At 50.7% G+C, this 144179-nt stretch overlaps 6 protein-coding genes across 6 annotated transcripts; 3 read left to right on the forward strand and 3 right to left on the reverse strand.

Annotated features, from left to right (window-relative positions):
- Positions 1 to 206: 206 nt before the first annotated feature.
- IGFBP7 (insulin like growth factor binding protein 7) lies at positions 207 to 34406 on the forward strand. Its single transcript, XM_061553176.1, has 6 exons — positions 207 to 678; positions 2858 to 3113; positions 19823 to 19932; positions 31328 to 31444; positions 31904 to 32042; positions 33349 to 34406. Exons 1-6 carry the CDS (start codon positions 439 to 441, stop codon positions 33366 to 33368), a joined length of 882 nt encoding a protein of 293 aa, XP_061409160.1. The 5' UTR covers positions 207 to 438; the 3' UTR covers positions 33369 to 34406.
- Positions 34407 to 34445: 39 nt separating this feature from the next.
- Positions 34446 to 58930, reverse strand: POLR2B (RNA polymerase II subunit B). The gene is made up of 25 exons (XM_061553175.1): positions 58740 to 58930; positions 57702 to 57780; positions 56395 to 56545; positions 54957 to 55069; positions 54112 to 54331; positions 53495 to 53653; positions 52956 to 53120; positions 52158 to 52354; positions 51698 to 51817; positions 51334 to 51520; positions 50534 to 50677; positions 49488 to 49627; positions 48044 to 48155; positions 47199 to 47353; positions 46108 to 46306; positions 45566 to 45734; positions 44209 to 44305; positions 41442 to 41536; positions 39875 to 40125; positions 39367 to 39456; positions 39141 to 39248; positions 38840 to 38953; positions 38258 to 38418; positions 37686 to 37881; positions 34446 to 36354 (listed from the first exon to the last, which is right to left on the reverse strand). Exons 1-25 carry the CDS (start codon positions 58756 to 58758, stop codon positions 36265 to 36267), a joined length of 3531 nt encoding a protein of 1176 aa, XP_061409159.1. The 5' UTR covers positions 58759 to 58930; the 3' UTR covers positions 34446 to 36264.
- Positions 58931 to 59942: 1012 nt separating this feature from the next.
- Positions 59943 to 68474, forward strand: NOA1 (nitric oxide associated 1). The gene is given in 8 exon segments (XM_061553177.1): positions 59943 to 61400; positions 61402 to 61513; positions 62061 to 62225; positions 62845 to 63122; positions 63566 to 63697; positions 64054 to 64170; positions 65563 to 65680; positions 68098 to 68474. Coding segments are annotated over 8 exon segments (2316 nt in total). The 5' UTR covers positions 59943 to 60242; the 3' UTR covers positions 68334 to 68474.
- A 5503-nt stretch (positions 68475 to 73977) lies between these two features.
- Positions 73978 to 79907, reverse strand: LOC133343515 (trypsin inhibitor ClTI-1-like). The gene is made up of 4 exons (XM_061553178.1): positions 79612 to 79907; positions 76609 to 76652; positions 75952 to 76058; positions 73978 to 75171 (listed from the first exon to the last, which is right to left on the reverse strand). Exons 1-4 carry the CDS (start codon positions 79664 to 79666, stop codon positions 75126 to 75128), a joined length of 252 nt encoding a protein of 83 aa, XP_061409162.1. The 5' UTR covers positions 79667 to 79907; the 3' UTR covers positions 73978 to 75125.
- Positions 79908 to 86405: 6498 nt separating this feature from the next.
- Positions 86406 to 92504, forward strand: LOC133343246 (histamine H2 receptor-like). Its single transcript, XM_061552681.1, has 6 exons — positions 86406 to 86424; positions 87201 to 87262; positions 87349 to 87422; positions 88533 to 88823; positions 90397 to 90697; positions 91004 to 92504. The coding sequence occupies exons 1-6, from the start codon at positions 86406 to 86408 to the stop codon at positions 91292 to 91294; spliced, it is 1038 nt and encodes a 345-aa protein (XP_061408665.1). The 3' UTR covers positions 91295 to 92504.
- Positions 92505 to 124681: 32177 nt separating this feature from the next.
- On the reverse strand, positions 124682 to 129631 carry LOC133343516 (dual specificity protein phosphatase 1-like). Its single transcript, XM_061553179.1, has 4 exons — positions 129107 to 129631; positions 128041 to 128171; positions 127136 to 127361; positions 124682 to 126533 (listed from the first exon to the last, which is right to left on the reverse strand). The coding sequence occupies exons 1-4, from the start codon at positions 129528 to 129530 to the stop codon at positions 126133 to 126135; spliced, it is 1182 nt and encodes a 393-aa protein (XP_061409163.1). The 5' UTR covers positions 129531 to 129631; the 3' UTR covers positions 124682 to 126132.
- Positions 129632 to 144179: the final 14548 nt, after the last annotated feature.

Here is a 144179-nt window from a genome sequence, read left to right on the forward strand (position 1 = left end):
CCCAACTCGGTCTCTCCCTCCCACCACCACCACGCTACCCCTTCCCGTGCCCCTAACCCTCCACCACCTCCCTCCGCGCGCGTCTCCCCGGGGGACTGGGATCGCGCCTACCTCCTCCCACCACCACCCACCACCACCACCCACCACCACCACCTCCCACCACCACCACCTCCCACCGAATAGGCGGGGCCGCTCTCTCAACTACAGCAGCGAAAGAGCAACCCAACCCAAATCCCTCACTCCGTACAGGAAAGCAGCAACAGAAACAGCTGCAGCAGCAGTAACGAGCGCTCCTCTTCAGCCCGGCCGCCACTCAGGTAGCAAAGTCAACTCTCCCGCCGTGTCGATCTTGGTCTAGAAGATTGTTTCCGCTGCTAGGCAATTAGCTTCAGCCAACCCGAACCTGCACACCACCACCAGCCGCCAACTCCTGTCACCATGCGCCTCGCGTTGCCGCTGCCCTTGCTGGGAGTCGCTGCCCTTCTCTGCGCCGCGCTGCTGCTGCCCGCTACTGCCCAGGCGGGGGAGCCTGGCGGGCAGCGACGGAAAGGAGTGAGCGGACAGGGAGGAGGCGGCGGAGTGGCGAAATGTCCCTCGTGCGACAAGATCAAGTGCCCCGAGCTGCCGAAGGAAAAGTGTCCGCAGGGGTTCGTCAAGGGCCCGTGCAGTTGTTGCAAGGTAAGACCAACCCCCTCCCCCCCCCTGGCCCCCATCTCCTCGGGACCCCTGTTCCCTATACCCCGATATGTCCCGTGATAATCTCCAACGCCGGTTTCCTCGGCACGCCGAGTTTCCCCGGGACCCCAAATCCCAGAGCCAGTTTTAAACCCGACTCCACCCCCTCCCTCGTGTGATACAGTTGTTTTTTGTTCTGATTTCTCTTTGATTTATTGTAGTTCCTTGTTTTATTTCATTTGCTTTTGTCATTTTGGTGACCCAGGTTACTCTTGCAAATTAGACTCTTCCTCGTATCTTGAGTTCTCACCCGGTTAAACAAAATGAACTTGAAACTTCAGTCTTGAGACTTTTGATCCGAGAGCCCCTAGCTTCCTATGTTTACACCGCAGAACCGCTACAGATAGCGGCTGCTTGGGGGAGGCCTTCATCCAGCAGTGGATTGACCATGGCATGGCTGAGGATAATGATGAGCTTTCTCAATCCCATTTATCTGAGCCTTGGTTGCCAAACTTCAGATTATAAGCATTATTTGGTGATGCTGCGTTTGAAGTTGTGCACGAATGACAAGAAAAACGCAACACATTTGTTCATAACTGTGTGACATTAATATTAGGCGACGTTTCGGGCAATGACCCTTATTCATGTATATTGATCCTAACTCTGCGATGCTGACTTCGCGAAGCGCCAAACCTCAGAGCTCCTGATGCTGCCATGTCGACTCCACCGCCACCATGAGCCGCGAGTATGTTTGTTACCTCGGTTCGATGTCGATGCAAGTTCTCAAGGTCTCCGGCCAAGTGTGTGGGGAGGGCGGGAGGGGGGCTCGAAGCTTCGTAGGGGTCGCCCCCATCTCACCAACCTCGCGGCTCCGCGCAAATCATCCGTAACGCGCCGAGTTAATAATTGAGCGAGCGGGAGGAATCCCACTCTGCTGTTAATCAGTGCTCGCGTGCCGGAGCTGTCCGGATAAATGCTCCTTTACAAACTACTCAACTATGTTTTTTTTTATTTACCAGGTATGGCCCACTGAGCTATACACATGAGCTCTTTTTCAGAAGCGACCTGGCCACAAATGATAGCTCAACGAAGTGGCTTATCGTCGTGTGGAAATGTAAAGCAGTAGCCAAACACTTTAAACCAGGGGTGGGGAACCTTTTTTTCTGCCAAGGGCCATTTGGATATTTATATAACATCATTCGCGGGCCATACAAAATGATCAACTTAAAAATTAGCCCGTTATATTTGGCCAAACATTTAATTAACTCACCCCTAATGTGATGGCTGGAACTGCTTCTCTTTGGTGAGGCGTGTGACGTTAGCTGGTATTGATGATGTTGCTACTCGCAACTGCTTTTCCAGGCTTGCTCCTAGATTTATTGAATTTCGAGTCCCGCCTGCGGTTCCCTTGGCAAGACCACACCAAATGATTCCGCGGGCCATACACGGCCCGCGGGCCGAACGTTCTCCACCCCTGAACTAAACCAACGTCGATTCTAAATGTGGATGGAAAAACCGGAGGACCCGGAGAAAAATCGACCACGGGGCGGGCCGTGGGGGACGGGGGGGGGGGTATTTGACCATACTTCACCACCGAGCGTGGCTTAGTGAAGGCAGTGAGCATAGACCTGGCAGCCGTTCCGAGATCGGTGCATTCTGAGAAATTTTGGGCAAAGGCTCAATCATCGTATCTTAATTGAAAGTTGATCAGTAGTTGCACTAATTCACAAAGCTGCTCCGTCCCTGGGCTGTCTCGATGCGAGGTACGGATGGGAGCGTTGAGCCAACCAGGTCAGGGTTAGTTAAGGGGGCATCAGGGTGTGGCGATGTACCGATTCGTAGATGAATATGGATTGTCAAGCTCACGTGTGAGCATCGATATATATATTTGTATCGTTTATGTCGTATGCAATGGGTTCCCGTGAGTGTTCATTGGTGGTCGATGGTGAGTGGCGATTGATAGTGAGTGGATGGGTGGTGGGTGGTGAGTGGATTTGTGATCGATATAGTGGCTGGGTGGACGATGGTAAGTGGTGGTTCATGATGGTTAATATCGAGTTGGCGCGCGATGGATTGAGCGAATGAATGATAGCGGTAGGACAATCTATTTACAGTACAGTTAAGAAATGCGCTTTCGCATTCTCGCCTGCCCTCAACTGCCCCCCACCCCCCCGCCCCCCAGGTTTGCGCCCGGGTCGCTGGCGAACCGTGCGGAGGCAGTGACCAGGGCCGCTGCGCCCTGGGCTACGAGTGCCAGAGGCCGCAAGGTGCCAAGAAGCGCGGCCACGGCGAGTGCGTGTGCAAGGCCCCGTACCCCGTGTGCGGCTCGGACGGGATCACCTACAGCTCCGCGTGCGAGCTCAGGGCCGCCGACTGGAGGGCGCAGAGCCGCGGGGACGCAACCGTCACGCAGACCGGCAAGGGGCCCTGCGGCAAGGGTGAGTGTGGGTGGGTGCAGGTGAGTGTGGGTGGGTGAAGGTGAGTGTGGGTGGGTGAAGGTGAGTGTGGGTGGGTGAAGGTGAGTGTGGGTGGGTGCAGGTGAGTGTGGGTGGTGAAGGGAGTGTGGGTGGGTGCTGGTGGGTGTGGGTGGGTGAAGGTGAGTGTGGGTGGGTGAAGGTGAGTGTGGGTGGATGGGTGAAGATGAGTGGGTGGAGGTGAGTGTGGGTGGGTGGATGCGGGGAGAGGGGTGTTGACGCTGTGGTGGTTTTGTGCAGGTGAGCGTGGGTGGGTGCAGGTGAGTGTGGGTGGGTGCAGGTGAGTGTGGGGGGGTGAAGGTGAGTGTGGGTGGGTGCAGGTGAGTGTGGGTGGGTGCAGGTGAGTGTGGGTGGGTGAAGGTGAGTGTGGGGGGTGAAGGTGAGTGTGGGTGGGTGCAGGTGAGTGTGGGGGGGTGAAGGTGAGTGTGGGTGGGTGAAGATGAGTGTGGGTGGGTGCAGGTGAGTGTGGATGAGTGGGTGTAGTTGGAGATGGTCGACTCAGCCTCAAATGAGTACCTGGTGCAGTGTGTAAACATCGCCACTAGGGAGACAAAGGCGGCCGGGCGTGGTGCTGGCCACCCACCCCTCGTGTACCGTACCGACATTCACAGGTGCTCGCTAACAGCCCTTGCCCCAACAGTGTGTTCAGGCTTTTTTGGGAATATTTGTTTTTGCAGGTGGGGAGCGGTAGTGCAGTGGTTAGTGCTCTGTGCTACGAACCCGAGTCCCGCTCAGGGCCAATACTAGTGACGATTATCTGAACCGGTCCTGGGCCTCTCCTACGTCTACTCAGCCTTAACAATTTGTACCCGGTGCGATCTGTAAACATTGCCAATGGGGAGACAAAGGTGACCGGGCGTGGTTCTGGCAACGCACCCGCCCGCTCGTGTGCCGTGCCGACCTTCATATAGGTGCTCGCTAACAGCACTTGCCCCAACAGTCTGTTAAAGGCTATACGGGGTCTCTTTGTCTTTTGATGTATCGTGCAGTCTTTACTCTGTGTCGAGGACAACATACATCTTTAGGAGCCCCCCCCCCCCCTCCAAAACGATGCGTGCAAGTCCATCTCTCTCTGTCCCGCGGGCCCTCTGCGGAACATCCAAGAGGCCCCGCACTCGTTGCTGAGACGGCTCCGTTTCGCGTGCGACGTGTGATGGGCGAGAGGAGACTTCCTCCCCGAGCCGCGCGGTGCAGCGCGGTAGAGAGACGCAGCAAAGCGCACGAGGCGCTGCGGGGACAGTGCTCGCTCACAGACGACGTTTCGTTGCGATTAATCCGCATTGTGCGCGCGCAGAGGATTAACGGCGGGCGCATTGTGCGCGCTCGTAAACTCCACCGCGCGCGGTCGTGTGTGTGTAAACTACACACGCGCAGTGCACACGCACGTATAAACACGTGTAGTCTGGTCCGTGTGTAGTTTACACACACACACACGTGTAGTGTGGTGTACACACGCGCATTGAATATGCATGTATACATACGTGTAGTGTAGTTTTTACACGTGCAGTGCACATGTACGTATAAACTGGTGTAAAAATTCACACGTGCAGTGTACATGCATGCATGTATACACACGTGTAGTGTTCACACGTGCTTGTGCGTACGGTGACCTTACACGTGCGATACACATTCGAACTATGAAGCGCGCACACGTGTGTGACGCGTGCACGTGTGTGGTCTGTACACGCGTGTAGCATGTGCGCACTGCACAGCGAGTGAGTTCCCACTCTGCAGCTTGAACGCGGGTAACCCTGTTACCATAGGAAGGTAACCGTCGCTACCCTTGGGTCAGCCGAGTTTGTTCAGGGCTCAGGGACCTCCACGACCTCGCTTCAGCCCTTCCCTAGAGAACGGCTGTTTTCGTGATCCCTGGCCCCACACTGCGAGCCAATTAAAGCCCCCCCCCCCTCATCTCGCACCCAGTCCTGGAGAATCGCCGGCTCGCTCTTCCTTCTCCTCCTCCACAGCCTCCCTCCCTCCCCCTTGAGTTCGCTCCATCTCCCCGTAGCCGCCCCCTCCCCAACTCCACTCCCCATCACTCTTCCTTCCTCACCCCCCCCCCGCAGTGGATCGACAAAGGGCGCTTCATCATTATCATTGTTTTATGATTGTGCACGAACAATTGTATGTTGGTGTTTGTTGAACTTCTTTCGCACCATACGTAGCCAACCATGCTAATCGGAGGTGCGGAACAATTGTCTCTTGTAACGGATGTCTGTGAGCCTCTGCGTGTGAGGCCTCCCCTAGGTCGACTCAGCCTCAAATGAGTACCTGGTGCGGTGTGTAAAACACATCGCCACTGGGGTGATAAAGGCGGCCGGGCGTGGTGCTGGCCACCCACCCCCTCGGTATGCCGTGCCGGCCTTAATAGGTGCTCGCTCACAGCACTTGCCCCAACAGTCTGTTAAGGCTACACGGGGGATCTTTGTCTTTGTGAGAGGAGCTTGTAACGAGGGTTCCAGAGAGGTCCGCTCGACTGGTCTTCCTGGTGGCTTTCCCATCACACGAAGCAAGTGACACCTTTGCTCCCACGGAAACATTTGGAATATCTTGTCTTGTTAACATAATAATAGTGAAACAGTAATACTGTTCATGACCAACATACTGTACATGCCTTTGGTCAATCCACTGCTGGATGAAAGCCTTCCACATGCCCTGTCGGTCGTGGGGGGTGGGGGGGGGGGTATTGGACCATACTTCACCGCGCTGGTCAGTGCGGGTCGGTGACGGGGGTGTCGGAGAACTGGTTCAGTTATCGCACGCCGCTCTGACGTTAGCCGTGGCCGCGACTCGAAATTGGGTGGCCAAGATCAAAGCCGAGTGCGATAACCACTGCGCCACCGCTCTTTTGTTCAGACTGTTTTTTTTGTTGCGTCTGCCCTGCTCGCGTCATTGGGCCACGTGATCACGCCGGCCTTTGTTTAACTGAAAAAAAACCCTCAGCACATTCTTCAATAAAACTGCGGCCTTAAAAAAGAAAGAGTATACATTGGGCGACGTTTGGAGCTACGGCCCTTCTTCACAGCTCGTAGAGAGGCCAGAAGAAGTACGTGCTCTGAAGAAGGCCCATTGCCCGAAACGTTTTCCATTGTATACGTTTCCTTTTTAAGGTGACAGTCGTATTGACGAACGCGTGTTGAGGTATTTTGTTGTTTCGATTTAAAGCTTTCGTGACTGCAGGGATTCATCTTCTTGGTTCTTTCGGTAAAGTCACGTAGAATGGAAACAATAAAAATAATAAAATAAAACATAATAAAATAATTCTCACGACGTTTCGGCCACAACGCAAGCAGCCGTCATCAGGTGAGACGCTGTCTCCCCGACAGACCTGGTCTTCACCTGATGACGGCTGCTTGCGTTGTGGCCGAAACGTCGTGAGAATTATTTTATTATTTTTATTGTTTCCATTCTACGTGACTTTACCGAAAGAACCAAGCAGATATTTTGTTGTTGTTAATTGTGCTTTTGCACCACCGCCAACACAGCTGCAGGGTCACCAAATAATGTGCTGATAATTATCCAGCGAAGATTTCAATCGTTCTTGTGAAATGCCCACCCAGCGTGGCCTGAGGCCTCAGTAGAACCCATCGAGGCGAGAAGAGGATCACACGGGGTTGGGTCGTCACGTGCACGCCTCAAATTTCACGCTTTCCAATGCTGCCCACGCCACATTTCTGCCGTACTTTTATATATTTCCATTTCTTGTTTCTTATTTTCATCGAAGCTTTGAGATTTATTGTTTCCATCGTTCTCAGCTCTTGGTGTAGAGGACGAGATCTGATTCACTCTGCCACCCCTCCCCCCAGTGGATGCCCCAAGCGTGAGAATCGTTGAGTCGGCAGAATTTTTGGGGTCCGAGCAGGGGATAGTGGATATGTTTTTTTGTCGTTGTCGGTTGTAGGAGCTTCCCCGGGATTAAATTAATCCACGCGGGGCTCACGAAGAGAGAGCGAATGATAGAACGCGAGTAAACGAGGGAGAGAAAAAGAGAGGGCAATGGAGAGCGATAGCGCGTGGGGGCAGAGGGGGAGAGGCGAGGGAGAGAGAGGGCGAGAGAGAGAGAGAGCGCGATTGAGAGATTTGGACAATAAATACTGGGGGCAGTGGGAAGGGTGAACGGATACATTCTGAGCCCAAACACGGATGGTGACCCAAACGCTGACACTGACCCTAACTGACCCTCACTCTCCCTAACACTGACTCTTAAACTCTAGCCCTAGCCCTAACAATACAGTTTACACGTGAACCCTAACAGCAGCATTTGCCTTGTGCCACTAATTCTAACGCTCAGCCTAACAATAACATGAGCATATCGCTGCGGCTAATGTACAAACATTTACTCTAAAGCCAAGCCTAAGACGAATAAGGCATCATTATTATTAACGCTTAACAACAAATCCCAGAACCGTAACACCACGAGACATCGCACGGCGACAGCCAAGCCCACACGAATGCCACGCCGCGTCGCCAAGGGGTCCCTGGTGCCCTCCTCCCGAGGATAATCCCCCACCTGAGCAACCAATCACCTGAGTGCGCGTGGGGGGGGGCAGCCGGGTGAGATGGTCGTGGTGACGAGGGAGGAAGGGATTTGGGAAGGAGGGAGTAATACAATATATAATGAAATGTATATTTAGCGGGAAGATTATGTGGCTTGCCACGCTGTCATCCAAAAGTTGCAGGTATGGAGCAACTAGTGATGGTGTTGATGGTGAGAATGGTGGTGGTGATTGTGTTGATTAAATCCGTAATAGCAGTGATTATACTAATGCAAGTGGTGATGGTGGTGGTTGAGATTATGATGATGAAAATGGTGGTGGTTGTAACGATGATGGCGGTTGTGGTGAAATTGGTGGGGGTGATTGTGATGATAATGATCAAGAAAGTAGGTGGTTGTCATGATGATGGTTGATGAAAGCGGTTGTGATGATTATGGAAATAATAATGATACTACTGCTCATAATGGTGTTGAAATCATCATCATCATCGTCATATAAGCGAGCGGTGCACACGTCAGTCACCGAGGCCTCGTGAACAAGACTCTTAATGAATGCGGCTCGGCCATGTGAGCACGCGTTCATTAATTAATGAGCGGACGCGTCAACGCATCATCGCGTCGCGCTGAGCGGCGCACGGGGATTTACAGCGCGCGAGCTCGGCTCTTCATCATCACTGAAAAATTAATTCACCGCTCAATGTGTGTGTGTGTCAGAGAGTATGAGGGAGCAGTGGCGCAGCGGTCAATCCGGCGACTCGAGTTCAAGTCCCGCTCACTGCCAACACGGGTGACGATTATCTGAAGCAGTAATGGAGCTCCCCCGAGGTTGACTTAGTCTCAAATGAGTACCTGGTTCGATGCGTAAACATCGTCATTGGGGAGACAAAGGCATCCGGGCGTGATGCTGCCCACCCACCCCCTCGCGTGCCGTGCTGGCCTTCATTGGTTGGCTTTCGCACCTTTGATTAGCAGGGTTGGCTATGTGCGGTGCGAAAGAAGTTCAACATACATACTTGCCCCAACAGTCGACTAAGGCTATAATGGGAGGAGGATGTGTGTGTGTGCGTGTGTGTGCGTGACATATATACTGTATCGCATATGTATGCGAGATTACGCATGTGAGAGTGATTACAGATGTGCATGTATATGCATGAGTATGAGACTGTGCGTGTGTTCGTGTATATATGATGATGACCGTGGTGGTGGTGGCATCTGTATTTCTGAGATTGTAAAAAGAGCCATTGGTGCGGTGAGTTGGATGAATTTCAATTGGGATTAACCTTGGGCGCTGCAGATGTGACACAATGGCTGGTATGAAATCACCTTCAGGGACAGAGACGTGATAATGATGAAGATGATGAATATGAATAACAATTAAGATGATAATGACGTTCAACCATCATCTTAAATCTGCACGATGATGATGAATCGTCGTGATCATGATCAATCATCATGCGTATATTTCAGATGATCACGATCAGCGTGCACGACTATGACACAGGGCTGATTGAAAGCACCGGGCAAATTGATGATTCATCAATCATCATGATTGATCAACCATTGATCAAGCATCATTATACCTATTTGAGATGATGATCACGATGAGCGTGCACGACTATGACACCGAGCTAATTGACAAAGCCGCGGAGCTCGAACAAGGAAGACTACCCCTGCCAAGGGGGCCTTGCAGTGCAACTCGGGCAGTCAGAACGCACACACGAGAAGCAGCCCCAGTCAGAGGTTTTGCTATTTCACCAAAAATTACTTATTTCTACAAACAATACTGACTTTCTATAACTCAATAAAGACTGCCGACGAGGTTTACGCACATGTATGTCTAGTTTGCAATATATATCATTCGTCGATTATCAGTCAGGCAAAGTCAAGAACTCATGTTAGGAATTCACAACTCTCAGCAGAAAGTAACTGTACTCGTGTAAGTGTATTCACCCCCCAATTCGTTATATATAGAAACAATTATAATCATCATATTTTTATAACATCTTATAGCTGTGCAGTATTCCGATGCGTCGCCTTACACCTAATGCAAACATGCGCACTGACGCGGAGCGGTTAGAACGGATAATTAGGGGGTGGAACAATTATATATATACCTTATTTAATTAATTCCCGTCGCTCAAAGCTCGTTTCACTTCAGCCTGAAACAACCTCCGTGACCCGCCGCCACACCACGTACCGTGCCCAGCAGTGTTGACACAGCGCGGCACGGCCCCACTCACTCACTCACACTCAGACGTGAGTCATACGCGTCGCACGCAATCACCCTCGTGGACGCGCGACGCGTAACCCACAAGACGTCGGTGCCCCGATGTACACGCAAGAAAAAGAACCGTGTACACATCTCATCGGCAGCGCGGTCTTCTGCGAGTGCGGGTTTTTTTTTTAAAGCAGCATTGGTTCAATACAAGCGTACTCTGCACATGTTTCAACATTTAGAGGCTTGTATTTTATGTAATAATGTTGAACTCTCTTTCGCACTGTACGCACCCAAGCGTGCTAATCACCGGTGCCGGGGAAAAACAACAAACTGAACACAAAAAACTAATTTCTTTAGAAAAGTGCATGGATCCAGTGGCTTCCTATTAATTGTCGGAAGGAAGAGCGTTTCAGACGGCCGCAGAAGCGAATCTGAAAGCGCGCGACACAGTGATAATTGTTCGATGACCAGATAAAAGCCGCTGCGAGGATAACCAGAGTTCACTTGATGGTCTATGCTTCTTTTACGCGATCAGCAAGGTGCTGTGGTTCATTTGTGGCAAGCACTTTGTGTGTAATGGGTGCGACCTTATCATGTATCGTTCAGCAACCCGTTACGACACGTGCCTAAGAATGTTGTACACGCTGCAGCTTGCTTGAAACAATGCTGCTGAACTGACCGATGTTTATAGTGGAGGGCCATCGAGGTTAGATACGGGTTCGCGGAATTCGACGCAACATTCTATGATACACAGCACAAACTCACCCTTATAGGATTGATTCTACCCACCATGTTCCCATATCAACGTCATTCTATCATCATTACGAGGACCATTTCATAGCCATCATCATTCCACGGAGAGACGCGCCATAGGCATGCGGAGTTTCCACCGCTGGCTCAGAGCTGTACACGGGAGATGAGCAACTGCGTCAATTATTGCGTGTCGACTAATTATCATAGTTATGATAACCATAATTGACGAGACATCATCATCAATGTCAAGTACCAGGTACAGAGTGGACGATAGTTGTCTTATTGAAATACTGCTACCCTGCTCTGTACTCTCTAGGAATGTGGATTTCCACCACTCGCTCAGCCCTCCCCCCAGCTCCCTGTTCCCTGCCCCCTATTTCTACGTGGGATTGATTGTAGGGCCGCAATTTGATTGAAGCATAAAAACACAAAATCCAACAACAAGCGCGGCACGCACGAGCAGAACAAAACACGTGGCTCCAGACAAAACACGGCTGCTGCTTCCCTCCACCTGCAATGCGGGCGGCAGTCTGAGTGCAACCGTGCCACGAGATGCCAAACAAGTCTACGGCAGCCTCCCTCCCTCCCCTCCCTCCCGTGCCATTAGTGGGTTTTTTTGGCAGGCGGCAAATTAACAACGGCAATTAACAACGGGCAGGTCGGCGCACGCCGTTGGGTGTCCTACAGATGCGCGTGGAAAGCAGGCGCGCGTGGCAAGTGGCCACACGCGGCAATCGGGCACTCGTTTGCAAGTTTCCACGCGTGTCATGGAAAAGCGACATATACACGTACACGTGGCAGCCTAAGCACACGTGGAAAACTACAACACGTGCCATCCTAAACACGTAGCGATCTACAACGCATGAAACCAAACACGTGGCAGATAAGACACGCGTGGCAGCAGCAACAAGACCCCACCTACGAAGGCAAATTAAGTGAATGAGTTTGCCAATAAATGTTTTATGCAATTCTCACTCTCATTAAACGGTCAAGGGTTTCTGACAGGCGCGTTGATGGATTTTTTTTGTTTTACAAGGCTGCCAGGCGAATGTGTGATGGGTGGTGTAACGTGTTCAGGGAGGAGAATGCCAGATAATTACCGGGCATTGGAGTGGCACCCCAGAGTTCGGTGACCAAGGGGAAGAAAATGACCTAAAGTCACATGGCGATGATGGTGGTGGTGGTGGTGATGAGACTGTGAGTGGAGTTGTTAAGAGGTTGAATGTCAACTGTGCCACAGCAGAGGTATCTGGCAGAAGGAAAGAAACGAAAGCAAGGTGTGCTGAAACCAACAGTTATTCGCCGTGATTACCTCTTGGTATAGCAGCTGTTGCTATGTCGCCGTTGACATGGTTCTGGTTTTCAGTGGGGAAAGCAACACATACACAACAGGCCTGGAGTCGTGTAAGTGCCCGGGCATTCTGGGCTTTCAACCACAGCCACCTCCGGTCATCCTCGTAGCAGTGGCTTTTGGCTGGCCATCGAATTAAGATGGTCACCGCATCATGCGCGTTCAGATGCGCTTTTGCGGCCGTCTGGAACGCTCTTCCTTCCGATATTAGGAAGCCACTGGAGCTATGTAATTTTAATTTAGATAGAATTTTTTTTTTTACAACTGCTGTTTGTGCTTGGTTGATTGTCCTTCCCCTGCACCTCCGATTATCACGGTTGACTACGTACAGTGCGACAGAAGTTCAACACACATATATCTTGGACCCCTTTCTTCCCATGCATTTGGACCCTGACACCACTCGCAGCCTTTCTGATCTCCATTCAGGGACCCTAATCTAAAAGATGATCTTACCTCACTTGGGTCTGGGTGTGGATCTCGGTTGATCGTGGCCAATGGCATGTTTCCTGAAACCCAACCCTCTTACTGCAACACATTGGTCCTGAAAGCTCCGAGGTTGATCAAAGATAATTTTTTGTTTTACCTGGTGACGCAGATCTTTGACTGATTATTTATCATGTTTAGGAACTGATTTTTGTGTTTAGTTTGTTGTCCTCCCCCCGCACCTCCGATTAACACGGTTGGCTACATACGGTGCGAAAGAAAACAAAGTTCAACATACTTAAATACAAGCGTGACTCTGCTGATGAGACGCTGGATTTTGAAACCGGTGCAGTTTGCTTGTGTTGAACCAATGCTGCTTTAAAAAAAAGCATTCTTATGGTCACAAGACGCGTTTTAGAACATGTGTGTTAGACTCATTGATCATTCGCAATGTATCTAAATAATTAGCAAATTATCTGGTTATGTTGCATCTAGGGTAACGGGAAACGACAGATGAGCGAGTACAAACGAGAATAAGAGGAATCTATTCTTTAATCGTATGTCCCCTAAATCGTAACAATTTACTGAATCGGTGGGGAAAGGGTAACTATAATATACTATTAGATTTACTATTTTAACTTTACCAGGTAAGGCCCACTGAGCTATATAGCTCTTTTTCTTAACGAAGTGGCTTACCATGTGAGAATTTACAGCAGCCAAATACTCTAAATGCACGTTTCTATGCACGACCTCCTGTATACCAGACGAGGTAGTAAACACCGCGTTACCGTGGCGCCGTGCATGGGTACATCATCCCACGGCGAGGTCAGTATAAACTGCCTCGGGACATCCTCCCGATGTTCTCCAACATTCCACCAGATTTTTAGAGTCACGTCAGTGGTGGAGATTCAGGGCAAAGACGAGGGACCTGTATAATTTTAGGGGAAGACGCGAGCCAGGTGATCTTCATCACGGCTCCTCCGAGACTTCCCAAGAGGCTCCGAGGCCACGCACGGTCATGCCTGCTACATGCGTGCCCGGTGACACGTGTGCCTGCCGGCTGGAAGTTACATAACTCGAGTTACGATTTAAACAGTTTATTGTTCACTGCCGGGTGTACGTGGTGGGTGGGTTGGTGGTTGGGGAGTGTTTATACAAAGCGCTTACGACCGCAATGTCGCCTGTTTCAGTCACTGTCGGAAGCGTATACAACAGTACGTGCATCACATTTCACGGAGGGTCAACGCGATACTTTGGTTGGACTGCGTCGCTAAAACTCTTTTTTTGGCAGTTTAATATCCCACCGTGCAAAACGTTGGCCGTAAGTTGAGCTGTGCTGTTGCTGCCGCTAAGCGTAGGGGTTGTGCTATCTATGTGGGGGGTGTTCTATGTTACATAACCCGAGCTGTCTGCTGCTAAACGGCGAGTCCTTGCACGGGGCCCACTGTGCGAATACACAAAGCGAGGGGCGGGGAAGGCAGAGCGCAAATGTCAAGTTGCGTTCACTCTCGGGGTTGTAAATTCATAGCCAAGGCCTCCCGCCAACAACCTCCCAGCCCCCCGCTGTATGCCATGCTGCTCATGGCGTGGGACCGGTGCATTATGGATGACATCGAGATGAGCGGGTTGCGATTGGTGGGGACGCGTGTGCAGGTTGGAGGAGGATAGAGGGTGCGCAACTTGGAAGTTGAGCATTTTTTAACTAAACTATTTTTTTTTAATTTACTTACCAGGTAAGGCCCACTGATGCTGTACATCTCTTTTTAAGAAGCGACCTGGCCAACAATGATAGCTCAACAAAGTGGCTTAGCATGTGTAAATGTATTGCAGCCAATTACTCGAAACGCATATTTCTAAATGTGGAGGGAAAAACCGGAGGACCTGGAGAACAATCCACGAGGGTACGGATAGAACAAGTAAACTGCAATCATCCAGGCGTCAGGGTCAGGATCGAACTCACGACCTTCTGCACACCAGGCGAGGTAGTTAACATCCTGTCACCGTGGCTCATAGAACGTGGCAGGAAAGCGTTGTTGGTGTGATCAAGGGGAGAGTTTTGCGATTGTGGGTGGGACACGTGTGCAGGGTGGAGGTGGGAGACCAAGAGGGAGACCTGAAGCTACGTTGTGGTGGTAATGAATCTGTGCAAGTGGTCCTCGATGGACTCGGCTGCACCAAGGGGAAGAGCTAAGATCAAATGGTGGTGATGATGAGTCCTGCAATTGTATATTTGTATTTGTTGGGCCAATTCCTTTCTTTTTTTAGAGAAGCTTTGCTGACAACCATGTCAGTGAACAGAGTTCTTGACACGCGTTTCAAAACTCGAAACACTTTTCCTAAAAAAGCTAAATCTAACCCAACGTGTTTGCCTTTCGACATTCCACGCATGCCTCCCGCGCACCTGTACACAGCCCAAGGCTACGAGCCCAGCAGATCGCGGCATTCAAATGGGCCAAGACACGCGGGCAAGCAGTGGCCTTGGCTATCGAGTGCGCAGGCAGTGCAACGGCACCGTGGCCCACGGGCCGGTCGGAGTGACACCAGGCACCGGGGCTACGAGGAGCAATTTGACAGGGGACTATAACTTAATTCCTTTGCACCAGGGGCCCATGCCAACCAGGTGACGCTCCCGCTGCAGGCAGGTACAGGGAGAACAGTCCCACGTCACTCTGGCCAATGAGACTCCTTTGCAGAAGTGACTAGAATCAGCATCTTTGTTGAGACTGCAGCAGGAGGAATCTGATGAGATATGAAGCTCTTTTTCCTTCCCCTCACAGATGTCCAGTACGGGGCGGGTCGGCAGGTTTACAATAGCAAAGAATGAAACGACAAACAACGAATGTGCAACATAGAGAAAATGCTAAGCAAGTCACTAAATATAAATAAATAAGATATACATTAATTCATTTAATGAGTCCGATTTTTTTTCCAAATTGGGTAAGGCAGCAAAAACAACAAAACAGTCCCAGGCCACACCAACACCAAAGAAATAACGTCAAACAGAATACAACAATGAAACAAAATCAGAGCAAAAACAACCGACATCAAATGTGGATGTCATAACCATTTTAATATATTTCAAACCCATTATTGCTCTTTTATTGATGAGATAACGATATTGATGCCACTAAAGTGTTGCCACCTGTTAGGTGGAACCAGATTTAGGTCTGGTCCACTGACCAAATCCAGGTCCTGATCATCATCATGATCATCATCATCATCATCACTGTCATCATCACGATAACCATTTTAAATAACCACCATCATCATCACAACCATCTTCATTATACCCATCAGTATTATCATCATCATTAAACCCACCACTACCGTCATGATCATCATCACCACCCAGTAGTTCATCGCCTAAGGTTTGTACACATTTTGGGGGGGGGGGTGGGGGGAGGGCAAACTCTCCTGCTCGGGGTATCCTTTTGTTGGGGGGTGGGGGTCAGGTGTGGGGTAGGGGGTCAGGTGTGGGGGGTTCAGGTGTGGGGTAGGGGGTGAGGTGTGGGGGGGTGAAGTGTGGGGTGGGGGGTGAGGTGTGGGGGGCGTTCCATCGCCTAAGAGCCCAGAGGCAAAATAGCTTAAGATTCCTGGCCATGTAAGGTCTCCGTCTCTCTCCCACGCACCCACTCCGGCAGAATGAATCCACATTGCACGGCCCTAAACAGACAGATCCCCCCTATAGCCTTCACAGACCTTTTGGGGCAAGTGCTGTCTGTGAGCACCTGTTAAGGCCGGGACGGCTCACGAGATGTTGGGTGGCCGACACCACGCCCGACAACCCGCACGTGTCTTCCGAGTGCCGATGTTTACACACCGCGCCAGTTACCTATTTAATGCTGAGTCGACCTATAAGGAGGTTCAGGATTGGTTAAGTTAGGCGTTCCCCGGGTTTTTAGCCCAGTGAGTTAACTCATATACAAGCTTGTATACAAACACACGCTCGTACACTCACAGACCCACACTTTTATACACACTCGTATATAAACACATACCCTCATATGCAATAAAAGTTCTGTTAGCGAGCACGTATGAATGCTGACGCATGGTACCCGAGGGAGTGGGTGGCCACCACCACGCCCGGCCGCCTTTGTCTCTCTCATGGCGATATTTACACATCGCACTAGGTGCTCGTTCGTAACGTAGCTCGCTCATACATACATGCATGCATACAGACATTATCAAGTGGCGGTGACGTCACCACGTCGCCTGTGCCAGGCTAGGTGCACTTTGAGGCCACCTGAGGTGTCGAAGGCCCACTTGCAGGAGGTCACGGGACAGAGCCAGGTGCCATGGGTTTATTGACTGAGAAGACTGGCAGATGTACCAACTGTGCTCCCCACTTTGCCAATTTTCTGCGTTTTAGCCGCCCGGCGCTCCACTCATTGTTGTGAGCGTCGCTGCTCTCCCCTCCATTGTTGCTGGAGGGCGACAGCCTCCAACTCCCTAGTAGCAGCGTCCTTCACGAGCCTCCTCCACAGAGGCCGATCTCGACACTGCTGGTGCAAGTCATCGGCAAGTCCAATCAGCTCCACATTCTTCTGTACCACATCAGTTCATCTCTTCTCTCGCCCGTAGCCGTGCCCGTTTAGCCTCATCTAACCGGCCAAACAGATGCTGCTTGGGCATGCGGTGGCTGGGAATTCGGGCTACATGACCCCGCCAACGCAGCTACAGCTTGTCGGAGAAGCTAGCTGGTGGGACTTTGTCCAGATCCTTCAAGGCTCTGTAAGCCCAGTCTGGCTAAACCCAGGATGGATCGTCGGCAGGCTAGTCTGAGTGTTTCAAACGGGCGCAAATGTTCCTTACGAGGTCTCAAAGTCTCGCAAGTATAAATAAGGGAGGGCATAACTGTGGCCGAGAAGACCCGGAGCTTTGTTTGAAGGGACATGCCAGGTAGCTATCGCACAGCGTTGTGCAGCTCATGAAACGATAATTCCGCTCGACTGATTCGGAGTGAGATTTCGGTTGCCAAACCGGAGCCGGTCATAAGCACACTGCTCAAGTACGGAAACTTCTCCACTCTCTCCACAACTGTCATTAAATCCGCACACACACGTGCAATTACATTGCTCTCGTACAAACACGCGTGCACACACGCACACACTATATACACACACTGTCACCCACACATGTATAAACACATCGCAGGAACTCACTCACGTACAAAGACAAAGATCCGCGTATAGCGTCAACATACTGTTGGGGCAAGTGCTGTTAGCAAACAGCGCCTATGAAGGCCAGCACGGCACAAGAGAGGTCGGTGGGTGGCCAGTACAGCACCACGCCCGGCCGCTTTTGTTTCTCTTGTGGCGATGTTTACACATCGCACCAGGTATTCATTTGAGGCTGGCTCAGGACCGGTTCAGAGAATCGTCACCGCATGATGTTGGGCCGTGAGCGGGAATCGTACTTGGATCACCGGGGTTCGGAGCGTAGTGTGCACGCTAACCCACAATTACACTCGCGTGTAAACACACCGCACTGCACTCTCTCTCTCTCGCACACCCACGCACGTAGCTTCTTGCACGCCTTCTTTTGCAAGAAGCAAGAATCTTGATGGGAGGGGGGAAAGGGGGTTCGGTGGAGGAAGTTTTCCCACAGTTGCTGAGCAATGGCCCAAATCGCCAAGCGGCCAGTAACAAACATCACTTATTTATTAAAGTTGTCAAATTTTACGAGCTGTAACTCGTTAAAAGTGTCTTCGTGTAAGCAGCCATTGGAGAGCACCTATTAAGGCCGGCGGTGTCGCACGAGCGATGGGGGGAAAGTACGAGCCCCGTGTTGATGACAGAGCGACTCGAGATACATCTACGACGACGCGTACGTGTAAACCTGACGAAAATTGCGCGTGGCACGAGAACGCGGACGAAGAGTGGAAGTGCGCGGCGCCGGCGTGTGTGGGGACAGCTTCGCTCAAATACGGCGGAACTATTAACAGTTTGCTAAGAGTCAAGGTCAAAAGGTCATCACGGCCAATGCCGTTGATGCCACCACACAGCATACAATGAGACCCATCCCCGGTCTCCTTTGGGTGAAACGAAATGAACGTGACCCTTAAGCGATCAGCGTGGCGACGAATGCATGGTCCAACAACCTCCATGAGCGGCACTGGCATCTGGAAGGCCCCGAGCCAGCTGCGGATTGCCAAGGGGGCTACGAAGTTGCTATAATTGAAGGGAAGTTGTATTTGGCCAGGCGCAGAGACAAGTCTGTGCGGGAAGGGGCTGGGCTGCTGTACGGGAGAGCGAGTTATTCCCATTCCTGTGGCTTCTCCGCCCCCATTACCTCCCAAGTGTTATGTATTACTTTATTCTTTTTTTTAATCGAGGATTTACGTTCATGCCTCCCTTTTTCACGAAGTCAAAGCGCCGCATTCAGCGTCAGCCATGGTCAATCCACTGCTGTATGAAGACCTCCACAAGTTTTCTCCATCCATCATAGGTTCCTGCGATGCCACGATCCATGTTTCCTTTCTGTGCAGGAAATTATCTCGGTGCCGGTCGTCCTCCGGGAAGCGTTTCCCTCCTTTGGCAGTCATTCAGTCACTAGTCTCGTGCATCAGACATCATCATCACCACCACCATCACTTATATCCATGATGTGTCCTGCCCAAGCCTACTTTTATTGACAGTCAATGGAATGTCTATATTATGATCAACGTGGAACAGCTCTCTGCGTCCCAGTGTCATTCACAGATTGAAGATCTCTCCCTCTTCGCATATAACTACGTATTCAGCTTTAAGTCCGTGTTTCTGATTCACACATCATAGCGGGTTCATATAAAATGAATAGATACGTGATCTGTATCGATACACTTAATTATATGCAATTAACTGTGTTCATATATGTTTTTGGCATGTGCATCTATACACGTGTGTGGAGCGGTAGTGCCGTGGTTGGCGCGCTGTGGCACGGACTAGGTGGCCGAGTTCAATTCCTGTTCACGGCAAACGCCAGTCACGATTTTTTCAACCGGTAGTGGGCCTCCCCGAGGTCGACTCAGCCTCAAATAAGTACCTGGTGGGTGTGTAATCAACAGTGATGTGGAGACAAAGGCGACCAGGCGTGGTGCCAACAGCACTTGCCCAAACAGCATGTAAGAGGCTATAGGGGGGATCTTTGCCTTTGGAGCGTGTGTGAATGTGGGTGGTGCATCGATCTGCCAGTCACTCTGGGCGGTTACTCCCCAACACTTTTGTCTGTCTCGTGACTTCGCCATTTCACGTGGCCTGTGAGTGCACCCAGCCTGGCACGAGCGCTGCGGCGACATGACTACCCACAGTAAGAGCGGACGGCCGCTGTTGTGCGCACAGTGTTCTTGTCAGGCCGCACGGTGTCTCCATGCTCAGGTGAGCAGTGGCCGTGAATGCCATTCGCGGCCCTGAGCCACTGGTGGAAATGTCACGCTCCTTTCGATTCTTCTGCAGGTCCCTCCATCGTGACGCCACCTCGCATCGTGTGGAACGTGACGGGATCGCAGGTGTACCTGAGCTGCGAGGTCATCGGCATCCCCACCCCGACCCTCACCTGGAACAAGGTGTGTTGGCCACTCACCTACTCAACTGCACACCCAACCTGCCTGCACACGACACTCATCTACGACGTCGAGTACACTCGTCTGTGAATACTACACTCACTTTCACTAAACCATTCATCACATTTTGGCCTGTGTCCTGCCCACACCCTGCACTCACTTAAATTCGCACTCTCTACTGATTCCACTGTGTGGAGTTCCAGACTTAGGGGGCAGCAGAGGACAATGGGCGACCTCCCACTGAGCAAACACAATTTATAGTGCTGGAGTGGAGCGCATGTGGAGAGTAGAGAAGGGAGGGGAGAGAGAGAGAGTGTGTGGAGGGGAGTAGAGTGAGATAGGAGGGAAGAGGTAGGCGAGTGCGTGGAGGGGAGTAGAGTGAGATGGGAGGGGAGAGGGAGAGAGTGCGTGGAGGGGAGTAGAGTGAGATGGGAGGGAAGAGGTAGGAGAGTGCGTGGAGGGGAGTAGAGTGAGATGGGAGGGGAGAGGTAGGAGAGTGCGTGGAGGGGGGTAGAGTGAGATAAGAGGGGAGAGGTAGGAGAGTGTGTGGAGGGGAGTAGAGTGAGATGGGAGGGGAGAGGTAGGAGAGTGCGTGGAGGGGAGTAGAGTGAGATGGGAGGAGAGAGGTAGGAGAGTGCATGGTGGGGAGTAGAGTGAGATGGGAGGAGATAGGCAGGCATAAGCGAGTCCATGGAAGATCCTGAAGAAGGAAACTGCGATGTTGAAATTCGATCCGGTATTGGAGTGGGAGCCAGTGGAAGGATTGGCATTCTGGACTCGCGCACTGCGGCCGTTCGACATTATAATCTGTCTGGGTGTGGCCAGGGTGCCTGTGTGCGTGCGAGAGCAGCCCGAATTTCGTAATGACTCACGCACTGAGTGGGCCCATCCACAACAAGGGCCCTGTGTTACATGCCGACAACAACCAGACACAGCGTTGAGCAACTTAGAGAGGTCAGATCGAACCCTGCCCAGCGTGGGAAACTCAAGCCAGAGCCCCCCCTACCCCCCCACCACAAACCGCCAGGGCAGTCGCTAAGTTGGGATAACAGCGCAGTGTGAGTGAATGAGACCAGCGTGGGTGGTGCTGGTGGATTGTGTACGGATGCGAGGTCTGGTATTGTCATGTTCATTATAATCATAACTTCCACCACTGTTGTGATCATCACAACCACCACCATCATTATCTTCAACATGATCATCGCAACCACCACCATCATTGTCTTCAACATTATCATCACAACCACTACTACTGCCATCATCGCAACCCCCACTACTGTCATAGTCATCATCACGCTCATCATCATCGTTACCAACATCACTACTGTCATCATCATCTAACGATACAGGTCTCAATTCAAGACCACTGATTATCGTCTACAAATTAACAAGCTATGAACTAAATGAATGATTCACAAGAGCTACAATGCGTACAATGTGAATGTGGTCAGTATTTTATTTAATTTAAAAGCATTTTCCAAATAAATAAATGCGGTCAGTATGAAGCCAATTATTTCCAATAATTACCATTCAACTATTTTCACACAAAACAGTAGAAACTGAAATGCATTAAGTCAATTAATAAAAAAAAAACATTATTTAAAGCAACAAAAATAAATAGGGGGCCCGTTATGCAACTTTGGCCAAGGGCCCAGCAAGAACTTGGACCGATCCACGTCGGGTTTCGCGGTCACGCTCCGTGCCGGGGAGCGAGTCGCATTCGGCACCAGCCAGCGACGTCGTCGCGACAGCTGTGACACCGAGAGGTCATCGTGGCCGGCGCTGATGCCACTGCACGTCACCTTCGCTTGCTTCTTGCCTTCTGCGAAATCCTGCAGCTGTTGAAATCGACATAATGCAGTGCACATACAAATGTGGATTTATACAGCGGAGTATAAATGGCACTGCATCTCAAGACGCAGAGGCTTTTGCAGAACCATCGAACAAAGACGGTCACTGCATCGCGCGCATTCAGATGCGCTTCTGCGGCTGTCTAGAATGCTCTTGCTTCCGATATCAAGAAGCCACAGGAGCTATGCACTATTAATTATAAATTTTAAACTATTTTCTTGAGAACTTCTTTTTGTGTTCGTTTTTTGTTCTTCTCCCGCACCTTCCATTAGCACGGTTGGCTACGTACAGTGCAAACGAAGCTCAACATCCATAGTTATTTTACAGAGAGGGGTAAAAAATAAAGGTATTGAACCTGCTCTTGAACACAGAGGCAGGGAGTCTACAGCACGGACGGCTGGGAGGGATGGGAGTCCCAGCTGATGAGGTCAGCAGACAACGAACGATCTCCCACGAAGCCCAAAAACACACAACTTAAAATAACAAACAGAACTTTAAATTAATCGCGACGTATTTATACTGCAAAGTGCCTTGGAGTGACTTTTTGTGAATGGGGCTCTCTAAGTGAAGTTTTATTGTTATTGTCGATAGGCCTGGCAGGGCCCTTCTGATAGATTAGGCGTGATTAGCCAATTGAGTCAATGTAAACGAATGAGTAAAATGATCAAAGTTACATCGACTGTTGTACTTCGTCTGTGGCCCTTTTTACAAATTGGGGCCACCCCTTCATAAGCCACGGCCAGCACAATGCAGCTGGTGACGTCACCAGGCACCACCCATCACCTCCCGTCCAGCGTCACACGCGAGAACGGAGGGTGAGACCTTTTTTTCCCCAGCACTCTCCGCGCTCTCAGTCGAGCAATGCTGACGACGATCGGTAGAGCATTCCATTATGGCACTTACATAATTGGCTATCCCATCTCGACTTGGAATACTCACTGCCCATTACCTCATTCGCATTTTTGCTCCTAATATTACTGCCGTTTCCGCTTAGCTACGGTACCAGGCGCCCATGAGAAATAACCCGCTCGTGGGTGATTCATTCGTGGCAGACTTGTTCCACTTAGGTCACTGCCACCGACATATTTACTGAGAGACCGTTGCTGTGCCAGGGACTATGGTGGTATTTTAAGCGGTGGGAATTTTGTTCAAACAAGACGATTTGTGTTCTTGCATGCAACACGATTGCCCTCCAATCTGGACTCAATCAGAGAGGGGCAGAGAGAGACAGAGAGGTGGGGGGGAGGGGGGAAGAGAGAGCGGGAGAACTTCGTCAAGTTCTTAAATCTAGAACAGAGGTTGCTTGACCCTGGGGAACAGTGGTTGTTTCTTAGGGGCTGCTGGGAAGTTGAGGAGGGAGCGGGGGGGCACGGTACAGGGAGGATTTTTGCAAAACAACAGCATTTGCGGAAGACTCAACCAAAGTCAATTCCCTTTCGTAGGCCTCGATTACAACATCTAAAAATTGCGCACTTCCAGAACAATCGGAGCCTCAGTTCAGACACAGTGGCAGGCTTGTGCTGGAGGCAAACTCGGTCATCGTTTTGTCCTCTAAGTCGTGATGGGGGTCAGTCAGTTACACGGTTCGCATTTTGGTGTGGGGAGTGAAATGAAAATAGAATCTTATGCTCAAATAATCAATTGTTTACAATTCGTAAGCAGTTGTTTTTCTAGGTTTTTTTTTAAGCCGCTATAGATTATTTTACCCGATTCTTTTCCACTGCAATTCATATCATATACGTAGATTTGTCAGCGTCACATAATTATAAAGAACATCCAATTAATTCCACTTCGCTGTAGATGATTTCACATATCACGATACACTCTATATAGCGTTATACAGACAAACTAGCGGGAAGTACCCGGCGTTGTCCGGGTCCAAATTTTTTTTCAAACCTACTCTTCAAAATCGAACAGCAGTGCATACTGACTGTGGTGGTACCTGCTATGATTACAGCAGTGCATACCGACTGTGGTGGTACCTGCTATCACTACAGTAGTACATGCTGACTATATAGCAGTACTTATCGACTCTATAGCACAAAGTATCCAACTGACAGAGTGGCGTGGTGAGGCCTAGTCCCGTGCAGAGCCTCCGGTCTCGCCTATATTGTCCAGCTGGCCGAGGTGGCACCTTGGCAGGCTGGGGCTGGGCTGCTAGCCCTGACCTCCCCCCCCACCCAGCCACGATCTCCCCGGCCGGTCTGCAGTAATATCTACGCCCTATAGTGGTAGCATCTAGCGACTGTATATAGTAGTAACTGCACACATCGGGGTGGGCGGGGACAGTGAAGAATTTACCTGAGCGTTTAGTATATTTTAATAGCATTTTTAACGCAAAAGAAAATGTCCCCCTCTCTTCCACCAAAGGCGTGCGACTTGGCATGAGCCCCCCCCCACCAAAGGCGCAGGCGCGTGAGTTGGTATGGTCGTGCACGCGCCATAAATAATTAAATAAAAAGCTAGCGCACATAAATCGCACAAAATTGCTAATTAAACAAATTTAAAGTTAACAGATGTGAAAAAGGAATAGCGCTTGGTCACGGCGGGGCTTGCGGTGTGGTACCTGGCTATGTTTTTTACGTGAACACCACCGTTGGAGAGCCAAATAGTTTGCAAGCGCGCGACCACAAACAAACCCACACACAAACCCACAATTTTTAACTTATATATAGATAGATATCCCCCGTATAGCCTTGAACAGACTGTTGGGACAAGTGCTGTTAGCGAGCACCTATGAAGGCTAGAACGGCACACCAGGGGGTGGGTGGCCAACATCACGCCCGACCGCCTTTGTCTCCCCAGTGGCGATGTTTACACATGTTGACACATCGCACCAGGTACTCATTTAAGGCTGAGTCGACCTACGGGAGGGCCATGACCGGTGCAGATAATCCTCACTGGTGGTGGCCTTGAGCAGGATTCGAACATTGTATTGCTTCATTGCGCGACAGACACAATGAAACGTATTCTCACAGTCAAGGTCGGCGGTAGCGCTTGCGGTTTGCATTCGGAATGTTGCGAGTTCAAATCTTGGCTGCGGGTTGGCTCAACTCATCATCACTTGGTGATCGATAAAACGAGTACCACTTTGTGGAGATCATGAATAGACCCACTGCCATAGGAATATGGAATTTTGCGCCACTGGCTTAGGGCTGTGAACAGGAAATGAACATTGCCTCAATGCTCATCTGATCAAAGAAATAATTTTTGCTTCATGATACTTTTAGATCCTAGATATTTGTATCAAGAAAGATTCCCAACACTCTACAAGGACAAATCAAGAATCGATTGGCGAGTTAAATCATGACGATTCATTGATTCATGGAGGCGGGGAATCATTATTGTTACACCTTTAGGATTCGGTCTAAATGACCCGGCACGCACAGTGATGCCACTCTTGCGAATGATGCCACAGGATATTCACCGTTCCACTGCAAGGCCGGCCGACGGTCGCGTTTGATCGCTAACACGCTGCACGCAAACTTCGTACCCCGCACTTTCCCAAACAACGTTCGTACAGTGTTGTATGTATGTATGTTGAACTTCTTTCGCACCGTACGTAGCCAATCGTGATAATTGGATGTGCGGGGCAAGGACAACAAGCTAAACACAAAAAGCAGTTCTACAGAAATTAGTTTTCAATCTAAATTTAAAAGCGCATAGCTCCAGTGGACTTCTTAATATTGGAAGGAAGAGCATTCCAGACGGACAGCAGAAGAGCATCTGAAAGTGCGTGATGCGGCGACCATCTTTGTTCGATGGCCAACCAAAATCTGCTGCTGTGAGGATGACCGGAGCTCGCGTGATGATTGATGCTCCTTGACGAGATGAGCGAGGTACCGTGGTTCATTTTTGGCAAGCACTTGGTGTGTAATGTCCTTCGCGTGCCGCGGGTTTTATTTAATGTATCGAGCTCTTGGCAAAGACCTGGGCTAGCAAGCGTGTGCGGGCTTGTCGGAGCTATGAGAGACAAGTGTGATGGATCGGATCAAAGCACCGTTTAGATTCCTCACGAATACAACCCCTCACCAACGTGTGCCATCCTCCCACCGCCGTGTTCCTCGATGCTAATCGCAAAAGCCATCATCGTGAGATATTTTACACCCCCCCCCCCTTTCTTACGTGACCACATCTCAGTCACTATCGAATAACTCGCCCCAACTATGTGTCGTGATAATGATCACCTTCAATGGTCATCATCATCTCCCTCACCACCTCCTCCCAGGGCTGGAAATGGGAAGAATTTTTTTTGGGAACTCAGAAATTATTCCCCCCACCCCTACTCGATCTGGACCATAGACGAGATCTGAGGAGGAGGAGGGCGAGGAGGAAGAGCTTCGCTCCGTGTATGTTGGTCTCTCTGTGTGTCTGTGAGTTTTTGAGCGTGTCTGTGGCTTTCTGTGTGTCTGTGGGTCTCTGTGTGTGTCTGTGGGTCTATGTGTGTCTGTGGGTCTCTGTGGGTCTCTGTGTGTGTCTGTGGGTATCTGTGCGTGTCTGTGGGTCTCTGTGTGTGTCTGTGGGTATCTGTGTGTGTCTGTGGTTCTCTGAGCACGTCTGTGGGTTTCTGTGCTTGTTTGTGGATTTCTCTGTTAGTCTAGGGGTCATTCTGTAAGTCAAATTATAACAAAATATGAATCCTTAATTCCTTCCATAACGCAGTCGGGTTCAAATTGTCACTCTCTCCACGCGTTACAGCCAATTTCCACCACTACCACTTCCATCATCATCATCATTGGCGGAAAACATTATAGTCGTCTCCCCACACCATGAAGTGCTGGCTTCTCTTCAATCCTAGCACAATTGCAGTGGCGTTTTGATCCAGTTTGGGATCATTTTCGAACTATAAACCAGTCATGATAATCTAACTGCCTTCTCTTTGCCTGCAACTTTCGTTGACTGTACGTTTGTGTCAGCATAGGTTTCTGATCAAGGAATGTTTCAGTTTTTGGTCTGCATCGTTCTGCGTGCGTGCAAATCATAGCGCAGCGTAGCGGTTGGGGAGCGATGGTTTAGTGGTTAGCGCACTGCACTGCGAACTCGGTGACGTGAATTAGTTATCTTGCTCATGGTCATTAAGAGTGGTGAATAGTGTAACTGGTACTGCGCCTTTCCTCGATCGACTCAGCCTTAAATGAGTACACGGCGTGGTGTGTAAACATCGCTAATCAGGATAAAAAGGCGGCCGGGCGAGGTGTTGGCCAACTAACCCCCTCGTGTGCCGTGCCGGCCTTCATAGGTGGTCGCTAACAGCACTTGCCCCAACAGTCTGTTCAGGCTATACGGGGTATCTTTGTCTTCGTGAGAGAGGGGGGGGGGCTGGTCTTGGCATAGTGTACAACAATCTACCAGCATTCAACGGCAAGTCCTGACCCATACTCTGCACTGGCACTCTCATAGCAAGCTAGCGCCGTCTCGCAATTACCAACGAGACATGTTCACAAGTCGATCCGTCGCGCTAGAATCCAGCCACGTGTGGATGGGAGGTAAAACGAAACTATTTTTTACTTTTACCGCGTAAGACTCGCTGAGCTTAAAAATATATGTTTCAGAAGAAACCTGGTTATCACAAATGATAGCTCAACGAAGTGGCTTATCCTTATCATCGTGTGGAAATGTATAGCAGCCAAATACTCTCAACACGTGATGTTGATTCTAAATGTGGAGGGGAAAGCGGAGGATCCGGAGAAAAATCCACACGACCATGGGAAGAGAGAGAAACGCGCAAACTCCAACTACACAGCAGCCGTCAGGGTCGGGATCGAACCCACGGCCTCCTGTGTATCAGGCGAGGTAGTTAACATCTCGCACTCCGCTGGGAGCGCGGAGTGGGGGCACATTCCAGCGCGCACACAACGCACAACTGAAAGCCACCACAAAGACACAACACAAAGCCACCACAAAGACGCGACACAAAGCCACCACAAAGACTCGACACAAAGCCACCACGAAGACACAGCACAAAGCCACACCACAAAGCCACCACAAAGACACAACACAAAGCCACCACAAAGACGCGACACAAAGCCACCACAAAGACACAACACAAAGCCACCACAAAGACACAACACAAAGCCACCACAAAGACACGACACAAAGCCACCACAAAGACACGACACAAAGCCACCACAAAGACAACACAAAGCCACCACAAAGACACGACACAAAGCCACCACAAAGACAACACAAAGCCACCACAAAGACACGACACAAAGCCACCACAAAGACACGACACAAAGCCACCACAAAGACACAACACAAAGCCACCACAAAGACACGACACAAAGCCACCACAAAGACAACACAAAGCCACCACAAAGACACGACACAAAGACACAACACAAAGACACAACACAAAGCCACCACAAAGACACGACACAAAGCCACCACAAAGACACGACACAAAGCCACCACAAAGACAACACAAAGCCACCACAAAGACACAACACAAAGACACAACACAAAGACACAACACAAAGCCACCACAAAGACACAACACAAAGCCACCACAAAGACACGACACAAAGCCACCACAAAGACAACACAAAGCCACCACAAAGACACACCACAAAGACACGACACAAAGCCACCACAAAGACACGACACAAAGCCACCACAAAGCCACCACAAAGACACAACACAAAGCCACCACAAAGACACGACACAAAGCCACCACAAAGACACGACACAAAGCCACCACAAAGACACAACACAAGGCCACCACAAAGACAACACAAAGCCACCACAAAGACACAACACAAAGACACAACACAAAGCCACCACAAAGACAACACAAAGCCACCACAAAGACACAACACAAAGACACAACACAAAGCCACCACAAAGACACAACACAAAGCCACCACAAAGACACGACACAAAGCCACCACAAAGACACAACACAAAGACACAACACAAAGCCACCACAAAGACACGACACAAAGCCACCACAAAGACACAACACAAAGACACAACACAAAGCCACCACAAAGCCACCACAAAGACACATTTTTCACGCTTGAGACTCCACGATGAAGGCCACAGATTGGTCCCGCGGGCCGCCCTCTTTCTTCTCCGTCGTCTCGGTCTCCGTCTCCCTGCCTCTTCGGGGTAGATTTTCACAGGCGAATAAACCCACTCACAATCGGGACAAAAACAAAGGCGGAGCGTCGAGCGGCTTCTAAAAAGTGACCCCCCCCCACCCAAGGACCCCCTCGCAGCGGGGGCCACTGAAAACGCCCTCTCCTCCCCCCAAATAGAAACGTCCCCGTGTTTTTGTCCCTCCCCCCTTCCCCCCGTTTCGGATCTCAATGTCCTCGGCTAATATCGCGGGGGAGTGGTGCAGCGACGACTCAATAGGCCTTGGGAGCGGGGGCCATTCCCCAACGGCCTTCGTGTTTTATGTTCAAAGAAATAACCATGAATTATTTTAGTTAAATAGAAAATTTTATAAAAAAACCATCACTTTTTTTTGTTCCACCAGCCACGCGTGTCTGCGTGTGTGTCTAAAGGCCCTGGCGGGTGTCTATGGAAGAGTGGATCTTCATTGCATGGCCCGCGGGCCACTGGTGGCCTCTGGTGGTCTTTAGTGCGGCCCCTGACGTGCGGCCCCCGACAATAAACAAATGTGAAAACACCCCCACCCCCCTCACCATGCATTGTGCTGTCAAACACCAAATGTTTTCAAATGTGTGGTGGCCCACACACCGATGTCTCATCGGCGAAGGTGCCCCCCCCCCCCCCCACTCTGAAAATTAGTCAAGAACACTGCTATAGACCCTTGTGTGTTTATAGACCCTGGTCTGTCTATAGGCCTTGGTGTGTGTTTGTAGGTCCTGGTGTGTGTCTGTAGATCCTGGTGTGTTTGTAGGTCCTGGTGTGTCTAACCCTTGTGCGGAAAAAGAGTGCTTCTGAAGATTTAACTAACATTGTAGCCCCAATAATTGTGTCCATCACCCTGTTAAATCTGCAATAGCAAATTACTGACTACATAATGCTGTACGGTATTCCCATAAAGACGTATCTAAAACGACAAATTGGTAATTAGTTCAGATTTTGTTTTTTATCGAAAAGCATAATAAACATTCTTGATTTGAAACTTTCGTGACTGCAGGAATCTATACTTTTTGATTCTTTCGGTAAAGTCACGTAGGTATAAAATAAAATAAATCACGTGACTTTACCGAAAGAACCAAAGAGTATATACACATAATAAACACGTGGGTGACATGAACTCCTCACGTGCCGGTGTGTTAAGCCCGAAATGTTTGCGTCTAGACACCAAAGCATTCCACAAACTCACCCAAACCCCCTCATGGCAGTTTGCCAGCAACCAAGAGCTCCAACTCGTTGTGTAACCACGAGGCGTTGTTTTGCTTGCTCTCCAATAATATCAACGCTAAGCCAGAGGGAAGCGATGCCATCAGCCCCCCAGGCCAACAACGAGAGCAGTGGCTCTTCACCTGGGGTGTATGCAAGCCCCGGGGGGGGGGGGGGTGCGAGATGCCCTTTCTGAGACTCAAAGGGGGGTACAGGCTGCAGGAAAGGTGAAGCACCGCTTGATCGACAGCGTGGCGGGCGCCACAATCTGAAATCGCCACTAAGTGCTGCTGAAATTCTAAAAAAGCAAATTGCCTTTTTAGAATCGCACGAATCGGGACGAACGTACTCAACGGCCAACAGCGTCACTCCATACACACACACACAAAACAACAAAGACTTGGCAGGACCCTCTTGCCAAGTCTTTGGTGAGGCTTCCAGTTAAGCACACCCGTCGTGTTGGAGAATAAACCCACAACATTTACAATTCGAGAAAAGTTTATCATGAAAGCATTAAAATAATATAAAACCCAGCTTCACCAAGTAAGGAATGGCGACAGTGTGAGGGGGCAATTATCCAGCAGTGGAGAGATGACTGATAATTTATTTTAGTCGGTTTAGTATATCTGTTGAACTTCTTTTGCACCGTACGCAATCAACCGTGGTAATTGGAAGTGCGGGGGAAGGACAACTAAACACAAACGAAGTTCCAAATAAATCGAGTTTTCAATCTCGAGATCTTATTCTTCTTCATGCGTACGGCTGATGTCGATGCAGAGCAAACAACTACAATGTCACAATCAGGTGGTCAAGCCAGACAACCATGCCAGGAGTGATGGGATGTGATGATGCGTGTAATATGGTTATAAATGTGAGAGGGTTATAATACATGTTATTATGCAGGAGTGAATTGGATTGTGGTGCCACAGCACCTGGAGAGATGTGACTATGTGGATGATGCTGCGTGTATGTATGTATGTCTATAATATTTTAAATACCGCAATGACATCGTTTCAAGTACAGGAGTGAGACGATCACCATTGCAAATACGACTTTCCTCGGGTCTCTTTGAAATCTCACATTGCTTCAACAAAATAAACCCGAAGTTTGATTTTGTCACCACCACAGGACTATGGGGGAGACCTTCATCCACCAGTGGATAGACCATGGCCCTCGTTGTTGTTGACCACGAATTGACGAGTGATTGAACCCGCGCCTGATCCCGCAGATCGTGAAGAGCGCCGTGGGAGTGGAGCGCATGGAGCTTCTGCCCGGAGATCGGGACAACCTCGCCATCCAGACGCGCGGAGGCCCCGAGAAACACGAGGTCACGGGATGGGTTCTGGTGCGTCTCGCACCACACCACCCTCACCGCACCACCCTCACCACACCACCCTCACCGCACCACCCTCGTCTCACCACCCTCACCGCACCACCCTCAACACCCCACTCACGTGAGACTCACCGAACCACAGCCGTGCTCACCGCACCACTGACACCACACCACTCACACCACTCCACTCACACCACTCACACCACACCACATCACACACACACACCAAGCCACTCGCACTGCACTCATACGTTTAGAGCTGCTCTTTGGGTTTGCTTTGTTGTCTTTCCCCCACACCTCCGATTCGCACGGTTGGCTACGTATGGCTCTAAAGAAGTTCAACATAAAAACACACGCCGCACTTTTCAAACGACGCGCCACGCTCACCACACATGCAACATAGAGATCTCCCCGTGATGGGCGGGAGAGCGCCGTGTGTACGATGCGTCTTTGTCTCGCGTCTCCCCGCAGATCTCCCCGCTGCTGGAGAGCGATGGAGGCGAGTACGAGTGCCACGCCAAGAACTCGCAGGGGGAGGCGGCCGCCGTCGGCTCGATCCACGTGGCGGCCAGCGCCGACCTCATCCCCAGGGAGCACTCCACGGCCACCCGTGAGTGGCACAGGGCGAGGGGGGCGACACCCTCGTCACATCCTCGTCACATCTTTGCCGACATCCCACACGCACACATCACCTCCTCTCGCTCACGTCTCACAAAGCGAGATTCGTACCTCATCTTCACCGACACTGCTCCTCACGCCGTTTAACATCCCCTGCACCTCAACTCCATTAACCTTTTCTCACCTCTCATTTCCTCTGGCTTTTCCCTCACCCCCCCTCTCTCTTCCCCACCTCCCCTCAGCTGTCCTCACTCCCATTCCCCATTCATCACGTCCACGTATTCTCATCTCTCTTCCATTCTCACCTCCCCAACACTTCTCCCGATTTCCCCCTCTCCTCCATTCGCCGTTCCTCACCCCAATTCGTCCTTGCCGACCTCGCTCGTCCCCACACATCCCCACTCAACGTCTCTCTGAACCCGTCTTATTTAATGCCTACTCCAGACAATTGTTGAAGATCTTTCGTTCAACATTCACTCGACTATTATCTCCCTCACCTCACTTGTATTTTCCACATCTGCGCAGTAAGGGTTTTTGTTTGCCAGGAGTCTCAACGTTGTGGTGGAATCGTGGATTTACTGTAGGTAGGAACTCCAGTCAATACGAGACCCCAGGCGGCCAGAGATGGTAGTGCAGGTAACAGCTAAACATGGATTTAATCTAAATGCAAACGCACCTCTAAACGATGAGCACAATTCTACCATTGAACACTTAGCACTAAGAGCCATCGGATGAAACATTTTGGTAAAACTTTGGATATCTCTCTTCTGCTGTGCATCACAAGCTCAAATAATAATTTGCTTGTGCTCATCTCCAATGGTCTATTTCGTATGGACGATGTTGATGTCCAGCAGTGTTCTTCACTAATTTTCAGAGGGGGGGGGGGGGGGGGGTCTTTCGCCGAAAATACATGATCAGTGTGAGGGCCGCCACACATTTTAAACCATTGTATTGGACAGCACGATGATGGGGGAGTTTTCACTTGTGTATTGTCAAGGGCCGCACCAAAGGCCACCAGGAGCCACCAGTGGCCTTGAATGCAGCAGCAACTATACATTTACATTTAGGTGTTCGAGCCAGACGATTGCGTCAGGGATAGCAGAAGACATCACTGTGACGATGCCTCCTTCGTATTTGTGCATCGGGCATCAAGTCGCTATACATCGGTGGCCTTGAGCCGGTGGTTGAAATTCAAACATGTCTATCGTGGAAAGTCAGTCTTATTCAACAACCTGGCATCGTTCGGTCGACAAAATTCATGCCGCATGCTCCCCCCCTTCCCTTCCCCCCCATCACAGAGAAAGAGGAGGAACTCTAAGTCTTCCTCTGCAGCGTCGCCGCCGCCGCCGCCACGGGAGGGATCCACACGACGTGGCCACGAGCAGCACTTCTCATGGCACGCGTGCGGTGGTCAAGCGACGACCCGTGTCCATCCCCTAACCATTTACACCACGGGCACATGTAACTGTCATTTCTGCCGTAACTGAATTACCAGCACAAGAGGCAGGATGATCCGACACCTAAGTAGCAAAGGGCTCCTTTTTTTTTACTCTGTAAATCGTTCCAACCTGCTGTACGAACACATTTTAAGTCCCTTGCTCGACTAAGTGTGGAGCAGTGATTCATCTCCATCGATAAGCTCTTAAAACCAGCGATAGAAATTCCACATTGCACAGATAAGAGCCCATTCTCTCCAAAGAACCACTGTTCATTTCCCACATCTGCCCTGGGAGGAATGGTTTCTAGGGCCACATTCACCTCTCGACCATGCAGATGAAACAACGGCTTGTCGATTTGCCGCGGGGCATGTGTTTGACAATTATTGCGCAAATAAAAAGACATCCATAGTAGACGAATCTGATCCAGTCTACACATAACCAAACGACGATTTTAAAATGTGTGGGTCATCTGCTCCATTGTCCATCGCTGTAGTTCCGTTACCGCGAGAACTGACTGCGTGCTACTTTAAACATTAACTCGTTCGACGAGCAATATATTTTTTATTTGCAAATGCAGCTTCTATTAATTACTGCACTTAAACCTCTAGTTGCGAGAGTGTGTAATGTTAACGGAGAGGCAATACACACAAGGTTTTGGCATTATTGATGTAAAGCAGACATCCGAAGATGCCATTGTACGCAAGGCACGATGGTAAAAGCCACGTTTTGGTGCTATTATAATCTCGACGCATTCATATTAAACTTACACTGGTGGGGGGATTTTGTCTTAAAGCAGGTTTGGAAGCTTAATTTGCTTGCATCTTTTTGCAAACGAGTCGTTTTTAAAACCGTTTAACGCAAGAAATATAACGACAAAGTGATTCTTTAATAAAAAAGCAATAAACTATAAAAATACACACACGTGAAGGAGTTTATTTGAAATATGACAAAGCGGGTTCTTTTTTTTGTTTTTATTTAAAAGCCTCGGCGACTGACAATCTCTGCAGCCACGCTTCCGCAACATCACAGAACACGGCTCGCGCCGCCACTCCTCGTGGCAACAGATCTAACTAATCTCCACATGTGAAAAAAAAATATCCCGTTGTACGTGTGCCGCTTTTAACACACCTCACACAAATCTACATTTTTCAAGCTGTGTGTACGAACGTGGTATCGATGGAAAGTCCGTCGTCTGTCAATGTGCAAGAAAACATTTTCACCCTTCCTTGCCGAGTTGTAGACATGAAACAGAAAAAAACGCTTGTGGAATACAAAAAAAAACTTGGAACGCAGATGTGCTTATCTGCACTACATAATCAAATGTGTCACTGCTGCTTGAGAAGACCGTCAGTCGAGCAACAGGCGTCCCCGAGCAACAGGCGTCTCCCCTAGCAACAGGCGTCTCCCCTAGCAACAGGCGTCCCCTAGCAACAGGCGTCCCCGAGCAACAGGCGTCTCCCCTAGCAACAGGCGTCTCCCCTAGCAACAGGCGTCCCCGAGCAACAGGCGTCCCCGAGCAACAGGCGTCCCCTAGCAACAGGCGTCCCCTAGCAACAGGCGTCCCCGAGCAACAGGCGTCCCCGAGCAACAGGCGTCCCCGAGCAACAGGCGTCCCCGAGCAACAGGCGTCCCCGAGCAACAGGCGTCCCCGAGCAACAGGCGTCCCCTAGCAACAGGCGTCCCCTAGCAACAGGCGTCCCCTAGCAACAGGCGTCCCCTAGCAACAGGCGTCCCCTAGCAACAGGCGTCCCCTAGCAACAGGCGTCCCCTAGCAACAGGCGTCCCCTAGCAACAGGCGTCCCCTAGCAACAGGCGTCCCCGAGCAACAGGCGTCCCCTAGCAACAGGCGTCCCCTAGCAACAGGCGTCCCCTAGCAACAGGCGTCCCCTAGCAACAGGCGTCCCCTAGCAACAGGCGTCCCTTAGCAACGGCTGGCTCTGCAGAAGTCATCGGAGAGCATCTGGTAGCCAGGTGACCATATGAGATAAAAATGACAATGAGAGGAATCCGTGAATGAGAGATTTTAACCTCAAACACTTACACATTCTGCTTATGTGCAGTGAAGTTTAACAGGTGTCATTTTAAAAGTGACTATGTACATTGCAAAATCAAATTTTCCGCTACTGTTCGCCAGTAGGCAGCACATGAAAATGGGAAATCGAGTGCGTAAATGAGGAAAGAATGAGACAAGAGGATTGAGAGTGAATGAGATAAATTAGTAACTGAATGAGGGAGGAATGAGTAAATTAATGAAGCGTGAGTGACAGAATAAGGAAATAAATGTATGCGAGAACAAGTGAGCACATGAGGGATATATCAGTGATTGATAGGATTGCCAGGATTCAGTAAAGGGAGGAATTCAAGGGTGAGAATGAATGCGTTGCATGACCGGGAGATAAATTATTAAATGTAGGAATGATGGAATTAATGTAGGACGAACTGCCCTGTAGTATCAAAGTATGTTCCCTTTTGAGGCTGGTAGGCTGTTAGCACAGCTGGTTTGCGTCACAACAAATAAATCATGTTATGCAATGGAAGGCTAGAATAATACTTGCCAATAAAAATAAATGCATCAAGGAATATGTTCATGTTGATCCTATTTTACTTGGTCCTTTTTTTTTAGAATGTGCTGGTCCTCATATTTAGAGTTTTGGCAGAGGCAAGAGTCTTCCGGAAAGTTGGAGTCACTGGGGATGTTTGTGATTGTCTGGCGGGTTGGGAGGGCAGCAATGACAGTCGGCAGTAATTTTTCTGGCCCCAGGAAGGTTCCAGATTTTATGTGATCATCATCCGTGGAGCGATGCTCATGGACATGAGCTCCTGGAAAAGCAACTTGCAGGCGTATGGCAAACGCACCAGCGAGATCTGTGCAAGAACGACAACAAAACGGTTACGGACACACGGAGCAATTTAAATAAATGTCAAGTAAAATTGATAAAGTTGGCTCCCTGCTGAAAATGAGAAATGCAGCGGCACTCATCAACACTGGGGGCGCCCCCCCCCCCCCTGAGCCAGTGGTGGGAATTCCGCATTCTTACGGCAATTATATGACTATAACACAATAGGCTATCAACCACCTTCCAGCCATGATGATTACAACATCACCACCGAGAGTGAGAGGTGAAGAGGGGTTTTTGATTTGCATACGAAGGAAAATTCTACGTGAAAACAAAACTGTTAACAATGCCCAGGGCGAGACATGTTCCAGCAGAGGATGTCCGAGCTAATTTTAGTCCCCTGTGACGGACTGGCCTTCACATCCTGTTGCATTATAATTTGCCTTTGTCTGCCCCCTACCCTCCACTTTGTTAAGGGGCATCAGTTCTTTAAAAAAAGACTTTGGATTTTGTACTAACATTAAATGTTGTAATTTCTGGTTATATTTGCTTATGTGAATGGCACACACGTAAGTAAATTATAAATTCCAGCAGCATTGTGCAAAGTTGAAGCTGTGTGCTCTCAACTGCAAGGTTCAATTACTCAAGAAATATATACAATTTACTTGCCACCTAGGGATATAAACAATTCACTATTGTATGATCATCACGATTCAGGGTCAGATTTTATTAACAAACCAATTCTGCAGATGTGGTTGAAGTTTATTCTCAAATTAAATATGAGTAACTACAGTGGTACACGCAAAACAAACTTATTTGTGCCAAAAATTATTCATGCCTATGGACGCACAATGATCGTACGAAATACTCTGTGCCTAATATCGAAGTAAACATTTGAGAGCATTGATACCATGGCTACTTACATAGTCAATGTTGTACGACTCAAACAGCCAGGGTACATATTCTAGACTGCATTGCTCCTATTTGTGCTTTATTAAATGCCAGTAGACCTTCATGGGTGTCGTAAATAATAAAATATTATGCCACTGTGGAGTGAGGTTAGAGAACCACGGGAGCAAAGACAACTTAGAAACGCGTGCCAAAGGAGGCCAGGCCGACACAATGACTCGGAATGAGTACAAACCCTGACCTTAATCAATAATCTGCACACCTTCAGCAGAGGGATAGGAAACCACACGAATTCTCTCGACTGAAGCCCTTTCGTCGTAGCTAGTAGCTCCTGAACATATTGCCATGCGCAACAACAGAATCGACCACGCGTTTAACTCTTACATCCCTCGTGTAAATGCGCATGCAGTCGGAAAACAGAAGGGGTGGAAGCGAGGGAGGGGGGGTTACCTGAGTTTTGTTGCGGCAGCCGCGGCACTCGTAGGTGTGCGTGCGCGTGTTGGCGATGGCCATGAGGCCGCACAGGTTGCACACGTGCACCTGGTAGGGGTCGGACACCTCGAACAGCCGCTCACGCAGGAACTGCGCGGCGCCGTGCGCGATTTGACAATCGCGCTCCATCTCGCCAAAACGCAGCCCACCGTCGCTGTGCACGGGGGGAAAAAACGACGGCGAGTCAAACGTCGAGATGGAAAACGAGCGGCGAGGGGCGGTGCGTTATTTCCAATGTTCCGCCGCTGGCCCTGAATTAGTGGTTGAAAATCCGCATTCATATTTGTAGGTAAAAGTCCATCTTTACTACAACCACCCTCAATAAAAAATATATGGCACTTATTTCAATGAAGCTGGAAGGTTGGAAGGGGGGTTTAAAAGTTGATCTCTCAACCAGAATTTGGATTCACAACTTGCAACCACTACAGCGCCTTTTTCTAGGAGGCGTTAAATAGAGGATTTCGAGTTTCTGCAAAGCTGACTCGCGACAAGTGGAACACCCCCCACACTCCTATAATCCGTGGTCTCACCGCGAACGCCCCTCCATGGGCTGCCGGTTGAGGATCTGCACGGGCCCACGGGCGCGCGAGTGGATCTTGTCGTCCACCATGTGCTTGAGGCGCTGGTAGTACGTGGGTCCCATGAAGATCTGCGACGTCATCTTGCGGCCCGTGAAGCCATTGTACAGCACCTGCGTGTAAACCAGATTGGTGACGAGGCATCCGCAACTTGGACCGTGGATAATCCCGCCAGTTATTCAATCCATGAGTGATTAACCCAACTCTAGGGATAACCCATCCTGTGGCTAATTCAGTGGATGATTAACACAATTTGTGAATAGTCTACCCTTTGGCAAACTCAAAAGGGTAACTAACAACTCGTGTTGAACCTGGCCAGCCCATGGCTACCCCAAGCCAACGAGTAACCAACCGAGCCAGTGACTTTCCCGGTCTGCAGCGAAATCAACATGCGACTTAACCCACCCAGTGTCAGCCAGTAACAAAACGCAGCCCATGACTTGACCCAGCAAGTGACAAACCCCAGGGGTAACCCAGTCAGTGACCAACCCAGCCCATCGCCATCGCAATGCAGTTGCTAGGGCCAGCGCGCACCTCGTTTCCACGCAGGTGGTAGCCGTACTCGTGCAGTAGGTTGGAGATCTTCTGCACGTTGACCGTGTCGTTGAACGGTGTGGCATCGCCGATCTCGCCTTTGTTCGCCGACACCTACGACCGCACAAGTGGGAGGCGTTGATAAAAGAGAGGAAGGACAGATGGATGTGGAAACCCGCGCACGCACACACACATATATACACACATACGTGAAGATGGAAGAGGGCAACTCCAGGAGAGTGTGTAACACCATCCGCCCGCTCCCCGTCACCCACTAGGATGAGATGGGCGATGCACGCACCTTGCCCTGGAGGCACTCGATCAAGTGACCGACTGTCATTCGAGACGGGATGGCGTGCGGGTTGATGATGATATCCGGCGAGAGGCCTTCGCACGTGTACGGCATGTCCTGCAATACATACACGGGTAGGGATGAAGCTCCCTCGTTGCTGCAAAAAATCCACTGATCATTGCCTGTTGCGCTTCACTCCAATGCGGTTGTGTGGTCTCTGTGTTGGAGAGGTCACCTCCTGCCGGTACTGAATGCCGCATGTGCCCTTCTGTCCGTGCCGACTGGCGAACTTGTCTCCAATCTGTGGGATCCGCACTGACCGCACCTGTACAAAGGAGCGGGACGGGTTAAATAAAAAAAACCAGCAACGTTTTCAATGATATGCGAAGATTTTCAAGAAGCACAACAATGATAAGAGATGGTTTTAATCCAGCACACTCATTTGAGATGTTGTACTGCAAATTCTAACATAGATAGCCCTTTTTATGGGCTCCTACCTGGTTATAAATAGTTCATGTTCAGTACCTGGATGAAGCTAGTGAATCTTTACACTCCTACATACTGCTATCATCTAACCTACATAGTTTTCATGGATCGCATGACAAAGCCTGCTCAATCTGCGAATCTGGATCGCTGGATTAGTGGGCACATCTCATCAAGTCCACCAATGACACCCCAGGGGCCCCAAGTCACGGGGGGTTTTTGGCCTTCCCCCAACCTCCCCTCGGCCGTCGTCGGCTTACCCGAATCTTGCAGAACTTGTATCCCTCCTGGTTGATGGTGACCATGACCTGGTCGACAATGCCAGTTTCGCTGGTGCGTAGGAAGGTGGAGCAGTCGCGCTTGGTGAATCGCTTGGTCTGACCCTCCAGCTCGTCCTCATTGTCCGGCAGTGTCACCGTCTTGCCGATGATCACGTCGTCGCCAGACACGCGGATGCCGGGCGAGATGAGGCCATCGTCGTCCAGCTTCTCGTAGATGGCGTGTCGCATGCCTGAGCATCACGCACAAGGGGGCACAGGCGGTACACAACAGGGCAACGTATGACAACACGTCCGGTCACAATAGCGATTGTTCTAAAAGAGACTGTGTGCCAGTAATAGATTCAGACGTATTTTTTTTTGTTGGTAAGGCTCCACTGAGCTAAGCAGCTCTTTTACAAGGATGATCCACAGCCCAAGACTGTCGGCAGTGGGGGCAGTTACAGGACATCACAGGGAGGGAATGTGAGACTAACAAAAGCAACGACATGATTTACACGAAAACACCAAAGTAGAAATGTGTAACACTCACCGTTCACAACGAATGAACAACAAATATGAGCACTGTTCTAAAGCAAGCGATTGGCATGGGCCCTAGAGCAAGGAATAAAATGGGGTCCTCTATCCAACTTCTACCCCTCTTGATCAGGCCCGTAAGGAGCCAGCCCACCCCAGTGTAGTTTCACCACCTGCACTGCCCACAGCTGTATGAGCAAGGAGACACTTTGGGCCACATTCACATCGTACTGCGACCAGACAATACGTATCACCTTGGTCATTTGCCCATTGTTGTGACACAAGCACATTTATCCAAAGACATATTTCAACATTTTCAAGAGGTCAATTGGACCTTTTTACGGTGAAATTTTTAAATACAATATCTTCTGGGTAAGAGAATCTGATTTGACATAAAGGGGGAGGGGGGTGTTAGAAAGTGGGGTTTTGTAACCTGGAAAAATTTTGTAAGATGGAAAAAAATTATTACAATGAGGTTGAGAATTAGAGAAAGATCCAAGGGAAGTAGCAGTGATGTAGGCTGGGGAAGAGGACTTAAGAGACAGCAGAGGCTATTCAGGATAGAAAAGAAAGAGTTAAATCCATCTGCAAAAGTTTAAAAACAATAAATACAATAAAATAAAAAAAGGTACAAAATTATGAAGCAGAGGAAGTAATTACTATGAGTGCTGCCGAAATTAATCCAGTACACAAGTCAACATGAGGACGCATGAGAAACAAAAATCACATTCAAATTGGATAAAAAATAATAAACGTAAAATTTAAAATGAATCACCTCCGGATGGGTTGGCTTGGCACCAAGTTGAATTCACGGATTTTTTTTCTCAGAGGAAATTGAGGTCAGGGCACACACCTTGCCTGTGGTTGTTCATTACTCTTTCAGAGAAAGGCGGCGAATTAAATTAATACTTGAGTGTGCCTAAGATGCTTTTGATTAACTCTATGTTTATTTAAAGAGAAATTACCACCGCTGTCAAGAGCGCCATCTCGAGGGAATGGTCGCCATCCGAGGGCTCGCCGTCGGTGGCCTTACCCTGGCAGGTGTCTCGAGTTGGCCTCTCAAACACCTCCTCCATGTCAAATCCTTTCTTCGACTCCTGTTCTTTGTACGAGCGGTAGAACACGGACCTAGGAAAGGGTCAGAAACTGTAAGCAGACGCCGACCCGCTGTTGAGCAAGGCCGTTTCAACCGTTGATAGGGATCGTGTTTGTGTGGCCAATATAAACATTTTGCAAATGCTGATTTCAACGTTTTTTAGAGAAGTATTTGGTGGAAAATACATTTCTACGTGATAAGCCACTTCGTTGAGCTATTATTTGTGGCCAGGTCGCTTCCGTAATAGTTATATAGCTCAGTGGGCCTTACCTGGTAAAATAAAACAGTTTAATTTTAGTTTCTAGCGCTTGCCATTAATACAAATACACACACACACAAAGATGTTCCACACAGACATTCACTATTGGGACATGTGCTGCGAGTAAAAACCTAATAAGGCTGGAATGGGACGTAAATTGGTGGTTGTGCGGCCAGCAACAGGCCTGGTCGTCTTCGTCTCCCTAGTGCTGACGATTACATAACATGCCGAGTAACAAGAATACCCCGATTTACACATTTCCGTTTAACGTACTTCAAAAATAACTTGCTCAACTTATTTGATACCCAATCCAGTTTTACGCATTGTGGCACCTAGCTCCCCCGACTACAGTAGTCCGTTTCACGTGTACACATACTCCATTAATATTTTTCCCCCAACATACCGTACTTATGGCGACTATTTTATACAAGTTTAGACAATTTTACGATCCATCCCATCTCGTGGCTTCGCTTTAAGTACTCTATTGCCTATTTATTCACGAACTTGCTAACCGCGAATCGAATTTTGGAACTCCACACCACTGCATCGAGAAAGTGATGAGATGAAGTGATGAGAGAGAATATGATGCAAGAAAGTGACGAGATGTGTCTATGTAGGAGCAGTAACGACATCACAACGATCATCGTCATCATCGTTACTGCACCCTTCTACTGCGTAGAATCATAATTTAATACTTTAATATGATTTTTATTTACTTTGTTTATCATAACCAACTATATTTTTTAATGCATGTAATAGTTTATTTACGTGTTTATTTAAGATAATTCATTAAAATATCCACGAAATGTGATAATCACGGGCATCTCCGGAACGTATCCCTTGCAAATAAAGAGGGAATACTGTCCTTTAGCTTTATGTTCTGGTTTTCAGGGACTCATCCTGGGCGTAAACCCAGATATGGCTGTTCTCATTTAACAAAACTGGTTCCGAGATGACTCGCCATTAATGGCTGTGACCAGGAATTGAACTTAGGTCACAGGGTTTGGAGCACAATGCTAGTTGCAGCATGGACAAACAAGAATACTAACCTCCACACACCCATGCCATTCTCCACCATACTAGCAAATTGTGGGGTGGGAGATGAACACAATGCAGCATTTATAATGGAGAGAGGGAGATTTCAAATTATGCCCAAGATAAATGGAAATCTTTACAATCACTTCCTTGTCAACTTTATCACTCACTGCAAGAAACAAGTTCCCAATTCTATTCATCTTTGCCAAAACACAGGCTACCAAATATGTTCCTGTGCTCTCTGAAAGTCTTGGGGGAATCGTAAGTGTTATTTTGACGATTTATTTTTAACCTGTTCCTGCATTAATGAGCCAAGTGCACAAGAAATGTATTCCGGGACAGGGCTAGGCCGACATCCACCAACACAGCAAGCGGCGACGGTGCTTTCCATGCGACCCACTCTCTCTTGTTCCCACGCTCGACCAGGAACGCAGAGAATACCCACCCACAAAAAAGTATTTACAGCAGCGGGCCAATGAAATCAGATCCAATCAATCAAGCTCAGCGCAGGCAGCCGCAGCACGGTTCACAGTTCACGGAGAACGCAATCTTGTGCAAAAATTGACAGCGAGCCCCTCTTCTTGAGGCCCCGACCTCGTGATGGCTCCACTCACGCACCACCACCCCCCGCCGTGACCCCCCCCCCCGACCTCCAGCGCAGGGCCCCCCACTTGACGACTCGATTGAAGTTTGTCCCCACGGGGGTCGTGGAGACCTCCGTGCTCAAGGCTCCTACACCATTGTTTACCCTTCCCGTTGCGCAACCGTGGGTGGATAAGCGCTATGCACAAACGGAAGAGTGGGATTCAAAAGAAGCAATGTCTCCCAACTGCTTTGTAGATCGTGTAGCAGGTTATTGTGTCGCGCTGAATGGACTCCACAGTGTTGGTGGAGCGTACTTCATGCCTTTAACATGCCACCACAGTAGTAATTATTTACCAGGCCTGACACTGCTGGTGAGGCTCTTAAAGAGAGTTGAAACCAGTCCAGTTTGCCTGTTTACATGCGCGCTGCTGGAAAACAGACCCTGAAAGTCCCAGAGGCAGATGGACTAAAATGTTATTTTCTTCTCATGTGGAGAGAAGACTTATCCGTTTGTTTTCTCCCCACCCACAACAGCACACAAATAACACTCCCTTCGAGTGACGAGTCCTGCATAAGCCCCTTCACTTTTCTTAATAACCGTCGAATACCACGTGGCCTCATAGGCAATGCATTAAAAACTGTGAGGTGTGGGTCTTTATTTACAGAGGGAAGTAGGGGCATTGTTATTTTGGCAGTGAAGGCACAGCCAAACGTTTCCAGACGAGCAGCGCAACGCACAGCGAGGTAAACGTATGTAACCACCGCAATAGGCGGTGTGCGGTCACCGCAACCAGAGCACAAGACAATGACGACACCAAATCTCACCTAAAGAAACCCCGGTCGACGGCTGATCTGTTCATGATGACGGAATCCTCTTGGTTGTATCCCGTGTAGGAGGCAATGGCGACGATGGAATTAATTCCTGCAGCAAACGATGAAAGCGTTAGCAGGAGTGGCGATCATGTGCCTGTATGCTAACGACTGCAGTCTGAAGGAAGACACGAACCAAAAACACCAAGAACTCTCATCTGTAGATATGTACCGAGGCCGTGTGCCCGAAAGTTTCTGACATTCGTTTGAAGCCTCGCTAATATAATGTAAAACCCAAGTTACAACACTGCAGTGTCTCTGTAATGTTAACTATGATCTAAACTATGCAGCTAAATCCATTGTCACTGTACTTCTATGCTACCAGGCTTATGCTACTTAACGTCACCAACCAGAACTGAGCAGTGTAAAGTATGGTATGGATAAATAACCCCGCAGAGGTCCATAATCAGCAGTGGGATGAAAAACGACTTCATGCACAACAGCAACATTTGTCGAGCACCATACTATGATTTTAAAGTTTTTTCTCATTACCAAAATTTTAAACTTAATATTGACAACCCAAACCACAGCCCATGTGCTTATTTGCGAGAGCAATGGGTTTTTTTTGGTTAGCATCTTCCTTTAAGCCAGCTATGAGATACACAGCAGGTACCTACCCTCTTCCAACAAAGAGTAGGCAAAATGTTTCTCAGGGCGTTCCCTCTGTGGCAGTGTGATCACCGGACATGGGGGGGGGGGGGGGGGGCGGCGCACAGGTCGCCTCTTCCGCACCGCGCACACAGAAAATACACTTCTTCCAACATAGCCACGCAGCCCAGAGTTACAGCGTGTGGGCAAGGGGACAGGAAAGGCTGGGAAGCCGAGAGGAAGTTGGGGCACCCAAGTCAGGGTTAGGATTAGGTAAGCCTACCACATGTCTGGATTTTGCTTTGACAGCCACGCGTTTAGAAAGACTGTCCCGGCGTCCTGAAGGATTTGCAACAACAACAAAAAATGGCGATTTTGTGCCAGCTCCAATCTTTCTCGACTCATGACAAAGTGCAGGGTTAACTTAAGTAGTAGGCACGGTTGTGAAAGGAGTAAATGGGATCTCTGAGCAGTGGGCAGGGACAACGTCCAGGCTAACGCCCAGGCCACAGTGTGTGGACAGCGCGATAGACTGTGATTTGAGTGGGCAGGGCTGACAGAGAGCGGGGGCTGCCAGCTCACCATGTGTTGAGCCTTTCAAACATTTGATTACTTTCAGATTAAGAACCTTACAATTGTGGCCAGGGGATCGGTGAGGGAGGTGGCAGATACTGTGGGGGGGGTGGGGGGGTGCCAGAAAGGGGGTTGTGGCAGGGGAGGTTACCCGCAGGCAGCTCCCTGAATCGTAGGTACTCCATGGAGCGTGTGGTGACGAGCGGCTTCTGCGGGTAGTAGAGCACGTGCGCCAGCGTGTCCATTCGCACGTGGAAGTTGGTGATGTACACGCCCATCGCCTGCTTGCCCATGGCCGACTGGTACGTGTTTCGGGGAGACTGATGGGCGACACACGATGCACGGTGAACCCTGAGCGCATGCACTCCTGTACAGCAGCATGCACACAGCAGGGTCGGGTCTTCAAACTGTGGCTCTATGAGGATTTTGTAATGACCCATCCAGCTATAGCTCACCAAGAGATACATATTTTATCTTGAATATGTGGATGTTCCTGAAAATACCTTATGTAATTTCAAGCGAAATGTATTTCTCTAAATGTTAGATTTCATTGTGAGAATTCTTCTCCAACTTACCGGTGATGTTATTGGCATGTTTAAAACTCCTCTAGCCTCGAAAATTTCAGCCTTGTGGCTATGTCAGGCGGTGCAGGGTCCTCGAACAGAAACGTGCCCAATGACGTGTCCTCCTCACCTGGTTGTGGTCGGGGAATGGGATGATGGAGGCGCACACGCCCAGGATCATGGAGGGGTGGATCTCGCAGTGCGTGTACGTGGAGCAGTAGGCCACGCCCTTCTCCTGCAGGTCATCGGGGGTCATGGCGAGCATGACGGTCTCCTCCTCCAGCGTGTCGATGTACTCCACCACACCGCTCGCCACCAGGTCCTGCCACCTGGACGGCGCGAGCGGCATTGTTAATGCGTGGAGTGGAATACGATGTGCTTTTTTTGAAAGCTTTGCATAACTCAGGGCTTTTCAACTCGTGGCCAATGGGCCAAAGGCTCTTTGAGTGGCCTGCTGAGTGAGATAGTACACCAAGACAAGGAGATAGACTGATGAGATGAAGAGATAAACTAGAGATAGAGATGAGAGCACTTTAGGGAAGAGATTAAGGTTCTCGAGATGAGAATAAAACAAGAGAAAATGAGAGCCATGAAAACACGAGGTACAGATTAGTGGTCACATGTACAGACGTTACAAAGTCACTATGCCAAGTGATGTCAAAGCATCACATGGCCTGCCAGCACACGCCAGTTTTAAATTGTGACCCGCTTGAATACAATAAATGAAGAAACTGGACCGAAACGATGAGGCCACACCCTGCTCATGTTACACACAAAGATGAAACCGGTCCAAATGTCCCCGGATTAAACACATGCTCCTGGAAAACTTTCGTCCAGAGGGCTGATGTTTATTATACAGTTTAGCATGTTTATTATACAGCTTGAATATGAATATGTTTTGGGTGGACCAGTGGCGGCGTGGAGAGACAAAGGCAAGTGGTGCTGGCCACACCACCCCCTCATGCGCCAAACTGGCGTTCATTAGGTGAGAGCCGCTAACAGCACTTGCACCAACATTCCCATTTAAGGATACCTGGGGATCTTTGTTTACGTGTTTTTTTATACATATGCATTTGGAGTATTTGTCTGCTATAAATGCCCACATGGTAATGCACTTCATTGAGCTATCATTCGCGGGCAGGTCGCTTCTGAAAAAGAGCTATATGAGCTTAGTGGGCATTACCTGGGAAAATAAAATAATAGTAATCGTAATATACGCACGTGTAGTTGTTGTACTCGCGGTCCTTCAGTTGGTCAATGTGCCTCTTCTTGAGCAGCAACTTCTGCTTCTCGACAATGAGCAGCGGTCGGCAGATCCGCCCAGCGTCCGTGTAGATGCGGATCTCTCGCTCGCGGATGTCGCGCACCATGGACACCTACAAAGACAAAGATCACCCGTAGAGTGTTTAATAGACTGTTGGGGCAAGTGCTGCTAGCGAGCACCTATGGAAGGGCCAACACTACAACCGGCCGCCTTTGTCTCCCCGGTGCTGATGTTTATACACCGAGTTGACCTAAGAGAGGCCAAGGACTAGTCATGAGCTGGAATCAAACTCGGGTCACTGGGTTCATCGTGCAGTCCACCAACCACTACAGCTCCACACCACCTACAGTACATACACACGTGTATGTATACTCGAGTACACGCACATACATGTACACACGCACGCGGCACATATATACACACACACACTCAAGAGATGGAATTTTGTTAAATTAAGTGCAGAACCAAATTCAAAGCTGTGGCTTTTTTATGCACTCATTAGCAATTGCGCTGATACCATCAATTCGCCACACTTGAGAATGCAGTTTAACCACAGGCTGCCTGCAATTGAATCAAGAATCTCTGCAGTGCCAGCTCAGCGCTCTGACCTCTGAGCCACTTGGCCACAAAATGTAATTTTCACTAATGCAATATTAATCTTTAATCTGGACGAGGTGGGTTTTTGATATTCAGCACTTTGCAGAGGTTACCGCAAAACGGGTGCTCGATGCATGCACGCTGTGTTGATGGTAAAAACGGCACCGTGTGACAGAGCAAGAGGGTTAGGAGTTACGAGGCTGACCTCAGACACGATGATGTCCATCTGACGTCTCAGCTTCCTCAGGGTGTTCATCAACTGCTCGGGGTCCTTGTGAATTCCCACCCAACAGCCGTTCACAAAGATCTTCGTGGCACTGAGAGGCACGGGGCACGAAATCAGCGACAACGGACAGGAAACAGCCACATACCTTTCAAAGTATATTTGCACATGTACAATTCGTTTTTGTCAATCCACTGCTGGATGAAGGCCTCCTCCCACCTGTGCAGGTCATAGATGTTATTTGACCATTATTCACCAAGCTGGTCAGTACAGGTTAAATACTTCGATATGGGGGCATTGAATTACAGTATTAGAATATATCTTTCTGAATTTCCTTCTACCGAGCAGAACATAGCGCCACTGCAACCTATAATAAGCTGTTTTATGCATGGCGGTCCACCCCTGATCCAAGCACTATCCAGGCTCAACCATGCTTAGCTGCTTAGATCTGACAAGATGGGGTGCATCCTGGGTGACTTGCTCAAAGGCTCAAGTCACACACTTAAAAGTATGACTGCTGTTGTATATCACAGTAAGCGTTTACATTTCTGAGCATTTACCAGCTGTACCGTAGTATTTTTATTGTAAGGTTTAGACCAGGGGTGGGGAACGTCCGGCCCGCGGGCCGTACAAGGCCCGTGAAATCATTTGGTCTGGCCCTGCCAAGGCAACTGTAGGCGGGACTCGAAATTCAATAAATCTAGGAGCAAACCTGGAAAAGCAGTTGCGAGTAACAACATCATCAATACCAGCTAACATCACACGCCTCACCAAAGAGAAGCAGTTCCAGCCATCACATTAGGGGGTGAGTTAATTAAATGTTTGACCAAATATAACAGGCTAATTTTTAAGTTGATAATTTTGTATGGCCCGCGAATTATGTTATAAATATCCAAATGGCCCTTGGCAGAAAAAAGGTTCCCCACCCCTGGTTTAGACCGTAACAGTTTAATTATTACCAGATTAATTGACCTCTGCTGCCCCCACTCGGTACAAATGCAGCACTACAGCTCAATCCATAATGAGGCTTCGTTCAAACTGGTATATATATTTACGCACACTGGCGAGTGAGTGGGTGATAAGACAGGTGAGTGATAGAGTGGGCAAGCTGGTGAGTAGATAGGTAAACAGGTGGATGAGCGAGTTAGCGAGCCTGTGAGTGGTTGGGCGAATAAGCCGATGCATGAGTAGGCGAGTGCATGGGTAAAGCGAACAAGTGATAAGGCAAGTGGGCGGGCGAGTGAGTAGCTGAACTAGCAGGTTAGCGAGTCGGTGATAATGCAGGTGAGCGAGGGGGTGGGCGAAAGGTGGTTGAGATGGTGAGCCTGTGAGTGGTTCTGCCAATAAGTGGATGCTTGATTAGGTGCGCGAGCAGGTGCGAGCGGGTGAAAGAGCAGACGCGCCAACGCGTGACGAGTGTTCGTACTCGGCGATGGCGGCGGGGGAAATCTCCTCCAGGTTCTCCATGCTCCACTCCTCCAAGAACTCGAGGATGGGCGAGGGCTGCGAGCCCACCGAGATGTACGCCATGAGTGCCAGGTTCTTCACCAGCCCCACGGCGTGGCCCTGACAAAGACGAAAAACACAGCTCTCACATCAACGCCAAACTCCGGTCGTCTCATCCACCCCTCTTTCCGAGCCGATCGCAAACAATATCCGACCCACAATGTTATCCTAAATGTTCTTTCGTTGTCATGTTATGAAACAAAGAACCATGTGGATCTCTCTCGTCGGAGAACAGCCCCCGGATGCAGACATCACAGAACTACTGGTGAGTGATTTCTGGTCCATACAGGAGGGGTAACACTTTCCCATCTGCCCTACTCTAGGAGACACCAATGTTCGTCACATGACAGTTAAACCGTTATTTTTAATTAAAAAAGCTGGAATTTATCCCCAATGAAGTTGTTGTACGGTCAATGATGCCGGGACTGAGACTGCCAACTCGCCACACTTGAGAACCCATTTTAATCACAAGCAACTGCCTGCATTCGAACCCAGGATCTCAGCAGTACAATATTCTGATTTTAATATTACTATTGGCACACCACAATGTCACACAATCAAAACATCCTTCCAATAAACACATAAGAAATCTCTAAAACAAAATGGAAGCGTCGATAGTGGGTTTTCAATCTTACTTGAATCTTGAAAAAGAACCTGCATGATGCAAACAAAATTCAAAGCAAACCTGCGCACGCATTGTATTTTTATCGGTGTGTGTGTCCATCTGAGCATCGCACACAACAACGAGCGGATAATTGGGCGGCCCTACCACAGCAAAAGGTGGCAGTGGGAAGCATGGGTGGTGCACATTTGCAGTCACCTGAGTCAGTCAACATATAACACCTGGGGGTCTGTCCTGCGACGTCCTCAAAGTGCATCTGGGCCAGGCACGAGCGCAGTGGTGGCATCACTGTCCCTTAGCGGTGAACAGCGGCTGTTGTTATTGTTGTGCAAGTTTGTGCTTACCTCTGGGGTCTCAGCGGGGCACACCATGCCCCACAGTGTGTTGTGCAGCTGACGAGGCTTGGCGAGTTTCCCATCACGGCCGATGGGGGAGTTCAGCCGCCGCAGATGGGACAAGGTGGATGCGAACGTCAAGCGGTTCAACACCTGTCAATCACCAGAACGTTTTAGTCTCACAGCTCTGCTGTTTCAAAATGCATTGTCCAAACTAATTGTTGACATTTCTTTAGTACATTTTCTCTAATGTAATTGATTCTGCATACTGTGCTATGAACCTGGTGACCTAGATTTGATTCTTGGACACAGCTAACAACAGTGATGTGATATATTTGAAGCTGTCCTCTCCAAGGATGACTCAATCCCACTGACCAGTGATGATGTGTGGTCAAAACAGCCCCCATTACCTACAAGGTGTATAGAAGACCTTTATTCAGAACTGGATTAACTAAATGATGAAATAAAATAGATTTCGGTGGTTTGAACCAACACGTCTTTCTCTTGTTAATCATATTACTCGTTTATCAACAAATACATCATGCAAACTTACCTTTGGAGGGTTTGCATTTTGACCTGTGTTGTATGTTGAATTTTTTTGCACCGAACGTTCTAATTAGAGGTGCGGATTGAGTTTTACAAATACAATGACGAGGATGGTGACAGCAAACATAGCGATGTAGATGATCATGATGCCGATTACGTTGCTGGCAATGGACAACGATGACCAAGGTGGTTATTACAAAAATAACGGATGGGTTGACACTAAACATGATAATGATAACGAGGAAGATGGGGTGGTGCTTTACCTGAGACACGCCGGCGCGAGCCTGGTGGGCCTTCTTCTGGTCACCCCAGTTGCCGGTGGCAAGCGAGTACTTGAGTCCGTCGGTCACAATGCGCGTCTTGATTGCCAGCTCCAAGTTGAAGTCCTTTCCCCGGTCGATGAACTTTTGTGCGTACATGCGCACCTCCTTCAGCAAGTTTTTAAACATCCTGCAACAAAAGCGAGCCACAGTAATTATGCGTTATTTTGAAATTTAAGGAGACAGAATGACAACAGCGATGCCCTTTCAAAAATAAAATCAGTCATCTGATCGATGATGGTGACCATGGTGACAATGGCGATCATGGCGAGAGGTTGATGACGGCGATGACGAGGATGATACGTACCCGCGGAACAGGAACGCCAACAGGGGCCCAGCCAGGTCCAGCCTCTTGTTGCCATAGTGATCTCGATCGTCCACCTCCCGGCGACCCAGCGCGGCGAGGAGCAGCCTGTGGACCATGTACCTAGATGCACGCACAGGTGCCAACATAGCGTGGGGGCAGCACACATTAACACCCAGCTTTTGAACATTTAAATACATACAAGCCACGCTCAATATTTTTAAGCTGGCAGCTGGGATCAGGTTGAAGTAAATTGAATTCATTATAGCATCCATCAAGCGAGCAAAGGGTAGTGTTTTTCCTACGATGCAATGCACACGAAATATGATTTTCATCGGCTGGGGAGAATGCCAAATGAAGAGAAGAGGAGCTCGAGTCAGCGCAAAAGGCACAAAGCAACAAAGCGTTGTCGGATTTTTTTTGTCCGTTGCGTCTACACATCGCCTGGTGGGCAAATGCTCACCCGAGGAAGTACGCCTTCTTGGTTTCGCAGAAGTCGCTGACACCCACGTGGGGCAACACCTCCTTCTGCAGGATCTCCTTGGCGTACTTGATTCGCTTCTCCTTGGTGACGCCGGGCTTCGCACCACGAGAGCCGATGAAGTTGAGCGCCACATTCTGCTCCTGGATGACGAAGGCTTCGTCCAGAGACGGTTTCACCTGCACAAGGGAGCGATTAAGATAAGATGTAACCGAAAGACTTAATGCTTCCAATCTTGTAGATAATATTTACCAAGGCTGCTATGTGTGTCTTTGGCTGTGCAGAATGAGTTTGAAGCATTATTAATGAGAGAAAGTGTTTTAGTAACATGGTTGGTTCTCGTACAGAGTATTTGTGACATTACTGCTTTGAAGTTGCAATGAAATGTGTTGACGTGACATTAAGCCGACTCTCCCATGCTCGAAGCTAATGTGGAAGGTACAACAGCTGCACCTTAGAAACTAGACTGCTCTTTTCTTGCAGTTACAAACATGCTTAATGAAGAGAGAGAAAAGGGCTTTTAACATACGTTTAGGTACTCCGTCAGTGTCCTCGTTACATCTCCGTGACATCACTGCAGAACTCTTTAATACGGCACTGTTGTGATGCCACAGGGGCTGGTCCGACTGATTTTACATCCTTTTTTTTTAGTTGCTAATTTCTTGAGGATGTTTTAACATATCCGCTACAAATGCTACTTTGTAAACCACACTGACCAATGGGGCTACCACCATCGCCGTCGGTTAGTAGCTGGGGGGTGGGGGTGGGGCGAAACTGTACCATTTCCATCATCTCGGGGTCGTCAAAGTCGTAGATGATGTGCTCGAGGATGTCGCGGTCGGACACGAAGCCCAGCGCGCGAAACACGATGATGATCGGCACCTCCTGGCGGATGTACGGCAACGTGGCCACGATGCGCTGCCCAATCGCGCTCTTTCGCACACCCTGCACGGACGGACGCCACAACGGCCCAGCGTATCATCAACAAACGAACGAGTGCTTAGCAGAGTCTATGATAAGCAACTGGAAGAAAAACATGGATGGAAAACAAAACAAGACAAACTGGCAATTACAACGACTGTCCTCGTTCGCCTGAGGTCAGGAGTTGGAAACGAAATAAACAAAGAGATGAGAGACCTTGAAACATGCTACAGAGTAGTGGGTCACACGTACGGGCGTGTGGACGTAACGATGCTGTGCGACGTCATAAGACCTGTATACACGTGGCAAATGCCGTTGCGTGTCCTCGCCATCAACTTCTGCCACCAGTGCTGCTGAGCAAGTGCATGCATTTGTACCACGAGCAAACCCGCACTAACCTGTCCTCCCCTGGCGAGCATGCTGACCCAGATGGTGCTGGTGGGCCGGGACGAGTTTTCCAGACACGAGCGGCACTCCGCCGTGTACGCGTACTTCGAGTCCTTCTTGGCGAACACGTACACCGTGTTAGTGGCCATCTTCTCCTGTGCGATCAGCACCTGGGTACAATAATTCAAAAAAATTTCAGGGCAGTCTTGAGACGGTAGTGATTTTTTTTGGCGAACAACAACCATGACCAGAAAAAGAAAACGTGCGCAAACACGTCTGCCTTGGTTTAGTGAATCGGCACGCACTCGTTTATTCTTGCGCGCCCATGTATATTGCCTATCCTGTACTGTTATTCCACATTGTATTTAGTTTGCAGTCACTTCCTTACCGAGTGATGGTTCCCATGAGATAATCTCATACACTGATTTGTTCTAGTGCCTCGAGACGTACGACAAAGGAGGCACAGATTTATCAATAAATCATGGCAACGATAAGGAGTCATAGGTTCGCCTATAATATTTGTTTAAAGTTTAGTTTTTATCGTATCGCACCCTCCACCCCCCCTCCCCCCAAGAGGTTTAGTCTGCTACTGCCTTCACAGCCAGGTCGACATTGTCCAGCTGCACACCTTCTCGGAGCCGTTGATGATGAAGTACCCTCCGGGGTCAAGGGGGCACTCATTGAGCTCGCAGAGATCTCTGTCGGTGAGGCCGCTCAGCAGGCAGTATGTGGAGCGCAACATGATGGGGATCTTGCCGATGAATGTCTTCTGGTGCTGCGTCTCGATGGGGTCATCCCCTTCCCGGATCACCGTCTTCGTGATGTCCACGTACAGCGGGGCCGAGTAACTGCGCGGAAAGTTGGTTCATCGTCAACGTGAGCTGCGTGGCGACTGTTATGCTATGGTAATTCATAAAAACAATGTTATACCGAGTACACAAGCCATGTCATGAGATGGAGCGTTCCTTGTAATATCTCGCTGAGCAGCGTGACCCCTTCGTGTTCAGAGTACGGGCTGAAGGAGTTGTATAAGAAAGCTATCTCTGAGATCACTTCAAGTGAACTCTGTTCAACATAGTAGTAGGGGGGCTGCACTTTGCCACACACCTTGTTACAGAGAGTAATGTTAGAAGCATGACAAGCTGATAATCTTTAAGTTGTCAAGAGCCATAAACAAGTTAAATAAGTACAGAACCAAATGTAATTCATTGGTATGTTTGCGCAAGTGACTGTTGACTGGGCTGAGACCATCAACTCGGCGCACTTGAGAACCCGGTATAATCAGTCGTTTTCCTTGATCGGAACCCACCATTCTCAGCGGTGCCATCTCAGTGCCGCCATTCAATGTGAATTCAAGCTTCACCTTGCAACTATTATTCGGTATACAAGATGGTGTTTTGTTCCGTGCATAAAAATGACGACCAATGAGGTGTTTTCAGTCCCCAATATTTGCTATTGTTTTACGGAGCTTACGTGAGGTTGCGGAGCCTGGCCTCGTTGGGCATCATGGGTGATGGCGCTCCGTCTCTCTCCCAATGTGTCGGCTTCGACAGGTAGATCTGCTCGAACTTGAGCATGTACCGCGGCTGAAGGAGAATGCGACCACGTTACCATTCACCATTGACAATTACCACGCAACCATTTGTGCGTGCATGCAAAACAACGGCATCAATACCAATACAACAGACGTTTAACTGCTACTGCTTGCCACTAAGTGGCAGGGATGTTACCACAGTACTTAGTCCATGTGGAGTGACATCGCGGGATGTCACTGTGTAGTGACGGCCCTAGAGAGGCACGGCGTGCGGTGTATCGACATCGCGGATCCCACTATGGTTTGAATGTAGTACCGGCCCTAGAGATGATCGGTCAGCACTGATTGATAGCGCTGGATGGCACCACGCTTGGCGTGCAGTGCCGCCCCTACAGGATAGGGTGTGGGAGTGCCGGCCGTAGGAATAGGGTTACTAAAGGCCATGGCACTCTGGTTGACCGGATATGACACGTGACTAGTTAAGTCTACGAAGGGGCTAGGGGTGGTCACGTGGTCGGGTCCAGATCCTGCTCGAGGATTCTGGAAGGTGGTCGTGGCCAAGAGCGGAGCCAGCCACGCCGCAGAGAATCGAAGCCGGGTTCCCCAGAGGGACCGGCGTTGTTGTTCATCCTGAAGAAACCTTCGTCGACGTCTACGTTCTACCGAGTCTCCAACACGTGGACCTGGAATCGAGCTGTGGTCTGGTCCGTAGTAGCAGTTACGTTGTAATTAGTGTAGCTAGCCTGGTGGTCACCCCCACAGGTTGTTATTATGTTAAGGGGCAGTTACCCCGTGTGTTGGTGTTAAATAAATGTGTTGCCTCCAAGAGTACGTCTGCGACTCAGTTGAACTCACTACACATGCAAAGTGCACTTTGAGGCCACTTTGAGGAGTACACACACATATCACACAGCACCATGCGATATAATATTTTCGAGGTATCTGTGTGGCGTGCGGCAATACAGGGAGTCATTGCCGCACGCCACACAGATACCTCTAAAAAATTACTCGCGTGCACGCACTGCCATGATATTTATGACTTAATCAAGCTAAGACTTCTTACCAGCACGGATGAGACCACATCACTCCAAAACTCCAATCTCTTTAACTGCTTCCCAAATCGAATGCCAGACTAATTCAAGATCGCACTCATCATCGCAAACATCCTTCAAAAACTCAACCCTACATACATCTCTCTTCTCTCATCCTGTTCTGCTCTCCTCTCTATCTACCCGCTTCAACAACCGGGGCTTTCTATTAAAGTCCCCAGTCTGCTCTTCGGTCATTGGATAGTCACTTATTCTCCTCTGGGCCGTAGGGGTGGATAATGGGGGGATGAATAATAACTGAGGTGAGATTTGAGCAGGGTCCACGTACCGGAACCTCTACCACCCCGGTGGCGTGCTGAGCCTCAGCCTGCAGGTCGATTGGCGGCGCGTCCTCCACGATGCGCTGCACCGACATCTGAATGAATTCATCGAAGGAGTCCAGCTGCTGCCGCACCAGCCCCTTCTCATCAAAGTACGAGCTGGGGATCAGCAGGCGAGAAGGTGAGGTGTGGGAGGTGAGGAATCTCCAACAAGTTTATCATTGTTGCTTGCTACTACACTGCTAAACTGCGACATGCAAAGGGATGAATTTACAGAACTGACTGGGAAGTAATGAGGAATTGAACTTTTTAGGTATGCAATGATTAATGCATTAATTTAAATAAAGGTTCATGCTTTAATACAAATAAAGTGTGTAAATTTCGATTATAGATGCCAATGTTATCTTGAGGCTAACAGACAGAGACTGAACAAGCAACAAGATGCGACACAAAAATGCAAATGAGATTTATTAAGTAAACGATTCTCCAATCCGAACTGTGGGCCGGGGGACAACTCATGAAAGACCAACATATTAAAAATGACCATTACTCGGATGTTTTCTGTAATCGATCCACATCTTCATTTAAAAGCAATGTGCCAAACATCTTACTGCAGAGTGCTGTTGAAAGTCTGAGCGACTCAATGAGCCATCTATTATTATATTGATTTAATGTTGTTCTAAGAGGGATTCTGGTCCCCACCCACCACTGTTCCTGCTGTGTGCACACCCCGCCCCTTCCTCCGACCCCTACCCAAACAAGGCCAACCCTGTGTCCAGAGGAAGGTCGGGGCCTAAACAGAAAGAGGCGTAGCCTAAAGAAGAAGGGGCAGGGTCTAAATAGGAAAGGCGCAGAGCTTGAAGAATACGATGGCCTAATCAAGCAGTGATGGGGCCGAAAGAGTAAGTGGGTCGGGCATAGAGAAAGGATGCATGGCCTGAGGGTACACTTCCCTGTTTATTTAAATCCTTTCCCGTTCCGTGACGTCTACAAGTCACAGGGTGTCCCGTTCACCGCTGAATCTCGGAACGTGCAAGTGGTTGGCATTAATTTGATTTAGAGAGGCATAGCACCCTGTCTTTAAAGACATTGTACTCACCGCAGAGAACTGTTGCGACACTGATAGCTGACGGTCAAACTGTGCCACACGCCCTCCCACATGGCGTTTTACTTCCGATTCCATTCCAATGACGTACACGTCATCGGAACGGGAAAGGGTTAAGGTAATTAAAGCTTAGAATCAAATACATGGAGCAGACGGCTGCAGACCTTTAGTGCCGCAGATGGGACCACAGGCCAAACTGGTTCACTTTACCTGATGACGATCCAGCATGCCTCTTGCCACAAGTCCGGTGTGATCTCATTCTCGTCGTCATCTTCGTCGTACTGCACATCTGTTTAAGGGTTGCAGTGTATGGAAGTGCATTTATAGACTGCATTGATATAGACTGCATAAGGGTGTAGAGCGTACTCTTTGGTTCTTTCGGTAAAGTCACGAGAGCTTCAACTCAAGATTGATGTACAGCGTGTTTGTCAATCTACTTGCTGGATAAGGGGTTGAGGTCTCCCCATGCCATGCAGTTCGTGGGGGTTATTTGACCACACTTCACCATGCTGGTTAGTGCGGGTTGAAGGCAGAGAGGGAGCCTATAATTTGGATCGCAGTCAGATTAATTATCTGCAATTTAATTGTTCGTCGACGCGGATATGAAACTCAACCGCAAGCTATTTTACATGAGGATCCTCACTGCCAAAACGTAGCAATGTAGTAGCCTATAACACCTGCTATGCATTTAATATCAAGAACACAATCAAGGCTTGAGAGGTGCAAAGCCACGATTAACAATAATAATACGCATCACATCATCATCGCCTGTGGCAGTCACAGCAGCACAAACCGCTACGGTATTTTATAACACACACACAGCAGACGACGGAGACGTGGGGGTACAGGGAGCGGTGGCTCAGTGGTTAGCACACGGCTGCATGAACCCGACAACCAGTTCGATTCCCGGCCAAGGCGATAAGCATCAGTGGGCGCACGATATCAGAATCGTCCTGGCACGGGCTGGAGGGGGGCATCATCCAGCAGTGGAGTGACAAAAGCGCTACGCAGTACCTCATTATCATTCAGACATTAAGTGCGACCAGCTTACACATCACTTTAATTTGTACTTTATAACAATACCAACACTTTAAGTAACATTGTAATGACAGCCAACAACACGTAGTATTACAGTAGAGTACAATGAGTTGTGGAGTTGCCTCTAGTTAAGCGTCAGCAGCCGGGTTTGCCGCTTACAGGCCTCGACTCTTTTAAAGGCGTTAAAAGCCAACAAAATCGTCAACTCACCCTCGTCGGGGTCGTACATATTGGCGTAGTAGCGTGCCCTACGCGTGCGAAGATAACGTCGCGCTTAATTGGAGCGCGATCTGTGCCAGGATGTCGGTGGATTCTTTAATCGCAAATTTTACTTCGTTACAACAACGGCGCCTTCCACCTCCGGCGCCGTGCAGCGGCCGACGACGAGCGGCCACGTTTATATAGACAGCCACGACCGGAAGTTGTTGCGTGACGTCACCGGGGCGGTCGGGGGCGCGTGAAGGGGGGGGGGGGGGGTCCACGCGTCATTTAGAATTGGCGGCGAATTAATTCGGCCATATTGGGTGTGGTGGGGGGGGGTCATTGGTAACTGTGGCCCACGGTGGCAGCGTCCGCTGTTGATGACGTTATGACCAGCTCACCCAGGAGTTGGGGGGGAGTTGGAGGGGGGGGGAGAGTTGGAGGGGGGGGGGAGTTGGAGGGGGGGGGGGAGTTGGAGGGGGGGGGAGTTGGAGGGGGGGGGGGAGTTGGAGGGGGGGGGGGGAGTTGGAGGGGGGGGGGGGAGTTGGAGGGGGGGGGGGAGTTGGAGGGGGGGGGGAGTTGGAGGGGGGGGGAGTTGGAGGGGGGGGGGAGTTGGAGGGGGGGGGGGAGTTGGAGGGGGGGGGGAGTTGGAGGGGGGGGGGAGTTGGAGGGGGGGGGGAGTTGGAGGGGGGGGGAGTTGGAGGGGGGAGTTGGAGGGGGGGGGAGTTGGAGGGGAGTTGGAGGGGGGGGGAGTTGGAGGGGGGGGGGAGTTGGAGGGGGGGGGGAGTTGGAGGGGGGGGGGAGTTGGAGGGGGGGGGGAGTTGGAGGGGGGGGGGGAGTTGGAGGGGGGGGGAGTTGGAGGGGGGAGTTGGAGGGGGGGGGAGTTGGAGGGGGGGGGGAGTTGGAGGGGGGGGGGGAGTTGGAGGGGGGGGGGAGTTGGAGGGGGGGGGGAGTTGGAGGGGGGGGAGTTGGAGGGGGGGGGAGTTGGAGGGGGGGGGGGAGTTGGAGGGGGGGGAGGAGTTGGAGGGGGGGGGGAGTTGGAGGGGGGGGGGGAGTTGGAGGGGGGGGGGAGTTGGAGGGGGGGGGAGTTGGAGGGGGGGGAGTTGGAGGGGGGGGGAGTTGGAGGGGGGGGGAGTTGGAGGGGGGGGGGGGAGTTGGAGGGGGGGGGGGAGTTGGAGGGGTTTCCCCTACTAAGATGGCCGCTCACTGTGTCTCGCTCGAGCAGAACCAGCTTTGACGGGACCACGTGCTCGCGTGTTTGTTTGAATCCGGCGTGCGTCCCTCACGCACGCGTCGTCGGGGCCGAGGCTGTCAGGACAGACCACAGACCCGGGAGTTATTGAAAACGCAGATTTAGTTAAACGTGGCGTCAGTTAATCGGTGAGTCAGTTGACCAGAGTTGTCAACCCGGGAGTCAACCAACCAATGATTGCGCCAGGGAACTAAAAACGACAGCGTGTTGCAGCAAATTTATCTCGGATACAGCCAGAGGTTAATTGCTGCCCCAAGGCCATGTTACGCGGCTCCTGCCGCCTCGCTCGGCTGGGCCGTCTGGCGTCGCGGCCTCTCGGAGCCGCCGCTTCGCCGACCCCGAGGCCCGGCCTCTGCGAACCCCGCTTCGGCTGCCCCGGGCAAGGGCGAGGGCACTGCAGCGAGACGGGGCAGAAGGATGAGGCCACGGCTGCTTCGGCGGCAGGAGCACCAACGACGGCGGCGCGACGGCGGGCGCGGAGCCTCCGCGGTGGCCAAACCCTCACGCCGGTGATCGACGAATTCTCGCAGGAGTCGTTCGAGAAGCCGCACTCCTTGGACCCGGAGGCGCTGATCGCGGAGCTGACGGCCGAGTATGTGCGGCGCGACCGGGAGCAGACGATGGATGCCGCCTCCAAGAAGAACCCCACGGAGGGCGAATTGCTGCGCAGGGCCCTGCAGAAGCAGCAGCTGCAGCAGCAGCAGCAGCTGGCGGAGGCCGCGGGCGAGGGTCGCGACACCCGGCAGCAGCAGCGGTGGGTCTCGGATCCTGTGGTGACGGACGTGGACTTCCCATTGCCCACGCTGCCGTCGAAGAAGAAGAAGAAGCAGCCCAGGAAGGTGCACGAGCACAAGGTGGTGGGCACGACGGACGCGAGCGTGGCCGCAAGCGACACGCCGTGCGCGGGCTGCGGGGCGCTGCTCCACTGCTTGGACCCCGAGAGGGCCGGATTCGTGCCCAGCGAGAAGTTCAAGGAGGTGGTCGGAGCCCTGAGCGACGGCGTCTGCCAACGCTGCCACCTGCTCGTGCACCACTCGATGGCGCTGCGTGTGCGCGTGGAGGAGGACGAGTTCAAGAGGATCATCGCTCAGGTGCGGCACCGGGGCGTGCTCGTGCTGTGCATGGTGGACGTGCTGGACCTGCCCAACACCATCATCCCGGACCTGGTCGACCTCGTCGGCGACAACAAGTCCATCTTCGTCCTCGGCAACAAGATTGACCTCGTGCCGCCCGACTCGAGGGGATACTTGAAACGGCTGCGGGAGCGCCTGGTGGAGATGTGCGCGCAGGTCGGGATGTGTCCCGGACGCAACATCAAGGGCGTGCACCTCATCAGCGCCAAGACCGGCTACGGCGTGGAGGGGCTCATCAGCAAAATCCAGAGCTCGTGGAAACACAAGGGCGACATCTACCTGATCTGGCACCACCAACGTGGGCAAGTCGACGCTCTTCAATACCCTCATGGAGTCGGATCTGTGCAAAGCGAAGACCCCGGACGTGATCCAGAGAGCGACCATCTCGCCGTGGCCCGGTACGACCCCTCCTAGCTCGAGCTCGTGTTGGGTGGAGGAATTGTTGCTGCTGCTGCTGCTGTGGTCACATTTCGTGGGGCAGTGACGAGAGAGGGGACAGCCCTAAGCCCAACATTAACTCAACTATCTCTAATTCCTAACCCTTATCCTCAACCAAACTTAACCGCTAACCGTAACCGCTCATTCGAACTCCATAACCTGACCACAATTAATCCTAACCATTATCACCAAACCCGAACAAGCAGCCCTGGTCCTTGCTCCATCACTTAACACCTCACCCTATACAGACAGGCCCTGTGCTTCAATCAGGTGGGAACCCGTTGAGACAAAAGTCGCTTTGCTATTTAAGGGATACCTGGGCTCACCAAAATATAACAATGTAAGTGTCATGTAAAGATAAGTAAAAAACTGCAAACGGTGGAGTTGCGCGCAGTTCGCAAACTGCTACGGCACCACTCCACCCTTTGCCAATATTCTCAGCTGCACAGCAGCCCGAGACGATGGTGGTGAAAATTGTTGACGTTTCGCATGGCTCTCCTTTTTCAGGCACCACCTTGAACTTGCTCAAGTTTCCCGTCATCAACCCCCTGCCGGAGCGCATGTTCAGGCGACTGCAGAGGCTCAAAGCGGACAGAGAGAAGAGCCTGAATGACCTCCAGGAAAACGAGCAAGCCTCGCTTGAGCAGCTCAAACGCCAGGGGTACCTCGTTGGTGCGTCTGTTCTTGAAAAATATTTGAGTTATACTCATCTATTCGGGAGCAATGTCATACTATAATATGCAAAATGTTTCCTTTATGAAGAAAACTTTGAAGACTTTCGAAATTTCAAGAGATTCCTGCTTGGGTACATTTGACCAATTCCTTTTGGAGTATTTCTGTGTTTAGAAATGAAATTGTTCTCTGCTCTAGGGCACGTCCATGGTGGTGAGATGGTAACTACCTCGCCTGGTATACAGGTATACAGGAGGTCGTGGGTGCCATCTAGACCTTGACACCTGTATATTTTGAGTTTGCATTTTCACTCTGTACTCGCGAGGAATTTTCTATGGGTCCTCCGGTTTTTCCCTCCACATTTAGATACATGCTTTAAGAGTATTTGGCTGCTATAAATTTCCACATGATAAGCCACTTCATTGGGTTATCATTTGTGGCCAGGTCGCTTCTGAAAAAGAGCTACATAGCTCAGTGGGCCTTACATGGTAAAATAAAACACTTTTAATAAAAACTCGCACAGCCATGACATGGACTCTTCAAATTTTCGAAAACGCGGACACCTCCCAATTAACGATTGCGCCCTTCCCTCCCGCGTGGCTCATGCCGCTTGGAACAGGTCGCGTGGGTCGCACGTTCTTAACCCCTGGCCAGCGAGAGCGCCAGCAGCAGGGGCAGACTCTCGAGTGGAATCCCGACGATCTGGCGCTGTCGATGGACGACGTCTCAAGCGAGCATCACGGGGGTGGCGACGGCGGTGGTGGCAGCGGCACCAGGAGGGGAGCCGCCTCGGTTACCACAAACTTCATTAACGAGCAGCACGAGGAGTTCACCTACTTGGAGCTGAAAGACGCTCACTGGTTCTATGACACGCCAGGACTCATCAAGCGAGACTGCGTGAGTCAGGTGGCTCGGAGTGGGGGTTCTCGTGATCGCCGTGCTGGCCCTGCTGATATCCTGGGTTCAAGCCCTATGGCCGGGTGGCTCTTTCTCTCTCGAGGGTAAATAACGGCTGTGTCGGAGGCTCCGGCTGGTACCACTGAAATCGAGGGTTTAAGCCTAATGACTCGGTTTAACATTCGGCCTCTTTCTGTATGTATGTATGTTGAACTTGTTTCGCACCGTACATAGTCAACCGTGCGGGAGAAGGACAACAGACTAAACACCAGATGCATTTTTAAATAAATGAGTGTTCAGTCTAAATTTAAAAGTGCATAGCTCTAGTGGCTTTCTAATAGGGGTTTCATGGTGGCTAAGTGGAAGCACTTGATATCGTTGGTTGGAATTGATTGCGCTTCTGCTGCGAGCGGGACTAGCGTGTTGTGCTTGCTCGTGTGCAGGTGCTGAACCTTTTGACGGAGGAGGAGCTGAAGATCGTGGTGCCGATGCGTGCCATCATCCCGCGCACGTTCCTACTCAAGCCCGGCACCACCCTCTTCCTGGGTGGCTTGGGCCGCATCGACTTCCTGCAGGTGGGGGGGGGTCAGAGTCATGGGGTTGATGCAGGCAGCCTCGTCTCAAGCTGTTGATACTTTTTTTGTCGACGCGACTGTGGTGATTGTGATCAACCGTGAACCGTGTTTTTAACTTACACTGCATGAGTGAATTTAAAAGTGCCCTGACAAAACTGGAATCCCAAAGTGACGAGTTAAAGCGACCCCCATGCTCAGACGACGCTCAGCGCTGTCGCTGCAAATTAGTCGGTGGCGGCATGTGGAAGCCTTCGTCCGGCAGTGGATAGACCACGCCTTGAAATAACGATGATATTGAGTGTGAGTGTCGATGCGCGTGAAACCACTCGCTGCCCTGGCTGCCCCCTGTCCGGCAGGGAGAGAAGTCCGCCTGGTTCACCGTGGTGGCCTCCAACCTCCTGCCGGTGCACCTCACGGCGCTGGAGCGAGCGGACGAGGTCTACAGCAAGCACCTCGGAGGGCAGCTGCTGCAGGTGCGGGGTGCCGAGGAGGGCAGTGGGGGGAGTGGGGTCACTCGTGTTTGGGGATGGGGGGCAATCTATGCCACGTTGGCGAGATGTTAACTCCTTTGTCTGGTTTACAGGAGGTCATGGGTTTGATCCCGACCCTCATGCCTGTATATTTGGAGTTTGCATGTTCTCCCCGTGGTCACGTGGATTTTTCTCCGGGTCCTCTGGTTTTTCCCTCCACATTTAGAATCAACATGCGTTCACAGTACTTGGCTGCTATACATTTCCAAATGATAAGCCGCTTCATTGGGCTACCGTTTGTGATAGCCAGGTCGCTTCTGAAAAAGCGCTAGATAGCTCGGCGGGCCTTACCTGGTACAATAAAGATAGTTTTAGTTTTATACCGTGCTGGGGGAAGAGAACACTGAATTGGTTGGGGCCCTGGCTCTCTCTGTTCATTTGATCACTGCTTTTTTGTAGAATTTGTTTTGCTCTGCAATTACCATCGTATTATTGGCCTCATTCCATGTTGGCCTTCAGCTACACTGCACCACCCTGTGTTAGGACAACCCCCGGAGTTTGCATAATTCCCCTTTTTCAAAATGCACGTTTGATTTTTGAGAGGGCATGCATGGCCTGCGACCTGCAGAATGGACACAAACTTTCTCCCGTGTCACTGTAGACCAACGTCAGGGCATGAGAGAGTTTACGTTTTTTCGCCATGAGGGGTCATCGGGGAGCCAAGTATTCAATCTTGCTACAATTTGGCCACTAGCCCGCAGTGGTGTACGCAGTGAATAAGGGGGAACACAGCAGAACACGGGGGGGTGGACGCGGGGGGATAATGTATGCCGTGAGCATCACTTCACCCCCTACGCAGACGTTGACGAGAGGACTGCAATGGCCTTTGGCGCGTTTCCCTCCACCCAGAGCTCCGCCTGCTACGAATGCCTGCCCGACGCACTGGTGGGGTGGGGGAGTGACCGTTACTCTGCATTCAAACTTAAATGGCAAAATTGGCACAAGGATGGGCTCGTGTGTACACAGCTGTGGTGCCGAGGCGATGCCAAAATGGTGCTTGCCGAGCCACTACCAATAAATCATTCATAAGATGATGATTGTATTCATGTTGAATAACCAAGAACAAGTGGGAAGGAGCCGTTGCGCAATTCTTGGTGCGCCGCGCTGTGAACGCGATGACTCCAAGTTAGATTCTCAGCCACGGCTAATATCAGTGGTCAAGAGCGATATCTGAACCGGCATCGTGCACCTTGCCTTCACCCACTCGTACAGAGCGGTGCGGTGAAGTATGGTCACACAACCCCCCCCCCCTCCGCGACCGGCACAGCGGTTTTGAGGCCTTCATCCAGCAATGGATTGACAAGGCCCATATGACATACGAGCGCCATCATTCAGGTGCCCAGAGGCAACGAAGAGAGGGTGCAGCGCTTCCCACCGCTCGTGCCCATGGACGTGGAGCTCACGGGCATCACCGTCACAGAGGCGGTGGCCGACATCAAACTCTCGTCCGCCGGTGAGCGGTCCACCCTCACAGCTCGCTCGCACCTCAATTGCTGCTTCTCGCAGCTCCCTCGCAGCTCCCTCGCAGCTCCCTCGCAGCTCCCTCGCAGCTCCCTCGCAACGACTCCCCACGTTCATACCACTCAATGTACCACACACCACCCTCGCACTTGCACCACAATCAGCATGCTCACCTCATCCACCACATGTGGATTACTCTGGACCACAACCCATACTATCACTCGAACCTCATGCAATCATTCACACCCACGCCATACCCACGCCATCCTCGCAATGCCCACATTCTCACCCACACCACACCCACACGACACCAGAACATTACGAAACCAAATAAACGTTTTTATTTTTTTGTGCCCGGTATGGCCCATGCTTAAGGTTCGTGTTAAAGATCAGCCACTTGTTGTGTAAATCACCCTGAGGTGCGCTCAGAGATGTCCGACACGAGTTTTGGATTGCTAATGCGAGAAAAGACTTTATAATCGCACAACACAACTTTAATACGAAAACTTTGTTCATTATTCGGCCCTTAATGGCACAGCGCTCTGTTGGTCAGTGGCCAAGACTGCCTGCCCGATAATCATCGCCCTCCCCGCTGCAGCGACCATTCTCCAGCAGGCCAGTCGCCTTTCTCAGCACCATTCCTAATGCTTTCCATTCGTGAAGAGAAACCTCTTCATTTTCGTCTCGTCAGAGAAGACGAGTGTGTGCAGGCTGCAATGGAATAATAAGTGTGCATTGCTTCCCGACTCCCCACACGTCCGTTCACCAAACGGGAGAATGCTGGTATACCACAGTGAGTTGATGGATCGGCACAATGCATGTGGTACGGTAAAGCGAGGGTACTCCATCCTCTTCCAAGAGCCCTGGCCAACGTGGATGAGTAGGCCAAAAAAATACTCCCTAGAGGGCCTATCTAGAGCTTCTTCTAGCAGACGCCCTTCCAACTACCTGGGCGCCATGGTGGCGAGATGTTAACTACCTCACCTGGTATACAGGAGGTTGTGGGTTCGATCCCGACCCTGATGACGCCTGCATATTAGGAGTTTGCATGTCTCTCTCCCCTCGGTCGCGTGGATTTTTCTCTGGGTCCTCCGGTTTTCCGCTCCAAATTTAGAAGCATGCGTTTCGAGTATTTGGCTGCTATAAATTTCCACATAATAAGCCGCTTCATTGAGCTATCATTAGTGGTTAGGTCGCTTCTGAAAAAGAGCTATATAGCTCAGGTGGGCCTTACCTGGTAAAATAAAAATAGTTTTAGTTTACTTTAACCTTTGCACCCAACTTCCGCTGTGTTTAAGCAATGGAGACGTGTGATGAAGCAAGGCAGCAGCATTGCAGTTTGTTGGCAGTTTCTGGGGCTGACTGTCACACCAATCTGGATCCACTACAGAGGCTCTGAGCCCAATATTCGAGCGAGCGGTACTATGGCATAATTTCCACGGCCTAGGAATTACTGGAAGTATGTTAATTAAGCAACATTTTTGATGATTGAAAGGCAGCCAAAATTCCCAGGGTTGCATTGCAAAGGAAAGCTTTGACTTGACAGGAATTCATTTTATATCCAGATTAGGGGGACCATGTGATAGGCACGTAATAATGATAGTTTGTATTTGTTACATTTTAATACTATAAATATGAATAGACGTACTGGAACGGCTATTTATATTAATGCAGAAAAAACATCAAATGTAATAGAAATTTGCCACAGTAGCGATTCACCTCCCACATGGTTTATTTTTGAATTTTCTTTTTACCACCGTGGCTAACATCAAACCTCGAGCTGCTGCAGGATTGATTGAACTAATCAACGCGGTCACTGCCAGTAGCTGTTACCAGCAATTAGTTGCTGCACTATTTTCTAGTGTAAAAAAGTTTAGTTGCACGAATTTCTAAACAAATCTGATTGCGGCTCCCGAGTGGACAGCTGGGATGACAGGATCCAATCAGATCACAGATAGAGGTCATATCACCACCCGTGGTTGTTTGCTCTGTAAACCAATCATTGCTCACAAAACACCCTCTCAAACAAAACCTGTTTTTCATTCGGTAGATCAAACTCTAACACTACGCCATTGCCGTACCAAGTTTCCCCCGTTGCTCACTAATAATAATAATTTACATTTATTTGTAACGCCTCTTCCACTCATGTCTCAAGTAAAGGTGTTACCGATGACAATTGCTGCCAACGATTGCAATGGCACATTACGGCCTGTTAAAAGTTAACACAAACCGAGGAGTCGCTTTATTAATGCCTGTGCTCATTTGTGCTCCCTCCCACTCCCTCGCTCCCACCCCACTCAATACACACTCCACCTTTTCCCTTCCCCTCTCGTCACACCTCACCGCCACCACCGTCACCACTGGTGCGCACCCCCGTGCACCCCCGCGCCCGTCTCTCCGGCACGCCAGGCTGGGTGGCGGTGACGCCAATGCCGGGCGCGAGCGTCTCACTGCGGGCCTACACGCCGGCGGGCACGAGCTGCACCCTGCGGTCGCCGCCGCTGCTGCCGGCCATCGTGGGCGTGCGTGGCGCACGCCTGCGCCGCTCCTCGCGGTACAAACTCAGGCGTCCCGAGCCGCTCGTGGAGAACGTGAAGCAGAGGCGTGACGGGCGGGGCAGCCCCGCCGTAGGCTTCGCTGATTGATTTCAACGCCGACAACGAGATGGGAGGGTAAAACAAAATTAAACAAACGTTATCGTCATTGTCGTTATTAACCATGAGAAAGTCATTGCCAGATGAAGGCTTCGCGAAGACTGTCTTAAAAAAATAAACTCGTAAAATATTTTTGTTCCCATTTCATGAACTTATCAAGGAAAGCCTCACTGACTTTCAAGACTCGTTTTAAGGAGGGTCCTCTACACTGGAATGTTTGGCCAAATATTATTAAGGAGAGCGTTTTGGTTCATGTGGGAGGAAATCGGGAATAAACACAGAACATGGTTCACGTGTACAGGGGTCTAACACGCAAACATCCATATGCATGGGTTCACAAACCTACTTGCTTAACAGCCAGCTCCTGGCTGCCTCGTAGGCCTGTGGGTTTGGGAGTTCCACAAATCTCTAAGTAATCCGCCCATCCTTGCCTATAACAAAGACAAAGATCCCCCGTGTAGCCTTACCAGACTGTTGGGGGCAAGTGCTGTTAGCGAGCACCTATGAAGGCCGGCGCGTACACGAGGGGGTGGGTGGCCAACACCACGCCCGACCTACCTTTTGTCTCGCTAGTGGTGATATTTACATACCACACCAGGTACTCATTTGAGGCTGAATCAACCTAGGGGAGGTTCAGGACCGGTTCAAATAATTGTCTTCTGCTTTTGACCGTGAGTGGGAATCGAACTCGGGTTACTGGGTTCGTAGCGTAGTGTGGTTAGGCCACCGTGCGCGGTGCTGGTGGCAGTGACTGGCTTCGTGTCTTGTCACGAAGTAAATCAACTTCCAGTCGGAATTCTCGCATTGAGTGGCGCGACGTCGCATCGTGTACAGGAATGCTGAGGCAAGATGTGGACACGGATCGGTTGTGCTTCTGGTTTCACTCCAGTCAGGCTAGGCTAGTAATCTGAACTAAAAAAACGTATTATACCAGGTAAGGCCCACTTAGCTTTATTGCTATTTTTCAGTCACAACCTGGCCACAAATGATATCTCAAAGAAGTGGCTTATGTGAAAATTTATAGCAGCCAAATGCTCTAAACGGATGTTGATTCTAAATGTGGATGGAAAAACCGAAGGACCTGGAGAAAAATCCACACGACCATGGGAACAACATACAAACTCCAAGTATACTGGCATCAGGTTCGGGATCCAACTCTTGACCTCCTGTATACCAGGCGAGGGAGTTAACGTCTTGCCACCGTGGCACCCTCTAGACTAGTAGGCCTATGCTAGGGTGAATAGGGCTTAGCCTCATCAAACCTCTTTACCAGCTTCAGTTATTCAAACACTGCTGTCACAGCAATACTTCTTGTGGCCGGACACAACGAGAGAGCATCAGCTCCCGACTAGCGGGGAATGCGGTAGACTGACGCAATTGACGAACCCCTGGCCCCCAGGCGGGTCAGTTTCCCACGTGCTCTACTCGTGCCAACCTTGCTGTCGTTTTTGGGCAAAAATGTAATTTATTTATTTACCCCCTAAAAATGTTTATTCTGCCATCCAAAAAAGATTATTTTTCACCCTCCGTCTTTGAGACGGCACTACCTTATACGCTCGAAAGTATCTGCCGCATGGCAACATTTGTAAATCTTTGGCGCTGGAATACACAGAATTAGAATAAAACCATACTTCACGCAGTGCTTCAATACACCAGACGCAGGGTGCTTGGTTGGCACGCGCGCGACGAGACAGGTTTGGTTGCCCAAGTAAGGCCCGGGCCAGATCTGCCCCAGCAACAACACCATCGCTCCCTGCCAAAGCAGCACGTTATGCAAGTGATTTGCACGCGTGGCCAAAGTAAAAACGTGTAAATATGCTGACGTGAAACAGATGCATGTTCTCATTTACCAGCATTCTTGTGTATGGCGAGGGCTTCATGGATGTTTGTGCCATAACTGCCGCGCCGTCTGTGTTGAATAAACACGTTTATAACTCAGGAGGCGGCGGACTCTGATGTTTTCAAGAACAATAAGCATCTCCCCCCACTCATTTTTGTTGGGAGGCCCCGAGTTAGTGATGGGAATTTTCCATTGGCAGAGACCAGTCCCACCGCCATTGAATTCAACACGAAGTGGTACTTGATTTATGGTATCAGCACCCGAGAGATGATGGGCCCCAAATCAAGGTTTTTGACTTGGGAACTAATTGTGATTGGCACACACTACCACTAACCAGCTGGTTATCACATTATTGTGGTAAATCTGAAAATGAAAAACGTGGCTGCAAGTGAAGGGCCATTGCCCGAAACGTCACCTATTATATGTGAAGGAAATCGGGTGCAAGGAAGTGAAAGTCACGTGAGGATGGCATGCGTTATATAATCCAGGGGCCAGAACATAAATCAGCACCACGGGCACCACGGTGTCGAGATGTTAAATATCTCAACTTGCATAAAGGAAGTTGTCTTCGATCACGACCCTGACGCCTGTATATTTGGAGTTTGCGTGTTCTCTCCGTGGTCACGTGGATTTTTCTCTGGGTTCTCCGGTTTTTTCCCCTCCACATTTAGAGTATTTGGCTGTTGTAAATGTCCATATGATTAGCGACTTCGTTGAGCTATTTGTGGCCAGGTCGCTTCTGAAAAAGAGCTTCAGCTCAGTGGGTTTTACCTGCTAAAATAAAACATTAAGTACCACCTAAGGTTGCAAAACTTTAGTCACACCGATTCATGTATACGGTCAATGAGAGTGAATTAATTGAGAGCCCCACTCATTCCAAGTGGTTATCACAAGTCAATGCTGTCAGCCACGTTTATAAAACGGAACTGCGAAAAGTCTCCGCCACCCCAGGTGGTAGCCGCAAGTGAAATATCTGGCCCTGGGCTCTGGGGCTATGAGCATGCTCTGCGTTCAATGCCCTCGCGTTTCGCACCGAGAGCAACGCACTCGCGGGGCTTCTGGCAGGGTCAAGCGAGGAAGGTCAACGTCCTAAAAGCCCACGGCAAGAAAATGGCACTCACCGGATTTTCCCAAACGCCGCTCGCTGAGCACCCGGTGCAATTGCTAACATTGTATACTCGTCGTCAGTGATCGCTTTGAGATGCAGCTGCGTTTAAGCGCCTAATGATAGAAAATCCTCACACCGAACATCATATTCTTAGGTTTTTTCGGTAAAGTCACGTAGGTAAAAAATTCAAATTAATAAAAGTAAAATAAAAAATTTAATAAAATCACGACGTTTCGGAAGCAACACAGGTGGAACCGTAACAGCACGATAGGTGTATCAACTTTAATCAAACATATTTCCGTCATATTTATGTTATTACGTAAGCATCAAACATTCGTAATACTTGTGTAGATGTCATGGCAGTTTGTGTCGTGTCAGGAAAATCGGGTGCCTGTTGACTGCTGTTGGTATGGCAGTGCAGTGGGAAGTTGCCAGCGTTGACGAGGTGATGTTGGCGAGGACCCATACTGGTGGTGGCAATGGGGTGGAGCTGACCCTGGTGGTGGTGGTAGTCAACGGCGGTTGTGGAGACAGTGTTAGTCGAGATGGCTGCGACGATGGTTGAGGTGGTAGGGATGGTGGCAGTTGTGTAACCCAAATGTAACACAGCCCATGTGCAGTACGCGCCCCAGATGTTGGATTGTCGGGGCCAAGGACACGATTGAGATGGGTTCACCACTCCACTCAGTGGAAAATTAGTTTCTGCAACTATATCATCGGCCATGATCTATCCACTGCTGAATCTACATTCACGGTCTATGATCAGTGTATTCAATCTAGATTTGAAGTTTTCGTGACTGCAGGGATCCATACTCTTTGGTTATTTCGGTAAAGTCACGTGGGTATAAAATAAAATAAATTAAATCACGACGTTTCGATAGCAACACAAGCAATCATCATCAGGTGGGAAAACCACAGCAATACATTTTTTTGCTGTGGTTTTCCCACCTGATGATGATCGCTTGTGTTGCTATCGAAACGTCGTGGTTTATTAAATTGTATACCTACGATCCAGTGGCGGCTGGTGATATTTATTTTTGGGGGGGCGCATTTTTTAAATTTTATTGAGGGGGGCAAATAAATATAAAGCAGTACCAAAAGCCATTTTGACTACTTGAATATAAATTTTGATGATCTTTATTTACATTTCAGACCAAAAGAAGTACCAAAAAGCATGTTTCCTACTTGAACATAAATGTTTCTCTTTTATATACATTTCAGACCAAAGTACCAAAAAGCATGTTTCCTACTTGAACATAAAAACGTTAGTTTCATGCTATTATCAATATGGCTGCGGCTACTTTCATGACGTTTGCATTTGTCAGAGAGATGTTTGAGGTCTCTTACCCCCGTCGTTGTCCACAAAACTTCAGTGCCGACACTTTGAAATAAAAGACAGGGAAAACAAAAAAGAGAATTGCTAACATCACATCCAGCCAGCCACCTCCGTTTCTCATAACAAGCGCGGGTGAAGCTTCGTGTGTAGCTTCGTCCTCTGTCACTGGCCTGCTGCTGGATTTGTAAATCGGGTTGGTCCGGTCCGAGATCCTTTATCTTTTTTATTTCTTCCAGCGAAAGCCTTGTGAAAGGGTTTTTTTGTAAATAAATTACAGAATTTGGATGAACTGCTGCCATTGTTTACACAAAAAATTTGATCAGCCTAGCAAGTGTCAAAGTGGTGTCGCCTTCGCACTCGCAGTAGTGGCCTACAGCGTAAATTTGAATGACAGGTGACGAGAACCAATCAGATTGGATAAAATAACATGTATCCAATTCTGATTGGCCAGGGACGCAACGACTTGCGCCCCGAGGATAATCTTTAAGAAACCAATTAGAGACCAGCTTCAGGTCACATGCTGTCCGAAAATGTAAAGTCTCACATAGACATCCATTTGTCCGGCGCCCAGCATAAAACACATTGAAAAACATAGAAAATAGTTGACCGATTAAAGCCAGTTTTTATTAAATGCTGATGCTTTTCTTACTACCAGCCGGCACATCGTATGAAAAAAATATTTTATTTATGTATTTTTATATAAATTTTGTATATGTATATTTCTGGAATATTGATGGGGGCGGCGCCCCTGCGCCCTCTATTGACGAGCCGCCACTGCTACGATCAGTATTGTGAAAAAACCTAAAGCGTCTCCCGACGACACTCGTCTCCATTGCCCTCAGCCAGTGGAGGAAATTCCACAATCCTATGGCAGAGGCTAGCCTCTCGACCGAACGACCACTTTTGATTCCCCACAACGTGGTATCTATTTTATCCACCCTTGATAAGATGATGAGTTGAGTCGCCTCTCACCCCTCAATGATGTGCAGTGCGTTTTAAATGTCGACAAGTGGAGGTATGTGCTCAGTGAATTAAACAGTAAACTTAGATTATTGCAAATAAATCAGTACGAATAAACAATAATAGGAACAATCACCAGCTTATACAAACGCTGGAAAGTTGGTTGCATAGTTTCCCGATGGAGTATAAGTGTAAAGTAAGACGGAATCTTAGACACATATCTCATTGAGCTATCATTTGTCGCCAGGTCGCTCCTGAAAAAGAGCTGTATAGCACAGTGGGCCCCTTACCTGGTAAAATAAAAAAAAAGTTTTAGTTTAGTTTCAGCTACACACCAACATAATCTGTGCATCTCGGGCGATTCCACGTGAATTAAGCTTTGTCACTGACAAAAAGGAAATACTTTCAATTTATTTTCAATGATGCCGCCCGTAAACATCACATCCCCGACGCGAAAGGACAACAACAGCACACTTTGACTGCGGTCACCGATCTCAAACGCTGGAGCACGGAAACATCACTGCCCGCTTCCATTACTCGGAGAGTCACGGGGGGGGTTTGTGTGCCGGTCCGTGGGCATCATTGCGGGTCTATCACTCTCCTTGCGAGTCGACAACCTCAACTGTGGCACGCACAACAATGCTACTGCCCGCATCGAGCATTCACTGGCAGCGGTGTTTCAGATATTCACCAGGTTCACTCACCAACTTTAACATGAGCGCATCAACGTTGCCCATCCGACTTCCCAACGTACGAAGGATGAAATGCGTTTATGTACGAGCAACGTCACGGTAATGCTACCAGAGCGCAATAGCGGCATGCCTGGCGCTAACTTTAAATTCATTATTTTTTTTCTTATTATTAAGCTAAGTGGAGGTTGGACAGCCTCGTACACACAGCCGAGGTATGTAGCTCCAAGATAAGAGCCGTTTGCTTTGGGTCCATGTCTTCGTTAATGAATGCATTTATTTTAAATAATAAAATAAATACGCAAATAATGTGCATAATGCGTGATATAACTTTGCGTCAAACATCTAACAGAGGGTGAGTTGGGTGTGTGGGGGTCAGTACCTAGAAGCATCTGCCAGTTCACCGGCAATGGTTCAAACCAAGCCTGACTGCTGATTAAATGTCGAAACCGGTCCAGAGTTTTGCTTGTGTTGAACCAATGCTGTTGAAATGTTGCGCTCCCAGAAGGAAGAGCCGCATGGCCGACGTGATGTGTAAAACATTTTTATTTGTTTATGTGGAGACACAGCTAAGGGCATATTGTCTGCTTATTTGTTTTTGTTATATTCTCCACAACGCCCCGAGTGATTATTTTGTTTTAAACTATATCCACAATCGTCAGATGCACACACATGGATCTATTGTGAGGTTACATTCACGTAATAATGTCAACTATAATTAGACAAATATAACGACGACGATCGGCTCTGGCAGAAGGCGGTTTCGGCCGATGCAGGACGCTGATCTCCACGATGGCTCCTCCGACCCCGGATCTTGCCAGGATTAGGGTTTGAATCCGGGTCGCTGCGTTCAACACAGCCCCTCGTGTGCCATGCTCACCTTCGTAGAGTACAGCCTGCGCAGATAGAGAGAGAGGTCACGAGGTCAGGAACGCCTTGGGGTGTCAAGACGTCTGCGTCTATCGCATCCACCAAGGGCAAATTATTAAGCTAAATGATCAAACTATATATTTTTTTATTTTAGCAGGTAAGATGCACGGAGCTATACAGCTCTTTTTCAGAAGCGACCTGGCCCACAAATGATAGCAAATGAGGTGGCTTATCATATGGGTATTGAAAGCAGCCAAATACTCTAAACGTGTGTTTATAAATGTGGAGATAAAAATCGGAGGACCCGGAGAAAAATCCACGCGACCATGGGGAAAACATGGAAGCTCCAAATATACAGGCGTCAGGATCGAACCCATGCCCTCCTGTATACCAGGCGAGGTAGTTAACATCTCGTTACCGCAGGCACTCTTATAACCCCAGCCCACCAGAATGTTAAACCAGTACCATGTTTACGCTGTGCTGCGTGTGTATGTACACAGGGAGCCCGCCCCAACCCCCGCTTATTTGGGGCCCAGAAAACGATCTGTAAACCAGCAACGTCTCTCAGTCTTCCTTTTGTGGCCTTCTCTGCCCGTCTCCATCCCACTGGGTTTGCCTCGCTCCACCTGCCCCCAGATCTCTGCGTTCGATGCTCTCCATCGCTGCCCGTGGTTCTCCACCTGTCTGAGTGACACGCCCTGGGCTCTGCGTTCGGTCAATATTTATGGTGGGACCGAAAAATGTCCACGTCGCTGCCCCCCTTCCCCCACGCCTCCCCCCATCTGGCCCGCGAGCCCCGTGCGCACCAGTTCATGTAGCAGAGCATGCAGCTGTTGGGGTAGGTCTTCCCGTCCGTGCCGCACACGGGGAGGTAGTTCCGCGTGCAGCGTCGTGAGTAACGCTCGCAGTCCAACTGAGCACCCGAGGAAGACAACAGCAACACCGACGACGATGAACGCGACAGTCACACCGACGGCAGCAACGACTCGTGGCACGACGATGAGCGTGGAGAAGGGCGAACACAGCAACCATTAGGCATTATACATGATGATGTTATGACGTTATGATGGTGGTTGATGATGGCAGTAATAATGATGGTGTCCTAGGGATCTTCAGCTCAAATGAGCACTGAGGGCTGGTGTTCACCTCGTGTCTACAGCCCTGAGCCATTGGTGGAAATCTCCACATTCCTTTGCCAGGTGTCTGTACCTCAAATTAATACCAAGTTTATCGACCCTGGGTGGATGATGGACTGAATGATTAATCCCCCACCGCCCCAAACAGGATTTGAAACTCACAACCTTCTGACGCGAGCCGATCTCTCTACCCGGCCGGATATTTTTGACGATTATATGATGGTGATTAATCGCAGTGACGACGACGTCGGTGGTGATCCTGAAGGATAACGTCGGAGTTGATTATTATGACCGACGGTGGTGGGCAGATTTGGCAGGAGCCCATACCTCCTGCGTCGTTCCTGGAACCTCGTTCTGGGAGGCAGCGAATTCTGTAGTCAGACGAACAGACATGTCACACGGGCACAACAAGAGAGTCAAGCAGACAGACAGACAGGCACGCATGACCTACAGACACACACACAGAGGCATTACATAGATGCATAGACAGGAATTGCACAAATAAGGCGGGCATGATATACGCACAGTGATGACAAAGACATACACGCTTAGAATCAGAATACTCGTCAGAATCTGTATTTAGACTGGAGGAATCCGGTGAGCCATGAAGCTCGTATTCACAGATGTCCCAGTTGGGGCACGGGGTCAGAATGTTACATTTAGGCACGCTAGGCACAGCGGTTAACTGGTCCTGGACTTCTCCCCGAGTCAACTCAGCCTCTAATGAATGCCTGGTGCGGTGTGTAAACGTTAGCATAGGGAAGACAAAGGCGGTCAGGCTTGGTGCTGTCCACACCACCCCCTCGTGTGCTGTACCGTTCTTCAATAGGTGCTCTCTAACAGCAGGGATTTATAATAAACGGCAGTCTAAACACACTCTTACTTCATCCTGTCGCATTGGTCTGGCCCAAGTCCCCTTCCTCTCCCCCCACAACCCAATCTTGTCTTGTTGTATGCGGGTTGTTAAAACTGGAGAGATAAATCAAACTAATACTTGAAAGAGCCAGTCACCATAACAGATTATACAAACATGATATTTGTTGGTTCGCATGTAATCCCACACGCACAGTTGTGAAGAACACTTCAAGTGTCTCGCGCAGGGGTCGGCGACCTGCGGCTCCGGAGTGTTTCGTGACATAATCTATGTACGTATGTATGTGTGTGTATGTAAGTGTGTATGTATGTGTGTGTATGTAAGTGTGTATGTATGTGTGTGTATGTAAGTGTGTATGTATGTGTGTGTATGTAAGTGTGTATGTATGTGTGTGTATGTAAGTGTGTATGTATGTGTGTGTATGTAAGTGTGTATGTATGTGTGTGTATGTGTGTGTATGTAAGTGTGTATGTATGTGTGTGTATGTAAGTGTGTATGTATGTGTGTGTATGTAAGTGTGTATGTATGGGTGTGTATGTAAGTGTGTATGTATGTGTGTGTATGTAAGTGTGTATGTATGTGTGTGTATGTAAGTGTGTATGTATGGGTGTGTGTGGGGAGCGGTAGTGTAGAGGTTAGCACGCTGCGCTATGAACCCGGCGACCCGGGTTCGATTCCCGCTCACGGCCAACACCGGTGACGATTATCTGAACCGGTCCTGGGCCTCCCCTAGGTCGACTCAGCCTGAAATGAGTACCCGGTGCGGTGTGTAAACATCGCCACTGGGAGACAAAGGCGATCGGGCGTGGTCCTGGCCACCCACCCCCTCGTGTACCGTTCCGGCCTTCATAGGTGCTCGCTAACAGCACTTGCCCCTACAGTCTGTTTTGGCTATATGGGGGATCTTTGTGTTTGTGTGGGTGTGTGGGGAGCGGTCGTGTAGCGGTTAGCGCGCTGCGCCACCAACCTGGCGACTCGGGTTCGATTGTCGCTCACGGCAAACACCAGTGACGAATATCTGAATCGGTCCTGGGCCTCCCCTCTCCGGCCCGGGTGCCGTCAAGGGATTGCTCCCTGTTGGTCAACCACGTTATGTATGCTGATGATCTGGTGATTGCTGCTCACTCAGAGGAGGAGTTGGAGGTGCTGCTGCTGCTGAACCTGGAGCGGGCCACCAAGAGGTGGGGCCTTACCATCAGCTCCGCGAAAACTAAGCACCTGCCTGGGTATTTTGTGCCATCAAACATTCCACCCCCACAACTCCCAATTGGTGATGGGGCAGTTATATAGAGAGTGGAGAGTTTTCCATACCTGGGCAGTGTGCTCATGACCGGCTCGGGTTTGACAGCAGAGGTATCGCTCTGAATCAGTCGAGCGACTGCGTAACACACACGAAGCTTCGGGTCTTTTCGTCCACGGTCATGCCCTCCCTTCTCCCCTCTCTATGCTTCCAAAACGTGGACCCCCTAATGCTACATCTTCGCCAGATAGAAACATCCATCCTGAGTTTAACCAGGCTGGATTGTGTGAGAAGCTCACAAATCCTTGAAAGATCTGAAAGAAAGTCCAATCGGTGAGCTCCTCCGGCAGGCAAGTCTGCGTTGGCTGGGTCATGTAGCCCGCATGCCCAGACACCGCATGCCGAAACAGCTTTTGTTGAGCCGGATCGAGGGGACTCAACGTGACGTCTCTGCCACTGAGTGGCGAATGGCGGTTGTTGTGTTCGTGTGTGTGGGGAGCGGTAGGTGTAGTGGTTAGCGCTAAGCCGCGCTACGAAACCAGCGTGCCGAGTTCGATTCCCGCTCATGGCCAACACCAGTGACGATCATCTGAACCGGTCCTAGGTCGACTCAGCCTCAAATTAGTACATGTTGCGGTGTGTAAACTCGAGTACGTAGTGCGGTGCGCTAACCACTGCACTACCGCTCCCCAGACACACACACAAGCACGCGAGAGCGTACAATACAAAACATGAATTGTAGAAACACCACCTCGAACAACACACATTCACGGCACACGCGGCCACACCGCGAGGTGGATTATCACATCGCAAGGATTGTGAGATGTGGTGGCGGCTGGTGGCTTGGGGAAGGACGCCTCCATCCAGCAGTGGATGGACCATGCCTGCTGATGGCGACACAGTCGGGCAGAGACGCACCGTAGCACTGGGTGTGACGTAAGTGTGACTACACATCACGATCCACATCAACCAGCACGAACTTGTCCCGGCAGAAGGAAACACGTGCTTATTACATAAATCAGACATAAGTCACACGCCTGTCTCGTTTCGACCTCCAAGTCAACACACACACTTATTGCCTCGGGCAAGCGCTGTGTTAGCGAGCGCCCATTAAGGCAGGCACGTGAACATTAGTACAGGTCGTGTGTTACACTCTGGCTGCGTTGTGTCCGAGTGGTGTTGGGGGTGGGGGTGTAAACAAAGTCTGTGTACGTACCCAGGCACACGGACAGCATAACCAGCAGCAGGAGCAGGTAGCCTCGGAGAGCCATGGCGAAGCGGAGACGCGCGCGCAGAGAATCCACGGGGAGGTTCGTCACTGAGAGATGCGGCGGCCAAAGGGAGGGACGGCTGCGCAGCAGATTCACCAGGAGATAGCAGGGGACAAACACTGGGTGCTGGGCAGGAGACAAGCACCTCGTGCCTTTATACGCGCGCTAGGGGGTGGAGCAGAGGGAGACGCGATGGGGTTGGTGGTTGTGATGATGGTGCCGGTGGTTGTGATTATGACGACGCGCGGAGAGGAATGCGATGTTTAATGTTCCACTCCTCGACTCCTCTGGCATCTGAAAAAAATGCCTGCCCGGTCTGGTGAAGGAGGGGGGGGCGGACCCAGAGACCCAATCAATCTCCTTCCCTGGAGATGGGAAATCTGGCGACTTCAATTCCTCCGAAACAAAGGGCAGAGGATCGAGCGTGTCCATCTGTGAAGATTCGGGCACAATCTGCGTGGTGCCCTCCAGTGGTTGTGAAACTGCAATTGGGCCCCGCAGTTTCTGGAGGGTCCCAGATGCCGGACTACGAATAGAGGGGAGGGAGCGGAGGGAATAGGAGGGAGGGAATGGGAGGGAGGGAAGGATATTTAATTATTTGTACCAGAGCCCATGCCAAACCACGCTACGCCTACTGCTCTGTGTCAAAACAAATTTCAGAACTTTTAATCCTCAAAATTTTCACGCGTTGTACCCGAGCGCTGTTTTATCGTAGTCTTCCGTGTGCATTTTAATACGCAAGTCCTGTTTAACTACTCTCGATGGCGGTGAACGTAGTGCTTTAAACGTGATATTGCTGGCATTAAACCTGTCCCTGTTCCTGTATTTGTTGTGGTTCGAGACCGAGGTCTCCCTTACAAAAGAAGCGTTTAATAATAATAATTTACATTTATCAGTAAGGTGCTTTCCACTCATGTCTCAAGGCGCCTTGTTTAGTCTCAATAGGATCTCACCTGGTTTTAAACAAAGCCTTCAATACATCAAGACGATCACCAGAGCATGTTGTCTTTGTCTACACAGCTGTATCTCGGGTAGTAAGTGTGAATATGTGTTTATTGGGAATTGTGCATTCATATAATGATGATGTGTAAATACAACTACCTCATCAACATACTCACTATCTTGACTTAAAACTTTCGTGACTGCTGGAATGAATATTTTTGGGTTCTTTCGGTAAAGTCACGTCAATATAATAATAATTAAAAAAGTGAATTAAAGTAGAAAAATACAAATAAAATAATAATAAACCACTAATGTAGACTGTAGCCTAGTTCTTAATCGGAGTAAGCGTACTGGCAGTCTATAATGCAGACTGTAGCCTGGTTCAAAGAATACTCACAATCGCCATAACGCACACCACCACCAAACCACACCCCACCATCGCAATACCACACACTACCAAAGACAAAGATCCCCCCGTATGGCCTTAACAGAATGTTAAGGCCGTAACAGCAAGTGCTGTTAAGGAGCACATATGAAGGTCGACACGCACACGAGGGGTAGGTGGCGAGCATCACGCCCGACCGCCTTTGTCTCCCCAGTGGCGATGTTTACACACCGCACCAGGTACTCATTCAACCTAGGGGGAGGCCCAGGACCGGTTCAAATAATTATCACTGGTGGTTGGCCGTGAGCGGGAATCGAACTCAGCTCACCAGGTTCGAAGCGCAGTGCGCTGGACGTTACGCTACCGCGCCTCCGTCATTCGCCACGAAGTGACGGTGACGTCACTACGGCGCCTGTGCCAGGCCAGGTGCACTTTGAGGCTGCCACATGAAGAGCTCGCTAACAAGAGCTCTCGGGACAGACCAAACGGGTTCCATGGGTTGGCTGACTGAGATGACCGGTGGATGCACCAAGCTGTATCCCCTACTGTGCCAACTTGCTTTATTTTATCCACCCGGCGCTCCGCCCGTTGTTGTGAGCGTCGCTCCTCTGCCCTCCGTTGTTGCTGGAGGGCGACTGCCTCCAACTGCCCAGCAGCACCCTACCACCACTACAACCACAAACACCGCACAACCACGCGACCGTACTAACACCAATACCCGGCGCATGTGCCAGGCTAGGTGCACTTTGAGGCCACGACATTACCAGCACCAACACCACCATCACCAGAAAACTACACACACCCATCATCAACATCACACCAACACAACAATAACAGCTATCAGGAGAATTGACGTGACAAATAAACTACCACCACAATCACTACCATCCATACCACCATCAACAACAAAGCCTTAGCAGGCTGTTGGGGCAAGTGTTGTTAGCGAGACACACACACATGAAGGCCGACACGCGGGGCCGGATAGAGGAACGGGGCTTTAGGGGCTGCAAGCCCAGGGGCCTCCGCTAGCTGGAAGGCCTCCAGAGATTAAAAGTGAAAAGTTATTTCATTTGTGAATGCTCAATTGTTGTTAGCCTTGTAAAAATACCATTTTATTTTTCTTTAACTTTGTTTTCCTTTTAAAATATTACTGGGGGCCTCACAGTAGCCTGTAGTCCAGGGGGCCTACAAAATCTTAATTCGACTCTGCCGACACGGCGCACGAGGCGATGGATGGCCAGCACCACACCCGGCCGCCTTTGTCTCCCTAGTGGCGATGTTTACACACCGCGCCAAGTACTAGTTTGAGGTTGAGTCGACCTAGGGGAGGTCCAGGACAGGTTTACTACCGCTTTCCTCAACACCACCAAACACCACCACCAACCACCACAATCACCATCACCATCGTTTTCATCAAATTCATCCTCTGGACGGGACGCCCCTGGGACGGGGCACAGGAACTGGGGCAGAAGCGGGCAGTGGTCACCGGGGGAAGCAGAGGGGTGGTGGGGGCACGGGACCAGGAGGGGGGGTGGTGGGTGGAGGGGGGACCCCACCATCACCACCACCACCCCCTCCCCTCCACCTCCACCCGGCATCTGCCATCTCCCCCCCCAACTCCCCTCCCGTATCCACAAGTCAAGTCATCGATACCCGTAATTACGCGTTAATTAGCGGCGCTGCTCGTGGGGGACTCGAGACGAGCCGCCCCTCGTGCGTGTGCTTACTGAGCGGAGGGAGCAATTTACTTGGATCGAGGGCGATCTCCGAAGGCGTTTATCGCCCGCGCTCATCCGAGCGAAATAATCGCCGCGACTCGCGCGCAACAGAGAGAGAGAGACGCGGGAGAGTGCCGCAATTTACCCCCAGGGGAGCTTCCACATTCTGCTGTTTCCTCGCGATCACGCGCCGACGACAAAGCAAGCTGGCGAGCCAGCGCAACAAACAAGGGAGCCTCTGTCGTGTTAAGCCAGGCACGAGATATACATCCAGGAACGGAATTTGTATTATGCTGGAGAAATACGATGAGCTGTGAAGATCGTACAACAACCACACAATAGGAAAGGAAAACAAATCACTGGAAAAAAATATGTAAAATATTTCAAGTATATAAGTCCAAATTGCATAAGGACACCAATTCCCAAGCTTGGGCGAGGCAGCTAAACAATAGCAAGAACAGTTGCAGACCACACCAAGACAACGCACAGAGTGCCTCAAAAAATTCCACGTTCAAAATTGAACTATGGATACGTGGTTAAGGATGAAAGTGACAAATCACAATTGCAAATGAATTTGATCAATTCTGTCTATCCTAATATAACTTAACTATTACATTTATCCCCGAATAAATAATAACCATGAAAATGCAGGCCGTCAACCCATGTATTAGCTCTCCGGATCAACATTAGCAAGCAGCTTTTGTTTAAACGAGCAAAATCTGACCGAGTACGACCTTTATGACTCTCATCAGGAGAGCCAGGCTTGTTGCAACAATCTGCTTGGATTAGCCGAATGTTATTATTGGCACGGGGGCTCCATATATACTATGGGACGTCTTGGTACAATGTACATACCTGTCAACCCATATGGTTTACCCGTCTTCTTCTACAGGGATATTGAGCTTTCAGGTCCATACGGCGTACAGCCTTTTCAAAATTGGGAATTTTTTTGGTCTATTTGTTTGTGTTTCTCCCTTGTGATGGGGCTTTGTAGGATGAACTGTTGAATGTATAAGGGCACGGGGTGACCAATCAGGTCTGAATTGGTCTGTAATAAGGTAAGGGGTTGACAAGTGTGATTGTAGAAAAAACTAATTTGTGAGCTGCCGGTGCGGAGCATCATGCGGCCGTGTTGAGTGATTTGTGTTGGAGTATTTGTGTTGGGGGAATTGTGTTGGGCGATTTGTGTTTAAAGGAATTGTGTTGCGTTCAAACGCACGCGTGTACAGCGGGCGCACACGTACAGCGAGAGGTTCACGTATTGGACTAAACCAGGGGTCGGCAACCTTTCCAAGAATAAGAATAAACACTTTTTTGTACACAAACACAGCAGCAGGTATACAGCAGTTGACAGCACATTCTGACTCAGAGTTATTCTTTAACAATACAGTTTGACTGTTGTACATTTTGTCGTCACAAATACATTCCGTAGTGACCCATTCACTGCCATATTGATCAATTATCTTTACGTTAAATTATGTTTCAGATTTACGGGTTGTTGATTTTTTTCAACTGCTGCCCCCAAAGGGCTGCCCCTAAGGGGAGGCCAAAGAGTCGCCAGGGGGGGCAGCCAAAGAGCCACGTTCAGCTCCAGAGCCGCAGGTTGGCGTCCCCTGGACGAAACCGTCAGTCCATGGGCCACAACAGAAAACTGACACCACCTAAGGCTGCAAAAACCTTTTGATGTTCCTATAAATGTACATGGCTCATACGACTTAATTATTTGATAACCTCACTCGTTTCAAATAGTTTTCACATAATTCACTGTTTTTTGCCACGTAAAGAAATCGGAACCACTAAAGTTACGCCCCCTCCCCCCATCTCCAGGTGGTACCGACAAAGTGCGATATTTACTCTGAGCTCAGAGATTTCCCGTTGGAAAGTGCCCCAAACGCACGACCTCCTGTATACCACGCGACGTCGTTAACATCTCGTCGCCGTGGCTTCTCGTTGGAACGCGCCCACGAACGCACGCTCGTCGCTCCCGACACGCGGTGTGTCCGTGTACAGGATGTTGAACGTATTTCGCACCGTATGTAGCCAACCGTGCTAATCAGAGGGGCGGCGGGAAGGACAACAAACTAATCACATAAAGCAGTCTTAGATTAATAAAAGAATTCAACCTAGATTTAAAAGTGCATAGCTCCAGTGGCTTCCTAGTATCGGAAAGAGTTCCATAAGTGCTCCACTATCGCACACAGCACTCCGATAATATTCTTCACACGGCTCCACTTTAGAATCCTCTCCCATCGGATATTTCCCCAAATATGTCCATTGTAACCTTCTCCGGTTCAAGAAACGTGCATTGGTTCTTACCTGCTGTGAGATCACGAGTGCTGTTTGTCGCTGGTCGCTTCACCTCAAAAGCAATTGGACCTGTGTTCAGCAAGTGTAATTAAAAACACAACGTCCGTCCCTCCCCTCCACTCCCCATCATCACCTCCTCGCTGTGCCACGTCCCGTTAGGATTCAGCCCCAAATGTTCCATTGTGGCCATGAGGACGATGGTGTTGTTGTTGATAGGCTTCATCTCTCTCGGGGGGAGGCGAAAGGGGGGGGGGTAAGGGGGCTCTCGGTGACACCAGCAGGGGGATATGAGAGTGGTGGACAGGGGATACGCTGCGAGAGTGGAGTGGGGGTGTTTTGCGACCCCTGACAGCGAAGAGCCCGGTGGACTGAGAGGGGAGGGGAATCGAACCGGTCAGCCTTGCCTCGTGAAACCTGTCGGGTTGAGACGCGACGCACACACCCGGGGGCTCGCTTATAAAGGACGGAGCGCTTACAATCACCATCAGCAGAACTGCGACACAGCGGCGTAATCCTCAGTCGTTAAGCGATTAACTTAAACTAATTTTCACTTGGCCGAAGCTGGGAAAAGTAAGCGACTTGGTGGATAGAATCAAAGCGATCGAGGTCATCATCGTCAGCAACATCAATATCATCATCAGCATCAATAGCAGCAGCATCATAATAATTATCGGCAGCAGCAATACCATTACACTATGTAACACATTTTTTGTTCCTGGGTCGTAAATGTTATTTCGTAATTGCTTTTGTGACCAGGACAGTGATATTTTGAAATGTAACTATTTTCAATGAGAAAACGGGCGAATTTGTTTCTTTTCGTTCACGTAAAGTCAGAAAACAACAAGATATGAATCAAAATTAACATGTATTTATACTAAAGTAATGCTAAAATGACTACAAAAGATTTAGAAGTGAGTAGTTTTTCGAGATTATTCCTCCCCACAGAGAACTCGGTCCGCTGTGGCCAGTTCCGCCTGTGGTCGTGTGCCTTGGTGTTATAAATATTTTTAAATTTTTGGATTACTTTATTATAAACACATTTTTATTTGTATTCATATGTTTCTTTTCTTCTGACTTTATGTGAACGAAAATATACAAAATCGCACGTTTTCTCATTGAAAATAGTTACATTTCTAAATATCACTGTCCTGGTCACAATAGCAAAGTTTGTGGGGAATAATAGCCATTTTCTGGACTTTTGAGGCATAAGCAATTAGGAAATAACACTTACTACCCAGGAACAAAAAATTGTGTTACACAGTGTTATCATCAGCAACATCCGTATCAGGAGTATCATCATCGACAATAGTGATATCCAGCGGCATCATCCTCAGTATCATCATCAGTATCATCATCGTCATCCTTGAATCTGGGGTGGGCAGCTAGCATGGACATCATGCGGCAAAGTCAGAGCTGGCGTTAAGGGCAGACTGTGTCCTGCCACGTGAACGTGGAATTTCCACTGCACACGAAAGGGAGGGTCTGCCATAAGCAAGCACCGTGGTTTGGCAGTGCGGTGTTATAATCCTGCGCAGGGCCCTCGAGTAACGAACAGCCCAGTGGTGACACTTGTTTGTGCGTCATAGCAAGAAGGACCTAGGTTCGCTTCCTGACTTGGGCGTCTTTCTGACTGCGCAGAGTTTGTATCCCCCCCGCCCCCGTGTTTTGCGTGGGTTCCCTGGGTTCTCTGGTTTCCGCGTATCATAATACAATCGTTATGAAAATATGAAATGTAACTTGATATTGGCCAAACATCCTAATTGTTCAAACTGTGGTGTCTAAATGACTCTATTGGGGAGTACACACATATGTGTGGATGTTGAAGCGACATCGCACCCAACTGTGAACACTTGGCAGGGCCTTCCACGAGGCTAAGTGAAGTTTTCCTGGGTAGCCAGGCCTCACCATGATGATCCACTGGCATTGTCCTGTGCGGAAAGACCTCTTAAGCTGCAACGCAAATGCATCCCCAGCCATCGTGAGGATCCTGCCTCCAAATGGGGGGGGGGGGGGGCACAGCGGTGGGGGAGGGGGCAGGGAGTGGGGAAAGGCACTGCCGTTCATAAGTAGGAACTCGCTAGACTTGGAATGGGCGATCCACCCTATCCAGCCATCCTTACATGATCCACCTACCCCGGTGTCCCCCCCCCCCATCCCGTGGACACCCACCGCGCGCGTGCAGGGAGGGAGACTCGCGCCCAGGTTTGGGGGCCTCTGTGCTCGCTGCCATGCAGATACGTGAAGGTGACGGTGGTGGTGGTGGTGATGTTGATGTGGCCTCGTTGTTGAACTGCACCCTCGGAGGGTGCTGGAAACACCCTCCTCTGCAGCGGGCCGTCATCGCCACCTCCCTGGTGACGCTCATCTTCGCCACGGTTGGTCCGCGCAGTGATCGTTGGTGGCGGTGGGTGCTTGCCCATTAACCCATGCATAGAGGGGCCCGAAGCGGACATTATTTTTGGGATGCTCCTTTCAAATATTGCTATCATAATACCATGTTTGAGGAAAAAAATAACTTTTGCTGGCTTGCTGGAGAGAGAGAGGAGCGGACGGATGATCACGTCCAAAGCACGTGCGGGTGCTAGTATAAATATATATGAAGAAAACATTTAATTCATAAAATCGATTTTCTTTCGCTCACGTTAGGAAAATAATCGATTATTTTCTTTTCGTGTAACTGTATGCGTGTTGAAATTATTTCGCACCGAACGTCGCCAACAGTGCTAATCAGAGGTGGATGTCGTATGTGGCGAGATCTTGAATTGTTTAGCGACCCTGAATTATAACGATTATTATTCGATTATGAATTCGCCTTCATCGGTAACATTAATTACTCTCTCGTGTAATTTACCGAATAAATTGTAATACGTCATTATTTTCAGGAGGAAGCCTCAATTGAGTCTCATTCAAAAACGAATGAGGAGCGGTTTGCTTGCTTCACGTGACAGGTAGGAAACCCGAGGAGTTTCAGCGAAAACCCCACACAGGAGGAGAGATAATCTTCCACGGTCCACACAGATGGGTTTATGAACCCACTCATTCTACGCCCACCTCGCATCCCAAACAGGTTTGGGGGAAGTCACAAATATCCACGAGCTGGAGTCGTGGCTTCGAACCCTGACTGCCTGCTGTATATTTGGAGTTTGCGTGTCCTCTTTCCCCGTGGGCGTGTGGATTTTTCTCCGGGTCCTCCGGTTTTTGTCTCTACATTAAGTATCAACATGCGTTTAGAGTGTTTGGCTGCTATAGATTTCCACATGATGAGCCACTTCGTTTAGCTATCATTTGTGGCCAGGTCACTTCTGAAAAAGAGCTACACAGCTCAGTGGGACTTACCTGGTAAAATAAAATAAATAAAATAGTTTATAGTTTTTGTTTGGAGTCCCCGGGTAAAATGCCAGATGATACCTCACCCGCCTCTGATCTGAGCACCCCTTCTCGCACCCTCCCCCCTTATGTCTCTATCTGCTAAACTGGGATCCAACCTCGTCTGTGGGCCACGTGACCAAACCAGGTCGCAGGGCAACGCGTGCGTGTGTCTGGCGGTGGCGCTCACGCGCCGCTTGCGAACTCTCACCAACTGCTTCACGGCGTCGCTGGCGGTCGCCGACCTCCTCCTGGGTGTGCTGGTGCTGCCCTTCTCGGCCTTCGTAGAGCTCCACTCGTCGTGGCCTCTCGGGCCCACCTTCTGCAACGTCTACACAAGCTCGGACGTGATGCTGTGCACGGCCTCCATCCTGCACCTGCTGGCGATCGGCGTGGACCGCTACTGCGCCGTGTCCTCTCCGTTCACCTACGCGTGCAGGTGCGGCCCCGGGTTTGCGTCTGATACATATTTACGAGAGATATCGCTCATTCCGCCTATAACCCAAATTGCATTCTCATTGCTCTATTGGCGCCGTACGTTGAGACCGAAGCGTTTTTCCGGATCTTTCGCAGAGCAGTGAACCCCCCTCCCCTCCCCATCCTCCCCACCCCGCGTTAGAGAACGAACCCGCTGAAATTGATATCACAGAACTCATACTTAGTTCCCTTCATTGGTCAGCACACCAGTGGGCAATTTCTCTGACTCACTCTGCCACTGAGAGTAATGTTTGTCGCATGATAGTCTGACCTCCCGATATATACTCTTTGATTCTTTCGGTAAAGTCACGTAGGTAGAAGAATAATAGATCACGACGTTTTGATCGCAACACAAGCACTCGTCATCAGGTGGGACAACCACAGCAGTTTTTGTTGTTGCTGTGGTTGTCCCACCTGATGACGATTGCTTGTGTTGCGATCGAAACGTCGTGATCTATTACTTTCTAACTACGTGACTTTACCAAAAGAACCAAAAAGTATGGATTCCTGCAGTCACGAAAGCTACAAATCTAGATTCTCCCGATATATATATTTGTTTCAGAGCAAAAATGTAAGCAAATTAAGTACAAAACCAAATTTTGTGACTATCGTTATTTTAATATTCATGTTTGTAATGAATGTGAATAATAATTATTATTATTGTTGATAATTTCAACTCGTAACTGGCACAATATTTGTATTAATTTGTGTGCCGAGTTGAGACGCTCAACTCACAACAATAGAAAACCCGATTATAAATCTGCAACCTGGATTCGAACCCAGGAGTTCGACGGTTCCGGCTCAGCGCTCCGACCTCTAGGCCACGTGGCCTCCACCTCTCGGCGCCCGAGACCTCACATCTAAAATTAAAAACAAACACTATTTTTCTTCTTGTTTCTTTCGGTAAAGTCACGTAGAAGGGAAGCAACAAAATAATAAAAATAAAACACAATAAAACAATTCTCACGACGTTTCGGCTACAACGCAAGCAGCCGTCTTCAGGTGAAGAATGAGACACTACCAAACTAGGAGCTTATATATATATATATAAGCTCCTAGTTTGGTAGCCGAAACGTCGTGAGAATTGTTTTATTGTGTTTTATTTTTATTATTTTGTTGCTTCCCTTCTACGTGACTTTACCGAAAGAAACAAGAAGATGAATCCCTGCAGTCACGAAAGCTTTAAATCGAAATTTAAACACTATTTTTATTTTACCAGGTAGGGCCCACTGAGCTATATAGCTCTTTTATTAGAAATGACCTGGCCACAAATGATAGCTTAACGTCCTGGCTTATCATGTGGAAATGTATAGCAGCCAAATACTCTGAACGCATGCTTATAAACGTGGAGGGAAAAAACCCGGAGGACCCGGAGAAAAATCCATGGGACCACGGGGAGAGAGACATGCAACTCTAAATAAACAGATGTCAGGGTCGGGATCGAACCCACGACCCCCTGCATGCCACGCGATGTAGTTAACATCTCGCCACCATGGCGCCCGACATATCTGGCTGTGCGCCGCGCTATCCCACAGGGTGACCCGCGGGCGGGTCGCGGCAAGCCTGGCCGTCATCTGGCTAGTGTCCCTCGCCGTGTCCTTCCCTCCTCTGCACCTGGGCTGGAACACGGAGGACGGCACCCCGCAGAACAGGGGCCCCGGGGACCCCGCCGATCGCTGCGTGTTCGAGCTGAATCGCGGATACGTCCTCTTCGACGCCACGGGCACCTTCTACGTGCCGCTCGCTCTCTTGCTGTTCACCTACAGCCGCGTGTTCGTCGTGGCTCGCGCGCAGGCCAGGAGGATAGGCGCCGCAACGGTGGGGCGACGACGAGCAGCCGGAGGAGGTGGTGGTAGAGGAGTGTCGGGAGGAGATGCTGGAAGAGACGGGGGGGAAGACGGTAGGAGAGGCGGAGGAGGAGATAGCGGAGGAGGAAATGGTGAAGGTAATGGGGGGAGAGGAGGTACGAGAGGAGGAGTGGGAGGAGAGGGAGGAATAGTCGGTGGAAGATCAATATGCGGAGACGGTAGAGAGAATGGAGGAGGAGGAAGAGGGGAAGCGCGAGGTGGATTTGAAGACCGAGGACGACCAAGAGCAGCAGCAGCAGGCGAATCAGGAGGAGGAGGAGGAAGCATCCACCAGCCGCTCACGCTGGCCGCGCTCAGGGAGCACAAGGCCACAGCCACCCTCTCGGCGGTGATGGGCGCCTTCGTCACGTGCTGGTTCCCATACTTCACCGTGTTCACCTTCCAGGGCGTCACGGGAGCCTCGGTGGAGGCGAACGCCTTCGCCGTGGTGCTGTGGCTCGGCTACGCCAACTCGGCGCTCAACCCGCTCATCTACGCGACCCTCAACCGCGAATTCAGAGCCGCCTTCGTGAAGCTCCTGCGCTGCGGGCGCCCGGGGAGGGCAACACCAGCGCCACTACCGTAGATGTGGGCAGACGTGCAAAGTAAGGAGGAGGTGGAGGTGGTGGCGGAGCGATTTTAGCGCGCTGCGCCAGGAACCCGGCGACCCGAGTTCGATTTCCCGCTCACGGCCAACATCGGTGACAAATTGGTGAACCGGTGCTGGGCCTCCCCTAGGTCGACTCAGCCACAAATGAGAACCTGGCACGGTGTATAAATATCGCCACTGGGAAGACAAAGGCGCTCGGGCGTGGTGCTGGCCACCCACTCCCATGCGTACCGTTTCGAGCTTTATAGGTGCTCGCTAACAGCACTTGCCCGCGAGTCTGTTAAGGCTACACGGGAGGTCTTTGGTGCAGGTGGTGCAGGTATGTTGAACTTCTTTCGTACCGTACGTAGCCGGCCGTGCTCATCAGAGGTGCGGGCACCGAAATACATGCCTTTCATGAATGAAAAATAATCACCCGTTCTACCCTAATGTTCAATAATCATCATGAGCAGCAATAATTGTATCCACTGCTGGATGAAGAAAGACCTCGCCAAGCCATCCGCCACCTCTCACAATCTCGCGAGGCAACATCCCTTATAAACTGACGTTTTATTCCTGATTATGGAAACGAACCCCTTCGCTTCAGATGTTTCATTTCCTTGCGTTGGTCATTGTCTCCTCGCCACTCCTGCGTGTTTACCAGACTGCTCAGACGTCCCTGCCAACCCATTACTCATGACACACAAACTGCGTGCCTCAAATGAGCCACAACACCTCGCTGATCTCATCAAGGAGCATAACCCATCACGCGAACTCCGCTCATCCTAGCAGCCGCTTTTGGCTCGCCATCGAACAAAGACGGTCACTGCATCGCACGCTTTCAGATGCGCATCTGCGGCCGTCTGGAACGCTCTTCCTTCCGATATTAGGAAGCCACTGGAGCTATGCGCTTTTAAATCTAGAGTTGAAAGATAATTTCTTTAGAACCTGCTTTTTGTGCTCAGTTTGTTTTCCTTCCCCGCACCTCCGATTATCACGGTTGGATACGGTGCGAAATAAGTTAAACATTTGAGGGTGGCAGGGGTGGGGTGTGGAATATACCGTCCTGAATAAACAAACCTGCGTCCTCGTGTTGCTGCTACAGCATGCGTGCCCGTGTCCGTGTGGATGTGCCCACGCGAACCCAACGTGGTCAGATCACTCCACACACACAATGTACGAATGTTTAACTTCTGTCGCACCGTACGTAGCCAACCGTGCTCATCAGAGATGCGATGATGAAGAGGATGCCACTGTACAAATTGTGCCACGCAGAAAATACGGCGCCCAAATAAGGCATGGGGCAAACGTCCCAAAGCAAGGCCTGCCTCTTAAACTACTACTTTAGGTGCGAGCACAGCACGATATTTACACGCATGTTAATTACGTGTTGTATCTACAATGGGAGGGGACCACATGTAGTTCTTCCGAGAATGTTGATGGGGTTATTTTTTTTTCTTCACATGCACAGAGGCCGTGTTGCCTTTTACACATATTTATCTCATGTTTGCAACTCGTGGCTTTGCAACCCGCTCTATTATTTTTTTGTTAGGGTGACATTTTCTCGTAAGTTACTGATGTGATTGTGATTTTTTTCTTTGGCATTATCGAAGCTCAATTGCCCCACAGTGTGGCAGTGGCGACTCCGCATCATACGCGGTTCCCAGAGACAGACCTGGCAGCGGTGAGCATCAATGACCACACAGTGCTGATGACTTCTCATTGCGACGAAACCGAGCCCGCAGGTGTCTATCACTGCCGCCGCTGTCACTTGGTCACGTTTGCCGACGTGCACCTGGTTATTCGAACACACGGGCCGAAACAAAATACCCACACGTGGACGCACGTACACACGGTGGAGTACACAGCAAACGTAGTCGCCCGTAGCTACAATAAGCGTCGTTCGCGAGCACCTATTAAGTAAAGCCAGCAGCCCACCGAGACGGCCTTTATCTCACCAGTGCAGATGGCTGCGCAGTGCGCGCGCAAGCTACACAGATGACTCATACACCCCAGCACACGCCGCTCCGTGAGCGCAGGCCGGGAGTAGGGTCACCGGTAAGGGTCACGAACCATCCCACGTGACCACTCAACAAAGCACCCCGGCACATAATGCAAGGGATTGGAGTAAAATCCTAAATCTTTTGAAAGGACAAAATAAAAACGCAGATAATACACATTTTTACACATCCCGTGAGTCACAGCGGCCTTCTGGGAGTGATGTTTTTCTTTCTACAGAAGCACGAGTTTAATGCCAGCAAGTTCTTTGCCTGTTTCGACATTCAGTGGCTCATCAGCAGCCAGGCTTTTAATGGATAAACTTTAAGACAATCATGTCCATATGAACGCTCGGTTAAAGGATGAATTAAATAATAGACGCATGAAGGTGAGTTGATACGTCGATTAAAATCTATTCATCCGCTTACGATACACTCATCCATTTTTGTCATGATCTCGTGACAATAATATGTGCTCGCTAACAGCACTCGTCCCAGCCTTCTATGTAGGCTAATTTGAGAGGCGTATGCCTTTGATTATATATATACAATGTATGGGGGCGGGAATCGAACCCGCTCACGGCCAACACCGGCGACGATTATCAGAACCGGTCCTGGGCCTGTCATAGGGCTACTCAGCCTCAAATGAGTACCTGGTGCGGTGTGTAATCATCGCCACTGGGGAGACAAATGCGGCCGGGCGTGGTGCTGGCCACTCACCTCCTCGTGTCCTGTGCCGACCTTCATAGGTTCTCGCTTACAGCACTTGCCCCAACAGTTTGTTCGGGATATACGGGGGATTTTTGTTTTTTTAAATATATTTATAATTTACCCGTGTACATATGTGGTGAACGCAACGTTTCGATGAGTTCGCACGCAGTTGCGAGACTGATCGTGGCTTCATTACAGCAGTGGATTGAACACGGGTGATGGATTATCGATGACATCCTGGTTGTACCCGTCATCAGTGCCGTCCTCGTCCCGTGCACCAGACCAATCCCACGTCTTCACCGCCAGCGGGTGGCGCAGTGGGCCCACTTCCAAACCGAGATAGCCGAGGCACCGTACGCTGCATATACACACACGGATGTTGCACCATCTCTCACCACTATTAACGTTGAGTCTCCTGCCATCCACTCTATCACTCTTGGCCTCTCTATGTACGCGCCGTGGAACAAGGGCCAATTGCCCCAAATGTTCGCCTGTATAATTTTAAGACCACACAGGATTATTCACGAATGTTGCTGAGTGTTGTTGTTGTTGTTCTTTGTGCACCACTGCCAACGCAACAGCAGCATCATGACCAAATTATCGATTCACGTTGACGTCTTAGCTCCCGCTGCATTGCCTCGTGCGCGTGGGAATCGATGATTAATGATCGTACACGCGTGGTAATCGATGATTAATGATCGTACACGCGTGGTGCCCACGTCACGTATAGGCGAATCGAGGACACGCAACTGTACAAATGAGATTGTAAATATGCGACATCAACGTTACATTATTTCAACCGAACCCGGATCCTAATCGTGACAATTCATAGAATCTCTGGGCGGTCGGTCGGGGGTGAATGGTGATGGTGGCAGAGGCGATAGCTGTGTACGTGGTGGTGTCGATGATGATCGTTGGTCGTGGTGGTGGTGCTCATCGTAGTTGGTGGTGGTGGTGGCGTTACACTGCGCTACAAACCCGGCGAGCCGAGTTCGATTCCCGCTCACGGCCAACACCAGTGATGATCATCTGAACTGGACCTGGGCCTCCCCTAAGTCGACTCAGCCTCAAAAGAGTGCAATACCCGGTGCGGTGTGTAAACATCACCGCGAGGGAGACAAAGGCGCCCGGGGGTGGTGCTGGCCATCCAACCCCCTTGTGTGCCGTTTCGGCTTTCATAGGCGCTCGCTAACAGCCCTTGCCCCAACAGTCTGTTGAAGGTTATACGGGGGATCTTTGTCAGTGGTGGCAGGAATAGGTGAGCTGCAGTGGCGGTGGTGGTGGTGGACACGTCCGAGGTGGACACATACAGTCCATGCGCAGAACATTGTGTTAATCCACTGCTGGATGAGGGCCTCACCAGGATAGGCAGACTACGCCAGGAGTCGGCAACCCAAATAACAAGAAGATACTTTTTTTCGAATTCGGTCAACAAAAACAAAAAAACTCAATTTTTCAAGAGCCGCAGTGCGATGTGAATAAGGTCAAGAAGCGCTCCCTATAGAGCCGCGCGCGACTCCAAACCCCCCTGGACAAGATCGAAATTTCAAGTTCTACCCAAAACCACCGCGACTCGTGCGTGCCAATGACAATTGTCAGCAGCGACGACGACACCACACATTCTCTCCGGGTACAGAATACAGTAGCGCCGGAACCACGCCGAGACGACTCGTCTCACCGGTTCGCCTGTTTGCGTTCCGGTGATTACGAATTCAAAAATTCGGTTGTTGGCGGGGTTTTTTTTTTGGGGCCGAGTCGACGTAGGGGAGGCATCGCTCTTGGCACGCTGTGATTGAACTCGTGCCGTGCACTTTGTTGTGTTTCGCTGTTTGTTTGTTTTGCCGTCTGTCCCAGAGGTTGGCGGATTGAAACGCCAGAGGCCTCATCTCTGTGAGCCCTCGAGAGGAGAAGCAGTGGGGCAGCAGTGGGGCAGCAGTGGGGCAGCAGTGGGGCAGCAGTGGGGCAGCAGTGGGGCAGCAGTGGGGCAGCAGTGGGGCAGCAGTGGGGCAGCAGTGGGGCAGCAGTGGGGCAGCAGTGGGGCAGCAGTGGGGCAGCAGTGGGGCAGCAGTGGGGCAGCAGTGGGGCAGCAGTGGGGCAGCAGTGGGGCAGCAGTGGGGCAGCAGTGGGGCAGCAGTGGGGCAGCAGGCACAATTCAACTCGACAAGCGCAACGCATTCGTCAACAATGCCGTGGCCTTAAAATACAACGATACAATAATGCGACGTTTCGGGGAATGCCCGTCCTACGTGCTATGAAGAAGAAGCAGACGAAGGCCCATTGCCCGAAACGTCACCCGTGATCTATTTAGTTTAAGGCCACGCACAATGTTTATTGACGGATGTGTTAAGTTGTTTTTTTTTCCCTTCTGTTGTTTTTTTTCCTTCTGTACATATGGTGGAGCTTTGAGTTGGATTCCTGGCCACTGGGCACGGCTAACATCAGTGGCGAGTGATATCGGAGTTGGTCTTTTTGACGCCCCCCCCCCTACACACACCAACACACACTTGCACCAGCGTGGTGAGGTATGGACAATCAACCCCTATGACCATGAATTGGAAACCAAATTAACAACAAGATACTTTTTTTTTAAAAATTCGGTAAACAAAAAGAACCTCTCAATATTTCAAGAGCCGCAATGCACTGTGGTGGTAAATACGAGACGGTGGCGGTCCTCACTAAAACAACGTCACGAAGCAGTCCTTAAAGAGCCGCAGGTTGCCAACCCCCGGCCACGACCATCAACAGCCTGGGGCGGCCTCAATCTCGCCGTGGGTTGACAATGAACCGTCAACGAGTACTTATTGTATGACATTTCAATACACCGAGTTCCACAAATGATTGTTACTCGCTTAAAAACACTAATCCCACTGGAATATTACAGACGTATGCAGCAGGGGAACCGATGGTTAGCGAGCACCTATTTATGCTGACAATAACACGGCCAGAGTATAATGACTAGAATGGCCACCACAAAGCCGGCCGTCTTTGAGTCCCAGTTGCTGATGTTTAAACTCGACAACAGGTCCTAGAACATATTGAGAAACCTCTGGTTAATGATGTTAGTCATGGCCGGAAATTGAACCCAGGGTTCATTGCGTATTTCACCATATTGCCTATATTGACTGTTGGGGCAAGTTGTAACGGCAAGCACCAATTAAGGCCGGAACGGGACACGTTCGGGGTAGTGGGGCTGGTGGCGAGCACAACGCCAGGCCGTCTTTGTCTCCCCAGTGCATACACACTTAGACGGACACTGTCCCGGAGGTGAGGGTGGGGAACCACACCCGGACACGTGACATGTGACACGTGTCGAGATCTGAGTCAAAAAACTCAATAACACATACCACACACTGACACATACACCCTCATACCACACAAACACACTCACTCACCCCAAAGACAAATACAAAGATCCCGCCTATGTCCTTGACAGACTGTTGGGGCCAGTGCTGTTAGCAAGCACCTATTAAGGCCGGCACTGCACACGAGGGAGTAGGTGGCCAGCACCACACCCAGCGGCCTTTGTCTTCCCAATGCTGATATTTATCCACCGCAACAGGGAATCGAACTCGGGTCGCTGAATTTGTAGCGCAGCGCGCTGACCGCGTCACGACTGCATACCAGATTCTCACATATTACACACACACGCACTGATAGCCACACGATAGCAATCACGCAATGACACACGCGCAAACTATGTTCCACGGAACACCGTGCACCAAATAGCTGTAACACGGAGTAGAGATTCCCCATGAAGCCGAATTACCTTGACGGACATTTGGAGTTAAGCGCTGTCAGCGATCACCCATTAAGGCCGACACGGTACACAAGGGGCCGGGTTGCGTGTCCAGACACCACGCTGCCGGTTTCTTTCGGCCTCCCGACGTGCTGGTGAATTCACCGGGACAGCAAAGTGATCACTTAAGGCCGTCCGTGGTAGCCCGAGGGACTGTGCAGTGCCCGTTCAGACATTCGCCACCGACGTTGCTCGTGAACGGGAGTCGAACTCGGCTCTCCGGGTTCGATTCCCGCTCACAAGCTCGCCGCGGGAGGTGAGATTCGCCGCTTTACGTAATCCGCGCCACGGCGTTAGTCACCGAGCTGACGCGGATGAACAAACGCACGCACGCACGCACTCAGCGTGATGCAAGATCGTCATCATCCTCCTCCTCATCATTCTCGTTATTACCACCAGAACCACCACCAAAAACATCCTCATCATCCCCACCACCACGTAAGTCATCATCACCATCATCAACACCAAAGATTAAGATCTCCCTATAGCCTTAACGGACTGTTGGGGCAAGTGCTGATAAGGAGCACCTATGAAGGCCGGCACGGCGCACGAGCGTGTGGGTGACCAACACCACGTACGCACCACCAGCAACCACCACTGCAGCTCTTTCTAAGATATCATCACCACCGCCATCTACGTACTTCACCATCCTCACCACGAACACAAACATCACCACCACCAAACACGTCACCATCACCCCAACTGCCGCCGCTGCCACTCCTCGTGCGTCACTTCGGTGGAGGAGCGGGGGCCCCGTGGCCGGCCTCGGCGCGGCCGCACGCGGCGGCGGCGGTGGAGGCCCCGCGGCGCTTTATCGGAGTTCACGCGCACGCCGCGTGGCTAATCTCTCATCTCGCTCCGTTATAAAAAACAACTCCACCTCCCCCCCCCCCACACTCTTGTAAAAAAACAACTCTGCTTTATTTTAAATGAATTACTCATTTTCCATGACTTGGTTGTTTTGTGTGTGTGTGTAACAAAGGCAAATGTCCCCCTATAGCCCAAACAGATTTTTGGGGCAAGTGCTGTTAGCGCGCACCGATGAACACGAGAAGATGGGTGGCCAGCACCACGCTCGGCCGCTTTTGTCGCCCCATTGGCGATGTTTACACATCGCACCAGGTACTCAGTTGCGGCTGAGTCGACCTAGGGGAGGCCCAGTTCAGATAATCGTCACAGCTGTTGACCGTGAGTGGGAATCGAACTCTGGGTCGCCGAGTTCGTAGCGCAGCGTAGCGCTAACCAGAGGTGTGGACTCGAGTCATGTGACTTGGACTCGAGTCAGACTCGAGTCATGAATTTGATGACTTCAGACTCGACTTGGACTTGCATAACAATGACTTTGTCCCACCTCTGAGGTGTGGACTCGAGTCATGTGACTTGGACTCGAGTCAGACTCGAGTCATGAATTTGATGACTTCAGACTCGACTTGGACTTGCATAACAATGACTTTGTCCCACCTCTGGCGCTAACCACTACACTACCGCTCCCCTTTTTGTGCACACGCACGTACACACACGCACGCACACACACACACACACGCACACACAAACGCACACACACACGCACGCACACACACACGCACACACACACACGCACACACACACGCACACACGCACACACACGCACACACGCACACACACACACGCACACACACACATACACACACACGCACACACACACGCACACACACGCACACACGCACACACGCACACACACACGCACACACACGCGCACACACACACGCACACACACGGACACACACACACGCACACACACACACACGCACACACAAACGCACACACGCACACACACACTCACACGCACACACACACGCGCGCGTAAGCGATTGCTTGCAGTGGCGGTCATTGTTCACGCGCACTGAATCCTGAGCTCGATTCCCGGCAACGTCCAGCATCACCTTCGCTCCGTGGCGAGTGACGTCACGCACAGTCGGTTCCACCTCCCTTGTTATAGAACCGCAGCGACCAGTGAGGTGAAGTATGGTCAACCAACGAACGAGAATCACAGACACGGTTTGGAGCGGTGGGGGAGGTTTACACTTTGAAAATGATTGGTAATTACGTTTATTTATGTTAATCATTGAATTACAATCCCCTATGCTTCCACGTTAAATCCTAGCTGAGTCTCAAGACTCTTAATCAAGAGGGTCCTGCCACACAGCGACGATGTGTGAGTCAATGTTTGTTGAAGAGTTGTTGACCTTTAGCTTCATTTCGGAGGAAAACCAAAGGAGCCGTGAGAAACCCCGCCACGCATGCGCCGGTGTAGCACTCACTCGGAAAGCCACGCAGATGGATTCAATAATCCATTACTGTACCCCTATCTCCTGGTCATCTCTCAGCCCCGAAAGCCTACAGCACCTGCTATTCCCAGGCAGTCTCCCATCAAATTGCCAATTATGTTTAACCGCTTAAACAATGTAACATTATATTGTTACTCTTTGGTTCTTTTGGTAAAGTTACGTAAAAAAATAATAGAATACGACGTTTCGATTGCAACACAAGCAATCGTCATCAGTTCTACCTGATCACGATTGCTTGTGTTGTTGTTGTGTGTGTAACAAAGGCAAATGTTGCAATCGAAACGTCGTATTCTATTGTTAAATTTATTTTCTTTCTACGTGACTTTACCGATAGAACCAAAGAGTAATTCCTGCAGTCACGAAATCTTCAAATCAAGTTTGAACCACCTCTACGGGGAGGATGCAAGTTTGTTTTCTATGCGTCTCTGTCTGTCAAATTTCACACTTAACTTCTAATTTAGCAATCTCTGGAGAACGTAATCAATCAGGATATGCGTTAACTGTGTTAACCAACTCTCTGCGTTACATTGCATTACATTTCCAAAATGTTGCTAAGTTTGTTTTCTCAAACTGCCTATTTCTCTCTCTAAAAATTTACCAGGCTCACATATGTCCATTCGCTCTTTCTCTCCCCCGGCTGCTTCGGGGTGGATTTCCACACAACTCTCTCTAAAAATTTACCAGCCTTGCTGGGTTATTCTCTCGCCCTGCCGCCGCGGGGTGGATTTCCACACATACCTCTCATTGACATGCAAATTTCTCTGCTCCAGCAGACCCACCTCTCTCTCTGCCCCACCCCTCTCTCTTTATTTATGGCCACGACACAGAGGCATTGGGTCTCTGTGTGTCTCTGTGTTGTCTCTCTCTCTCTGCTTGTGTGTCTGTCTGTGTGTCTCCGTGTCTGTGTTTTGTCTCTCTCTTTAAAATCTAGTTCTACCTGATGACTACTGCTTGTGTTGCAATCGAAACGTCGTATTCTATTATTTAATTTATTTTCTTTCTACGTGACTTTACCGAAAGAACCAAAACGTAATTCCTGCAGTCACGAAAGCTTCAAATCAAATTGAATTGTTGTCCATTTTTGTTTATAATCTCCACAACGACGCTAAAGATTGATACTGAACAATGTTTGTTACGTCTGCAACTATACACGACGACGATGCTGACTATTTGTACAGAAAATAAAAATATAAAATATCCGTTACATGACACGCGTGTTCCAACATGACACGCATGTTCCAATTTGACGCACGTCTTTTAAGATGACATTCATGTTCCGACATAACACGCATGTTCCGACATAACACGCATGTTCCGACATAAAACGCATGTTCCGACATAACACGTGTGTTCCAACACAACACGCGTGTTTCAACATGACACGCATGTTCCAATTTGACGCGCGTCTTTTAACATGACACTCATGTTCCGACATAACACGCGTGTTTCAACATGACACGCGTGGTTCCGACATGACAGATACTGATTCACACTCGCGCGGTTGGTAAACTTCTGTTGTGAACATGGAGCGAGCGAGCGAGCGACCCGGTGGCCCATTGTGACACATCAGTGACCACGCCGTCACGTGTGCCCCGTGGAGTTTCTCACTCTTTGCTCAGCGATTGACGCAGAGGGAGAGAAGAGAAAGAGAGAGATATTCGGGGTCGAGTTTTGTAAGGGTTTTTTTTTACGTGAGCGGTTGTGAAACCAAATACAACAGTGGAGCACCATGGGGGGTGGTATGATGTGAGAAGGGTGGTGGTGGTCGTGATGATGGGGATGTTGTCACGGCCGCGTAGTTTTCAATTTGATATATCTTTACTATCACAAAAAACACGCACAAACACGCCTACGAAGACAAATATCCCCCGTATAGCTTTAGCAAACTGCTGGGGCAGGTGCTGTTTAGCGAACACCCATGAAGGCCAACAGCTCTACATACCACGCGCGCGCCCGCACGCATAATTACAAATCACATAACTGTAAACACGCAAATACACACAACTAAACACACAAAGACACACACCTAAACACACAAATACACACAACTGAACACACACACACCTCCAAACACACCAAACACACCTCGGAACACACACCTCCAAACAACAAAACACACATGAAACAAACACACATACACACCCTCCAAACACATCAAAACACACCTGTAAACAAAGACACACACACCTCCAAACAACAAAACACACCTTGAGAGACGCACACACAGAGAGACGTGGCGGTGGTGGTATTAGTTGTGGTAGTCTGAGTTGGCCCAACCTGGATTTGAACTCATTCCCTTCCACTGGTGAGGCTCTCTCTCGCCCTGTGACCCGAGCGTCACTCGGCCAGCGAATTCGCTCCCGTGAATAACAATAATAACAATACCCCAACGAACGCACGAATTCGCTCGGCGTCATTCTCGTTATGACCACCACCACCACCAAAATAATTCTCACCATCCCTTTCTAGATTTGAAGCTTTCGTGACTGCAAGGATTCATACTCTTAGTTCTTTCGGTAAAGTCACGTACGTAAAAAATGAAATTAAAATTATTTAAAAATAAAATAATTAAATCACGACGTCGTGATTTTATTATTAAAATTTTTTATAAGTCATTATCAGCAGCATTATCAACACCAAAGACAAATATCCCCCGAATAGCCGTTAACAGATTCGGGCACGGCACACGATGGGGTGGGTCAATACCGAGCGGCCCCTACCCCGAGGTAGGGTCATTGCCCGAAGTGTTGGATAACTTTATGGGTTTCTCGTCGTATAGTAATAAAAAAACACGGCCAGCTCTTTGTCAGTCCATTGTTGAATTAAAGCCTCCCTACGCTTTGCACGCAATCAGGCGTAAATGATTACCCTCATGATGTGTGACGCGTAACTTTTGTGGCATTTTCAGTGCACGGCCACTCTCGTTATACATGTTATGATGATGATGCGAACGTTGGTCTTCTCGTCATATGCAGTCGCACGCGTGAACTTTATCATTCGCAGTTGTCGGCGTCTGTGTCAAATCCATTTGTGGGTGAACCTGGCTGGACTCCCTCTCCACACACGCCGTGATGGCCATGAGGGGGCGGGAGTGGTATTTAGCCGTACTTTGTCACGCTTAACAGGGAACATGCAATAACAACACAACGCGTTCGTCACTGACACTGTGTGTGGCCGTTAAAATGGAAACAAATAATGGGCGACGTTTCGGGCAATGGCCGTTCTTGCATAGCATGTAAAATCACTTAACCACGCTGGCGAGTGTGGGTTGGTGTAGTACGGGCGGTGTGGGGTGGACGGGTCAGGGTCAGAACCGGTTCGGACAATATTATATATCACTCCGCCCTCTGATGTTACCCGTGACCCCGAATTGAATTGTGGATGTGGCCGAGTTGATAGAACCACTGCCAACGCAGTCAATACGTTTCTGTATTTATCGTTACAATGTAGGCAGAATCAACTAAAAAGAAAAACACCGCGACACTTACAAAAAACTGATTACGGTCGGGTGATTAATTTTGGGTAAATGTTGCATTTGCGAGGTCCACTCGGCGCTCGGGGCAGAGAGGGTTTCCCTTCCGCCAGGCGCACGGGGGTGGCGTGGCGAGCTACGGAGGTCGAATTCCCCCACCACCACCGCCACTTACTTCCCCGTTATAATCGTTACAATCCGTGAGCAGCAACCCCCCGAGATACGGAGCGTGGACCATGAGCGTGGCCACCCACTGGAGAAATTGGAAAAATCGGCCGAAGCACGGAGAGGCGCACGCGCGCACGCGGATGCCGGGAATTGAGAAACGGGAAGAGATTTTGGGGCACGAACGCGGTGGCTCTGGGTACGAAAGCAACCATCTCATGGGAATCTATAATCATAATGATGTACAGCCTCCCCCCCCCTCCTCAGCCAATCGACTGCTGGATGGAGGCTATTCCCATACGCCGTGTCTGTCGTGGGGTTTATTTGACTATACGTTACCACGCTGTAATAGGTTTTTGGGGTTAAATCGCGTAAATGTATAAATGTGTAGCTAATTAGTAAGGGTTGTCACGTAAACCGAACATGCCAATTCGCCACTAGTACAGCACACCGGTGTGTTGGAGAGCTAAGCCACAACATTTAGAATCGGAGTACGACGTTTCCACCAGTAATTACAACCGGCTTCATCAGAAGTCACGTGCCACTGATATTAGCCGGGAAACGATCTCCGGTCGTCAAGTTCGTGCCGCGTAACGCGTTACTAAGCGCTGCGCCGACACCGCAAATTGCACGGAGAGAGGCGGAATGAGGAGCGCGCGTGAGTCATGGAACGAAAAACACGAATCGGAGACCTCGCATCGACCGGCTGTCGAATAAAGTCATTGCCCTTGGGCAGGGGACAACCCACGGCTTAGGAGTGTTCGTGACCCGATGGGGGACTGGAGGCTGAAGGGCATCCAAATGAGAGAACGCTTCCCAGAGGACGACCACCGCCAACGCTCAGGAGTGAGATGGTGGCACGTGGCGAGCCGCAGGGCCGCGAGCGAGGAGCGGCAGCGTGAGAACGGTCTTCATCCAGCAGCGGTGGATAGAGAATGGCTGCTACTGCTGCTGATGATGGTGGTGGTGATGGTGCACTATGAACCCCAGTCCCAGTCAGGGATACCATCATGTATACGCACCATACACATACGTAGAGCATACAGATACATACCACACATACAAACATACACGTGTGAAATCACACAGCAGACAGGACATTCGCATGACATACTAAATACACGCCATAAATACACAAACTACATACAGCGCGCCGCATACAAAACATAGACACCACACGATGAACGCACACCAGATATACACTTACACACCATAGAGTGCTCACAACGTACACACCATACAAAGACAAAGATCCCCCGTATAGCCTGGAACAGACTGTTGGGGCAAGTGCTGTGAGCGAGCACCTATGAAAGCCGGCACGACCCACGAGGGGGGGGGGGGTCGCTAGCACCACGCCCGGACGCCTTTGTCTCCCCAGTGGCGATGTTTACACACCGCACCAGGTACTGTACTCATTTGAGGCTGAGTCGACCTACACAACCGCTCGCATACAGACACACGCACGCGCGCGCACACGTGTCCGCGCGGGGATCTGCAGCGTGACACTGGACGGAGTGAATCTGTGTCTCTCTTTGTGCTGCCGCTGCGAGTGTGTGGCTAGGGAGGAGGAGGAGGAGGGGGGGGAGGGTTTCTTCGCTCATGTTCCCCGGTTTATTGGCGGGTGATTCACACGTGGAGTAGCGTTGCGCGCGCGCGCGTGCGTGCGTCTGCGTGCAATAGCATCATCATCATCATCACCACCCCCACCGCCCCCTTGCTATGAAAATACAAGGGGCGAGTGGAAACTCACCGAACACTGTGTTCCCGATCTCGCGCGGTGGAAACACGCCACCGCCGCCTCGTGTACACAAAGATCCCCCCGCGGATAGCCTCCAACAGAATGTTTGGGGGCAGGTGCTGGTAGCGCGTGCACCACCACCTCGTGTGAACGCACGATACGGTGCTGCATAGCATACTTACACACACGCACACGTATACCTCGCATAAAAAAACATGCACACACCATACACGCACCGTACATACAAGCACACACGTAAATGTTACATGTGGGGTATATGTGTATATAATGTGTGTGGTGTCCGTGGTTTGGTGTCTGTATAGTGTGTACCGTGTCGGCCTTCGTAGGTGCTATTCGCGAACAGCAGTTGCCCCGACAGTCTGTTAAGGCTATACGGGGGATCTTTGTCTTTGTATATTGTGGATATGGCAAGGCCGTAGCCATGGAGTCAACATTGGGGGGGACCAAATCTTTTAGGGGGTCCCCCCCCCCCAGAAAAAAGAATCTAAATTTGAAAACGAATTTCTGCCATTTCCTGCCTAAAATATAAAAAAAAATTCACCAACATATAGGATGGACTTTTTATTTTATTTGTCACAACAATGTCTAATTGTGTATTGTATTACATTGCTCTGTTTTTTATTTTCTACCTTTCCTTATTTCATTGTATGTAATGGCAGAGATTAGGGATTTATAAAGTACAACCATAATCACAATCAAACAGACATCCATCTTCTTGGTTCTTTCGGTAAAGTCACGTAGAACCAAGAAGATGAATCCCTGCAGTCACGAAAGCTTTAAATCGAAAATTAAACAGACATCTATTTTATAGCAATATATTGGGGGGGGGGGGACATTTGAGCATATTTGAATATTGGGCGGGGGGATGTGTCCCCCCCCCAATATATATTATAATTACGGCCTTGGTATATGGTGTGTATATCGTGCGGTGTTTGTACAGGGTAAGTCTATATTCAACACGAAAAGGGCCACCTGGGTTCAATTCCCAGTTATAACACATCATAAAGTGTCAGGTGGTATCTGGACCGGTTCTGGGCCTCCCGCAAGTCGGCTCAGGCTTAAATGAGCACGTGGCGCAGTGTGTCATCGATTGGGTCTATCGCGGAGACAAAGGTGGTTTGGGCGTTGGTTAAGGTTTCACGTTCATGTCGTTTCACAAGGCGGAAAGTCAACGAGGGACCATGATCAGTCTCATTCGCAAGAGTGACCCTACGTCACCAAGCTGACAAAAGCAATAGCAGCGCCAAAGTCCAACTACGCAAAAAAAAAGAATTCAGAACAAACGTAATAAAATAACAATAGCACAAACAATCGCGTGACAAGGACTGATTTGTGTGTTTAGTTAGTTGTTCTTCCCATCCGAGTAGTATGGTTGGCTACGTACGGCGCGAAAGAAGTTCAACATCCATACAAAATAATTTTTAAAACGTGCAAAAAACATAAACCAATATTTTAATATAAATTACTATACCTGGAAAATCCCGCACCTCCGATTAGCACGGTTCACTACGTACGGTGCGAAAGAAGTTCAATATACGGTGCGTACATACAAGTGTAGAGGAGTATTGTGAGTAGCCAATGAGGGGGCGAACAGAAGGAGGTGCGAGCGGGTTGACAGCCGAGGATGACGTGACGTCACGGGTGACGTAAGGGGCTTCGGAGAGCACCTTCGGGAACAAAGGCGGGGCCAAGCTGGGGGGAGGAGCCTCCCAGGGGGTTCTTAAGAGGGACCCCGTGACGAAGGCGTGGTCGTCGTGGGGAGCCAGAGTAAGGACCGGCTGAAGAGAGTCTCTCTCTCTCCTCGGCGCGGGGCGGTGTTGGCTGAACCCCCGCTCCGGGCAGACGAGTGAGAGAGCCCAAAGGGTAGCCAAGGGAAGGACCCAAATAGTATTGAGTATCCAGGGTAAAGGACCGAGGGTAAAGCACCTACAGTGAGTGTAGGATGTCGAGAGTGAGAGTGGTTTAATAAATGGCAACAGCCCTTCTAGTCTTCTTGGTTCTTTCGGTAAAGTCACGTAGAAGGGAAATAATAAAATAATAAAAATAAAACATAATCAAAAACAATTCTCACGACGTTTCGGCCCTTCTCGTGTTCCTCGTCTCCTGCGTGGTTCTACTGCACAACACAATCATACCGTCCACACGCACCCATTGTGTGCCGTGCGGCGCGCAATAGGTGCTCGCTAACAGTCTGTACGACTGTAGGGTGATCTTTGTCTCCGTGTTGTTAACTGGGAGCGGTGGCGCAGTGGTTTGAGCACTTTGGCAAAATCCCAGCGACCGGGTTTGAGTCCTGACGGCGGCTCAAATCATAACCTTTGACCTCCTTTTAGCCCAGGGGTCGGCAACCTGCGGCTCCGGAGCCGCATGCGGCTTTTTAAGGGCTGCTTCGTGGCTCCCAACACGATAATTGCAAAGTAAAAGAAAATCCTAATTATTTTCGATAAACGGTGAACGCCTAAAAGCCCAACAATGGCTCGTAATGCGGCATTACAAATCGCCGTGCGTGTGCTCTTCTTAAAATAGTGATTACAAAAATAAAGATATGGCTTGACGTTGTTCATTAAGTATATGTATTCACCACGTGCATTGCGGCTCTCAAAGTATTTATTTGGTTTTTGTTTGACCGAATTCGAATAAAATGGCTCTCCTTGATTTTTTGGGTTGTCGACCCCCCCCCCCGCCCACCCCCCCTGTATTAGCCTATAATCCATGATGCGGTGGCCTTTTCAATCACATCGACTAGAGGAGAGACAAAGACGGCCCGGGTTTAGGTTGTTCCGATCGCAGAACCAACCCACCCACCCCCACCACGTGTCACTTGTCAGACTCAAGAGGTGCTTGCAAACTCGCACCACATCATGGACAAAACCATGTACAATAACAACATTCAGGACCTACTTAATGATGGTAGCTACACAAAAATTTAAAGAGATCCCACTAACAGCCTCGTTACAAAAACGAACGGTATCATCACTGATTCAGCTTCATTAAGTGAACAGACCAAACGGTTTTCCTTAAAACCTTCTCCTGCTAGACCACCCAGATGATATGGCTTACCAAAAATCCATAAAGAAGGTACACCCCTTCGTCCCATAGTCTCCACCATTGGCTCACCCACCTACAAACTGGTCCGATATCTGTCTGAGTCCTTACAGCCATTCACTGGTAAGACCACCTCTTCTGTACTTAACTCAGCTCACCTGGTATCATCAATTAAAGACATCTCACTGTCCCCAGGTGATTTGCTCGTTAGTTTAGATGTAGTTTCTTTGTTCACCAAAGTTCCTATGCCCGATACCATTGCAATCATTGAAGATTTGGTTCAACAAGGATTGAATGGTAATGTACCGGCCCTGGTGAAACACTGCCTCAGCAATACATACTTTACCTGGAATGGAACATTCTACAAACAAGCTGAAGGCACCCTAATTAAGAACCAGGCTGCAGTCTTAATCAGTGATTTTTTGTCTTCTTATTTTTAATTTATTATATTATTATTTTTATTCAATTTATTTTAATGTTTCTATATACGTGACTTTACCGAAAGAACCAAAGAATATTCTCACCACACAGTTTAACACGTAGTAGTCGTAGGCGTTTGAGACCAATAATATCCACAATAGAGGTTTTTGAATAATATCGCGTCAATATAAATGCGTGGTTAAACCCGCCACCACCAATTAGTAAGGTTTATCATGTAAACGAAACATGCCAATGCATCACTAGTTCAGCACATCGGTGTGTTGGAGAGTAAACCCACGACATCCACAATTCGTTACTGGTTCAACACACCGGTGTGATGGATGGTATAACCACAACATATACATTTCAGCACACATCGTGAGTGGCGTAGTTACGTAAGAAAACCGGATGTTATCCATCGAGTGCCAAACTGGGACAGATGACGAAGTAAATTAATAAACGCGCGCGTTTTGTTATATCGGGGTTCTGCTTTTATTAATTCACACACAAATAATGGCTGGTTAATGAAATAAGCTCATTAAAATTAATGCTAGGGTTTTTATTTATTTAAATACATTACAGAGACAGTTTTTTTTTATCTGAGTGACAAAGATAAAGATTCCCCTATAGCCTGTAACAGACTGTTGGGGCAAGTGCTGTTCGCAAGCACCTATGAAGACCGGCACAGCACACGAGGGGGTCTCCCCAGTGGCGATGTTTACACACCGCATCAGGTACTCATTTCAGGCGGAGTCGACCTAGGGGAGGCCCAGGACCGGTTCAGATAAATCGTCACCGGTGTTGGCCGTGAGCAGAAATCGAACTCGGGTGGCCGGGTTCGTAGCGCAGCGCGCTAACCGTTACGCAACAGACAGGCACAGACACGCACACAACGTACCCCCGGGTGATCTATTTTGTGATAAATTGGATATTCAATCATCGCTTCATATGTCTCTACGCCTCTGTCCTTGAATAGAAATTGAGCAATTATCTCTTGAGCCAGGCCTATGAGATGTCTCCATATATATAAAAGGCCAAGTTGTGATTATGTGTGTCTGTTCAAAATGTTTAGCATACTTCCCGACATGCAACAAACTGGATATTTACCATGTGGGTACTTTCCAGACTGTACACCATGCACAAATAATAAAAATACACTTTTGTTTTTTTTGGGGGGGTGAGAGCTCAATAATGCATTTATTTTTTGCACGGCAAGTGAGCTATGACGTAAAATCTGTCACGTGACCCGCGCATGTGGAAGCGTCACGCATTGTAGTGTAGCGGGTAGCGCGCTGTGCTACGAACCCGGCGACCCGAGTTCGATTCCCGCTCATGGCCACCACCGGTGACGATTATTTGAACCGGTCCTGGCCTCCCCTAGGTCGACTCAGCCTCAGACGAGTAACTGGTGTGGTGTGTGAACATCACAACTGACAGGTGAATCCAAGTCCCGGGCGAAGCCGGAGTAGTAAAGCTAGTTCAGATTATATCGAGTGTTCGGTGATGCTGCTACTTAGCGCTGATGCACAAGCACGTATGTACAGTACATCACGCACACATGTACTGTGAACAAGGGCCATCGCCTGAAACGTCGCCTATTATAGTGTGTTTTCTTTTAAGGTCACACACAGGGTTTTTTAAAAAATGTGTTTATTTTTTTATTTTTTGTATATGTGTGCGTATATGTACATGCAGTAAACGTTTAGTCTATATGTGCAGTGACATCGGGTTGTCACTGCATGGTGCCGGCCCGGAAGGATCGTGCCGTTCGATGTTCCTACATCGAACAGCGCCGTGTGGGTGGTTGTGTGTAACACCAGCCCTAGCGGGGACAGCGCCGTGTGGGTGGCTGTGTGTAACACCAGCCCTAGCGGGGACAGCACCGTGTGGGTGGCTGTGTGTAACACCAGCCCTAGCGGGGACAGCACCGTGTGGGTGGCTGTGTGTAACACCAGCCCTAGCGGGGACAGCGCCGTGTGGGTGGTTGTGTGTAGCACCAGCCCTAGCGGGGACAGCGCCGTGTGGGTGGTTGTGTGTAGCACCAGCCCTAGCGGGGACAGCACCGTGTGGGTGGCTGTGTGTAACACCAGCCCTAGCGGGGACAGCGCCGTGTGGGTGGTTGTGTGTAACACCAGCCCTAGCGGGGACAGCGCCGTGTGGGTGGCTGTGTGTAACACCAGCCCTAGCGGGGACAGCACCGTGTGGGTGGTTGTGTGTAACACCAGCCCTAGCGGGGACAGCACCGTGTGGGTGGCTGTGTGTAACACCAGCTCTAGCGGGGACAGCACCGTGTGGGTGGCTGTGTGTGACACCAGCCCTAGCGTGGACAGCATCGTGTGGGTGGTTGTGTGTAACACCAGCCCTAGCGTGGACAGCACCGTGTGGGTGGCTGTGTGTAACACCAGCCCTAGCGTGGACAGCACCGTGTGGGTGGTTGTGTGTAACACCAGCCCTAGCGTGGACAGCACCGTGTGGGTGGCTGTGTGTAACACCAGCCCTAGCGTGGACAGCACCGTGTGGGTGGTTGTGTGTAACACAGCCCTAGCGTGGACAGCACCGTGTGGGTGGTTGTGTGTAACACAGCCCTAGCGTGGACAGCACTGTGTGGGTGGTTGTGTGTAACACCAGCCCTAGCGGGGACAGCACCGTGTGGGTGGCTGTGTGTAACACCAGCCCTAGCGGGGACAGCACCGTGTGGGTGGCTGTGTGTAACACCAGCCCTAGCGGGGACAGCACCGTGTGGGTGGTTGTGTGTAACACCAGCCCTAGCGGGGACAGCACCGTTTGGGTGGTTGTGTGTAACACCAGCCCAAGCGTGGACAGCGCCGTGTGGGTGGCTGTGTGTAACACCAGCCCTAGCGGGGACAGCACCGTGTGGGTGGCTGTGTGTAACACCAGCCCTAGCGGGGACAGCACCGTGTGGGTGGCTGTGTGTAACACCAGCCCTAGCGGGGACAGCGCCGTGTGGGTGGTTGTGTGTAACACCAGCCCTAGCGGGGACAGCACCGTGTGGGTGGTTGTGTGTAACACGAGCCCTAGCGGGGACAGCACCGTGTGGGTGGTTGTGTGTAACACCAGCCCAAGCGTGGACAGCACCGTGTGGGTGGTTGTGTGTAACACCAGCCCAAGCGTGGACAGCACCGTGTGGGTGGTTGTGTGTGACACCAGCCCTAGCGTGGACAGCACCGTGTGGGTGGTTGTGTGTGACACAGCCCTAGCGTGGACAGCACCGTGTGGGTGGTTGTGTGTAACACCAGCCCTAGCGGGGACAGCACCGTGTGGGTGGTTGTGTGTAACACCAGCCCTAGCGTGGACAGCACCGTGTGGGTGGCTGTGTGTGACACCAGCCCAAGCGTGGACAGCACCGTGTGGGTGGCTGTGTGTAACACCAGCCCAAGCGTGGACAGCACCGTGTGGGTGGTTGTGTGTGACACCAGCCCTAGCGTGGACAGCACCGTGTGGGTGGTTGTGTGTGACACAGCCCTAGCGTGGACAGCACCGTGTGGGCGTGGGACAGCGCCGTGTGGGTGGCTGTGTGTGACACAGCCCTAGCGGGGACAGCACCGTGTGGGTGGCTGTGTGTGACACAGCCCTAGCGGGGACAGCGCCGTGTGGGTGGCTGTGTGTGACACAGCCCTAGCGGGGACAGCGTCGTGTGGGTGGCTGTGTGTGACACAGCCCTAGCGGGGACAGCGCCGTGTGGGTGGTTGTGTGTGACACCAGCCCTAGCGGGGACAGCGCCGTGTGGGTGGTTGTGTGTGACACCAGCCCTAGCGGGGACAGCGCCGTGTGGGTGGTTGTGTGTGACAACAGCCCTAGCGGGGACAGCGCCGTGTGGGTGGTTGTGTGTGACACCAGCCCTAGCGGGGACAGCGCCGTGTGGGTGGTTGTGTGTGACACCAGCCCTAGCGGGGACAGCGCCGTGTGGGTGGTTGTGTGTGACACCAGCCCTAGCGGGGACAGCGCCGTGTGGGTGGTTGTGTGTGACACCAGCCCTAGCGGGGACAGCGCCGTGTGGGTGGTTGTGTGTGACACCAGCCCTAGCGGGGCTTGGCGAGCACTGCAATAGCACAGCATGTGGTGGGGGCTCTCACGAGGGGGAGTGGGAGAGCGTCAGCCCAGGGGCAGGGTTGCCCCGGGCCATAGCACTCTGGTTGATCCCGTAGACACGTGATCCGGAGTGTCCACACAGGGGGCCCCAGGTGGGGGGGCTAGTGGGTGATCACATGTCCGGAGAGAGCTCTTGAGAAGGATCGAGAGGGAACGAGAATGTTCGAGAAGGCGGGCGGGGCCGAGGGCGGAGCCGCCCCGAACGGAGAGGGATATAAGGCGGGTCCCTGAGAGGGAACGGGTCGCTGCATTCTACAAGCTGGAAGCTCTACGTCTACAAGCTGGAAGTTGAACATCTACAAGCTGGAAGCTCTACGTCTACAAGCTGGAAGCTCAACATCTACAAGCGGGAAGCTCAACATCTACAAGCTGGAAGCTCTACATCTACAAGCTGGAAGCTCAACACCTACAAGGGGGAAGCTCAACACCTACAAGCTGGAAGCTCAACATCTACAAGCTGGAAGCTCTACGTCTACAAGCGGGAAGCTCAACACCTACAAGGGGGAAGCTCAACATCTACAAGCTGGAAGCTCAACACCTACAAGCGGGAAGCTCAACATCTACAAGCTGGAAGCTCTACGTCTACAAGCGGGAAGCTCAACATCTACAAGCTGGAAGCTCAACACCTACAAGTGGGAAGCTCAACATCTACAAGCTGGAAGCTCAACATCTACAAGCTGGAAGCTTTACGTCTCAAGCTGGAAGCTCAACATCTACAAGCTGGAAGCTCTACGTCTACAAGCGGGAAGCTCAACACCTACAAGCGGGAAGCTCAACATCTACAAGTTGGAAGCTCAACACCTACAAGCGGGAAGCTCAACATCTACAAGCTGGAAGCTCAACACCTACAAGCGGGAAGCTCAACATCTACAAGCTGGAAGCTCAACACCTACAAGCGGGAAGCGCAACATCTACAAGCTGGAAGCTCAACATCTACAAGCGGGAAGCTCAACATCTACAAGCGGGAAGCTCAACATCTACAAGCGGGAAGCTCAACGTCTACAAGCTGAAAGCTCAATGTCTACAAGCTGGAAGCGCTACGTCTACAAGCGGGAGGCTCAACATCTACAAGCTGGAAGCTCTACGTCTACAAGCTGGAAGCTCTACGTCTACAAGCTGGAAGCTCTACGTCTACAAGCGGGAAGCTCAACATCTACAAGCGGGAAGCTCAACATCTACAAGCGGGAAGCTCAACGTCTACAAGCTGGAAGCTCAACATCTACAAGCTGGAAGCTCAATGTCTACAAGCGGGAAGCTCAACATCTACAAGCTGGAAGCTCAATGTCTACAAGCTGGAAGCTCTACATCTACAAGCTGGAAGCTCTACGTCTACAAGCTGGAAGCTCTACATCTACAAGCTGGAAGCTCAACATCTACAAGCTGGAAGCTCTACATCTACAAGCTGGAAGCTCTACATCTACAAGCTGGAAGCTCTACATCTACAAGCTGGAAGCTCTACGTCTACAAGCGGGAAGCTCTACATCTACAAGCTGGAAGCTCAACATCTACAAGCTGGAAGCTCTACATCTACAAGCTGGAAGCTCTACATCTACAAGCGGGAAGCTCAACATCTACAAGTTGGAAGCTCTACGTCTACAAGCGGGAAGCTCAACATCTACAAGCTGGAAGCTCAACACTTACAAGCTGGAAGTTCAACACCTACAAGCTGGAAGCTCTGCGTCTACAAGCGGGAAGCTCAACATCTACAAGCTGGAAGCTCAACACCTACAAGCTGGAAGCTCAACATCTACAAGCTAGAAGCTCAACACCTACAAGCTGGAAGCTCAACACCTACAAGCTGGAAGCTCAACACCTACAAGCTGAAAGCTCAACATCTACAAGCTGGAAGCTCAACATCTACAAGCTGGAAGCTCAACATCTACAAGCTGGAAGCTCAACATCTACAAGCTGGAAGCTCAACACCTACAAGCTGGAAGCTCAACATCTACAAGCTGGAAGCTCTACGTCTACAAGCGGGAAGCTCTACATCTACAAGCTGGAAGCTCAACGTCTACAAGCTGGAAGCTCAACACCTACAAGCTGGAAGCTCAACATCTACAAGCTGGAAGCTCAACATCTACACGCGGGAAGCTCAACACCTACAAGCTGAAGCTCAACATCTACAAGCGGGAAGCTCTGCATCTACAAGCTAGAAGCTCTTCGTCTCGAGCTGAAGCTCAACGTGTTACGAGGCAACCACGTGGTCGGAGACCCGAGTGAGGGATCGACCCGTCGTAGCAGTCACTCGCTGTAGTCTGGTAAAGGGGCAGTTACCCCCTTTGTGTGATGGCGTTACAAGTAAAAGTGTTGCCTCTAGAAGGAACAAGGTCTGCGACTCGGTTGGACCCACTACACATGTGTGTAGAATGTGCAGGATATCTGTAGTATATATGTGTAGTATATATGTAGTATATATGTGCAGGATATCTGTAGTATATATGTGCAGGATATCTGTAGTATATATGTGCAGGATATCTGTAGTATATATGTGCAGGATATGTTTCGTAGATGTGTAGTATATGTGAAATATATGTTTAGTATATGTGCAGGATATCTGAAGTATATGTGTGTAGTAGATGTGTAGTCGATGTGTGAAGTGCTTATTTAAATCCACTGCTGGATGAGGACCTCCCAACGGCGTGCCGGTCGTGGGGATTACTTAACCATACTTCACCACGCTGGTCAGTGCGCATTGGTGAAGTGGGAGCTTATAAGTACGGTGCAATAATGCATTTGCTTTCGTCTCGTGGTCCGGGTCTATTGGGTTGCTGATTTAGGTTTATGAGGTCATAACCAAAGTGTGTGGGTTCATATCAAGATTCTCAACACTAACTGCAGCGAGTAGGGTGTTCATGATGTAGTGTGTAGGGTGTTCATGGTGCAGTGTGTAGGGTGTTCATGGTGCAGCGTGTAGGGTGTTCATGGTGCAGTGTGTAGGGTGTTCATGGTGCAGTGTGTAGGGTGTTCATGGTGTAGCGTGTAGGGTGTTCATGGTGCAGCGTGTAGGGTGTTCATGGTGCAGTGTGTAGGGTGTTCATGGTGTAGTGTATAGGGTGTTCATGGTGCAGTGTGTAGGGTGTTCATGGTGCAGTGTGTAGGGTGTTCATGGTGCAGTGTGTAGGGTGTTCATGGTGCAGTGTGTAGGGTGTTCATGGTGCAGTGTGTAGGGTGTTCATGGTGCAGTGTGTAGGGTGTTCATGGTGCAGTGTGTAGGGTGTTCATGGTGCAGTGTGTAGGGTGTTCATGGTGCAGTGTGTAGGGTGTTCATGGTGCAGTGTGTAGGGTGTTCATGGTGCTGTGTGTAGGGTGTAGTGTGTTCATGGTGCAGTGTGTAGGGTGTTCATGGTGCAGTGTGTAGTGTGTTCATGGTGCAGTGTGTAGGGTGTTCATGGTGCAGTGTGTAGGGTGTTCATGGTGCTGTGTGTAGGGTGTTCATGGTGCAGTGTGTAGGGTGTTCATGGTGCTGTGTGTAGGGTGTTCATTGTGCAGTGTGTAGGGTGTTCATGGTGTAGTGTGTAGGGTGTTCATGGTGCAGTGTGTAGGGTGTTCATGGTGTAATGTGTAGGGTGTTCATGGTGCAGTGTGTAGGGTGTTCATGGTGTAGTGTGTAGGGTGTTCATGGTGTAGGGTGTTCATGGTGCAGTGTGTAGGGTGTTCATGGTGCAGTGTGTAGGGGGTGTTCATGATGTAGTGTGTAGGGTGTTCATGGTGCAGTGTGTAGGGTGTTCATGGTACAGCGTGTAGGGTGTTCATGGTGCAGTGTGTAGGGTGTTCATGGTGCAGTGTGTAGGGTGTTCATGGTGTAGCGTGTAGGGTGTTCATGGTGCAGCGTGTAGGGCGTTCATGGTGAGCGTGTAGGGTGTTCATGGTGCAGTGTGTAGGGTGTTCATGGTGGAGTGTGTAGGGTGGTCATGGTGTAGTGTGTAGGGTGTTCATGGTGCAGTGTGTAGGGTGTTCATGGTGTAGTGTGTAGGGTGTTCATGGTGCAGTGTGTAGGGCGTTCATGGTGCAGTGTGTAGGGTGTTCATGGTGCAGTGTGTATGGTGTTCATGGTGCAGTGTGTAGGGTGTTCATGGTGTAGTGTGTAGGGTGTTCATGGTGCAGTGTGTAGGGTGTTCATGGTGCAGTGTGTATGGTGTTCATGGTGCAGTGTGTAGGGTGTTCATGGTGTAGTGTGTAGGGTGTTCATGGTGCAGTGTGTAGGGTGTTCATGGTGCAGCAGGCTAGGTCGACGTGTTCATGTGGAGTGCACCATAAAAACATGATATAGGGAAGGGACTGCGGTTTTTAAAATGAGGTTAAATGAGTATTTAATCACGTCTCATATATTTTAAACTTTGCATACGTTTTGCTATTCTCTCTCAGATTGTAATGATGTAATGTGTTTACACGTGAAACGCTCTGTGACGATATTAGATAGTACAGCTTGATTGATTGATTTCCTCTGAGTGACAGCAGTACACATTCACACACGGGCTCTGTTCTTTTTTTGTATTAGATAAAAGACAGTGAAAAACAACAGAGGAGAGTCAATGTTTTTTTTTGGCTAATTTAAGTCATTATCTCTGTCACGTGACCAATTGTAGCTTCCAGGAGTCGAGCGCGTGGCTCGCGATCGGGACGGCCCCGAGTTCGAATCCCGGTCGAGGGTTTCCCATTCAGCCCCTCGTCAGCATCCTTCCGAAGTTAAAAACACGAGAACCAATTTGTAGGGAAGTCAATGCTGCATTTTGAGTCAATGCTACATTTTGAGCGGAAATCTCCTTGAAATAACCACAACCGCCGGGCCATCACGTGGCCGGTGACGTCATCACGACCTTCGTGCCGGGCTAGGTGCAATACACCTCGCAGTAAACAGGGGCAGATCAAAACAAACTGCTGTTACCGTCAGCCTGGAAGGACACGCGGACCTATAAAACGAACATGTGTCTCTGACCTGGACATGAGCCGGGAACAAATATGTCACTTGTGTTGGGAGCTACCCGAGGTGGCGTTGTTTTTTTGGTTTCGATTTCTTTACGTGGTCAACAACGATGCGTTTGAGTGATTACCGTGTGAAATGCCTGAGCTTACCGTGGGATTCACTCTCGTTTGGCCGTGGAAATCCATCGGCGAGGCCAACGTTGTGCTGCAACATTTGGGTGATACAAATTCGGGGTCTGACGCCATGGGCAATATCTGCAACAACGGACGAGGACGTTACTCATTTGCTAATTTAAGCCCCCGGCGCTCACATAAACTGCGTTGCGACGTCATGTTATGTCTGTTGAAGGGGAACGATACGGCAATCTATTCCTCTCGACGAGCTCTACATGATGCGCTAATCAAAGTTTCAAAGTTGTGTTTATGACTAGGGCAATTTTGGCAACGACGGTTGCTTGGTGAAGACCGAGAGGATCGATTTCTATGTGCGCGGTAGGACGGAGTCGCCAAACATAAACTAATTAATTACGATTTTGACTTCCGTTTATTCGGAACCCCTGGGTCCCGCCATAAGGTTAAATTGCTGTTATATAATAAAGAGTTTTGGGGGAGCGGTGGTGCAGTGGTGAGCGCAACTGTGCAACAAACCCGGTGGCATATATTGTCATTAAGAGGATTTATGATCCAGTTACGTGCGACCACCCTTCCTTTCACCAACGCGCATTGACCAGCGTGGTGAAGTATGGTAACAAAAATCCAGCAGTTGATTGGCAAATTGGAGTTAAGTAAATAGCATTGCATTATTAGGTTGATCTAAAATATGTTTTAATGGAGATTGGATGTTCGTTTAGGATCACCAAAGACAAAGATCCCCCGTATAGCCCTAATAGACTGTTTGGGCAAGTGCTGTTAGCGAGTACCTATGAAGACCGCCACGGCACACGAGGGGTGGGTGGCCAGCACCACGCCCGACCGCATTTGTCTCCCCAGTGGCGATGTTTTCACACACCGCACCAGGTACTCATTTGAGGCTGAGTCGACCTAGGGGAGACCCAGGACTGGTTCGGATAGTCGCCACTGGTGTTGGCCGCGAGCGCGGAAATCGAACTCGGCTCACCAGGTTCGTAGCGCAGCGCGCTAACCGCTGCGCCACCGCTCCCCCGGTTAGGACCACCCCTCTCGCTGGAGCCACTGACATTTGGAACACAGGCCTGGCGCGCAGTTAATAAATTACCCGGGTCGCTGTGGGGGTCTTAGTTATGAGAAACGTAGCAACCGCGAGCGTGAGTCACCGCGTGTGGATTCGAAACCCAACAACGCTTCTCCCTAACCCACCCCCCATAATAAGCCAAGGGTCTGTAGCACCGCGTAACATAAATAAATGATATTCGCATACCGCGGTGAGGTTCAGCATAGGGCTGTGGCGCGGGCCCATCGGGAGCGCGTTCGCCACTTGCTGCAGAAGTTCGCGGTTCGATATCCAGCGGCCGCCCGGATTAATACTGCGGGTGTACTAACCGGAGTCAAACTCTCACCCGCCGTCTGCTGCTTCACAGCGGGACGTTAAAGATCCAGTTGCGTCGTTCGTAAGAGGAGGACATTGTGTGCCGAAATCAAGGTCCAAGTTTGGCAATCTTTAAAAAAAAGTACTGGCAAATTACACAATTGGAATATATACGCTGCATAGCAATCATCCCCCCCCACAATGCAAAAAAACTTGGAAGGACTCTCAGGAAAAAAATAATGAGACTCAATGAGGCTTTCTTACGTAAACAATCGTTATATAATATACATCATTAAGGTACATGCTTGTCAATAACACTGTGATCTTAAAAGGGGAAAAAATCATTAAATGGGCGACATTTCGGGAAATGATTTGTATGCGTTGTTAGTTTAAGCACACACACAACTATGTGCTGGTTCCGTGTGCTCCGAGTATTATACATTTTGCGGGGCCTCTCTGTGGTCTATGCGAAGTTATGCCAATGTTTGTGTCTAGCGCGCACCAGTTTGGGATGATGATCATCGTCATCACTGGCAATTGCCTATACACTGTTGAATGAAATCCGCCTCCAGGACGATGGCGCACTAGAGAAATAGATTATGGTTTACAGGATGGAAATTATGATGACGGTGATGATGCTACATCATGCCACGGATGTCACGCAAACACAACGATCCTCCAGTGTAGCTTACACAGGCTGTTAGGGCAATTGCTTTGTTAGCGAGCGCCTTTTAAGGACGGCACGGCACATAAGGGAGCGATGTGGTTAGCACCACGTTTGGAGTAAATTTTGTCTGATGTTTTACACACTGCAGCAGGTACTCGTTTAAGGCCGAGTCGAACTAGGGGAGGGGCCCAGCATCGGTTCACGTAATTAGAAATCAAACTTCGGGTCGCCGGGTTCTGAAACCAGTGCGCTACCCACGACTCCACCACAGACAAAAATCCCCTGTGTAGCCTACTCAAGGTATCGGGGCAAGTGCTGTCAGCGAGCACCTATGAAGGCCAGAACGGCAAACGATGGAGGTGGGTGGCCGCCTCGATCTGCCCAGTGCTGATGTTGATGCACCGCACCAGGTACTCGTTGAAGGCTGATTCGACCTAGGGGAGGCCCAGGACAAAGACACCCGTGTAGCCGTCAACATACTTTTGGGGCAAGTCCTGTTAGCGAGTACCTATGAAGGCTGTCACGGCACACGATAACGGGGGGTGACCAAAACCACGCCACGCCGCTTTAGTCTTCCCAGTGCTGATGTTTCACACACGACGCCAGGTATTCATTTAACGCCGAGTCGAACTTGGGGAGGCCCAGGACAGGTTCGAATATTCGCCACTGTAATCGGTTGTGAGAGGGAATGGAACTTCGGTTGCCGGGCTTGGAACGCAACGCTCTAACCACAACACTACCGCTTCCCAAAATACAAGACAAAAACAGAGACAAAAATCCCCCGTATAGCCTTAGCAGACTGTTGAGGCAAGTGCTGTTAGAGAGCACCTATGAAGGCCGGGACGGCACACGAGGGGATGGGTGGCCAGCACCACGCCCAGCCGCCTTTGTCTCTCTAGTGGCGATGTCTACACACCACACCAGGTACTCATTTGAGGCTGAGTCGACCGCGGGGAGGCCCAGGACCGGTTCAGATAATTGTCACTGGTGTTGGGCCGTGAGCGGGAATCGAACCCGGGTGGCCAGGTTCGTAACGCAGCGTAGGGCCAATCGCTACATTACCGCTCTCCATAAGACACACACAAACTCGCATCCCATTTAATGGCAAAGAATTCGAGGAATGGGCGATTGGGAATCCAAACGGAAATAGCAGCCCTGACTCAAACACGAGGCGAGACGTCTCCACTCCAAAATAGGAATTTTCATCCGCAGGGCTCACGGTCCACGCGTGGGAGATTTAAATGACGCCCAAAGACGGAGGCGGGGGGGGGCGACTCTCTGCTCGCTTCTCCGCCCGACTGCTCTGCTCAGCTGTTCCGAGGTCTGGGATTTTTTTCGTGGCAATTGGCAATTTGCCGACTGTTGTAGCGCACGTGTCGCGTTGTAATTCGTGTTGTCACAAAACAACACGTGGTGTGTCGTGCTGTGCGAGCATGTGCTGTTTAAAGACGTGCGCTGTGTGTTTTGTTTAAAGCTCGCGTGTTGTGCGGTTTATGTGCGTTGTGTCGTATAAGCATGTGTTGTGTCAACACGTTATGCCTCGTCTGTGATCATAATAATTAGGAACTATGCATCAATTTGGGTGACCCGAGTCATTTGCTATCGTCATGGACACTCCATCACACAAAGCGGTGGCCGGCCTGTCTGTCGATGCTTATTCTCGCACGTAATCCTTGATGAATGCAAAATTAAATACGAGCCACTACGGGCGAACCACAGTAGCCTGCGCTCCGTCAACAGAGGAGCAACAGCAACACGACACGAACTCTCTCTCTCTCTGCTGAAGCCCTCTCATCGTGGCCAGCAGCAGCACGCCTCGTCACTGCCATCAAGCTCCTCAACACTCCGCTACCGTGTACGCAAGCGTAAAGGGTTGGTCCAGATGTCTTGTGACCCCCCCCCCCGTTCCTCCCATTTACTTATCTAAAACTGAATAATTTTTGTATACCAATGGGTGTGGAAACAGAAGTGAATGAGCGAAAAAGAAAAACAATATGAGGGATCAATTAATTGGGAGGGAGGGGGCTGACAAGACATCTGTATCACCACGTAGACTAGAATGAGATTGACAAATGGAATGAAATGTACCAATGAAGGAATGTAAAGGATGAAAGGGGATTCCTTCCTACCGCCGCAAAAGTCGACAACGATCCGTCCCGATGCCTCTACCTCGAACATTTCTCCTCTCACATCATTACAACACTGCTGGCATATATATTTTTTATTGTACTTGACTTGAGAGAGGGAGATTTTGGGCGTGTTTACGAGAGAGGGAGACAGAGAATGGACGATAAGAATATTTATTTATACTGTAGCTATAAAGCTCTTTTTCACAGATGCTCAAGTAACAAGACAAGCTGGAAGATACTCTAAGTGGATATAATGAGAGAGGGCAGAGACAGGGGAAGATAGCGGTGAGAGGAAACGCGCTCAGAGACGCGGCTTTTTGTGAGACAGACTCCCAACACCACTGTCGAGTCCAACCCCATCTGTGATCTAATTACATCCCACCGCGAAAATCCATCCACGTGGCGACATCAGCTCAACAGCTGTGACCAGGCGCACGTGAGGGTTTGGTCGCGTGGTGGGGTGGAGGAGATGGAGGGGCGTTTGGGGAGCTGTGGTCGGGCGGCTCTTTGACTTAATTAAGTGTGGGATGAGCGGATGTGGTGAATCAGTGCGAGTTCACAATCTGTACCTCCGCTCAAACGCTGATTCAGCCCGTGATTGTTTAACACGCGCCCTACGTGACGTGCAGAGGGGCTGATTCAGATCAAAACAAACATCTCGCGTGTGAGCGCGGTGCGGGGAGCGGTGGTGCAGCGGTTAGCGCGCCGCTCTACGAGTCCGGCGTCCCGAGTTCGATTTCCGGTCACAGCCAACACCAGTGACGATTATATGAGCCGGTCCTGGGCCTCCCCTAGGTCGACTCAGCCTCAAATGAGTAACTGGTGGGATGTGTAAACATCGCCACTCGAGAGACAAAGGCGGCCGGGCGTGGTGTTGGCCCACCCACCCCTTCGTGTGCCGCGCGGGCCTTCAAAGGCTTACAGCACTTGCCCCAACAGTCTGTTAAGGCTACACGGGGGAGATCTTTGTCTTTGTGCCCGGCACAAGCCGTGGTGTCGTCAACGTGCTGTATGTTGGCGTATGTTTGTTTATTCATGATGAAATCACGCGGTGAGGATAACATTTCAATGCCATTTGACCAAAGTGTTCATCGTCACCATCATCAATCTTGGTCAATCCACTGCTGGATGAATGCATTTGCAAGCCGCGGCGACTTTTCACGATCTTGCGATGTGAGAATGCACCTTGCGCCTGCCCGCACACTTCACGGATTGCATCGCTCCATCTCCTGGAGTGGACGAACCTTCTGGACGCGTTTTATTTCTCGGCTGATATCTTCCTACGAGAAGAAGTCTTGTTTTTATTTATGCTATGATGATTCACCAAAACAGGAAGGCGAACCATCGAACAGAGGGTCACCGCATTGCGCGCTTTCAGATGCGCTTTTGCGGCCGTCTGGAACGTTCTTCCTTCCGACATTAGGAAGCCACTAGAGAGCTATGCACACTTTTAAATAATGTAAATTATAAACCCAGTTCTTTAGAACTGCTTGTTGTGTTTAGTGTTTTGTCCTTCCCCCGCACCTACGTACGGTGCGAAAGAAGTTCAACAACGAACACACGCTAAACATTACCGTCTACAGGGATAGCCCGTACAGTCCACATGTACTGTACGTAGATATATACTGCACCACAACTCGCCACCGTGGAAAAAGCAGACTCCAGTTTTATTGAAAAAATTATGAAGAACAATAAATTAGTTTCTTTATATAAAAACGTATTAAAAATGTAACAAAAAACAACAACAGCGATTCGATCTTGCCAGGAAATAAGTTAAACACGTTCACATTGAATCACGCGGTGAAAAATGCACATTCTGGTATAATCAGCACCCCCCCCCCCCCCGTGCCAGCCACAGTTCCCATCACCCACGAGCGTTCACATTCCGGCTCTGGGAGAGAGACACATTGACTTCCTCGAGTGTGGAGAGACTGCGGCGTAGGAGGGCTGGTGAGTCGGGGGAGGGGCTGGTGAGTAGGGGAGGGGGGGGGGCTGGTGAGTAGGGGGGGGCTGGTGAGTAGGGGGTGGGTGCTGGTGAGTAGGGGGGCTGGTGAGTAGGGGGGGGGCTGGTGAGTAGGGGGGGTGCTGGTGAGTAGGGGGGGCTGGTGAGTAGGGGGGGGCTGGTGAGTAGGTGGGGTGCTGGTGAGTAGGGGGGGCTGGTGAGTAGGGGGGGGGCTGGTGAGTAGGGGGGGTGCTGGTGAGTAGGGGGGGGCTGGTGAGTAGGGGGGGGGCTGGTGAGTAGGGGGGTGCTGGTGAGTAGGGGGGGCTGGTGAGTAGGGGGGGGCTGGTGAGTAGGGGGGGGGCTGGTGAGTAGGGGGGGGCTGGTGAGTAGGGGGGGGGCTGGTGAGTAGGGGGGGTGCTGGTGAGTAGGGGGGGGGGGGCGAGTTGGGGGGGGGGCGAGTTGGGGGGGGGGCTGTGGGTATGAGACCGGAACTGTATACTTAGTACCACACGATGTTGCCCTTCACAACAACAATACCACGACAGCAAAAACAACTGATTGTGCTAACCACGGAAGTAATATTTGTGCACAAAACAGACATTTTACCATTTCCTGAGAGTTTGGCGTCCGCAGTATTCGTCAACAGAATCCTCTGTGCATCAACACATTTATATACTTTAAAAAATGTACAAAACTCACACTTACACACAAAGGTCCCCAGTATAGCCTTAACAGACTGTAGGGGCGAGTGCTCTTAGGCACCGAGGGTGTGGGTGGTCAGCACGACGCCCGGCCGCCTTTGTCTCCCGAGTGGCGATGTTTACTACACAACGCACCGGTTACTCATTTGAAGGGAGGCCCAGGACCAGTTCAGATAATCGTCACTGGTGTTGGCCGCTGGGTTTGTAGCGCAGTGCTCAAACCGCTACACTATCGCTCCACATACATACACGCAGACACACACACGTGCTGTCATTCGTACCTCCTATAATCGCGACATGTACATCGTAAACTGTCACGGAACCGGCCTGGTTCTGTCTCACCGTGTCCCTGTAATACCCCCGCCCATTGTTAATCTGAACTGCCCAGTTTCTCAATCAAGCCATGGGATCAACGGTTGTGCAAAAACTGCGAAACAGCTCACAGTCACCACCCACCACTGCCCTCACTTGGTGCAGCTACCACGGAGGCGATCCCAGCTGTATGACAAAAAAAAGTAAAAAAAATGAGCCAGTTCCTCGCGTTGGCGGATGCGACCTCTCCGTCAGACATTCGGCTAAATTAACACTCAAGGTCTTTCCAGTCGCCAACACAGGAGCGGAACCACGTCTCGGGTGGTTTCATCTCGACACGGAGCTGGCCGGCAAGAGCGAGCCTCCGCAGACTCGTGCCAGAGCGTGAACAGTGCCCCCATCACAAGTCCGCTCCTCAACGTTTCCCGACACGAACTGCCGGATAAAATATAAATTATATATAACACTAACATGAAAACACTTTGCTCGTGGCTCCAGTTTCAAGGGCCGACGAAGTCCATCTCTGGGGTTTTACAATCTCAGGCTACTCGTGCCGGTGGAGTCATTGATGTTTGGAACTCGAAGTCAAAGTGCGATGATGATAGTGGCGATGATGCCGCACGAGACCGGTTTCTCCTGGGAAGCTGAGCTTGGACGGTAAGCGCCCTGTCTGCTGGAGAAGCCGCTGGCGGCGACGCCACGGCCGACGCGTTCCGGTTCCTCTACGGATCCGAGACTGCGAAACGCGGGGACGAATTCGTGACCTCCAACAACCCCGAAGACCCCACGAGCCGCCAAAACATCCGAGTCCGTGGACATCAAGAGCCAGCGGCCACGTGCCAGCTCGTCAGCTCGTCAGCAGGACGAGACGGGAGGGACGGGGCTGAGCACGGGAAGACTTCCGGGCGAGAAGCTGAACACGGAGCAGGGGGACGACGGAGCCACGGGGGTGCCGGGAAGGGCGCGGGGGGTCGACCCGGAAGCGTCGTCGCCGTCGCCGCCGCCGTCGCCGCAGTCGGCCGTCCCCGCGTCTTCCCGGGGCGTCGCGGCCAGGAGCTGCGCCTCGAACTGCAGCAGCTGCCCCATGAAGCCCAGGTTGGGCGACACGACGCTGCGTCGGCCCTTGAGGAAGGCGAAGGCTTCCTCCAGGCGCATGCGGCTCCGCCACATGAGGTAGGCGAGGCAGATGGTGGCGGAGCGAGACACCCCGGCCTGGCAGAAGACGAGGACGCGACCTCCGCGACGTCGCTCCGACTCTGTAGCGAGGGGGATGGAGGGGGGGGGGGCAGGGTGAGCACCGGGCGGTGGTGGATCGGGGGACGCGGGTGGGAAGCTAACGAGACAAGGTGGTGCCGCCTCTACACGGAGTTTGCCAATTGTGACAATTAACGAGCAGATTGACGCAACCTGTCCAACACGTCCACCCTCAACCCGAGCCACTCCTCACCCCAACCCCTCTTAACCCTTACCCATGTCAACCCCAACCTCACCTGACCATAGCTCCCCACCCTCAGCATCCTGCTTACTTCTAAATCCCAACATCTTTCACCTCCTAATCCCTCTTCATCAAAATCTTACCGCTAACACCTCATCTCAACTTCTCTTTACTCACCATTACACCCTCCCCCCCCCCAGCCTCCGGTTCCTCACCCCTACCTCTACCCTCCCCGCCGTCACTCACCCACCAGCCCCCCCCCCCACACGCCCCAACTCTCTTACTAATCTCTCTTCATGAAAATCTCACCGCTAATAACCCTCCTACCCACCCCCGGTTTCTCACCTCTTCCTCCCCCCCCACACTACTACCCCCCCCCCCCCCACACACTACCCCCACTCTCCACTCCACCACGTCGCTCACCTATGAACTGGATGGCGCTGCGGAACCAGACGGCGATGTCTGCAGCAGGGGAGTCGGCGACGGGCACGGAGAGGTAGCGCATGACGGCGGCGGGGCCCGCGCGCTCCGCCTCGCGTCCCGTCACGTCCAGCAGGGCCGTCACGCCGAGCGTGCGCAGGGCGCCGTGCTGCGACGAGTGCAGGGCGCTGCCCAGCAGCAGGAAGGGGCGCAGCTCCACGGGACCGCCCTGCGCGCGCGGCGGCGAGGAGGAGGAGGAGGAGACACGCCGACGTTATTAACAAGGATTTATGAAGAGGGGAAGGGTCGTTGCGCGAAACGTCGACCATCGTAATTTTTTCCCCCTTTGAAAGTCACACGCGGTGGTGTTGTTATTGATGAGAGTGTTGGGTCGCTGTGTTGTTTGGGCATCACTGCCAAGGCAGCAGCAGCAGCGTCACCAAATAATGTTGTTTAATCATCCATCAGCGGATTGAGAATGGGGTTGTGCACGTGAACGACGTCATACCGGTGACAAAGATACCCCCCTCCCCCCGTATAGCATTAACAGACTGTTGGGGCAAGTGCTTTTGTCGAGCAGCACCTTTGATGGGCGGCTCGGCACACGAGGGACCAGCGCCGGGTGAGGGGCACACACACTGAGGGTGTGTGGGGGGGCTCACGTAGTCGTACAGCGGTGTGGGGGTGTGTGGGTGTGTGTGGGGCTCACGTGCTCGTACAGCGGTGTGGGTGTGGGGGTGTGTGGGTGTGGGGGTGTGTGGGGGCGTGGGTCTGGGGGGATCACGTGGTCGTACAGCGGTGTGGGTGTGCGGGTGTGTGAGTGTGTGGGTCTGGGGGGATCACGTAGTCGTACAGCGGTGTGGGTGTGTGTGGGTGTGGGGGTGTGTGGGTGTGTGTGGGGGGCTCACCTGATCGTACAGCGGCGTGACCCCGTGGCCCCCGCGGGGGGTGCAGGTGTTGGGGGAGCCGGGCAGGTCGGGTGGCGCGGCCGAGAGGCGGCAGAGCTCGGGGTAGGCCGCGTGGAAGGCAGAGAACCCCCCTGTCCACGAACACACACACACACGTTAATACACACGTCAGCTCGGCCATACATCAATACATGTACATGGGCCTCAATACATTCTCACGTGGATTAATATAGACAATAAATTTCCATACTCATATTAAGAAATACCCAACAAAAGACAAAAAAAACCCCGTATAGCCTTAACAGACTATTGGGGCAAGTAACGTTGGCAAGCAAATGATGAAGGCTGGCACGGCACACGATGGGGTGGGTGGATGTTTATTCACACCACACCAGGAACTCATTTAAGGCCGATACACCATTGGGGCTCAGGACCGGTTCAGATATTCGTCACCGATGTTGGCCCGATCGCGAATCGAACTCGGTTGGGAGCGTCAGACTCGTCACGCGGTGCGCTCACCACACAAAGTCAAAGATCCCCCCCCCCCACCCCCATATCGCATCAACAGACTGTTGGGGCAAGTGCTGTTTGCGAGCACCTGATGAAGGCCGGGAAGAGCACACAACGTCCTTTTGTCCCCCCCCCCCCCCCAGTGCTGATGTATTACACGCAGCGCCACACACATACACCTCAACATACAAACACCACACACACACACCACAGCGCCACACACACCACAGCGCCACACACACACACCACAACACAGCATCACACACACATCACAACACAGCATCACACACAGACCACACCGCAGCGCCACACAACACAGCGCCACAACAACACACACCACAACACACACCAAACACACCACACACACACCACAGCGCCACACACCACCACACACATACCACAACACAGCATCACACACACATCACAACACATCATCACACACAGACCACACCGCAGCGCCACACAACACAGCGCCACACCAAACACACCACACACACACACCACACACACCACACCGCAGCGCCACACACACACCAGACACCACCAGGGTGCTCACCCGCCAGGAAGACGAGCGGCACGCGCGGCGCGTGTTGGCGCAGCGCGAGCGCCGCCGCCCGCGCGGTGCTCTCCTCGCCCAGCGACTCGAAGCTCGGCGACCCCTCGTCCACGAGCACGAGGGAGGCCACGCCGCCCGCCAGCAGGCGAGCCCTCGCCTCGGGGCAGGGCACCGCTCTCTCCAGGGTCATCCCCGCGGCGCCGCTTCGTCTCCTCTCGAGCGCGCCCCAGCGCACGCACACGGAGCCGCGCACCCGCGCCGCGCCGAACGCCAGGAAGGCGCGGCAGTCGAGGACGAGGCACGAGGATGGAGCGAGGTCGGCTTTGACCTCCTCCTCGTCGTCATCCGCGTCGCCGGCGCTCGAAAGCGGCAGCAGCTCCCGCAGTTCGCGAACTTCGATGCTGGCTACTTCCATGGTCACCATGTTCTCTCTGATCGTTGCGGCTCTCTCCCTCGTTGCGGCCGTCGCACTTCTGAGTGTTGACGCGGAGCGAATTGGCTGAGTTGTCGGTGACGGCGGCACGGCTCGGATCTTCCGTTTATATTCTGTGCGAGGGTGACGAGGCGCTCCGTCACGGAGCCGGGGCAACTCCCTCTCGACGCTTCCTGTCAACAAGCCCCTGCGGGTCCTGGAGGCTCAGACGGGTCCCCCCCTCCCCCTGTGTGCGTGTGTGCGTGGAGGGTGGGGAGTGGATGTGGTGGTGGGGGGGGGCACGGCACTCTGCAGGAAAAGCCTCTGAACGCCCACGCAGCAGCGCGCGCGGTGACTGCGAGCGCCGCGCCCCGTCCACGCGGCCGCAAACTCCGGCCCGAACTCTCTGCCTCGTCTCCTCCCCGTGTCGCCACGCTTCCCCCTTCACGCTTCGCCTGTTCTTGCTCCCCGCCACAGTCTTTCCATTGTGCCACTCCCTCTGCCCCCCATTTACACCCCCCCCCCACCACTTCCCTCCTCGTCCTCCTCCCCCGCCGCCACCACTGTTCACGTGTGACCGACCGTGGTCACAAAGCGACGGAACACGTGCTCGTAAACAATGAGGACAACAACAACAGTGGCGGTGGCGGCGGCGAGAAGTGGCAGATTACGCACGAACGTTGGAGCGCACGTGCCGTTGTGGGGGGGGGGGGCGGCGCGTCGATGTATGTGTGGTTGCGAATGGTCGTGCAAGTGTGAGATGATGCGCGTGTGCGGGTTTGTCCAATGGGCACGTCACGTGGACTCAAAGTGCACCTAGCCTGGCGTAAGAGCTGTGGAAACCACTGCTGCTGCCAGCGGGCGTTCGACACTTCACGTGGTCTTAAAGTGCTCATAGCCTGGCACAAGCGCCGTGGTGGCGTCACCTCCACTTAGTGGCGAATTCCGCTTGATTTTTGTAGAGTGATATACGGTGTGTGTGTGTGTGTGGTTAGTGTATGTGTGGAGTGTGTATGATGGCGCGCGCGCGTGTCTGTGTGTGGTGTGTAAGTGGACACCGTGTCCCGTGAGATTCAAGAAGTCAGAACCCTCGCCCTCCTATTAGCCCGAAACTTTCACTTAATGTCTTAATGGGTCGTTAACGGAAGTGACGCCCAACTATTCACAGGGGGCTTTACACCGAACGAGACGCAATGGATATTGGAACTTTGGGTTCACTGACAGCGGCTTGGGGGGTTGGGGGGGGGGGTCACCCTGCGTCACACGCGCGTCTGACGTTCGCAGTCAAAAATGTGGGTTTGTTGATTTCCAAGCGAATCGACGGTAACAGCTCTGGGGGCTTTTCTCGGGTTACGACAACGGCATTGAAAACTTACACGATATTTAAAACTCAAAGCCTACTCACGTCCCCCCCCCCCCCCTAAACCCACCAATCTCAATATTTGAAGATTCTCCCACCAATGGCCGGCCAAATGAACTTACGAAATTCCATGTTGCGTCAGCCCCGAGGTTCAATAGGTTGTGATCCATGACAATAGCAGTGGGGTATCCATAAATGGATCGCCTTACACACGCACGGTAATATCCGTTTAAAGCGTTACTGCTACATTGATGTGAGCCGCGACCCAGGTGAGGTCGCGGCTAACATCAGTGGCGATTATCTTAACCGGGCGGGTGCCTCCCCCCTAGGTAAACTCAGCCTTAAGTGGGTACCAGGAGCGCGTAGCATTAATAGCCGGCTGTCGTGGGTTCTGGCTAACAGTACTTGCCCAGACAATCTGTTGAAGGCTATACGGGGGATCTTTGTCGGTGTGTACCCTATGTGTATGTACACGTGTGTGTATGTTTGTTACTCCGTGTTCCCAACTGTTCCGTGATCTGACTGCGGGCGCCCTTCAACGCTTCCTGTTCGGAGTGACTCAGCGATGCAGCGTGCACCCTACACACACACTCACCCTACACACACACACATACCCTACACACACACACACACACCCTACACACACACCCTACACACACGCACCCTACACACACACACCCTACACACACACACATACCCTACACACACACGCACCCTACACACACACACCCTACACACACACGCACCCTACACACACACACCCTACACACACACACACCCTACACACACACGCACCCTACACACACGCACACACACCCTACACACACACACACCCTACACACACACACACCCTACACACACACGCACCCTACACACACACACCCTACACACACACACACCCTACACACACACGCACCCTACACACACGCACACACACCCTACACACGCGCTCACCCTACACACACACGCTCACCCTACACACACACGCACCCTACACACACACGCACCCTACACACACACACACCCTACACACACACGCTCGCCCTACACACACACGCGTACCCTACACACACACACACACCCTACACACGCGCGCACCCTACACACACACGCACCCTACACACACACGCACCCTACACACACACGCTCGCCCTACACACACGCGCGCGCACCCTACACACACGCGTACCCTACACACACACGCGTACCCTACACACACACGCTCACCCTACACACACGCGTACCCTATACACACACACACCCTACACACACGCGTACCCTACACACACACACACACACCCTACACACACGCGCGCGCACCCTACACACACGCGTACCCTACACACACGCGCGCACCCTACACACACACGCACCCTACACACACGCACCCTACACACACGCGCTCACTCTACACACACGCGCACCCTACACACACACGCTCACCCTACACACACGCGCGCGCACCCAACACACACGCGTACCCTACACACACACGCGCACCCTACACACACGCGCGCACCCTACACACACACGCACCCTACACACACGCGCTCACTCTACACACACGCGCACCCTACACACTCGCGCACACTAACCACCGAGACAAAGATCACCCGTATAGGCTTAACAGGCTGTTGGGGAGAAAAACAACTGCTAGCGAGCACCTATGATGGCGAACACGGCATACGACAGGGGGCGGGTGACCAGAACCACGTCCGAACGCCTTTGTCTCCCCAGTTTATGAATGTACTTTCAGGCTGAGTCGACACGAATGTGCACTAACCATTACGACACCGCCCCCCACACACTTGATCAGATAAATTTGGGTGGCCCAAAAATCAAGACACATGGTGTTACATTTATTTCCGCAAATAATATTGGATTATTTAATTTATTAACACATCTAAATGACCTCAATTAACATGAATGCATGTATAAATTATCTTCTGCATTGAAATTCGAACTTACATGTGTAAACTCTAACAGGTGTAAACTCTTAAACGTGTAATCTCTTAGAGGTGTAAACTCTGAACATTTATCAATTATGTTAAGTCTCAATTCATTCAGGGTTCTTGGTCGAGATTTGTAAGCGACTGATTTGAGGTGGCCCCAACAGGAAAAAGAAGAAACATAGATCTAAAAAATAATAGATACTTTATTGACTTAAAGTATAAACAATTACAATGTTTAATGCTGGTGTTACGATACATTAAATGACCCTGTAGATGTGCTTTAGCACATACAAACTCGACACACAGACAATCTCATATACACATAGTGCACACACCGCACCTCCGATTTGCACGATTGGCTACGTACGGTACGAAAGAAGTTCAACATACCTTACACATACCATTGCCCCGCATACACATACACACCGTTCATATTCTATAGACACCAAAATACACGTACCGTTACACGCGGACCACATACACCCACAACACATACACCCACAACACATACTTACATACACACACCAAACACACGATATACATAATAGGTGTCGTGTACAGTATATGCATGCACCTCAGAAGCGTACATACACAGCATACACAAAGTTCCCCCATATAGCCTGAACAGACTGTGGGGGCAAGTGCTGTTAGCGAGCACTTATGAAGGTGGGCACGTCACACGAGGGGGTGGGGTGGCCAGAACTATGCCCGGCCGCCTTTGTCTCCCCAGTGGCGGTTTTTTTTCACAGGCTGAGTCAACCTGGGGGAGGCCCAGAACCGGTTCATATAATCATCACTGGTGTTGACCGTGAACGGGAATCGAACTCGGTTCGCGGGGTTCGTAGCGCAGCGTTATAACTGCTACTCTACCGCTCCCCACACACACACAGATATACACACACAGACACACACACAGACATACACACACACATAGACACACAGACGCACACAGATACACACACAGACATACACACAGACATACACACAGACATACACACACAGACATACACACACAGACACACACACAGACATACACACACAGACACACACACACAGACATACACACATACATACAAAGATCCCCCGTATAGCCTTAACAGACTGTAGGGGCAAGTGCTGTTAGCGAGCACCTATGAAGGCCGGAACGGTACACGAGGGGGTGGGTGGCCAGCACCACGCCCGACCGCCTTTGTCTCCCTAGTGGCAATGTTTACACACCGCACCAGGTACTCATTTGAGGCTGAGTCGACCTACCACATACATACACACACAGACACACACACACACAAACAAAGATAAAGATCCCCCGTATAGCCTTAACAGACTGTAGAGGCAAGTCCTGTTAGCGAGCGCACACACACACAGACATACACACACACACACACCAGCGTGTCCGTCTTGCGCAATCCATTAAGACAACCCCAAGGTACATTCTCCACTCTGAATGTTTTTTTTATATATATCGTCATCATTATTTGTCTGCATGCTTCCTGACGCGAGCGAGTAAACATTCTGAGTCACCGCGAGCCAGATGCTCATGTAAGGCGCATATTTACCCGCGATGCTGGCTCTATAATCGTTAGTTGTTTATTTAGATGCTTTGTTTCCTTGCCTCTACAGATGATCGAGGCAGTCTACAAGCGGCCAACTCAGAACCATTTCTCGCCACCACTCGACACCGACAATTAGTTAAAGTTTAGATTTCGATTTAAAGCTTTCGTGACTGCAGGGATTCATCTTCTTGGTTCTTTCGGTAAAGTCACGTAGAAGGGAAATAAGAAAATGATAAAAAATATAAGTAATAAAATAAAACGTCGTGAGAATTTAATTTTATTATCTTAAATTGTTATTATTTTATTATTTCCCTTCTACGTGACTTTAGTTAAAGTTTGTCCCGTAAACAAAACGTGCCAACGAGTTTACTACTTCAGCTCACCGATGTGTTGGAGAATAAATCCACAATAGTTCGAGTACCGTAACGTTTCGCTGGAAATCACATCCAACATCATCGGGTGATTTTGCCAACACACCGGTGGGCTGAAGTAGTAAACTCATTGGCACGTTTGTTTACGGGACAAACCTTACTAATTCGCTGTGTCAACTGGTGGCGGGTTCACGACACGCGATCTAACCCAAAAAAGCCGTGCTATAAATAGTATTGGTCGCGAACGCCAACGTGTCAAACTGAACCATTTCCATTCACCAACCCACGTTAACGAGTGCGGTGAAGTATGGTAAAACAATGACCCGCCGTGTGTTGGTGGGGGGGTGGGGGCAGGAACGGTTCAGATATCACGCGCCACTGATGTTAGCCGTGGCCGGGAATCGAACTCGGGTTAACCGGCGGATGCATCGGGAGGAAGTGTGCTCGCAACAGCGCCACTGCTGAATTCAGTAATGCGGTACACAAGTCCACCTTCCTACGACGTCAAAAATAGGGGTAATTACCGTCTCACGTAATGCCTCCTATTGCTAGTAACTGGCGTAGCTCGCTTTCCATTGGCTTTCGCGTCAGTGCGAGAGGCGAATTACTTGGTTCGCTGGCGACGATGGCGCGGTGGATTTGTTCTAAGTGTTTAGCAGGAGACGCGCAGCGTTGCAGAACTTTAGAGTGAGCCGGTCCCATGAGTAAACCCAAGCAAACATCGGACAGTCACACGTGGGGCATCCAGATTGCAAAGTAATTCAACCCCATCCGTCAATAACACCGTGGCCTTACATAAAAACATAAAATAAGAGGCAATGTTTCAGTCAATGACCCTTCTTTCACATCACTAAATGATTGGGAAATGTTGGTTTTCGGATTGTTCTATGGTATTATGAGGCATTCCGTGTGTTCGATCCTGACCCTGACGCCTGTATATTTAGAGTATTTGGCTGCTCTACATTTCCACATGATAAGCCACTTCTGTGAGCTACCATATGTGGCTAGGTCGCTTATATCAGTGGGCCTTACCTGGTAAAATAGTTAGTTCTAGTTAGTTATGTGTGGCAAACCTCAGCTGTCTAGCCAATGTAGAACATCGTTAAAAGCCACTCACTCTGTCACCATTCTCTAAATGTATCGATTATAACTGTCAATGTCTGTAAAGTATATGCATCAATACACTCGTACGCTGCCGTGTGGAACGGTGCCGCATTGGTCAGCACCCTGTACTCTGAACCCGGCCACACCTGAGTTATATTCTCGGCAACGGCTAACGTCAGTGTTGAGTGATGGTCTTGAACCGGTCCTGGCCCCTGCCCACCGTCACCAACCTTCACTCAGCAGTAGATTGGCACAGGAATTGTAAATTATTATTATTGTTGTACCGTGTGTGGTGAGTTGTTGTGGCCGTTGCGCCACTGTTGAGTCTTTTTTTAGCAGCCCTGTCACATCACTGAGTGACTACTGCCCTATGTCTGTTGTAAACACGGCCTGAGAACACATACAGGTTGACGCTTCAGGAAATCATTCGCTTTATTCTAGCACACAATACGCAATACGTACATACACGTATGTATGTAAAAGTGAAAAGTCCCCCGTATAGCCTTCAAGCAGACTGTTGAGGCCAGTGCTGGAAGCGAACACCTATGAAGGCCGGCACGGCACACGAGGAGGCGTTTGACATTTTCCACGCTCGGTCGCATTTGTCTCCCCAGTGCTGATGTTTACACACCGCACAAGGTATATCTAAGGCTGAGTTGACCGACGTACGCGCATACGGAATACACGTGTACACCGCACATGCACACACCAAATACACACCACCGGCACATACCACACACTACACAATCTACACACTACAATACACATACACACGCCATTTACACCACACACCTCATACAATACACACCACACACACCATTCAAACGTACCCCACACACCGCATACACCACACATACGCAACAGCCGTCGCTCGCCACGAAGTGGCGGTGACGTCACCACGGCGCTTGTGCCAGGCTAGGTGCACTTTGAAGCCACGTGAAGTGTCGAAGGCTCGCTGGCAAGAGGTCACGGGACAGATCATGGGTTGACTGACTGAGATCACTGGCAGATGCACCACCTGTGCTCCCCACTGTGAGCGTCACTCCTCGGCCACTGTTGGAGGGCGACCGCCTCCAACTTCCCAGCAGCGTCCTTCACGAGCCTCCTCCACAGAGGCCGATCTTGACACCGCTGGTACCGGCCATAGGCAAGTCCAACCACCCCCAACATCCTCCTGTACTCCATCAGCCCATCTCTTCTCTAGCCCATGCCGCGACCGTTTAGCCCCATCTATGCGACCAAATAGAAGCTGCTAGGGCATATATATACGTCAAAGAACAACAACAACCGCCATTCGCCACTAAGTGGCGGTGACATCACCACGGCATTTGTGCCAGGCTATGTGCACGTTGGCAGGAGGTCACGGGGCAGACCCAGGTGCCACGGATCGACTGACCGAGATGACTGGCCGATGCACCACCTGTGCCCCCTACTGTGCCAATCTAATGAATCTAATTCATATACACCTTGTACACGTACATGCATACACACTCCATTTCCAGAAAGGTCAGCCGATATGTTTTTTTTTAAATATATATAAGGCAGCATCAATGAAGTTCAACGTATATGATGTATGACCAGCTATCGCCAGCGGCCCATTATTTAGTTATGTTTAATATTATTTGGTAAAGCGGTCATTGCCACACGACAATTATATTATTCACGGAGCCACGGGGAGATCAGGCGCGTGACTCGCGCGCGATTCATCAGCCCCAGGGGGTGGGAGCGTGAGTTTCGAAATCGGTAGCCGTGGCATCTCAACGTGTCCTGGATTACCCCAAGACTTAGGATTATAGATGACATCAGCACTGGGGAGACAAAGGCGGCCGGGCGTGGTGCTAGGCCACAACATCCCGTCGTTCGCCGTGCTGGCCTGAACAGGTGCTCTCTAACAGAACTTACCCCAACAGAACGTTAAAGGCGATACGGGGGGGGGGGTCTTTGTCAGTATGTGTCAGCGTGTGTCCACCGGCCACTGAGTGTGTCAGCATGTGTCACTGAGTGTGTCACTGTGTCAACGCGTGTCAGCGTGTTACTTAGCATGTCCGTGTGTGTTAGCGTGTGTCACTGGGTGTGTTAGTGTGCCACTGAGTGTGTCACTGTCAGCGTGTTACTTAGCGTATCCGTGTGTTAGCGTGTGTCACTGGGTGTGTCAGTGTGCACTGAGTGTGTCACTGTGTCAGCGTGTTACTTAGCGTGTCCCTGTGTGTCAGCGCGTGTCACCGTGTGTCACGCACGTGTACGCGCAGGCCTCCATCAGCTGTGGGCAGGTAAACACCGCGGGTTGGACATTGTTCCTTCACCCTCGGCAGGTGAGATAAGGGATCGCGTAAACACTGCCGGTGAGCGTGGGAGGCTGTTTGCGCTCTTCCTGTTGTTGTTGTTGATGCTGTTGCTGCAGTTGATAATGTTGGCGGTGGTGGCTGTGTTGTGTCGCGATAAGGAATCCTTCGCCACAGTGACGCGTGTTCAGTGGCGCACAGTCAACACGAGAGTTGCTCCTTCTCCTCTGCTGCTCCCCAGTCAACACGAGGTCGCTCCTTCTCCTCTGCTGCTCCCCACGTCTGGACCCCCTCACTCTCATGTGACATACATATCCTCGTCTTTTTATTATCTCAATACAATAGCTAACGTATGTGTCTGTGTAATGTTGCTGCAACTTAATTTGTAATTGTACTGCATTTGTCCGTGTGCGCATGTCTTTGTTTAAGTGTCTGTTATGGCGGTGTTTGCTTATGTATGTAGGGATGTGTGTGTCAGTAACGTTCATCTGAACCGTTCCTGGTCCTCCCCTAGGCGAACTCAGCCTCAAATGAGTACCTGGTGCGGCGTGTAAACATCGCCACTTTGGGAGACAAAGGCGACCCGGCGTGGTGCTGGCCACCCACCCCCTCGTGTGCCGTGCCGGCCTTCATAGGTGCTCGCTAACAGCACTTGCCCCAAAAAGTGTATTAAGGCTATAGGGGGATCTTTGTCTTTGTCACTGCGTGTGTCTCATTTCATGTTGTTTCCAGTTTGATGTACTTGTGCTATGATCAGTAATGGTGCGACTCACGCTACATGGAATGTATTGCGTGAGTGAAATATTTTAGATTGCTCGTGTGACAACAGGTGTTTTTGTATCTGCTTATCTCCTGTACAGGACTTTTATATCTGCTTATCTCCTGTACAGTACAGGACTTTGTTCTTTGTTTGGCATTTTTCATCTTGGTGACCCAGGTCACTCTTGCAAATGAGACTCATCCTGCAGGTCTCCTTGAGTTCTTGCCTCGTCTTGATTTGGAATTTTGAAACTCTCTCACTCCCTCTACCTGGCTCTCGTCCAGGCTCTCAAGGCTTTACCCTCCTCCTCTTCCGCCAACGACTGACATCATTTTAGCCGGGCGACGGCGGCGGTGGTGGCCACCACAGATGTTGCGAAACTCCTTTTCCCGTCTGTGTCGATGAGGAGCCGTGTACCCTAGCTGGTCAGGAGAGCCGAGATGGTGGTAACAACAAAGTGTGGACTAATTTCAGCTGTCCCTTCTGAGACGCCGCGGTGGTGAGATTTTAACTACCTCGCCTGGTATACAAGAGGTCGTGGATTCGATCCCGATCCCGACCTTGACACCTGTATATTTGGAGTTTGAGTGTCTCTCTCCCCGTGGTCGCGTGGACTTTTATCCGGGTCCTCCGGTCTTTGCCTCCACATTTAAGAATCAACATGCGTTTAGAGTATTTGGGTGATATAAATTTCCACGTGACAAGCCACTTCATTGGCCTATTAATTATGGCCAGGTCACTTCTGAAAGAGTGGGCCCTACCTAGCAAGATAAAACGTGGTTTATATTGAATGTATAATATGGGCAAGAGTGTTGCCCGCTCGCACGTGGTGGTGTTCTCCGGGTGCTCCAGTTTCCTCCCATGTGTATAACTATTCAACCATTGTCTGAAAACATTTTAATATCTATGGATTCCTTCATCTGCCTTCCTCTACGGTTGTGAGGTGAAATCTTCACGAACGACGATGCGATATGTAAACCAAACATTACATTCAATTTAACATATTTTATCATTCCGTTGTCACCTATGAGTACAACTTAGTGGGAAGGCAATAGCGGGTGGCATTAGGGTATGCTGGCCCCTGTCATGAGAATGTGGAATTGACACCGCTGGCTCAGAATCGGCAAGAGGGAGGGACGCTAAAATGTGCAGGCACAGAGACAGGGAAATACACGAAGAAAATCAGGGGGGAGATATACATGGAGACACGGACATCGATCAGGAGACAGAAAGCCACGCAAACAGGGAGAGACGCAAACACGTGGAGAGAGACGCACACGCAGCAACACAAAGGGAGACGACACAAGGAGGCACGGAGAGACATACAGAAATACGCGTCGAGATACCGACACGTAAACGGATAGATAGGAAAAGACAGACATACAGACACGGAGAGATACAGAGAGACAGACAAGCAGATACTCGGAGACACGGACAGACACAAACACCGAGAAACACACAGAGAGAGACACTGACGCACACACATGGAGAGAGAGACACCGAGAGACAGACAAGCAGATACTCGGAGACTGTGGTGCCACAACGACGGGGCCGCTCTGCCGAACCAGGGAGCCGCCCGGCTTCCCCCACCGCACTGCCCCCCATCACCCGCCCCACATAAGCACACACCCGCACGCATTCCCCCCCCCCCATAGAGCTGGAAGGGAAGGTCACCTGATCGACCGGTTTTTATCCGAGAGACCCTTATCGGGATTAATTCTCACGGTTTCCGGCGATCAGGGAATTGGATGACCTCCCCGTGCTACGTGGCACCGCGGCGCTGCGGCCGGCCTTAATATGGTAGGTCGTGGCGTGGGGCATTCGGCCACCGCGGTTGAGGCGCATTTCCCCCCACACACACTCCCACGGGTCGACGGGGCGAGCAGGGGAGGCACGGGACAGCATGAATAGCGGGGTCACAGGGGCTGTTGCGCATAGTCATGGAGGGTTGGGATAATTGCGCTTGAGCGCGCAGGCCCCATTGTTAGGGAGGGTAAGGGATTAAGTAGGATTTACGCCTTGCACGCGGCACACTGATTAGCATATCAACAGCACCCAGAACCGCCGTGCGCGTGCCAGAGGATCGCGAGCCCATTGTTTAGCGCAGCATCCCCTTGAAGGTAGGGAGGATAAATAGAGGGGCGCAGAGGGAAAATAGCTCTCTTACTCCAGCGCCAGGCGACCAGACGCAGCTCGAGCCAGCGACCCGGACGTCCGTGCGACGCACCGAGGCACGCGGTTAACACAAGGATCAGCGGACCGCCGTGGACACTTAACAGTGAGTAAGAAGGGGAATTAGAATCATAGCCGATAAATAGGGAATAGGTGCCGGTTTAGTGGAATAGGCCAGCCTCGTCGACTCACTAATTCAACATTAGTTATCAGGTAATAAATCATTAATAGCGAAGCGTGGTCTCGCGTGATCTTGTCGTGCAGTGTGAGCGTGTGGGAACGCGTGTGGTACTGTGTGTGCGTAAGCTCGCAGCGTGCGTAATCGGCGTCCCCCAGGTGCGCGATCATAGCGTAATCGGCTGCGCATTGTTGTACGGTTTATCTCGCGCGCACGGCGGCGGCGACTTTAGTCGTTGTGTCGGCGTGTGCCCCGCTTGCGTGTGCTCGTTACGTGTTATAAGTGTGAATGCGTGTAGTACGGTGTAGGCGTAAGCTCTCGTCGTGCGAAATCGGCGTACCCCAGGTGCGCGATTGTAACGTGAGCGGCCAGCGCGGCGCAGAGAAGCGCAAGAGTGAGTGCCGTACGGAGCTGTGTGTGTGGGTGTGCGCGTACGTAATTAACCATGCCTGCTACGCGGACCCGCGGTGGAGTGGAATCCTCGGGCGACGGCTCCCACCCCATGGGTGAGGAACTTAGCAGCGGTTCGCTTAGCAGCGGGGGGGCGATTGATGATGCTAGCCCGGCCGTTAACATTATCGAGGGAGGGATCTCGGGGGCTAGCGACCCCCACAAATTGGTGTCGGAAGCGGTACGGACCCCCGCGTTACCTCACGCTAAAATAAGACTAATATTTACCGGCCGGGGGGCCCCTTCGTGGAAGGCATTCGCCCGCAATCTCTTAGGGGCCAAGGAAATTAATGGATGGACGGACGCGCAGGCAGTACGTCAACTTAATATGAATCTTGATGGGCGGGCAGCCGATTTTGTAGAAGCGTTACCCGCGAGCGCACAGACACAGCTAGAGGAGCTGATGCGCCGACTCGATCAGCGGTTTGGCACGCGTGACGAGGAGGAAGCAAAATCGGCCTTAGAGGCGCGCCGGCGCCAACCTGGCGAAGATCTACGTGATTACGCCGAGGATGTGCGCGAGTTAACAAAGATCGCACGCCCGGGGTACGCAACTGATGTTATTGAGGAACTGGCCGCCGAGAAAATCCAGCGGTACCTGTCTCGCACGGCGTGGTGGCAGCCAGACATGAGCTGCCCACGTCTTCCCTTTAACGCCCTTGTCGAGCGCGCACGTAAGTGTGAAAGAATTCACAGCGAACGCGCGCAGCTCCGGGGGCTGGGACGAGAGCGCGCCATTGCGAGCCTGCTCTCGGAAGACGAGGAGGAGGAACAGGAGCTCGCGAGGACGGTAAGGGGCCGGGAAAGAGAGCCTCCAGTGTCCCGCGAGACAACCCCGGGATGGGTTGCCGGTATACAAACGGGTATAAAGGATGTCTCCGGCCAGGTAACCCAGATAGACAACAAGGTAACTCACGTAGGTGAGAGGGTAACCCAGGTACGCGAGGAAACGAATAAAAATATGACCCAACTGCAATCCTCCGTTGAGACCATCCGATCCGAGATGGGGGAACTAGACTCCACGGTAGGAGGGCTAACTGGAAGGATAGCGCGACTAGAAGCAGAGTATGAGCAGCAGCGCACTGGGGGAGGAGGGAGTGGGCAGAGAGCCCACTACGGAGCCGCCACCCCTCCCCGGGCATGTTACATGTGCGATCGCCGAGGGCATCTAGTGAGGGACTGTCCTCAGGTCGCCCGAGCTAGACAAGAGCTAAGGTCAAACACTAAGGCCCCCCTAGAGAGGGGACCACCGGGGGGTGAAATCGACGTAGCCCCGACACAAACAAGCTGTGAGAATAATGGCGAGCGAGTGATCTCCACACAGGTTCCAGCAACAACGCCCACAGAAACGGTGACTCCTGGCGACTGGCTGCGGGAGCTGGTGGCGGGGATCACGGGGGCCACGTCGCTGGTGGAAGGGGAGGTAAACGGAGTGCGTACCCGCATCCTACTGGACACGGGGGCGGTGGCCTCGCTCGTGAGCGCAGCGCACTGCAGCGCGATCGGGGTCGACGTGCGTCACCTGCAGGCCCCGGACCGCGCGCTGCACACGGCGAGCGGAGCCGGAATGGGGCTGCTGGGGAAAGCCACCCTAGAGGTCCGCATAGGCAGCCAGGTATGCACGCAGGAGTTCTACGTGTCGAGTGCGTTGTGTCACGAGTGTATCGCAGGCACCGACCTCCTAGAACGGTTGGGACTCAACGTGCAACCCCGCCAGCGATGCGCCACCATGGAGAGCAACGGCGAGCGGATACCGTTCCTGGGACGAGAACCAACGCGCCGCCGCTTTGCACCTGTGGCCGCTATCCTGGCGACGGCAGTCACCATCGGCCCGCTCACCGAGATGCTGGTGCCGGTGGCAACATCCCCCACCGACCCCGCGCTCCGACCATCAGGGGAGGTAATGCTAACTCCTCACCCGGAGTTGGCAAAACGGTATGGGGTTGTGGGATCCGCCACGTTGGTAAACGCAGATGGGGACCGATTGTTTATGCAGATGTTTAACCCCCACAATACCCCCGCGATACTGCGACGGCGCACCCCGATAGCCACAGTACACCCCCTGCACGCACGCCACTCTAACGACTCGGTGTTCGCACTCTGGGCTGAGGACCCCGGTCGTCCTGAGGGTGAGCAGGACCTGGCCTGGCGAGTCGGCCCGACTCCCCGAGCCGAGGTCGTTCCCCTGCTCGACGCGTTACATGTACCATGGGCGGACTTACCTAAGGGAGAGGCCGATCGGCTGCGCGAGTTACTGCGGGAGTATGCCGACGTGTTCAGCGAACACGACTCGGACGTGGGTCGGACCGACCTTGTTAAGCATCAAATTGACACCGGTGCAGCCCGACCCATCAAACTCCCTGCGTACCGAGTGGGCGCACCCGAACGCGCCCAAATCAAAGAGGCAGTTGGGGACATGCTTCGCGATAACATAATTCAGCCCTCGGCGAGCCCCTGGTCAGCCCCGGTGGTACTAGTA

This window comes from Lethenteron reissneri, chromosome 17 (genome assembly GCF_015708825.2).
Source record: "Lethenteron reissneri isolate LAM-NWPU_2019-01 chromosome 17, ASM1570882v1, whole genome shotgun sequence".
Lineage (NCBI taxonomy): Eukaryota > Metazoa > Chordata > Hyperoartia > Petromyzontiformes > Petromyzontidae > Lethenteron > Lethenteron reissneri.

Coding starts and splice junctions, on each gene's coding strand:
- IGFBP7 (XM_061553176.1), top strand. CDS start 439: ATGCGCCTCGCGTTGCCGCTGCCCTTGCTGGGAGTCGCTGCCCTTCTC. Junction 19,933..31,327: donor CGACCCTCACCTGGAACAAG/GTGTGTTGGCCA, acceptor CTGATCCCGCAG/ATCGTGAAGAGCGCCGTGGG. Junction 31,445..31,903: donor AGGTCACGGGATGGGTTCTG/GTGCGTCTCGCA, acceptor GTCTCCCCGCAG/ATCTCCCCGCTGCTGGAGAG.
- POLR2B (XM_061553175.1), bottom strand. Junction 56,546..57,701: donor GCATGCTGGATCGTCATCAG/GTAAAGTGAACC, acceptor GCTGATCCCCAG/CTCGTACTTTGATGAGAAGG. Junction 53,654..54,111: donor TCATCAACGGCTCCGAGAAG/GTGTGCAGCTGG, acceptor TATTGTACCCAG/GTGCTGATCGCACAGGAGAA.
- LOC133343515 (XM_061553178.1), bottom strand. CDS start 79,666: ATGGCTCTCCGAGGCTACCTGCTCCTGCTGCTGGTTATGCTGTCCGTG. Junction 76,653..79,611: donor TATGCTGTCCGTGTGCCTGG/GTACGTACACAG, acceptor GTCTGACTACAG/AATTCGCTGCCTCCCAGAAC. Junction 75,172..75,951: donor ATGCTCTGCTACATGAACTG/GTGCGCACGGGG, acceptor CTATCTGCGCAG/GCTGTACTCTACGAAGGTGA.
- LOC133343246 (XM_061552681.1), top strand. Junction 87,263..87,348: donor TGCCATGCAGATACGTGAAG/GTGACGGTGGTG, acceptor CCTCCTCTGCAG/CGGGCCGTCATCGCCACCTC. Junction 88,824..90,396: donor CCGTTCACCTACGCGTGCAG/GTGCGGCCCCGG, acceptor GCTATCCCACAG/GGTGACCCGCGGGCGGGTCG.
- LOC133343516 (XM_061553179.1), bottom strand. CDS start 129,530: ATGGTGACCATGGAAGTAGCCAGCATCGAAGTTCGCGAACTGCGGGAG. Junction 128,172..129,106: donor GCCGCTCGTCTTCCTGGCGG/GTGAGCACCCTG, acceptor GTTCGTGGACAG/GGGGGTTCTCTGCCTTCCAC. Junction 127,362..128,040: donor TCACGCCGCTGTACGATCAG/GTGAGCCCCCCA, acceptor CCGCGCGCGCAG/GGCGGTCCCGTGGAGCTGCG.